At 34.3% G+C, this 134,057-nt stretch overlaps 7 protein-coding genes, 2 long non-coding RNA genes and 2 pseudogenes across 13 annotated transcripts; 8 read left to right on the top strand and 3 right to left on the bottom strand.

Annotated features, from left to right (window-relative positions):
• Positions 1–7,133: 7,133 nt before the first annotated feature.
• LOC115977370 lies at positions 7,134–9,038 on the top strand. Its single transcript, XR_004088538.1, has 3 exons — positions 7,134–7,172; positions 7,979–8,041; positions 8,959–9,038. It is a non-coding gene; the product is annotated as an uncharacterized LOC115977370 (long non-coding RNA).
• A 9,883-nt stretch (positions 9,039–18,921) lies between these two features.
• LOC115977367 (glutamate receptor 2.8-like) lies at positions 18,922–29,782 on the top strand. Of its 3 annotated transcripts, none has more exons than XM_031099193.1 (6): positions 18,922–19,485; positions 21,385–21,635; positions 25,742–27,054; positions 27,383–27,695; positions 28,148–28,557; positions 29,093–29,782. In XM_031099193.1, exons 1-6 carry the CDS (start codon positions 19,457–19,459, stop codon positions 29,618–29,620), a joined length of 2,844 nt encoding a protein of 947 aa, XP_030955053.1. In that variant the 5' UTR covers positions 18,922–19,456; the 3' UTR covers positions 29,621–29,782. The 3 variants fall into 3 exon arrangements, with proteins under 3 accessions (XP_030955053.1, XP_030955052.1, XP_030955051.1); XM_031099191.1 differs by lacking the exon at positions 18,922–19,485 and adding an exon at positions 19,647–19,736 and having other exon boundaries at positions 20,729–21,635; XM_031099192.1 differs by lacking the exon at positions 21,385–21,635 and having other exon boundaries at positions 18,922–19,736.
• A 2,327-nt stretch (positions 29,783–32,109) lies between these two features.
• Positions 32,110–43,067, top strand: LOC115973953 (glutamate receptor 2.5-like). The gene is made up of 7 exons (XM_031094195.1): positions 32,110–32,470; positions 37,536–38,851; positions 39,406–39,718; positions 40,178–40,587; positions 40,725–41,255; positions 42,200–42,394; positions 43,041–43,067. Exons 1-7 carry the CDS (start codon positions 32,194–32,196, stop codon positions 43,065–43,067), a joined length of 3,069 nt encoding a protein of 1,022 aa, XP_030950055.1. The 5' UTR covers positions 32,110–32,193.
• A 1,579-nt stretch (positions 43,068–44,646) lies between these two features.
• LOC115973952 lies at positions 44,647–50,992 on the top strand (annotated as a pseudogene).
• A 2,435-nt stretch (positions 50,993–53,427) lies between these two features.
• Positions 53,428–72,595, top strand: LOC115973951 (annotated as a pseudogene).
• LOC115977365 lies at positions 55,243–57,008 on the bottom strand. 2 transcript variants are annotated; one of them, XM_031099190.1, is made up of 4 exons: positions 56,047–57,008; positions 55,897–55,928; positions 55,574–55,685; positions 55,245–55,353 (listed from the first exon to the last, which is right to left on the bottom strand). In XM_031099190.1, the coding sequence occupies exon 1, from the start codon at positions 56,900–56,902 to the stop codon at positions 56,420–56,422; it is 483 nt and encodes a 160-aa protein (XP_030955050.1). In that variant the 5' UTR covers positions 56,903–57,008; the 3' UTR covers positions 55,245–55,353; positions 55,574–55,685; positions 55,897–55,928; positions 56,047–56,419. The 2 variants fall into 2 exon arrangements, with proteins under 2 accessions (XP_030955049.1, XP_030955050.1); XM_031099189.1 differs by having other exon boundaries at positions 55,243–55,353; positions 55,897–57,008.
• Positions 72,596–73,798: 1,203 nt separating the features above from the next.
• LOC115977366 lies at positions 73,799–75,307 on the bottom strand. Its single transcript, XR_004088537.1, has 3 exons — positions 75,163–75,307; positions 74,739–74,839; positions 73,799–74,257 (listed from the first exon to the last, which is right to left on the bottom strand). It is a non-coding gene; the product is annotated as an uncharacterized LOC115977366 (long non-coding RNA).
• A 2,269-nt stretch (positions 75,308–77,576) lies between these two features.
• On the top strand, positions 77,577–84,434 carry LOC115973950 (glutamate receptor 2.8-like). Its single transcript, XM_031094194.1, has 5 exons — positions 77,577–77,694; positions 80,479–81,794; positions 82,363–82,675; positions 83,134–83,543; positions 83,682–84,434. The coding sequence occupies exons 1-5, from the start codon at positions 77,577–77,579 to the stop codon at positions 84,231–84,233; spliced, it is 2,709 nt and encodes a 902-aa protein (XP_030950054.1). The 3' UTR covers positions 84,234–84,434.
• Positions 84,435–85,429: 995 nt separating this feature from the next.
• LOC115977362 (conserved oligomeric Golgi complex subunit 3-like) lies at positions 85,430–105,674 on the bottom strand. 2 transcript variants are annotated; one of them, XM_031099186.1, is made up of 24 exons: positions 105,488–105,674; positions 105,163–105,372; positions 105,012–105,056; positions 104,244–104,318; positions 104,025–104,120; positions 99,442–99,519; positions 98,358–98,443; positions 98,151–98,217; positions 97,938–98,000; positions 97,715–97,816; positions 97,415–97,519; positions 96,804–96,896; positions 95,959–96,047; positions 94,934–95,153; positions 94,033–94,119; positions 93,330–93,446; positions 93,194–93,226; positions 92,843–92,929; positions 92,659–92,721; positions 90,825–90,941; positions 90,130–90,222; positions 86,798–86,923; positions 86,370–86,470; positions 85,430–85,888 (listed from the first exon to the last, which is right to left on the bottom strand). In XM_031099186.1, exons 1-24 carry the CDS (start codon positions 105,581–105,583, stop codon positions 85,756–85,758), a joined length of 2,382 nt encoding a protein of 793 aa, XP_030955046.1. In that variant the 5' UTR covers positions 105,584–105,674; the 3' UTR covers positions 85,430–85,755. The 2 variants fall into 2 exon arrangements, with proteins under 2 accessions (XP_030955046.1, XP_030955047.1); XM_031099187.1 differs by lacking the exons at positions 85,430–85,888; positions 86,370–86,470; positions 86,798–86,923; positions 90,130–90,222 and adding an exon at positions 90,286–90,501 and having other exon boundaries at positions 105,488–105,666.
• On the top strand, positions 101,897–103,511 carry LOC115977364. Its single transcript, XM_031099188.1, has 3 exons — positions 101,897–102,663; positions 102,812–102,930; positions 103,039–103,511. Exons 1-3 carry the CDS (start codon positions 101,919–101,921, stop codon positions 103,486–103,488), a joined length of 1,314 nt encoding a protein of 437 aa, XP_030955048.1. The 5' UTR covers positions 101,897–101,918; the 3' UTR covers positions 103,489–103,511.
• Positions 105,675–115,077: 9,403 nt separating the features above from the next.
• Positions 115,078–124,910, top strand: LOC115960938 (glutamate receptor 2.8-like). The gene is made up of 5 exons (XM_031079980.1): positions 115,078–115,333; positions 121,323–122,632; positions 122,883–123,199; positions 123,306–123,738; positions 124,262–124,910. Exons 1-5 carry the CDS (start codon positions 115,078–115,080, stop codon positions 124,763–124,765), a joined length of 2,820 nt encoding a protein of 939 aa, XP_030935840.1. The 3' UTR covers positions 124,766–124,910.
• The last annotated feature ends 9,147 nt before the right edge of the window (positions 124,911–134,057 follow it).

Below are 134,057 nucleotides of genomic sequence, written 5' to 3'. Positions count from 1 at the left end.
ATGTTTGGGACCTATTAATGTTAATTGTGCTGAAACCATTTTCTAAAAAATGACCTCTGCTCACTATTTTATCAATATCTCTCAGAATATTTTGAATCTGTAAATGAGATTAATTTTCCCAGAAACTAGACATCCGGGGCTTCAATTTGAGCATAAGAATAAGACAATTTCGATCAGAATTGAGTCAAATATGATTTTTCGAAGTTGTCACTACAGGCTGTTATAGCAGTTATGGGAAAACCGAACTTTGCTTGCTCCTCACTCTCATCAATTTTCACATTTAGGGTCCGTTTGGATACAGCTGAAAACTGAAAACTGAAAACTGAAAAACACTGTAGCAAAATAATTTTTAAATGTGTGAATAGTATCGTGGGTCCCATTTTTAATGAAAAAGTTGTTAAAAAGTGAAATTTGTGGGTCCGTGAACAGTACACAAGACCCACATGTGGCTGAAAATCAGTTGAAAAGTCAAGCTTTTCGGCTAAAGAAAAAAAAAAAAAAAAAAAAAAAGGAATGCAGAAACGCAAACGCGTCTGGGAAGCGCAAAACGCGCTTCCCAAACGCACTCTTAATGCACCAAATTTCTCCAAAGGTTAAAATGAAGTCTAGGTTTATGATTCTTTGTCAATCCTCATTAAATGGTATTCCATTCATATTTCCTTCACTACTACTATATAAACCCCTTCTCTCCTTCATTTCAAAACACAAAACCCCCCTCTCTTCTCTTTTCTTGAGTTCTAGTGAAGTTGAGTAGTTTTATCATATCTTGATCTTCCTGAGACTCAAGGTATTGAATAAGACTCACTCTCCCTCTCCTAACTCTTCTTTTCCTCCACCCTTAGGATCTCCATCAAGAGTCTCCTCCTCCACCATATGAATCGTGCATGAAGGTATAATCATTTTCCCTAATTGGTTTTTTATGTTGTCATAATGAGAATTTAGGATCAAAGTATGATAGTAATTATTTTAATTCTCTTGAATATATTTGAATGTTCTTAAATGTTCTTATGTGTTTTTTACATGTTCTTGGTTGTTCATCGCATGTTCATGCATAAACACTAGTTTTGATCCTAAATCCACATAAAAAAACATGAAAAAGATGTTTGTTTAATAATTATTTCAAATCCTTGAATATAGGTTATCACCATCCACACACATTCACTAGAATTTATTTTTCAATCCAAATACAATGCTTAATAAATTGAATTAGGATTTATCACATGCACACACATTAAATTCAATATGTAAATTGATTGACATATTGGATGATATGATATGAATGTTGGCCACCATAGTCTAGAAGACTGGTTTCACTGGGCAAGATGGGTACCTAACACCTTCCCACCTTGTAACATAGCCTCCGAGCTTAGATCAAGGGTTAGTAGATCAAATGCTTATCCATGTAATTTTCAATTTTTAGATTGTAACTAGGAAACAAAGCCATGTACTTTATCTTAGATTGTATCTAGGACCAAAGCCATTTAATTTTCCTATGATCAATGTAAATTCAATTACAAATTAATAAAATGAGGAATTTTTCAATTTTGGTTTTCTTATTTATTCCAATAATTAAATAAGTGACGACTCCATTGTAAAACCCGTAATCTAAAGGGGAAAATATAACTAGTCGAACCTCCATTTTGAGAGGCCATAACACAACTTCACCTATTCACGTGAGTTTGGCCCAACACATCCTATAAAACGGGCCAGGGCGCGGTCTTTTACAGGGACGAGGCTTTTTATTTTCCCCTAAAGTTTGAACTTTCATTTGTAAGCTCATGTAACATCATTCCTACGAATGCAAAGCTGTTCTAGTGGGAAATACTGGCAAATGCGATCTGTCCTTGCTGCTACATTGAGAGTGCTGGAAGTGTACGTATTCCCCTGGCGAAGGACCTTCCTTCAGTATGATTTTTCCCAGTTTGGAAATTTTTTAAGGTCAGATTTTTCTCAAATATTTTTTTTGTTTAGGGTTAGGATTCTAAATTTAAGCTTTGTAAGGTTGAATTTATTCAACCATCTAATTGGCTTTATTCCGTGCCAAATTTGCTTGTAATTCAGTATTTAGTAACCCTGTATTTAGGTGGGTTTGATGTAAGGGTAGTGAGTGAGATAGAGTGAAGATTGCTCAAGAGTGTGCAAGAAAATAGAGACTCGCGGATGGGACTCGCGGGTGACTCGCGGCTGCAAGCCGCTAGACGCAGCACACGTGCCAAGCATGCTGGAAGATGAATAGTCATGCTAGCTGGAGCACTACAGGACAAAACAGGACAACTGGCCATACGGTTATCTCGCGACTGGATCTCGCGACTTGGTCAAGCCGCGAGCCACCCCTGTTTTGTAAAATCAGACGTTTCACATTCCTCTCTCACTCCAGTATAAATACCCCTTTTACCCACGATTGAAAGAGAGCTTCCAGAGAGAATTTTGAGAGAGAAACCCTAAAGAAAAACAAGATTGATTCACCCACAATCTATACCTTAGAGTCTCTTCAAATTCCTCAACTCTCTTCCTCTCCATTGTCAAATCCTTGAAAGGCATTATACCAAACCTGGTTCTCACCATCATCATCACTGTGAGACAGTTGTTTGGATTTCTGGGAAGCAGTTAGGAAGGAACCAATCTTCATTGGTTGATGCTATGGTCTAGTAGCGGAATCCGAGAAGCTAGAAAAGAAAAAGGTTCGGCGCAACCTCGTTGGAGCAAGAAGCTTGGAGGGCTTAGGTGCACTGGGTAGATTAGGCTTGGAGGGTCTATTGCTGTCCTTGTATCCCAACTGTATTTTCTAGTGGATTGCTTACCGCTTGGAGGGCGGCGGAGAGGTTTTACGCCAAGGGCTTCGGTTTCCTCTTCGATAACACATCGCGTGTTGTCTTTGTGTTTGCATCTTCCTTCCTCTCTATCTTTGCCTTTTCATTTATCTGCTGTGGATTTTAATTTGTTATGGCTTAGATAGTATTTAATCAATTTCATATTATAGCATATGTTAAGTTTCCGCACACTAGTTGTTTGACATATTGCTTGAATTGATTAAGTTGTATTTTGGGGGTCTAAACGTTCAAAGGTGTTTTGTACACGTTTTTGAACTTTCAAGCTTGCTACCAGAGCTTTACAGTTGATTCTGTTAGGGACATATTTGATGTAATTGGCTAATTTTTTGACAAAACGCACTTTACTTGTAATTGGGTAGATCTATAATGGGTTTAGTACTTCAAGAAACAAATGTTCAAATTTAGTATTGAAGCCATGCAAATCTGACTAAGAAACAAGTGAAGAATGTGTTACTCATTAAAGCTCGACAAAAGCTCGACATAAACTGTATCTATCGAGAATTATGAAATCAGAAATTCCAGATCTGATTACACGCATATCCTTGAATATTTGTGTAGGGTTTCTTTTGTCACAACCTTAAACATATATAAGGATTATTTTAAGGGCCATCACATGTGATGCAAGGTTATTGTAATTGTTGTTACATGCATTGTTTGACCAGAGACAAAAATTGTCTTAGTTCATCATATTCTCTGTAGAAGCTACTGCGTCTTTATGCCAAGAGTTTTGTGATCAAGGAGCTTCCTAATCTTCATTATTGATGAATTGAAGAACTTTGTAGCCAACATCTTTCTCAAGTTAGTGTGTTAGTCACGTACTGGGATCCGTGCATCATTGGTTAGTCACGTACTGAGATTTGTGCATTGAATGGAAAGATTGCCGCTACAATACAAATCCAATTGAGTATTAGAGTAAGGGTTCAACTGTAGGTTGGTATTAAGTACTGTGATTCTTTTTACTTGTAACCGCTTGTTTTTTATAATAGTGGATTCTCAAAAGTAGTGACTTAAATTCACCCGGTGGGGTTTTGCCTTGGTGGTTTTTCCCATTCGTAAACAAATTACCTGTGTCAAATTTAATTTCCATTACATTTAGTTATTTGGTAATTTGTTTGTGCTACCACACTATTGCCTGTTAAATTGTCTTAATTAATTCACTTGGTTAATTAATTAATTAATTTGCCTAAGGGGTCAATACATTTTTGGCCTATCAGATTCTTTTTCTGTTTCTCAAGATACAATGCGGATGGTCAAACTGTGAACTATGCCACTTTGCCTTAAAACCAATTAGTGATAAAAGAAACACACTCAAATCTTTTATAGTATTCAACATTGCACCCCATGGACCTGATTCTAAAACAGTCGCAGAGAATTGAATTGTGATCCCCCAACAAGGATGGAGGTATGCCCTCCCTCAATTACTAGTCTTGTGATTAGAGATGTAAATACTTTTCAAAGAATAAGATGATCCGAACTACCTTCTCATCCAAAAAAAAAACGAAGACTAATGATAATACTAATTAAATGGATGCAAGGGCTGTTGAGGCATTGACAATTTCAGATTGAAGATTGGAATTTGACAGTTATTAAAATTCTTGTGGGAGGACCAACTGTACTTATTTGACTCGTGTGTGATGTGTCCCTCTGGCAATAGTGATCTGAGGCAACCAAAATGTCAAATGCCAGCTGCCTAAAACTAAACAGCTAACCTGTAGTCCCTCTAGCTAACAATTTGCAAATGGCAAAGCAGAAGCGCCTCTTCTCTAAATTCCTATCCTTTCTCTTGCTCAGCCTCAGCCTCTGGGGTCATGAGCCATTGATGGCAAAGGAGGTGATTCCAATAAGTGTAGTTCTTGATTTGCAGTCCCAAGTGGGAAGAATTGGAGAGAGGTACATGACCATGGCTCTCTCTGACTTTTATGCAGTGAATGATAACTATCGCACAAGACTTGCTTTCTTCACAAAGGATTCTAGGGATGATATCATTGCTGCTGCGTCTGCAGGTACGTTAAAACTTTGTTTCGGACAAACATGACAATGATTCATCCAAAATGCAAGGAGAAGTGTTACATTATATAGTATACCAGGATAGTGTGGCCTACAAGGCCAAAGTGTAACATATTAATAACATTCTTAATATTAGGATCTTGTCAAGGGAAATAAGTGATCAACAAAGCACATTCAAACGCACTTCCAATATTTAGGGGAATTTTGTTTCTCTACATACTAACAAACTTCTGAATGTGCAGTCTGGTTCAGTTTAAGTTGAAAATTAATATGAGCTTTTTGATTTTGCACCTTCACCATTTTACAAACAATTCCTGACATATTGTAAAGTATCAGTTTTGTAGCAGTGATAAGCTTCATGACCTCTCCATGGATAGAGAGACTGTTGATCATATTCAAACATGGTGGTGCACAACATATATAGTTCCAACATGTTATAATAAAGTTTATTATCATGGTTTTGTTAGTTGTTTTTGTTGTCATTGTTATTGAATATTGCCAGTAAATTTCCATTTTTGTAAGTCATTCATTGTTGAAATGAAATCCAGCATCAGATTTAATGAAGAATGAAGAAGTGCAGGCCATTATAGGACCTCAAAATAGGGATGGCAAAATGAACCCGACCCGCGGGTACCCAGCCCGATCCGACCCTAATGGGTCGGGTTTTACCTGACCCGTTTAACATTAAGGTTGGGTCTGGGTTTTCATTAAAAAACCCGAAGCGGTTTTGGGTCGGGTCCGGGTATTAGGCATACCCGGCCCGAACCCGACCCATATATATAATATTAAAAAATAAAAAATAAAAAATAAAACCCTAACAATAAATGCTCACTTTTCCCCTAAATCCCTCAGACCCATTCTCTCACCCTCTCATTCTCTCCCAAGCCGTCTCCCATTCTCTCCCTCACCCTCACTCTCACTCTCACTCTCACTCTCACTTGAGCAAGACCGCTGGCCCCATTGCTTCGCCTCCCATGCTCTCATCGCCGGCGCTGCTTCTCACTTTGCCAGTGTCGCTGCTCCTTACATACCTCACCTCGTCGGTGCCGCTCCATTCTCCACCTCGCTGGTCTTTCCTCCCTGCCTCCTTCACCTTGCCACAGCCTGCAGACACCGCTGCTCCTCCCTCACCTCGCTAGGCCCTCCTCCACCTCACAAGGCCATAACTCTCTCATCTCTCTCACCTCGTGAACTCAAGCTTTTGTTCTTTTTGTTCTTTTAGTGAAAATCGTTCTTTTTGTTCGAAGAATCAAATTTGTAATTTCTATTTTTAGTGCTATTTTGGTTGAATAGATCGGCTTGTTTGATTTGATTTTGTGGGGTCTTATTGTTTAGACCTAGGGTTTGTATGTTAATTCTTGTTTTCGCTTTTGATGTGGGAAAATATTGTAATGAAAAAAAAAAAAAAGGGTTTCCGATTTGTTGGTTGCTGAGAACATCAATATTAGGCAAACATTTTTTTTTTAATTGGGCCACAAAATGGGCCCTGAAGTACCACGGCCCAACGGGGCCCGTGGAGCCCATAGGGCCCGACGAGGGCGGGTCTGGGTCTCGGAAAAAAATCCGTTTAGTAAATGTGCCGGGTTCGGGCCGTGGGTCTTGGCCCGCGGGTCAGGTCCGGGTATGGAAAAACCCGGTCTGAACCTGACCTGTTGTCATTCCTACCTCAAAAGTCAGCACAAGCAAGGTTTTTTTTTTATTGGGCCACAAAATGGGCCCTGAAGTACCATGGCCCAATGGGGCCCATGGAGCCCATGGGGCCCGACAGGGGCGGGTCCGGGTCTCGGAAAAAAATTCGTTTAGTAAATGGGCCGGGTTCGGGCCGTGGGTCTTGGCCCGCGGGTCGGGTCCGGGTATGGAAAAACCCGGCCCGAACCTGACCCGTTGCTATTCCTACCTCAAAAGTCAACACAAGCAAGGTTTGTGATAGAACTTGGCCGCAAAGCTCAAGTTCCAATCATTTCCTTTTCAGCAACAAGCCCCTCTCTTTCTCCATCCCAAAACCCATTTTTCATACGTACAACCCAAGATGACTCTACACAGGTTAAAGCCATAGCAGACATTGTTAAGGCCTTTGGTTGGCGGGAGATTGTCCTTATTTATGAAGACACTGTGTAATACCCGGAAAAAATAAAAAAAAAAGGTGAGGTTATTTAAGTAAATTTGTTTATGGGGTCAAATTTAGAATTAATATTTCTAAGGAGTTTCTAGAAAATAAGGTTGAAACCCTAGCTATATATATAAGCTTATTATGTCAACGTATATGAAGAGATGTTTTGAGAGAGGAGACTACCGAAATTACTCTAGAAGAGAAGGTTTGACTACACAATTGAGGTAAGAGCTTAAATTTTTTTTATGTGGGTATTTTGGCTAATAGTGAGACTTAATAAAAAAAAAAAATCCAATGAAATATGATGATGTAAACAAAGAAGGAATTAGATCTATTTTTTTTCCCTGCCGGTGTTGCGTTAAACGTAAGTGCTACATAGGTTTACCGAATTGAGTTTTGGTGAATAGCAAAAAGTTATGGTGTAGGCCGGTAGTCTGATAATTACGAAGGTAAAATATATGTGTCAAATAGTATTTTTCTGTAAAAGCATGTCAGGAGCTTGATTCTGGTTTGATATAGTGTTTTTCTTAGTTTTGTCCTCATGCCAAAAGAGAACTATGGTCGGCGGCACTGGCAGGAAAGAAAATAATATACATTTATATATGTATATATGATAAATGGAATTACCACCTTGAGAAAGCAACGCCAGCTCCTTTTCTGTATTGTTATTATTATTATTATTATTATAATTGTTTATTTGGTTGGTTGAGGCGTAAAAGAGAAATCAGTGGGTCTAACATAAGTGATTATATATATATATATATATATATCAACTCCCGAATATAATAATGGGTGATGTACTTTTGGCCCTTTATGCCTGTAGGTATGGTGTAACTATAGACTTGATTCCTAGGACCTATTAGTGGCAGAAATAAAGAGAGCAAAAATATTGTAAATTACGTGGGATTTTGGTGTGAGTGGATAATAGGCAATTATTGATTATTTTGAATAGTCTCTCTTCTGGGGGATACTGTTATAAGTTTTCTTGAATAATTTGATTATTGAGTATAGTGTTTGCAAATTATTCTAGGTGATATCTAAAGATTTTAGAGGAATTGTTAAAGAAAAGTTTCTTTTGGAATAGCTTTTGGAGGTAAGTAACTTTATCCTAATTGGTTTTATTTTGCGTAATTCTAACTACTGAAAATTGTTTATAGTTGTTATAATTTTATTTTCATTGTATTATTGATTTCAAGTAAAGAATTATCACAAATATATCTGACTACTGAATATATGATGTATTTTATTTAATTGTTTTTTTGCTATATTGATTTTAAGTAAAGAACATAGAAATATCACAAATATATTTGAATATTGAATATATGATTATATATACGTATTTGAACAAGATATATTTTTGTTAGAAACTATGATTTGATATATATGATTATGGACAATCTGACTATGAATTGATTCTGATACCCAAACTAATGGGGGTTATTCATTGGTATTCTGATACCCAGCCAATGGGGGTTATTCATTGGTATTCTGATACCCAAACCAATGGGGGTTATTCATTGGTACTTTGATACCCAGCCAATGGGGGTTATTCATTGGTACTCTAATGCCCAGTCACGGGGATATAGCGTGACCATAGTCATAAGATTGTTAAGAATATGAATTACGTTTGAATATTTGAACTATTTTGAATCCTTAAAACTACATATGCGATTTTGGAAATGTTTGAGTATTTAACTATTTTGAGTCACTTAAATTGCTTATGTATTTTTTGGAACCTATTGTAAGTTATAGCTTTTGATCCATGGAAAACTAACTCTCTTCTAAACCATCTATGATATAGTTGTAAGATTAAAGTATGTGATTTATGTGTGACTTATTATTTTGAGACTACGAAACTTCTTCAGCATTTTGAAAACACATAGAATATTATAACTTTGAAAACACATATTACATCTTATACTTTACAGATCTATTGCTTCGTAGAACTTATTAGAATTTTGGTTACTTATTGAGTTGTCAACTCACCCCCCTTTTCCCCTCCAATTTCAGATTGTGAAGAATAGCAAGTTTTGGGAGTTTTGATGTTGTGTTGTGAGCAGGAAAAGAAGCTTAGTGATTTTGGGATTGGATGGTCTTCTAATTGTTTTATATTTATTGGCCAATTGGCATTATGTACATGAGGTTTGGATTTTGTTCCTATTAAATTATTGGAGATCTATTTTATAAAGAAATTGTTGAGGTATTTTGGATTTATTTTATTTAATTTTTAGGATAAATTTTAGTTGCTAAGAAGGCCTTGCACACTTGTAGGGTGCTTACTTTATAAGCGTACGGCAGTTGTCACGTGCCTATCTTTATACTTGTGTTCGGGGCGTGACAATTTTAATGGTATCAGAGCTTAGGTTATGATCTTGTAAACTTTATGCTAGGTTTTGATTTAGAATGAAATTTGCGCCCTAGGCATTACAATTCTAGTTATTGTATATGAAGGTTATTAGGTCATAGATAGTGTTCTTTTGATGACTTGATGAGAAGAGTAAGTGAGGTTCCATAATGTGATGATTTGTTAGGTCGTATTTGAGGGATTTGATATTTATGTCCATGTGGTTATGCATACGTGACTTATAAACACAAAGGGAGGATTTTAATTGATATACTTCTATGATCTTATACGAGGTATTAAGTGGGTGTATTTTATTCTTGAAAATTTTGTAATTGATCAGATTGGTTATTAAAACTTTTTCTTCTTATTAAAAGGAAAAGAGAGTGAGAAAAGAACAAGCAAAGGAAATCTTCCTACTGTTTTGTGACTGATCTTTTGAGAATTCATTTGATAGTTTTGCCTAATGTATTCGACCTACCTATGGTTAGTTGATCTGTAAGAGATTCTCATAGGTTTAATTGTTGAATGATAGTTTACTATATGCCCTATTCAGAATTTGGAGTGCTTTTAGGGAATTGGAAATTTTAGAACTTTATTTAGGGGTTAAGGTTTGATGTTAGAGCTATGATTCCTTGATTTTAGTTTATATGGAGTAAGGAAATTAACAAAAAGTTTGTAGTGTGAAGGAAAATCAATTTGTGGTTATTGTAGTTCACATTATATTATATGTTATTATAAATTTTGAGGGTGTTTAGAGAATTCAATAATATATGGGTGACTTCTTTGGATTCTAAAGTTAAGGACCAACTTTTTGGGATCATTGTTCTTGTTAGGGTTGACCTACATGGATTACCATAACCCAATTTATGTGTGAGGTCGTCCCTAAATGTTTTTGAGACAAGTTTTGTTACTTAGAAGTTTGAGGTCCGCAATTTCTTTTCTGTGGACTTGGAGGATTGTTTAATATCCTGGGGAAATAAGTTTTGATGCTAGAAATGTAATTCTTTGAACTTAACTAATAAGAGTTAATGGATTGGCCCAATAGAAAATGAAGTGGATAGAACACAAGTGTGTGGTAGTATTGAATTGGACTAGTGAACCATATTTTTGTTTGGATATTGAAGGAGTTGGGATGGCAAGAGAGTTTATTTTGAAAGACTATTACAATTTGAACTATAGTCATTTGTTGTACCTTTTGTTTTATATTGGCAGATGGTTAGTGATTATAAATTGCAGTGTACTCTTAAGTTTTAGACTGCTGGGACTATTATTTACAAGCTAAAAAAAGAAAAAAAAGAGGGTTAAGATACTTCATGGACTATTATTCCCTTCTAGCTGATGTATACATAGAGATTTGTTTTCATAATAGGCCATGTAATTATAAGGAACCCAGCTCTTCAATGAGTTCCAGCCCAGGTATCATTTGGAGATCAAAGGTGAATAAATGTTGCTTATTTGAGAAGATAATTTATGGTTAAGATAGAGGTTCTATGAAAAACCTTATATCAATGCTCAATTGATTATTTATGGAGATTTTGGAATTTCTTTTTCTTACAAAACTTGAGGAAGAAAAGATATAGTGATACACGCATATGTTGTAAATTAGTTTTGAACTTAGGTACGATTGGAACCTTGGATGCACTACTTAATTTTGAGGTATAGAATTAAACGGATGATAACATTCAATGGTCTATGGTGAATCTCAAAATTGTGGATTTCCCTTGTTGTAATTTTTGGAGACAACTTAGGCCTTTGAATTTTGTTGAAATTAATAATTGATGGAAAATCAGTTATTGGGGTTAATCTAAACGAACGGGCCTTGAAACTTTTATTCACATTGAAAGGAACTTAGAGAGCTATTTAGACTAGAGATATGTATATCTTAAAAGAATCTTATAATTTTCGTAATATGGTTGTTCTTAAACTATGGGTAATTGAGTAAGAGATTTTATAGTGGTATTGTATTATGCAGTGGAAACATCATGGCATCACTTGCTTTGGAAATTTTTTTTATCTTACAAATCTTGGGAAGGAAAAGTCTACTCATATGTTGTGAAATAGTTTTGAACTACGGTGATGGGTGATAAATTTGTATAGATCGATACAATTGTGGCTTTAGAGTAGCGCAGTGGAAGCATGATAATTCGTTCAGCTTGTGCTGAATTCAGAGGACTGAATTCTTATAAGTGGGGGAGATTGTAATACTCGGAAAAAAGAAAAAAGAAAGTGAGGTTATTTAAGTAAATTTGTTTATGGGGTCAAATTTATAATTAATATTTCTAAGGGGTTTCTAGAAAATAAGGTTGAAACCCTAGCTATATATATAAGCTTATTATGTCAACGTATATGAAGAGATGTTTTGAGAGAGGAGACTACCGAAATTATTCTAGAAGAGAAGGTTTGACTGCACAATTGAGGTAAGAGCTTAAGTATTTTTTTATGTGGGTATTTTGGCTAATAGTGAGACTTAATAAATAAATAAAATCCAATGAAATATGATGATGTAAACAAAGAAGGAATTAGATCTATATTTTTTCCCTGCCGGTGTTGCGTTAAACGTAAGTGCTACATAGGTTTACCGAATTGAGTTTTGGTGAATAGCAAAAAGTTATGGTGTAGGGCCTGTAGGCCAGTAGTCTGATAACTACGGAGGTAAAATATATGTGTCAAATAGTATTTTTCTGTAAAAGCATGTCAGGAGCTTGATTCTGGTTTGATATAGTGCTTTTCTTAGTTTTGTCCCCATGCCAAAAGAGAACTATGGTCGGCGGCACTGGCAGGAAAGAAAATAATATACATTTATATATGTATATATGATAAATGGAATTACCACCTTGAGAAAGCAACGCCAGCTCCTTTTCTGTATTGTTATTATTATTATTATAATTGTTTATTTGGTTGGTTGAGGCGTAAAAGGGAAATCAGTAGGTCTAACATAAGTGATTATATATATATATATATATATATATCAACTCCCGAATATAATAATGGGTGATGTACTTTTGGCCCTTTATGCCTGTAGGTATGGTGTAACTATAGACTTGATTCCTAGGACCTATTAGTGGCAGAAATAAAGAGAGCAAAAATATTGTAATTTACGTGGGATTTTGGTGTGAGTGGGTAATGGGCAATTATTGGTTATTTTGAATAGTCTCTCTTCTGGCAGATACTGTTATAAGTTTTCTTGAATAATTTGATTATTGAGTATAGTGTTTGAAAATTATTCTAGGTGATATCTAAAGATTTTAGAGGAATTGTTAAAGAAAAGTTTATTTTGGAATAGCTTTTGAAGGTAAGTAATTTTATCCTAATTGGTTTTATTTTGCGTAATTCTAACTACTGAAAATTGTTTATAGTTGTTATAATTTTATTTTCATTGTATTATTGATTTCAAGTAAAGAATTATCATAAATATATCTGACTACTGAATATATGATGTATTTTATTTAATTATTTTTGTGCTATATTAATTTTAAGTAAAGAATATAGAAATATCACAAATATATTTAAATATTGAATATATGATTATATATACGTATTTGAATAAGATATATTTTTGTTAGAAACTATGATTTGATATATATGATTATGGACAATCTGACTATGAATTGATTCTGATACCCAAACCAATGAGGGTTATTTATTGGTACTCTGATACCTGGTCAATGTGGGTTATTCATTGGTATTCTGATATCCAGCCAATGGGGGTTATTCATTGGTATTTTGATACCCAAACCAATGGGGGTTATTCATTGGTATTCTGATACCCAAACCAATGGGAGTTATTCATTGGTACTTTGATACCCAGCAAATGGGGGTTATTCATTGGTACTCTGATGCCCAGTCACGGGGATATAGCGTGACCATAGTCATAAGATTATTAAGAATATGAATTACGTTTGAATATTTGAACTATTTTGAATCCTTAAAACTACATATGTGATTTTGGAAATGTTTGAGTATTTAACTATTTTGAGTCACTTAAATTGCTTATGTAGTTTTTGGAACCTATTGTAAGTTATAGCTTTTGATCCGTGGAAAACTAACTCTCTTCTAAACCATCTATGATATAGTTGTAAGATTAAAGTATGTGATTTATGTGTGACTTATTATTTTGAGACTACGAAACTTCTTCAGCATTTTGAAAACACATAGAATATTATAACTTTGAAAACACATATTACATCTTATACTTTATAGATCTATTGCTTGGTAGAACTTATTAGGATTTTGGTTACTTATTGAGTTGTCAACTCACCCCCCTTTTCCCCTCCAATTTCAGATTGTGAAGAATAGCAAGTTTTGGGAGTTTTGATGTTGTGTTGTGAGCAGGAAAAGAAGATTAGTGATTTTGGGATTGGATGGTCTTCTAATTGTTTTATATTTATTGGTCAATTGGCATTATGTACATGAGGTTTGGATTTTGTTCCTATTAAATTATTGGAGATCTATTTTATAAAGAAATTGTTAAGGTATTTTGGATTTATTTGATTTAATTTTTAGGATAAATTTTAGTTGCTAAGAAGGTCTTGCACACTTGTAGGGTGCTTACTTTATAAGCGTGCGGCAGTTGTCACGTGCCTATCTTTATACTTGGGTTCGGGGCGTGACACACAGAGTATGGAAATGGTTTAATTCCATATTTAATGGACGCTTTACAAGAGATTGACACTCGGGTGCCTTATAGAAGTGCCATTCCTCCATCTTCTAGTAATACTGAAATCATTAAAGAGCTCAACAAGTTAAAGGAAAATTATACAAGAATATTCCTTGTGCACATGACTGTGCCACTTGGCTCAAACTTTTTGTACTTGCAAAGAATGCAGAAATGATGAGCGAAGGGTATGCATGGGTCCTCACAGCAGGGTTATCATCTTTGCTAGTTCCTATAAGCTCAAAGGTCATGGACTCAATGCAAGGTGTAGTAGGAATAAGGCCATACTTACCCCCATCTAAACGTCTTGAAGATTTCGAAAGAAAATGGAAGAGAAATTTAACCTCAATCAAAACAAAAACCAAGAGTACTACCTAGAAAGCACGGATGCGGCTCGGAGGGTGCCGCACCCGAGTCCGACGCGGTTGACCGCGCGTTGGTGCCGCGTCTGAGTTTTTTTTTTTTTTTTTTTTTTTTTTTTTTTTTTTTTTTTTTTTTTCAGATTCGCGCAGACGCGGCTCGATTCGCGCCGAATCGGCTTTGATTCGCGCCGAACCGGGCTGATTCGGCCAGAATCGGGCCATATCGGTCCGTATCGGCCGGCGACCGATACGGCCGAAACATGCCGGAAACGGCCGAAACAGGCCGACATCGACCGTGAAACTCGCCGGAGAAGCCGAAATTCTGACCTCAGATGTGTTTCTTGCCTTCTTCTTTCTTTGTTTTGTGAATCAAGTATATTAATGTGTTTTTTAAGAATATTTTAATAGTAAAAATATATAGAAAATATAAATAAAAATATTTTTAATAATTTTTTAATCGCCGAGTCCCGCCGCACCCGTACCCTACTTTTTCAAAAATTGCCGAGTCCCGCACCCGCACCCGAGTCTCGAAACGCACCCGTGCTTCATAGAGTACTACTAGCTTTAACCTATATGGATTATGGGCATATGATACAGTTTGGGCATTGGCTATGGCGGTGGAGAAGGCTGGCATAGTGCATTCTAGCTTCTTGAAGAAAAATGATAGTGACAGCAATGTTGATCTTGCAGCCTTAGGCGGTGACAGAAATGTTGATCTTGCAGCCTTAGGCATTTTTGAAATGGGTACAAGGCTTCACAATACAATTCTAACTACTAAATTTCAAGGCCTAAGTGGGAATTTTCATTTGGTTAAGGGACAGCTAGAGCCTCCAGCCTTTGAACTGTTCAATATAATAGGAAAAACTGAGATTATTATTGGATATTGGACTCGACAGAGAGGGTTTTCAAAAGATTTGAATGATAATGGTGAAGAGACATACTTTACTTCAAAGGAGAGACTTAAAACACTGATCTGGCCAGGATACACAACAGATCAGCCTACAAAGTTAAGGTTTGGGGTTCCAGTGAAAAAAAGTTTTGAAGAATTCTTGAAAGTAGAATGGGATTCTCCTATTGATAAGCCTATCATATCAGGGTTCTCTATTGATGTGTTCCATGCTGTACAACATGCATTACCCTTTCCCCTTCCTTGTGAATTTATACCCTACATGAATAAGTGCTAATTAACCAATCGGGCACAGGTCTAGCTTGCATCAACAAGGGGAAATTTGATTTTGAGACAAAGATGCAAATGATCAATGAAATGGCCACAAAATTCAGTGCGAATATTGAAATTTGAATGTCATTACCGAATTCCCGTGGGTCCAACTGCTCTTGTTGCATTCATGTCGTGTGTAATGTGTCCGACCATAGCTATTTGAGCCTCTTAATAAGGCAAACAAAATGAAGGCTAGCTGTGCCTGTAAATTTGGGCCACGCAAAGTAAGCCAGTCAACTGTCAGCTGCCCAAAATTTTCAACATGGGATCAGGGGCGTAATCAGGAATTTTTGCTTGGGGGGCCAAGGTAAAACTATCATTTTGATTTGCAATTCAACGAAAAACTCAAAGTATAGTATATATATAACACAAGATTATTGATAGAATTTTTTTGTCGGTGTAATTCTATAGCACTCAAATATCAAAATACTAACAAGTTAATCGACCAATTGAGCATCTTAAGTATTTTTTTATTGAGTTTCTCCTATTCTTTTGAAAAACCATAAGTCCATAACATTCATAGAAATCAAATATAAGTATACAACAAAACTGCAAAAGAAGAAGAAAAAGAAGAAGTTGGTATTTCTCAATATTTTCTTAGCTTTAAATAAGAAAACTCTTTGTTAAGGAAGAGGGAGAAACTAATGAAAATGTGATTATGTGAGAGCATCCCATGGAAGAGTTAATGAAGAGTGACTGAAGAGAGAGCACCAAGTGATGAGGAGAGTCTTTTTAGTGGTTTTTAAGTGGAAAGGGATATTGTAATAGTTTTGAGAAAGTGCAAAACTTAAGTACAATATCCTAAGTATAATACATTAGGTTCTTCAATTAAATTTAAGCATATGTTTAACGTGACCAATAACATACAAATAATGTTATTATTTTTAAGGACAATTAAATTCAATACATATGATTTTAATCAGGTAATCTGATGTACTACACCTCAGTTTTATCCCTTCACAAAAATTGAATAATTAAAAACTAAAAAAATATGGATGTGGCTATCATGCTTTAGAGAAGAATGGAAAAGACAAAAGGAGTTAATTTTTATGATTGCACAGTTGGGATTTGGAATGAGAAGAATTTTATGAGTGACGTGTTGGAGGGGGGGCCTATCTTTTAATCTTGTGGGGGCCAAGTCTTAACTCAAAATGATTTTAACCTAGTTTTACCTATAATTAGAGAGGTTTTAAAAATTTTTGGAGGGGCCATGGCCCCCCCCCCCAAATGCATAAGGTGGCTCCGCCCCTGCATGGGATGGAATGGAATTTTCTAAACTTAATTCAAACAATTCACAGTTAACGACTTAACGTGTAGACCAAATTTTCTAAACTTAATTCAAACACTCTGCAAAATGCTAACGTGTAGTCCCCTCTGCTTTTTCTAGTTAGCATTTGGCAAGGTTAGCTTGATCTCAGTTAAACATTGACAATGGCAAACCAGAAACACCTGTTCTCTTTCCTATCATTTCTCTCCCTCTCCCTCTGCCTCTGGGGTCAGATGACACGTAATTTGCCTAACCATAGCAACTAGAGGCAACCAAACTTTTGCCCTTCTCGGCCTTAGCTTGGATCCAGACTTGTTCTAATGGTGCCAAATGCCATCATCACAACAAGTCAAGCACATTTAACGCAATGGACCCAAGTTTTGGCCTTGTTTCTCAGATATTTACATATCTATTATTTTGCGTCTCTTTTTTCACGTAATCTTTCCTGAGTTAAAATGTCAACATTTTTAAAATATGAATATTCCTGCATCAATTACTGATATTTGTGTAAAATATTGCGTGTGAACAAATATTTTTCCATTAAGAAGGGCCACGTAAAGCAGTCTACGGTCAGCTCCCCCAAACTTCAACAGTCAGCCGAATTTTCAAACAAGTAACAGTCTGTCGGATGCGGGTCTAACTATTACAAAAACCGAAGTTTCGGTCCGAGTGACGATTTAAAAGTTTGAAAACCGTAGCAACCGACCCGACCGAAACTACTGCTGCATCTGCAAATTTAATTTCACTTTCACGTGGGTAGGTAAGTTTCTCCCTGTGTTTTGTCATATCAGTGGGCAGTAGCTATTCACCACAAATTAACTATAAAAAAAGTTTTGTTATGTCAGCAGCTATTCAATATCAATAGCTTTAAATTCTCAAAAAAAAGAAAAAAGAAAAAAAAGAAAGGTCAATAGCTTTTCACCACGAAATTAACTATAAAAAAATTGTTTGAATCAATGTTAGTAGGCAGTAGCTGTTCACGTCACTTTGTACTTGGAATCAATGTTAGGCAGTGGCTATTCACGTGAGCATTAATAGCTTTGTCCTATTGTAGTTGCCGGGCTTAATGCAATTAATAGCCAAATGAAAACTATAATATTAATGGCTACATATTCATGAGTCTTTTGGCTGAATATTGCTAAATTTGAAGTTAATTTGTGTTATAGGTACTGTTTCAACTTATTTAGGAATTTGAGGAAAGAGAGTGAATTTCGGCAATACCATTGCCGAAATTCAACAAAAGTAGGAGAGAGAAATTTTTGATTTTCGGCAACACCATCACCGAAATAGGAGGGAAAATTTTTTATTTTTTTTCCCTCCTATTTCGGCAATGCCATTGCCACATTTCACTTTTTTTTTTCTTTTTTTTCTTTTTTTTTTTAAGAAATGATATGTGCACACAATTTTTACAATATTTTTACAACATTTTTACAACAAATCACAAGTAATTAGTTATTATTAGTTAAAATTTGAATTTAACACTGAGATTACTTTTTTAATCCAACAAATATAACATGCCACTTAAAATTTGTTGTAAAAATATTGTAAAAATTGTGTGCACATATCATTTCTTAAATATATATAAAAAAAAAAAAAAAAATAAAAAAGTGAAATGTGGCAATGCATTGCCGAAATAGGAGGGAAAATTTTTCACTTTTTTTTTTTTTTTTTTTTTTTTTTTTTTTAAGAAATGATATGTGCACACAATTTTTACAATATTTTTACAACAAATTTTAAGTGGCAGGTTATATTTGTTGGATTAAAAAAATAATCTCAGTGTTAAATTCAAATTTTAACTAATAATAACTAATTACCTGTGATTTGTTGTAAAAATGTTGTAAAAATATTGTAAAAATTGTGTGCACATATCATTTCTTAAAAAAAAAAAAAAAAAAAAGTGAAATGTGGCAATGGCATTGCCGAAATAGGAGGGAAAAAAAATAAAAAATTTTCCCTCCTATTTCGGTGATGGTGTTGCCGAAAATCAAAAATTTCTCTCTCCTACTTTTGTTGAATTTCGGCAATACTCTCTTTCCTCAGATTCCTAAATAAGTTGAAACAGTACCTATAACACAAATTAACTTCAAATTTAGCAATATTCAGCCAAAAGACTCACATATTCATAGTACCAATCTCATAATTTCTCTTTAAAGTTCAAACCGTAGCTTGACTCTTCCCTACCATCCATGACCATTGCCGACGAGTTTCACTTCCTGTTTGCCGATGAGTTTCGCTTCCTGTTTGTTAACATGTGTTGGGTGTCCTCTCTCTCAAATATGATTTCAAAATCTCATTTTTCTTTTTATCTTCTCTCGTTTCTCTCCTTATCTCCGTTCCAAGCTCATAAATATTTGGTTTTTGCCATTTCAAACTTTTTCTTTGGTTGATTTTTCCCTCTATTTTTTTTCTTTTCCTTCAAACCGATCACCCGACGAATCCGACCCGCCAAACCGAAGAATCGAGACAAACGGTTTCATCCGACCATTCGGTCAACAACGGGTGAGAAATCTGTTCACCCGACCTAAGCGGGTCGAGTGATGGTTTGACCCCAAACCCGATCCGCCCGACCCGTGGACAGCCCTAGTCGACATTGACAATGGCAAATAAGAAGTGTAGAGTAGTCCCCTCTAGGCTCTAGCTACCAATTTGCAAAGGTTTGACAATGGCAAACCAGAAGCCCCTCCTCTCTAAATTCCTATCCTTTCTCTTGCTTAGCCTCAGCCTCAGCCTCAGCCTCTGGGGTCAGCCGCCTTTGGTGATGGCAAAGGAGGTCATACCAATAGGAGTTGTTCTTGATTTGAAGTCCCCAGTTGGAAGAGTGGCAGAGAGCTACATGTCCATGGCGCTCTCAGACTTCTATGCTGTGAATCATAACTATGGCACAAGACTGTCTCTTCTCACAAAGGATTCTGGGAATGATATCATTGCTGCAGCATCTGCAGGTACGTTGACCCAGCCCAAAACTTTTTATTTTTTATTCTTTATTTTATTTTTTCCCATACACGTTATTTTCTCAGCCATAAGTTTAACACTTTCTAGAATTATCTTGATTTTTTTTCCCACTTGATTTTCTCCTCCACACGTATCCTGACTCCTCCACTCCTCCCCTCGGGACGGAACTACCCTTGGATTCCCCCTTCCCCCCCTCTTTTTTTAAAATATTATTATATATATATATATATATGTGTATTAATTTGTTCAATTTTATTTTATAAAATTATATTTTATTTCTCTTTAGCAATATTATTGATTCTTTTACAAATAATGTTATACTTACAATTTTTTTTTAACATTTTTACAAATCTTTTTGGTAGTAAATTCTTGTTGGTTTGCATATGGACACACTACTCATATCAATTTTTTTTACTTACCAATAATCACTTATTACATAAATAATTTATAAAAAATTAATAATCACTTATTACATAAATAATTTATAAAAAACTAATAGCTCTTACATTTTTCTTATTTTAATGACCATAAAAAAATTTATAAATCTAATATCTAAAACAAAATATACAAGCCAAAAAAAAAAAAACTCAATAACAAAAATTACCGGTAAAACTAAAAATAAAATTAAGTTCAATTAACTAATTTTATCCAAGATAAAAAACTTCGCCTTTTAAAAAATTTTAAACAAAAATAATTTTGTTCTTATCTACAAAAGTAGCAGAATTAGAAGTTAAAATCACTCACACAACCAACATTAAAACCACAGTCCTAACTCAAAGTTCTGACTTTGTTCCTGCCTTCACTCCTACTCTTTTCTCCTCTTTGTCTTTCATCTTCATTTTTGTTATCTTCTTTCTTTGTGCTTTCCCATTTGTTTCGTCTTTTCAACTTCTTCTCCTCTTTTTCTCTCTTTTGTCCCACTTGATTTTCTCTCTAATTTTCACTCTCTCTCATTTCCTAATCAACAACTCGTCTCCGCCAGTATCAGTGGGGTCTTACAAGCTCACTTGAAGTTGCTTTGTGAAGAAAATGTAGAAGAAAAATGTACTGGACAAAAATGCAGAAGAAAAATGTAACGGCAAGGTGAGTCCAGCAACACGACGATTTTCTAAAAATGGGTTGTATTTTGTGGTTAGGCAAAAGGGTAAATTTGGGTTTTTGAAAAAATTGTAAGGGTATTATAGGATATGGGAGAAAGTTTCTAATAGCATTCGCATTGCGTTTTCGTATTGGACCTCCGAGAGTCCAATGTGAAAACGTGGGTTTTCACGTGTTGGGCTGAAAATGTAGTGTGTACGTTCAGATATCGATTATATGGTGAAAATGTTTTTTTTTTTTTGGAAACATTATATGGTGGAAAATTAAATATTTATTGTTAAAATATGAATATTCCTGCATCAATTATGGGTAAAATATTGAGTGTGAACGAGCGCATGTGAATGAATATTTTTCCATTAAAAAGGGCCACGTAAAGCAGTCAACGGTCAGCTGCCACAAACTTCAAGTGTCAGCCGCCCCAAACTTCAAACAAGTGACAGTCGACATTGACAATGGCAAATAAGAAGTGTAGAGTAGTCCCCTCTAGCTACCAATTTGCAAAGGTTTGACAATGGCAAACCAGAAGCCCCTCCTCTCTAAATTCCTATCCTTTCTCTTGCTTAGCCTCAGCCTCAGCCTCAGCCTCTGGGGTCAGCCGCCTTTGGTGATGGCAAAGGAGGTCATACCAATAGGAGTTGTTCTTGATTTGAAGTCCCCAGTTGGAAGAGTGGCAGAGAGCTATATGTCCATGGCGCTCTCAGACTTCTATGCTGTGAATCATAACTATAGCACAAGACTGTCTCTCCTCATAAAGGATTCTGGCAATGATATCATTGCTGCAGCATCTGCAGGTACGTTTCTAAATGTTCTACGCATGTAACGAAGGACATGCTCACATGCTCAAGCTTGTTTTAGGTCTAAACAACTTAATTAAGACTTGTGTAAGGCTCCCACTAGAAGAGAAAAAGAGTACAAAAATTAAAATATTAGTTTTCCCCCCCAAAAAAAATAATAAAAAAGGACTGAATTATACTTTTGACCTTTAAAGGTGGTTGTTTTTATTTTGGTTCCTTAAGTTTGAGAATTCTTATTGTGGTCTACCATGTTTAATTATATTTTCAAAATGATCATTCATGTTAGAATTATGATTATATTCACTATTTTCCCTGATAGTTTGAATTTTTGGAACAATTGATAATTTATTATGGCGTTAAAATGAGTTTCTGAGTTCTATTATTGTCTTTACTCTCTAATTTTAAATGTAAAAAATCTCACGTTGCTGGACTACACTTATTAAGGGAGAGTTTGAGCTCACATGTGAGGGGAATGTGAGGGGAAGTGTGACAATTATTATCAAATTATCAAATTCATCTTTTCATGACCAGCTCTGTAACTTATCTGACCATTAAGTGTGTTTGGAATCCGGTGGTTTCTAATGGGGATGGATAGGAATTATAGGGGGATTTATGGAAATGGTAGAAAATTGACTTAATTAGAGGGAGTCACCCTCCATAGAGAGAGAGATGCACTAATACACTAAGAAGTTGGTTTATTCTTCAATTGATATCTAATGTTGGATTATAATAATGTATTTATTGGAAATTCACTCTAATGTCATTGGCCTACATAGCTCAAAATAATTTGCTAGTTAATTCAACATTTGCTCTATGAATAAAGCCATGTGTTAAATGAGATACATGTACTCAAATCCTAACTAACTCATCCTAATTTCAATCAACTAGCTAACTACCTAATTAAAGGGATTGCAACAATTATTTCATATTCCTAACAAAATCCCAATAAAACAATATAATTTCTTAATCAGATTAGTCATGGACATGGATGAAATAACCATTTAGAATGCGGAATCAAATTTGATAGGCCAAAATGAAAATAACCCCAAATTTTGAGATTAAAAGTATAATTATTTTTTAAAAAATGAAGAAGAAAAAAAAAATTAATAAGTTTTGCATAATATTTAGATGTTTAATATTAGGATCTTGTCAAGGGAAATATACTTTGCACTAGGAACTTTAGAATTGCTGCAGATCCTAGTCTTTATACTGTGCGTTTGACAAGCACCAAAAAATCACACTTCATTTTTCTATAGTATTTTTAGCAAATAAGCTACCAACAAAACACATTCAGGGATTCAGGGGAATTTTGCTCCTCTAGGTACTACTAACAAACTTCTAAACATGCAATCTGGTTCATTTTATGTTCAGAATTACCCCCAGCCTTTTGAATTTGCATCCTCACCTTTTTACAAACAATTCTTGGCATGTTGATGCTCCAACTTGTTAACATTGAAAAGATTGAATTTTGTACAATGGATTGTTTGTAAAACCGTACAAAGATTACCTCTATATAGGTGCATAGAAATCATGGTTTTAAAAACCAGTCCGGATTGATCGGTCTGACCGGTTCAATCGGGAACCGGTCATGAATCCAATCCGATTATAATAAACAACTGAAAAAGAGTTAAAAACTGGAAATACTCAAAAATCGGTTGGTTCAACTGAAAAACTGGAAACTGGTATGGTTGAACCGGTTTTGGAATGTTTGATGATAGATTAAAACAATGTCGTTTTGAACAACAGCAGCTACAACAAAAAGAGGAAAAAAAAAGAATATGAAATATAGGTAAAAAGAATTTAGAATCGTGATATGTGTTTTACAAAGAGAGTGTGATCTTCACTATTTCTTGAGGTGGATATCCTTTAGCTTCTTCAACTTCTTTAGCTCACTGATTTTTTATCTTGAGTTTTGCTGCAATGAAAGAGACTAAGGCTGTGTTTGGTTCGTGTAAAAGTATTTCCGGAAAATATTCTATTTTCTGGAAATGCTATTTTCCGAAAAGGAAAATGTTTTCATGTGTTTGGTTGCATTTAAAAAAATGTTTCGGAAAATATTTTCTGATGTTTGGTTGTGTTCTTGAAAATAGCATAGAAAACACATTTTCACATTTTCTCACATTTTCTTGGTTACCAAACGATTATATAATATCATTTATTCATCAAAACACAAACAAAACCCAGAAAAAAATCATCAAATCCGGACAAACGAAGGCGAGATCGCGATCGGCGCGATCGTGATCGGAGCGGTCGGCGCATCGCAATCGGCGGCTCGATCGCGATCGCGATCGACTCGTTCGCGTTCGCGCGATCTCTCCGATCGGCGCATTGCGATCGGCAGCGCGATGTGTCGATTGCGATAGCGCGAAGATCGAAGCGGAGATCGCGATCGGCGCTAGCGCTCCAACCGGTGATGTCGCGATCTCTCTCTCTCTCTCTCTTCTATTTTCTAAGGTCGGAAGTGCTTTGAAGTGAAAATAGAAACGGAAAATCATTTTTGTTGTTTTGGCTCTCAAATTCGGTCAACTGGAAATACTTTTCAGTTTGACCGAATTTGAAGTAACAACCAAACACCCCTATTTTCCGAAAAATCATTTCCGGAATCACTTTGAAGTCGATTCAAACGCAGCCTAAGGATCTGTTTGGATACAACTGAAAACTGAAAAATACTGTAACAAAATAATTTTTAAATGTGTGAATAGTATCGTAAGACCTATTTTTAATGAAAAAGTTGCTAAAAAGTGAAATTTGTGGATCCGTGAACAATGCACGATGTGCCCTGATTTGCTGAAAATGGTTGGACAAGTCAAACTTTTCAATTACTGTTTATATACGGTACATAAACAGTAGTCATAACAGTCCTAAAACGCGTGAAAAAAAAAAAAAAGAAAAAAGGAAAAAAAAAAAATGCAGACCCAAACGATTCAGCCGAAGCAGTTTTGGCTTTGGAGACTTCAGAGATTGGATCGGACTTAAAGAATAACAGAAGAAAATTGAAGTGGAAATTTGGAAATTAGTGGGGTTAGGCGAGGTGGGTGTGATATTTAATGGGGAGTGCATTTATTAATTAATACTTTTTTCTTTGTACTACCTAGACCTAGATACCCACGTTACTTTACAGCTTATACGGTGGGGCTATTTGCATGCTAATCCTAGAAAATCACAACACTGACACCGGATTTAAACCAAAAGGAGAAAAAAAAAAAAACAAACAGTGGTACTAAGGTGCGATTTGGATCCGGTTTCCTGCTGCGTTTCTAATTTTTTTTTTTTGCCTCAGCCGCACTCTTTGACCAAGTCAGCAGTGGGCAGTATATTTGTGCACTGTTTATGGGTCTCATAAATTACACTTTTCAGCCATTTTTTCATTAAAAATAGGTCCTATAACATTATTCATACATTTAAAATTTATTTTGCTACAGTATTTTCAGTTTTCAGTTTCAACAAAATAAGTTCTATCCAAACAGACCTAATTATATAAGTATCATATATATAAACATAATAATAAACCAACCTTACTACAACTTTGTTATTATCTATTGTTAATTTAATACTTTTTTTTATTAGAGTTGATTTGATATTTAATACATATAACTTCTTATATACTCTTATAAGTTGTAGATTAATTTTCTAAATACAGTACAAGAAAACCAAATTCATATATATATATATGTATTTTAAAACTAAATATTATTAGTCATAAATTTATTATTTTTATAATTGAAAAATTATAAAATAAATATGTGTGACGTCACCGGTCGGACCATCGGTTCAACCCCAATCGGATCAGAAAACCGATAATCAGTCTCTTTTTCGGTTCTTTAACCGTACTGGTTTTTAAAACCATGATAGAAATATAGAAGTACATCATTACAGTAGTATGAAGCTCCAAGTATAAACTACATAGATAGTATAATGGACTCTGGGATCTAATTGGGCTTATATTCTAACAAACATTATCCATCATCTTTTGAAAATCTTTCAAATAATTGTATGTTGTTGCTATAATTGTTTTTTTTTTTTTTTTTGTCCTCATTATTGAAAATTGCCAGTAAATTTTCCATTTTCTAAATCATTCATTTCATTGTTGAAATGTTATTCAGCATTGGATTTAATAAAGAATGAAGAAGTTCAGGCTATTATAGGACCTCAAAAGTCTGCACAAGCAAGGTTTGTGACAGAACTTAGCCGCATATCTCAGGTTCCCATAATGTCCTTTTCAGCCACAAGTCCCTCTCTTTCTCCATCCCAAAACCCATTTTTCATACGTACAACCCAAGATGACTCTGCACAGGTTAAAACCATAGCAGACATTGTTAAGGCCTTTGGTTGGCGGGAGATTGTCCCTATCTATGAAGACACAGAGTATGGGAATGGTTTAATTCCCTATTTAATGGATGCGTTACAAGAGATTGACACACGGGTACCATACAGAAGTGTCATTCCTCCATCTTCTAATAATACTGAAATCAGAGAAGAGCTTAACAAGTTAAAGGCAAATCATACAAGAATATTTCTCGTGCACATGACTGCTTCACTTGGCTCCAAGTTCTTTGTACAGGCAAAGAATGCAGAAATGATGAGCGAAGGGTATGCATGGATCCTCACAGCAGGGTTGTCATCTTTGCTTGATCCTATAAGCTCAAAGGTCATGGACTCAATGCAAGGTGTATTAGGAGTAAGGCCATACTTACCCCCATCTAAACATCTTAAAGATTTTGAAAGAAAATGGAAGAGAAATTTAACCTCAATCAAAACAAGGAGCAAGACTACTACTAGCTTAAACCTCTTTGGATTATGGGCATATGATACAGTTTGGGCATTGGCTATGGCAGTGGAAAAGGCTGGCATAGTGCATTCTAGCTTCTTGAAGCAAAATGCTAGCAGCAGTAATGTTGATCTTGCAGCCTTAGGCATTTTTGAAATGGGTACAAGGCTTCACAATACAATTCTAACAACTAAATTTCAAGGCCTAAGTGGGAATTTTCATTTGGTTAAGGGACAGCTAGAGCCTTCAGCCTTTGAACTGTTCAATATAATAGGAAAAACTGAGATTATTATTGGATATTGGACTCGACAGAGAGGGTTTTCAAAAGATTTGAATGATAATGGTGAAGAGGCATACTCAACTTCAAAGGAGAGACTTAAACCACTGATCTGGCCAGGATACACAACAGATCAGCCTACAAAGTTAAGGATTGGGGTTCCAGTGAGAAAAACTTTTCAAGAAATCTTGAAAGTAGAATGGGATTCTCCTACTGATAAGCCTATCATATCAGGGTTCTCTATTGATGTGTTCCTTGCTGTACAACGTGAATTACCCTTTCCCCTTCCTTACGAATTTATACCCTACATGAATAAAGATAAGCAGAGTAATGGGACATACGATGAACTTCTTTACCAAATTAAAACTCAGGTGGGTTTTTTTTTTTTTTTTTTAAATGATTTTCTTTTTGACTCTAGGTAAATAAAAGTCCTATGTTCTACCTTGAGTGTTCTACTTTATACTCCACCGACGGTAATATGTCATATGTATCTGATTTTTTTTCTATTTTAAATGTCAGTTACTTTATAAAGAAAACAAAATGACATGTTCTAGATTTTGATTGATGGAGTATAATGTAAAACCCTCAAAATAAGACATAAAATTTTTATTCACTTTAGATGGTGTGTGTTAGTTACTTCATTGAACTTTTTTCAAAGTCCATCAATCAGTAACTCTCTCTCTCTCTCTCTCAATGCAGAAGTACGACGCAGTTGTTGGAGACATAACAATCCTAGCTAGTCGTGCCTTGTATGTTGATTTCACTTTGCCATATACAGAAGCAGGAGTGTCAATGGTAGTTCTAGTGAAAGATGATGAAAGCAAGAACTTGTGGATCTTCTTAAAGCCACTAAGCTTGAATTTATGGTTAACAACTGGTGCAACATTCATTTTTACAGGTTTTGTAGTATGGGTTCTTGAACATCGTGTAAACACGGAGTTTAGAGGCCCTCCAAAGCAACAACTTGGCTTGATTTTCTGGTTCTCCTTCTCAACACTTGCCTTTGCTCATAGTAAGTTTTCTTCAACCCTATAGAAAGAATTTAGGGAAAAGTATATAAAATCCTCCATGTGGCTTCTTAGCAAAACAGGAAAGCCCTAAAATTTCGAATGTAATTCTTAACCCCACATGTTCATATTTAGAAATGCATTTTCACATAAAATAATACTAAATGATGGTTTTGAGTTACACTCAAAAACCTCATGAGGTTTTTATGGTACACTCAAAAACTTCAAGGGGATTAAGTGTTACACAATTAACAATTTACACATAAATAATACCACATAGGCTTAAGTGTTACACTCATGACCTAAAGGGCTTTCTGTGTTTGACGAGAAAACCATGATAAATTTTGTGCACTTTTTTTCCAAGACTTTATTCTTTCCCTTTGTAGTTAGTTTCAATTCAAAACATAGATATTCATTATGCATTTGTATATTAATAATAATTTAATGGTGCCTACAGGGGAGAAAGTCGTAAATAATTGGTCAAGATTTGTGCTAATCATATGGATTTTCTTGGTACTCATCCTAACTCAAAGTTATACTGCAAGCTTAACCTCAATGTTGACAGTACAGAGATTGCAGCCTACATTTGTGGATGTTAAAGAGATTAAAAAGAATGGTTATTTTGTTGGATATCCAAAGAATTCCTTTCTTAAAGGGATTCTAATAAAACAATTAGGTTTCCATGAGTCCAAGTTGAAGCCATATGAAACCCATGAGGAGTACCACGAAGCACTGTCAAATGGAACCCACTATGGTGGTGTTGCAGCTATTTTTGATGAAATTCCCTATTTGAAGTTGTTCCTTGCAAAGTATTGCTCTAAGTATACCATGGTTGGACCCATCTACAAAACTGATGGATTTGGCTTTGTGAGTCTCTCTCCACTCCTCCACACCCCCTCTTTAGTACCCTTCTAAGTCTTAAAATTTGGGGTTGTTTTATTTTGATTTCATTGTCAAAATGTTTTTTTCTATTTTTAAAATAGTGACTAACATTGCCCCTACTAACAAAACAATGTTGGTTCCTTTGGTTTTTCTTTCTTAATGGCCAAATTAGTTAGAAACATGAATTGAATGATCATTTTGAAAATTGAATCAAATTTGGAGGACCAAAATGAAAATTCTCAAAATTAAAACAATCCAAAAGGACCAAAACTTTTTAGAACAAAACTATAATTTAATCAAAAGAAAACCCACGAGTTTTCCTTTTATTTTAAGAATGCAATAACACCAACTACTTCTTCAGTAATCCCCTTTATTATTTATTCCTGGTCATTCTCTTCATGCTTCATAACTAATTCTTATATTTAATAAATATGTAATTCATATAGTAATTCTTATGAAATTGACTATTCTATTCATTTTTATTTACAAAATGCTATATTTTTTAAAAATGTTTCTTCAGGCCTTTCGACAACGATCTCCTTTAGTCCCTTACATTTCGAAGGCAATTTTTAATGTCACTCAAGATAAAGATAAAATTGAAGCTATTGAGAAGAAGTACTTTTCAAGTCAAACTGCTTGTGAAGGTCAGAGCACCACAATCTCTTCATATAGTCAAAGTCTTGGCGTGGATAGCTTTGGGGGCCTTTTCCTCATCACAGGAATCACTTCTATAGTTTCACTCTTGATTAATGTGTTTAACTTCATTTACTCACACTGGCCAGTTTCAAATGACAACAATAGTACTGGCAACTCCTTTTGGTCCAAAATAGTTGAAATGGCAAAACATTTTGACCAAAAAGATCTCTCACACGACTTCAAAAGAGAAGAATCAAGGTTTCATGCCGTAGTCAATCCTAACGTTTTGGACCCTTCGCCTAGACCTAGTATTGATGAGATGCAGAGCCACTCAAGGAATTCCATTGAAGGAACAGATGGTGTGGTTATACACGATGACAACAGAAGTCTTTCTTCAAGCTCAAAGGCATGAAGATGCATCTATGCAGGATGTACACAATTCATCATAGACATGGTTTTCTACCCTAATATTTAAGATAATCTCATTCCCCTAAGTTTGTTTAATCATTTATCACCTGAAAATAGAAGTTTATTCTTATCACTCATGATTGCATTGAATGGTTATTTTTCTCTACAGGAAGTGACTGCATTCTTTTTTCACTAGGTGACTATCATTGATTACATAATGATAGGTAAATTACATATTTCCCTATATAATTTAGGGTGGTTCAAAATTAAACTGTAAATATTAAAAAAAAAACAATGAACTTCCTAAATTGTTTTAATTTACACCCTTAATGAGTTACTATTAACTAAAAGTAACATAAATTTATAAAGTTGTTTCTCTATAAAAATAAATTATATAATTTTTGGACTAAAATCAATCTAAACACAAATTTCTTCCATGTAAAATTATAAGACCGGCACACTATATGCAAATTTTAAAACTATATCAGAATGTCATTTAGTTACTGACTTATTGTTATCAAAATATTCACAATAAAATTAATTTATCATGAACTCTAGTCTAAATCATATCATATAAATATTAAAAAAAAAACTGTTTTTGGTTGTACTAAGTGGACACCCCCACCATTTTTATGGATAATGCTGAAGCAATTGCATGAGCGTGATTTGTACTCGTGCATGTGTACAGGGATACATACTAGTATATTATAAAAGTTGAATCTTCAAATCGGTGGATGCATGCAATGATAACACGCGTTCATTCTCAAAACATACTACAATGATACATGGCAAAAAGATGAAAGAAGCACACAATAATAATAATCAATTTTTTTTCCTTTGTGAAAAAAGTACTATTATTATTATTATTATAATAATAATTATTATTATTCAATCTAATTTTTCATTAATCTCAAGATGGCAACACATTGGTTTTTGGGTTGTGTATATGGGTCATGGGTCACAAAAATTGGGTTGATTTTGGGTGTTAATTGGGATGATTTGTGGGTCCTTTTGGTGGTGTTTGGTTTGATTTTGGCTTGTGGCCACGACGGCGGTGGTTAAGTTGTGGACACGATGGTGATTAGGATGTTATTTTTTTGTTGGGTTAATTTTAGTTTGGGGTTTGCAGTGGTGGTGGGTGGGTGAGTTTTAGTTTATGTGGTGGTTGGTGGGTGGGTTGGTTTCAGTTTATAGTGGTGGATGGGGGTAGGTTTCGATTTGTGGTGGTGGTGGCTAGTGGGTGTGTATATGTTTGATGAGAGAGAGAGAGTGTGTGTGTGTGTTTGACTGTGATATGAAAAATAAGAGTTGAGATATTAAGTTATAAAATAGTAAGTTAAAATAAATAAAGTAACTTTTTTAGGTGCTAAAATTTACTAAATATTTTAGGACGACCAATATGAATGCTTTAAGTTGAAGAACAAGAAGAATGAGATTTTAAGATAGAAGTGAGGGTAATTTAAATTAGGTTAGAGTAGAATTTCTATTTTGTATATAAAAAATATATAAAATAAAAAAAAAATTAAAAAAGAAGATAAAAGTGAGGGTAATTTAGGGAGACTATGTAAATTCAAAAAAGGAATATTTAAAGAGATCTCATTTCCTTACTTTCTTCCATAATTGCGGCTCTTGTATTTTGGTATTGCGACTCTCTGGTCTCAAATGTAGAACATGCTTATTTCCTCCATATTAGAGCATTCATGTCAGCTCGAGCAAAAATTCATGTTTATTTTAGTATAAGAAATTACTTTTTCTAGTTTACATAATTTTCAAAATACTCTACATTAGATTATTATTTTACGCTATTTTTCATTAAAGTATTTTTTTAATTTTTAAAATGGTTTATCTTTCTTTACACACAACAACCATATTTACCATTTTATTTCATCTTCGAGGTATGTAAAAAAAGAATAAATAACTAAATACAAAATGAATAGTGTTATGATTATTGTAGCAAAATTGTAAATTTATACAATTATATACACTGAGTGATGCGGGTCGTTTTTAGGCAAAACTATGTAAATTTTAGACCTTTTTCTATTACAAATGAATTGATGTGAATGCACTTAGCCAACATGACTTTTGGTCGAATAAGTTAAGTGCTAATTAACCAAGCGGGCATAGGTCTAGCTTGCATCGGCAAGGGGAAATTTGATTTTGAGACAAAGATACAAATGATCAATGAAATGGCCACAAAATTCAGTGCGAATATTGAAATTGGAAAGTCATCACCAAATTCCCGTGTGTCCAACTGCTCTTGTTGCATTCATGGCATTCATGGCGTGTGTAATGTGTCCGACCATAGCTATTTGAGCCTTTTAATAAGGCAAACAAAATGAAGGCTAGCTGTGCCTGTAAATTTGGGCCACGCAAAGTAAGCCAGTCAACCGTCAGCTGCCCAAAGTTTTCAACATGGGATGGAATGAAATGGAATTTTCTAAACTCAATTCAAACAATTAAAAGTTAACGACTTAACGTGTAGACCCCTTTACTTTGCAAAATACTAACGTGTAGTACCCTCTGCTTTCTCTAGTTAGCATTTGGCAAGGTTAGCTTGATCTCAGTTAAACATTGACAATGGCAAACCAGAAGCACCTGTTCTCTTTCCTATCATTTCTCTTACTCACCCTCTCTCTCTCCCTCTGCCTCTGGGGTCATGAGCCTTTAGTGTTGGCAAAGGAGGTCATACCAGTAGGCGTGGTTCTTGATTTGAAGTCCCTCGTGGGAAGGGTGGCAGAGAGCTACATGTCCATGGCTCGCTCTGACTTTTATGCAGTGAATCATAACTATCGCACCAGACTCACTCTCTTCGCAAAGGATTCTGGGGATGATGTCATTACTGCAGCGTCTACAGGTACCTTATGAAATGCCACTGGAGATGTGTTTTTGTTTAAAATAAAAATTTCTTGACGACACAATATATATAATTCAAGTTGTTTTAGGGACACAAACTATTTCACAGTTTCTTTGTCACAACTTTAATTTGGCAAACTGTAAATAGTTGTCTATCACTTATATATGGACTCATCATTTTTTCTCTACCACTCACACTATTACATTATAGTTGTGGCAAGAAGTTGTGATCGAATTAATTTGTGGTACTAAATTTTTTCTATATAATTCATCCAAAGAGTCAGGAAAGTTTTACATTACATGGCATATTAGGATAGTGTGGCCTCCAAGGCTGAAACTGTTGCATGGTAATAACATTTCTTTTTCTTTTTCTTTTTCTTTTTTCTTGAATGAAAGATATAGCATGGTAATAACATTTCTAATGTTAGTATCTTGTCAAGAGAAACATAATTTTTCTATTAAAGCCAGCTCTATGCATTTTGAGGTTCAATAATGCAACAATGAACTTTTTTTATATATTTAAATATTAAAAAAAATATATATATATATATATATATTTTACTTAAAATATATGTTTCTTGTGTCTTACTCTTGTTTTTCTAGATACAAAATTGCTAATTAAATTTTTGTATTCAAGTTTATCTAAAGAACCTTTGGAAGACCTGATTTTATATATATATTTTTTACATATATATCCAAGATATATTTTCAAGTAGGCATTTATATACTTAGATCTACATCACATAATATTATACTATATCAAACTATTGATTCAAAATCATATATTGTACATTCTCAAAATCATTATTACATAATATAATATGTCATATATGAGTAATTAAAAAAATTGATGAAGAAAAAAAAAAAAAATCTCATATGTGATTAAAGTAATAATAATACAAAAAAAAAAGAGTTTTTAGAAATATATATATATATATATATGTGTGGGGGCCAGTCAATCAACAGGCCCATTAAGGTCAGGATCGTTGGGCCTGTGGCCCATCCGAGGATGCATATCCGTTCGAGGAGGCCAAGTCAGGTCATAAGGGTAATTACCGAGGGGGGGTGGTAGTCAATATCACGAAAGTAGAGTTCTGTATTCGTCCGAGGACGCCATACTCCTCAGCAGTATGTGTCCGAGGACGAACAGGACGTGGTCTTGTTACAACCGGACCTCGGAATTATGTCATCATTGAAGATGGGATAACAGACCAAGGGTAAGCAAGAAAAGGCAAACAAATATCTATAACTACAGCTGCCTCCACATTAATTACCTCTCAACCAACTCTCTGGCCGCATTAATGTGGAGGTGATACCTGAACAGTAAGGAGGCAGCCTTACAGCTGCCCATAGGAAGTTCCAGGAGGTGCTAGATGGGACAAAAAGAAATCCCCCGAACCCAACCTACACGTGTATGGTGAGGATGGAACACAGAGGGAGGTATATAAACTGAAAGAAGAACATGCAAAAGGAGGATCGGAACATAAGAGAAAGAAAGAAGCATAGACTGAGCAAGAAGAACGTGAAAAGCAAAAGAACTGTATCGATTACCAGAAAAGAATCGATTGTTGTGCCAGCTCTGCCTTCAATATACGTGAGGGTGAATCTTTTCATTCCAGAAAAGTTAATCTAGCTCTTAATACCCACGCTCTACAAATTATATTGTTTGGGTTTATTTACGTGCGAACCCAGTATCATTTTGGGTCGTTACAAATCGAGTCCTTACAATATGTATATATATATATATATTTATATATACATAAAATGATTCATTTACATACTAGCTAAAATCACCATATCAGACTAAATTTAGTGGAAATAATTGTTACTATAGTGGAATGGATTAGCATGTGCTGAAATTTAAAACAAGATGAAATAGAGGGTAATTGGTACCATGCTTTTAAAAATTTAATTGGACAAGTCAAAGAACCAAAATAGGGAGTGGTTCTCGGTTCTCTAGTCTAATCAGAGTCAAATTGATGGTCAAACCGGTTATATCATAAATAATTAATTAATAATTTTAAAATTATAAAAATATACAATAATTTTATAACTAATAATATTTAGTTTTTTAAAAGATTATTGAAAAATAACTAATAATATTTAGATAAAAAAAATATATAACAAATGAATTAGCATAGAACAAGTTTATATTAATTTTATTTATATTTGTTCATTTAGTTTATATATTAATTATTATGTATATTTATTACTTATATAATATATGACTATTTAGTTAATATATAATTATTTAGATATTTATAATTATATACTGAGTGTGTGTATGTATGAGTATATATATATATATAGCCATCTATTAAATTTAGAGTAGTGCTATAGTTTACAGGTACTGCAAATTTATTATATTAGGCTAACAAACTAATGTGTAATTAATTATAAAGTGGCCATTCAAATAATAATTTTAAATCGATTGAAGCCTACCAATCACATTTATTCTCATATTAATTTTTTATCAGAGAATTGTCATATTAATTTGTAAACTTTATACATACAACTTGTAGTAACTATAACATTTTCCTTGAATTTATTATTATGTTTGTGGTTTTTATTTATGCCATCTGTAAAATTCGTGCTAAATATTTGTTGTGTGGAATGGCCAACAACTGGCAACTAGGAATCACTATACATTTTCCTAAAAAAAAAAAAAAAAAAAAAAAATGAATCACTATACATTAATAGAAAAATTCTACAACCAAAAGCAAAATGAAACGAGGAATATCCTCACCTAACCCATATGCCCCCCACTATTGTCTTTGATCGGCTACCAGCCTACCACCAACAGACCAACTTTTTTTTTTTTTTTTTTTTTTTTTTTTTTTTTTGCGATGAACTTATTATCTATACTTTATAGTACAAATAAATATGGTAAAATACTGAAATGGTGCTTGCTGCCTTGGGGATCATTTCTTCAATGATGAAGGTTGTAGGCCTAGATATCATTTCTTTAAGAAAAGAGGAACGTTTTATGTAAGGATTCTCTGTGACTGTTTGGATTTTGAGATTTCATTGTCATCAAATCTCTCTCTCTCTCTCATTGTTGTAGACTTATATTTTTTATTTATTTATTATTATTATTATTATTATTATTATTATTATTATTATTATTATTATTATTATCTGATCTTCCTCTGCTACAAGGAAGAATCAATGGGTTGTTCTTTGTCATTTCATCAACCTGAAGGAATATATGGCAGAAAATAACTTCCGAAGTGTGCAGTTCAGAGGTGAGGCAACTGAATTTTCCAAAAAACGACTATATTTGACAATAATCTGAACCATTCCATAACCAGTCGAATCAGCCTGATTTGCAGTTTCTCCGGTTGAACCACATATTTTCAGTTTTTTAGAATATGATACAGTTTTCGATTAAACTGGCCAATCCAATTCAGTTTTCAAAACCTTGATTGTACATGTTAACTAACTGGAATGGAAGATTTCGACCGTTTCGGGTGGAATGGAATGGAATTTATAGCTATTCATAACTATGGTGTAAAGTAATAGAAACTGATTTATATAATGTAGGGCTAATTACTATTTTGATCCCTAATACTGGGTCTGTGTCAAAATATGTCATATTAGTCGCTAATCTTTTGATAATGTGTCAAAATAGTCCCTCCCATTAAGTTATTGATGGAAAAAGCTTATTTGGCTAACGTTAATATTAAAATATTATTTTTTATGCCACATGAGATGCAACGAATCCTTCCAAAAAAAAAATTAATAAAAAAAACCCTAACTCTTTTAACTTTAAACAATACTAAAAAAATTAACGAAAATAAACCAACAAATCACATTAAAAACATGCATTCTACAGGGTGGGTTTGGGGGAAAGAGTGCCCTTATATATATGTTCTTTAACATTCAAACTCAGACTTATAAAATCTTTTGTTGTTGTATTATTGAATTTATATTTTTATGTTTAAGATTTCAATTGATGTATTGTTATGTTTGAATTATTTTTATTATTTTAAATACTTACATTATTGCATTGTTATGCTTCTAAAAGGTTTTGTAATGTTAGTATTTGATTTTATTTTTTTATGTCTAATGATTTTTAGTTTAATGAATAATATATTTTAAATCAAATTTTAATAAATTATAAAACAAAAAAAATAGAGTGGGATGGGGCAAGGTAGGCACACACAGATGCTTGCTAGGATTGGACCAAAAAAAAACTTATCCAAAGTGACAACCAAGGGTGGGGAATAGAAAACTCATCCCATAACCACCTCGTTGCCATTCATAGTGGGGATTATATGTTCTACACTCTAAATCTCCCACCTAAAGAAAAAGAAGAGGCAAGACTTAGAGCACATCCCACGAGCCAAAAAAAAAAAAATTCATTTTCCTTTTCTACTCCTCAAGCCAGATAGAGTTCTTTCTTTCCTTCTTTCTTTCTTTCTTTCTTTCTTTTCTTTTTTTTTGGGGGGTGGGATGCTAATATTTGGGGCTTAAGTAATACTCCTACAGTCAAAGAAACAATCCTACTGTTTACAATTTGTGAGCCTACTTCCATTTGGGAGTCTTAGATGGTACAATCGACCCCACTAAAGCATGTAAAAAGAAAAAGGACTAATGTCCACTCTTAGTGTTCTACTTTATTTTTCACTAATCATAACCTACCACACAATTTATTTTCCCTTATAAAATGACCAAATTTTAAATGGAAAAAAAAAAAAAAATCAAACATTTGGTTTATTTACAGTTAATGAAGCATGAAGCGGAATACTCACATGCAGAGTGGGATACAGGATTTTTATTCAACTTATTACTAGGAACTTTTGAATTGCTGCATATCTCAAGTTTAATTTAAAGGATGCCCATGGGGAATTGTGCTCCATGTCTTAACTCTTAATATACAAACTTCTCATCATGTAGTCTGATACAATTGAAGTTCAGAATTTATCAACATTTTGATTTTGCACCTTCACCTTTTTACAGACATATGTTGGCATATCGTAAAGTATCAATTTTTGTTATTAAACATTGCAAAGTAAATTTTCCACTTTCTAAGTCATTCATTTCACTGTTAAAATGATATCCAGCATTGGATTTAATGAAGAATAAAGAAGTGCAGGCCATTATAGGACCTCAAAGCTCCGCACAAGCTAGGTTTGTGATAGAACTTGGCCGCAAAGCTCAGGTTCCCATCATTTCCTTCTCAGCCACAAGTCCCTCTCTTTCTCCATCCCAAAACCCGTTTTTCATACGTACAACACATGATGACTCCGCACAAGTTAAAGCCATAGTAGACATTGTTAAGGCCTTTGGTTGGTGGGAAATTGTCCTCATTTATGAAGACACAGATTATGGCAATGGCATAATTCCATATATGTTGGATGCTTTACAAGAGATTGACACTCGGGTTTCTTACAGAAGTGAAATTCATCCATCTTCTAATAATACTGAAATCAGTGAAGAGCTTAACAAGTTAAAGGCAAATCAAACAAGAATATTCCTTGTTCACATGACAGCTTCACTTGGCTCCAAACTCTTCGCACTTGCAAACAATGCAGGGATGATGAGTGAAGGGTATGCATGGATCCTCACAGAAGGGCTATCAACATTGCTAGATCCTATGAGCTCAAAGGTCATGGACTCAATGCAAGGTGTATTGGGAATCAGGCCATACTTACCCCCATCTAAACAAATTGAAGATTTTGAAAGGAAATGGAAGAGAAATTTAACCTCAATTAGAACAAAGAGCAAAAGTATTACTAGCTTAAACTTTTTTGGATTATGGGCATACGATACAACCTGGGCATTGGCTATGGCAGTAGAAAAGGCTAGCATGGTGCATTCTACCTTCTTGAAGCAAAATACTAGCAACAATAATGTTGATCTTGCACCTTTAGGCATTTTTGAAATGGGTACAAGGCTTCGCGATACAATTCTAAGTACTACATTTGAAGGCCTAAGCGGGAATTTTCATTTGGTTAAGGGGCAGTTAGAGCCTTCAACCTTTGAACTATTCAATGTGATAGGAAAAACTGAGAGGATTATCGGATATTGGACCCGACAAAGAGGATTTTCAAAAGATTTGAACGGCACTAGTGAAAGGGCATACTCAACATCAAAGGACAAACTTAAACAACCTATCTGGCCAGGAGACACAACAGAGCAGCCGCCAAAGTTAAGGATTGGGGTTCCAGTGACATCTGGTTTTAAGGAATTCGTAAATGTGGAATGGCATTCTCCTACCGATGATAAGCCAAGCATATCGGGGTTCTCCATTGATGTGTTCCATGCTGTACAAGAAGCATTACCTTTTCCCCTCCCTCATGAATTTTTTCCCTACATGAATAAGGATAGGCAAATTAATGGGACATACGATAAACTTCTTTATCAAATTACAAACCAGGTGAGTTTTTTTCTCCAAAAGTTTTTCTTCTTGCAGATGCCTCTAGGTGAATAAAATCCTTTTATGGGAAAATGTTAAGTTATAAACTTTTTTACAAATTACTGATGTGGTAAGTGGTTATTGATAAGTAAAAAAATTAAGTGATGGGCCCATATGAGAACCACTAAAAATTTGCCACCCTAACAATTTATAAAAATATTGTAAAAAATTTTATGATTGTAGTATTACTCACTCTTTATTCCACTTTAAGGATTTGATTTTATACTCCATCAATTGCAATATATCATCTAAATATATTTGATTTCTTTTTTTTTTTTTAATTTTACAACACGTCATACTGCTGATTTTTTTTTTTTTTAATTTTTAATTTTGGTTACTTTATAAGAAAAAAGGAAAAGGGGGAAACATGTGCTAGGCTTGTGATTGGTGAAGCAAAACGTAGAATAGTCAAAGTAGGACATAAGAATTTTATTCACTTTAGGTGGGTGTCAATTAGTTACCTCATTTAACGTTTCTTAAAGTCCATCAATTCATAATTCTCTCTCTAAATGCAGGTTTACGATGCGGTTGTTGGAGACACAACAATTGTTGCTAATCGCTCCTTATATGTTGATTTCACTTTGCCTTATACAGAATCAGGCATGTCGATGGTGGTTTTGGTGAAAGATGATAAGAGCAAAAACTTGTGGATTTTCTTAAAGCCGTTAAGCATTAATCTATGGTTAACAACTGGTGCAGCATTCATCTTTACAGGTTTGGTAATATGGGTTCTTGAACACCGTGTAAACACTGAGTTTAGAGGTCCTCCAAATCAACAACTTGGCTTGATTTTTTGGTTCTCCTTCTCAACAGTTGCCTTCGCTCACAGTAAATTTTCTTCAACCCTCTACAAGATATTAGGAAGAAGTATATAAAACCCCGTTGTGATATCTTTGCAAAGCATAAAAACCTCCGGAAATTTGTAATGTTACACTTAACCCAACATGGTATTATTTTGTGTGTAAACCATTAAACATCCATGAAACTAAATAGTGAGTTACTCATGTGATGATATGTGTCCAAATTTAGGGATTCATTTTCACATAAAGCATTACCAAAGTGGGGTTTTGATATTAGCCAATTAATGGTTTACACACAAAGCAATATTAACAAGGATTAAGTGTCATACTCAAAACCTCAAGGGGATTTTTATTTACATAGAAATCACATACGGTTTTGTGTATTTTTTCCAAAAATTCTATTCTTTCCTTTTGTGGTTTGTTTGAATTCAAAACATGGATATTCATTATGCATGTTAATATTAAAAATAATTTATGCTACTTGTAGGGGAGAAAGTGGTAAACAATTGGTCAAGATTTGTGCTAATCATATGGATTTTTGTTGTACTCATCCTGACTCAAAGTTATACGGCAAGCCTAACCTCAATATTAATAGTACAGAGATTGCAGCCTGCATTTGTTGACGTAAAAGAGATTAAAAATAATGGTTATTTTGTTGGATATCAAAATCATTCCTTTGTTGAGGGGCTTCTAATTAAACAATTAGATTTCCACGAATCCCAGTTGAAGCCATATTCGTCCCCCGAGGAGTATCATGAAGCATTGTCAAAAGGAACCCACAATGGTGGGGTTGCAGCTATTTTTGATGAAATCCCCTATATCAAGATCTTCCTTGCAAAGTATTGTTCCAGGTATACTATGGTTGGACCCACCTACAAAACTGACGGATTTGGCTTTGTGAGTCTCTCTCTCTCTCTCTCCAAAAAAAAAAAAAAAAACAAACAAACAAACCACCTCGAATTATTCTTTTAATTTTAAGAATGCCATAGCATTATTTTAAAAGAATGCTATAATTTTGTAACATGTTTCTTCAGGCCTTCCGACAAGGATCCCCTTTAGTCCCTCACATTTCGAGGGCAATCTTGAATGTCACTCAAGATACAGATAAAATTGGAGCTATTGAGTGGAAGTACTTTGGAAGTCAAACTACTTGTGAAGATCAAAGCGCCACAATCTCTTCACATGGTCCTAGTCTTGGGGTGGACAACTTCAGGGGCCTTTTCCTCATCGCAGGAATCGCTTCCGTGGTCTCACTCTTGGTTTATGTTTTTAACTTCTTTTACTCACATTGGTCTACCTTGAGCAACAACAATCCTGCCAACTCTTGTTGGTCCAAATTGGTTGAAATGGCAAAACATTTTGACAAGAAAGATCCACAAACATTTCAGAGAGAAGAATCAAGGGTACATGTAGCAAGTCCCAGCGTTTTTGAACCTTCTCCTAGTATTGATGATATGCAAATCCACTCAAGGAATTCAGTTGAAGGAACATTGGATGTGGTTATACACGATGACAACGGAAGTCTCTCTTCAAGTTCAAGGCATGGTGATGCATCTATGCCGGATGTACCCAATTCATCATAGACATGGTTTGTTTAAGATGATCTCATTCCCATAAGTTTGTTTATTACCCAAAAATAGAAGTTTAGTCTTATCAGTCATGATTGCATCGAATGGTTATTTTTCTCAATAGGAAGCTATTTCTCTCTATAGGAAGTGACTACATTCTTCTTTCACAAGTGATTGTCATTTATTAAAAATTAGTGAAATTACATAATTCCCTATATAATTTAGGGTGGTTCAAAACTAATCTGTAAATATTAAAAAGTTTTATTAAAACTATGAACTTCCTAAATTTTTTTAATTTACACCCTCAAAAGTAACATAAATTTATATAAGTTGTTTCTCTCTAAAAAATAATAATTATATAAGTTTTGGACTAAAATCAATCTAAACACAAATTTCTTCCATGTAAAATTATAAGACCTTTAGCACACTATATGCGAATTTTGAAACTATATCAAATCCTATTAAAAAAAAAACTGTATCAGAAAGTCATTTAGTTATTGACTTATTGTTAACAAAATAATCACAATAAAATTAATATTATATATGAACTCTAGTCTAAATCATATAATATAATATAATATACAACAAAAAAATGTTTTACATGATGTGGTTGTACTAAGTGGACATACACTTTTTTTTTTTAATGGATAGTGCTAAAACAACTACAACTTTTACATAAAACCTCCAAACTGACGTAACTATGAATACAATTACTGGGCCTTAAAATACCTAATAAATAAATGTTTGAATTATTTTTGTGATTGATAAAACATAATTTTATAAACTCTATATAATAGAATTTCTAGTATTCCTAACATCACCCTTGTTCTAATTACTGATTAGAAAGTGAACTGCTTATCCTATAAAGCTGATTGATGTGTGTGCACACTTTGGTTGGATATCAAAAGGGTTCATTCGTTAAGGGGCTTCTAATGAAATAGTTAGATTTTGATGAGTCCAAGTTGAAGCCATATGAGACACCTGAGGAGTATCATGAAGCACTGTCAAAAGGAATCCTCAATGGTGGAGTTGCAGCTGTTTTTGGTGAAATCCCTTATATCAAGCTCTTCCTTACAAAGTATTGCTCTAGGTATACTGTGGTTGGACTGACCTACAAAACTGATGGATTGGCCTTTGTGAGTCTCTTTCTCCTTCCCAAAAAAACCCCTTAATTTCAAGAATGGCATAAGACCAACAAGAATCAAGCCAAGCTTAAGCGCATTTATGGGCTTGGTAATAAGCATGATATAGGCTTGACAAATAAACTCATTACTAAGCCTTCAGTTAATTGAGAGTTAATAAATGAGTTGAGACCACTTGTCTATTGTAGTTTTCTATTCATTAACTAAATAATAAGGGGTCTAGCTCGCTTCGGCTGAGACGAAATTTGTTTTTATTTCCTCCCTGCTCTGCTCCCTGTTGCAAGTTGGTGTTCCTTGAAATGCTTCATATATATGGTGAAATCTAATAGGGGACAAAGCTTTTTATTTTCCCCCAAAGTTTGAACTTTCATTTGTAAGCTCATGTAACATCATCCCCACAAATGCAATGCTGTTCCAGTGGGAAATATTGGCAAAATGCGAGCTGTCCTTGCTGCTACATTGAGAGTGCTGGAAGTGTACGTATTCCCCTGGTGGAGGACCTTCCTTCAGTATGATTTTTCCCAGTTTGGAAATTTGTTGAGGTCAGATTTTTCTCAAACATTTCTTTTTCGGGGGCTAGGATTCTAAACTTAAGCTTTTTGCCAGAGCTTTAGCAGTTGATTCTTTTTCTATTTCTCAGGATATAGTGCGGATGGTCAGACTGTGAACTGTGCCACTTTTCCTTAAAACCTGAAAGTTCAAAAACGTGTATAAACACCCTTGAACGTTTAGACCCCCAATATACAAATTACCAAAACAAGCTTTATATCAAACAATTAATGTGCGGAACATGAACAAAAGCTTAATACAGAATTGGTAAACAATCTAAGCCAATTAAAAACACATTCACAGCAGAAAATAAAAGGCAAAGATAAAGGGAAGAGAGATGCAAACACAAGGACAACACACGATGTGTTATCGAAGAGGAAACCGAAACTCTCGGCGTAAAACCTCTCCGCCGCCCTCCAAGCGGTAAACAATCCACTAGAAAATACAGTTGGGATACATGGACAGCAATAGACCCTCCAAGCCTAATCTACCCAGTGCACCTAAGCCCTCCAAGCTTCTTGCTCCAATGAGGTTGCGCCGAACCTTTTTCTTTTCTAGCTTACCGGATTCCGCTACTAGACTGTAGCATCCGCCATCCTTGGCATCTTCCAATACTTCCAAAAACTCCAAAAACACTCAACACTCTAAATTGGTGTGGGTAGTGTTTGGATAGAAATCTCCTCTCAATAGGTATGACAATGAGAGAGGGAATGAGAAGAGACTACAAAGGTTTCTCTGTAAGAATGAGTAGCTCTTTCTAATTGGGTGTTTTGAAGAAACCTCTCTTAGGGTTTTTCTTTCTGAATAGCCATCCATATCTTGTGGGAATGAGGGGTATTTATACTGGTGTGAGAATGGAATACGAAGAGTCAGTTTTTCCAAAAACAGGGCTGGCTGGCGACTTGACCTCGCGACTTGACTGAGTCGCGAGTTCAAGTCGCGAGCTAACTTAATGGCCAGTCTGGATTTTTGTCGTGTAGTGCTCCAGGTGGCGTGACTGTTCAGCTCCCCTGCATGCTCTGCACGTGAGCAACTTTTGGCGGCTTGCAAGCCGCGAGCCACCCGCGAGTCCTAGCCGCGAGTCTCTGCTTCACTGCACTGTCTTGAGCATTTCTTCACACTCTCTCACACACTACCCTTACATGATTCCCACCTAAATACAAGGTTTCTAAGTGCTATATTACAAGCAAATTTGTCATGGAATAAAGCCAACACATGGTTGATTAAATTCAACCTTACAAAACCAATTAGTGATAAAGGAGACACACTCAAATATTTTATAGTAATCAACATTGCACCCCGCAGACCTGATTTTAAAACAGTCACAAATAGTTTAATTGTGATCCCCCAACAAGGTTGGAGCTTTGCCCACCCTCAATTACTAGTCTTGTGAATAGAGATGTAAATACTTTTCAATGAATAAGATGATCTGAACAATCTTCTCATCCAAAAAAATACAAAGACTAATAATATACTAATTAAATGGATGCAAGGGCTGTTGAGGCATTGACAATTTCAGATTGAAGATTGGAATTTGACAGTTATTAAAATTCTTGTGGGAGGACCAACTGTACTTATTTGACTCGTGTGTGATGTGTCCCTCTGGCAATAGTGATCTGAGGCAACCCAAATGTCAAATGTCAGCTGCCTAAAACTAAACAGCTAACGTGTAGTCCCCTCTAGCTAACAATTTGCAAATGGCAAAGCAGAAGCGCCTCCTCTCTAAATTCCTATCCTTTCTCTTGCTCAGCCTCAGCCTCTGGGGTCATGAGCCATTGATGGCAAAGGAGGTGATTCCAATAGGCGTAGTTCTTGATTTGAAGTCCCAAGTGGGAAGAATAGGAGAGAGGTACATGTCCATGGCTCTCTCCGACTTTTATGCAGTGAATGATAACTATCGCACAAGACTCGCTTTCTTCACAAAGGATTCTGGGGATGATATCATTGCTGCTGCGTCTGCAGGTACGTTAAAACTTGGTTTTGGAATAACATGATGATGATTCATCCAAAATGCGAGGAGAAGTGCTACATTATATAGTATACTAGGATAGTGTGGCCTACAAGGCCAAAGTGTAACATATTAATAACATTTTTAATATTAGGATCTTGTCAATGGAAATAAGTGATCAGCAAAGCACATTCAAACGCACTTCCAATATTTAGGGGAATTTTGTTTCTCTACATACTAACAAACTTCTGAATGTGCAGTCTGGTTCAGTTTAAGTTGAAAATTAATATGAGCTTTTTGATTTTGCACCTTCACCATTTTACAAACAATTCCTGACATATTGAAAAGTATCAGTTTTGTAGCAGTGATAAGCTTCATGGATGGAGGGACTGTTGATCATATTCAAACATGGTGGTGCACAACATATATGGTTCCAACAAGTTATAATAAAGTTTATTATCATGGTTTTGTTAATTGTTTTTGTTGTCATTGTTATTGAATATTGCCAGTAAATTTCCATTTTCTAAGTCATTCACTGTTGAAATGAAATCCAGCATTAGATTTAATGAAGAATGAAGAAGTGCAGGCCATTATAGGACCTCAAAAGTCAGCACAAGCAAGGTTTGTGATAGAACTTGGCCGCAAAGCTCAGGTTCCCATCATTTCCTTTTCAGCAACAAGCCCCTCACTTTCTCCATCCCAGAACCCATTTTTCATACGTACAACCCAAGATGACTCTGCACAGGTTAAAGCCATAGCAGACATTGTTAAGACCTTTGGTTGGCGGGAGATTGTCCTTATTTATGAAGACACAGAGTATGGAAATGGTTTAATTCCCTATTTAATGGACCCTTTACAAGAGATTGACACTCGGGTGCCTTATAGAAGTGTCATTCCTCCATCTTCTAATAATACTGAAATCATTAAAGAGCTCAACAAGTTAAAGGAAAATTATACAAGAATATTCCTTGTGCACGACTGTTTCACTTGGCTCAAAACTTTTTTGTACTTGCAAAGAATGCAGAAATGATGAGCGAAGGGTATGCATGGATCCTCACAGCAGGGTTATCATCTTTGCTAGTTCCTATAAGCTCAAAGGTCATGGACTCAATGCAAGGTGTAGTAGGAATAAGGCCATATACTTACCCCCATCTAAACGTCTTGAAGATTTCGAAAGAAAATGGAAGAGAAATTTAACCTCAATCAAAACAAAAACCAAGAGTACTACTAGCTTTAACCTATTTGGATTATGCGCATATGATACAGTTTGGGCATTGGCTATGGCGGTGGAGAAGGCTGGCATAGTTCATTCTAGCTTCTTGAAGAAAAATGATAGTGACAGTAATGTTGATCTTGCAGCCTTAGGCATTTTTGAAATGGGTACAAGGCTTCACAATACAATTGTAACTGCTAAATTTCAAGGCCTAAGTGGGAATTTTCATTTGGTTAAGGGACAGCTAGAGCCTCCAGCCTTTGAACTGTTCAATATAATAGGAAAAACTGAGATTATTATTGGATATTGGACTCGGCAGAGAGGGTTTTCAAAAGATTTGAATGATAATGGTGAAGAGGCAAACTCAACTTCAAAGGAGAGACTTAAACCACTGATCTGGCCAGGATACACAACAGATCAGCCTACAAAGTTAAGGATTGGGGTTCCAGTGAAAAAAAGTTTTGAAGAATTCTTGAAAGTAGAATGGGATTCTCCTAATGATAAGCCTATCATATCAGGGTTCTCTATTGATGTGTTCCTTGCTGTACAACATGCATTACCCTTTCCCCTTCCTCATGAATTTATACCCTACATGAATAAAGATAAGCAGAGTAATGGGACATACGATGAACTTCTTTACCAAATTAAAATTCAGGTGGGTTTTTTTTTTTATTTTTTTTTATTTTTTATGATTTTCTTTTTGACTCTAGGTAAATAAAAATCCTATGTTCTACCTTGAGTGTTCTACTTCATACTCCACCAACGGTAATATGTCATATGTATCTAATTTTTTTTCTATTTTAAATGACAGTTACTTTATAAAGAAAACAAAATGACATGTTCTAGATTTTGATTGATGGAGTATAATGTAAAACCCTCAAAATAAGACATAAAATTTTTATTCACTTTAGATGGTGTTAGTTAGTTACTTCATTGAACTTTTTTCAAAGTCCATCAATCCGTAATTATCTCTCTCTCTTTCTCTCTCAATGTAGAAGTACGACACAGTTAATGGAGACATAACAATCCTAGCTAATCGCTCCTTGTATGTTGATTTCACTTTGCCATATACAGAATCAGGATTGTCAATGGTAGTTTTGGTGAAAGATGATGAAAGCAAAAACTTGTGGATTTTCTTAAAGCCACTGAGCTTGAATTTGTGGTTAACAACTGGTGCAGCATTCATTTTTACAGGTTTTGTAGTATGGGTTCTTGAACATCGTGTAAACACTGAGTTTAGAGGCCCTCCAAAGCAACAACTTGGCTTGATTTTCTGATTCTCCTTCTCAACACTTGCCTTTGCTCATAGTAAGTTTTCTTCAACCCTATAGAGAGAACTTAGGGAAAAGTATATAAAATCCTTCATTTGGCTTCTTCGCAAAACAGGAAAGCCCCTAAAATTTCAAATGTAATTCTTAGCCCCACATGTCCATATTTAGAAATGCATTTCACATAAAATAATACTAAATGATGGTTTTGAGTTACACTAAAAAACCTCATGAGGTTTTTATGGTACACTCAAAAAGTTCAAGGGGATTAAGAGTTACACAATTAACAATTTACACATCTATATATTACTAAAAGCTGAAGCGTAGCGTTTAATACTGCTGCTTTTACATTGTGCCACATCAGCTGCTACGTCATTCTTTTTTTTCTTTTCTTTTTTAAATTATAATTTGTCCTACAATTTTAAAATGGTTTTTACAATTTTTAGCTCTATAAATACAGCTCACTACTTATTTATTTACTTCCACTATCACTCTATAATAAATCCAGCCCATTACTTAGTTATTTACCTCCATTATCACCCTATAATAAATCTGTATAATTAATCCAACCCACCTCTTATTTGTTTAGTTCTACTATCAAGCCCAACTCAAAACCTTTTCAGTTCCGTTTTAGGATTTTGTGTGAGCCTTTTCAGCTTAAAGGAAAAATATATATATATATATATATATATTTCCAATTTTCTTATAATTGTTTTTAACATTTATTTTTTTAATATTTTCACTTCTCCAACCTTTCTCTCTCCCTTACCTTTTCATCTCCCCACTACCCTCTACATTAATATCATTCTTCCTCTTTCCCTTCATCTTCCTTTATTTTTGTCTCTTCTTATTCACACCCTCTTACTATAAATTTGTCACTATCTCTTCTATTCTATGCATAATTTTCCCTCACAAAAAAAAAAAAAAGGTTCCCTCTCTCTCTCTCTCTCTCTCTCTCTCTCTAAATTTTTTGGTGGATTTTTTTATTTTTCTTGCATCTCTACTTTAGGTTTATAATTTTTTATATTATTTAAAACTCTATTTTGGGTTAAAGCAATTTTGTTTTGTTTTTTAAATTGTGATTTAGTTTTGTTTTTTAAATTGTTGTTGTTGTTGTTTTTTTTTTTTTTTTTTTTTTTTTTGTTTTTTTTGTTTTTTTTTCTCTCTTTGATTGTTAAATGTTATCCTATTACGTTCTAAAGAATTAAATATAGCATATAAAAATATAATATTATTCTATTACATAGCATGATTTGGATAATTTGGTATTTATTCTGTTATAGTGTTCAATTTAGATGTTAAACTATGAGATTTTACTAATTTTTGTTTATTTTCTAATCCTTTGTGGTGGACAAAATACTCTTAATAGTTGTATTAGAAGTACTCTATAATGCCATTTATTTAAAGAAAGGTAAAGGTTAGCTAAACGAAAATAATCGGATAGGTGACAAATTTTAACTTTTGCAATTTTATTATTATTATTATTATTTTATAACAATGCATGTATAGAAATTTAATTCTTAGATTTTGCTAATAATTGTTTATTTGATAATATGTTTTGGGCGGCCAAAATTATAATTTCTACAAAGAAAGTAACCTTAACAGATTAACAAAAAAAAAAAATTATCCTAATATTGGTTCAATTAATCATTTTTAAGTTTTATTAATTTTTTTTAGTTTACATTTATTAATTTTCTTTTTAGTTTACATTTTTTTGGTGTTTTGGATTGTTCCTATATTACATTTATGATTGTTCCTGTAATAAATAAAAATATAACTACGAAATACATTACTCATTATTAGATTAGTTTAAATTGTAATTTTTTTTAATAAAATTACCATAAAAATAATTATCACGCGCAATGCGCGGGTTCGCAGCTAGTATAAATAATACCACATAGGCTTAAGTGTTACACTCATGACCTAAAGGGCTTTCTGTGTTTGACAAGAAAACCATGATAAATTTTGTGCATTTTTTTCCAAGATTTTATTCTCCCTTTGTAGTTAGTTTCAATTCAAAACATAGATATTCATTATGCATGTGTATATTAATAATAATTTAATGGTGCCTATAGGGGAGAAAGTCGTAAATAATTGGTCAAGATTTGTGCTAATCATATGGATTTTCGTGGTACTCATCCTGACTCAAAGTTATACCACAAGCTTAACCTCAATGTTGACAGTACAGAGATTGCAGCCTACATTTGCTGATGTTAAAGAGATTAAAAAGAATGGTTATTTTGTTGGATATCAAAAGAATTCCTTTGTTAAAGGGATTCTAATAAAACAATTAGGTTTCCATGAGTCCAAGTTGAAGCCATTTGAAACCCATGAGGAGTACCACGAAGCACTGTCAAATGGAACCCACTATGGTGGGGTTGCAGTTATTTTTGATGAAATTCCCTATTTGACGTTGTTCCTTGCAAAGTATTGCTCTAAGTATACCATGGTTGGACCCATCTACAAAACTGATGGACTTGGCTTTGTGAGTCTCTCTCCACTCCTTCCCCACCCCCACCCCCCCCCCCCAAAAAAAAGGGCTAAAGTACCCTTCTAAGTCTTAAAATTTGGGATGGTTTTATTTTGATTTCATTGTCAAAATGTTTTTTATTTTGTTTTTAAAATAGTGACCAACATTGCCCTTGCTAACAAAACAATGTTGGTTCCTTTGGTTTTTCTTTCTTAATGGCCAAATTAGTCACAAACATGAATTGAATGATCATTTTGAAAATTGAATCAAATTTGGTGGACCAAAATGAAAATTCTCAAAATTAAAACAATCCAAAAGGACCAACACTTTTCAGATCAAAACTGTAATTTAATCTAAAGAAAACCCACCTGAGTTTCTTTTTATTTTAAGAATGCAATAACACCAACTACTTCTTCAATAATGCCCTTTATTATTTATTCTTCGTCATTCTCATCATGCTTCATAACTAATTCTTATGTTTAATAAATATGTAATTCATATAGTAATTCATATGAAATCGACTATTCTATTTATTTTTATTTACAAAATGCTATATTTTTTTTAAATGTTTCTTCAGGCCTTCCGACAACAATCTCCTTTAGTCCCTTACATTTCAAAGGCAATTTTTAATGTCACTCAAGATAAAGATAAAATTGAAGCTATTGAGAAGAAGTACTTTTCAAGTCAAATTGCCTGTGAAGGTCAAAGCACCATAATCTCTTCATATAGTCATAGTCTTGGCAAGGACAGCTTCAGGGGCCTCTTCCTCATCACAAAAATCACTTCTATGGTTTCACTCTTGGTTTTTGTGTTTAACTTCATTTACTCACACTGGCTAGTTTCAAATGACAACTATAGTACTAGCAACTCCTTTTGGTCCAAAATAGTTGAAATGGCAAAACATTTTGACCAAAAAGATCTCTCTTCACATGACTTCAAAAGAGAAGAATCAAGGGTGCATGCTGTAGTCAATCCAAACGTTTTTGACCCTTCACCTAGACCTAGTATTGATGAGATGCAAAGCCACTCAAGGAATTCCATTGAAGGAATAGATGGTGTGGTTATACACAATGACAACAAAAGTCTTTCTTCAAGCTCAAGGCATGAAGATGCATTTATGCTGGATGTACACAATTCATCATAGACATGGTTTTTTACCCTAATATTTAAGATAATCTCATTCCCCTAAGTTTGTTTAATCATTTATTACCCGAAAATAGAAGTTTATTCTTATCACTCATGATTGCATCGAATGGTTATTTCTCTCTTTAGGAAGTGACTGGATTCTTCTTTCACCAGGTGACTATCATTTATTACAAAATGATATGTAAATTACATAATTCCCTATATAATTTAGGGTGGTTCAAAATTAAACTGTAAAAAAAAAAATTAAAAAAAAAAAAACCAATGAACTTCCTAAATTGTTTTAATTTACACCTTCAATGAGTTACTATTAACTAAAAGTAACATAAATTTATATAAGTTGTTTCTCTATTAAAAAAAAAAATTATATAATTTTTGGACTAAAATCAATCTAAACACAAATTTCTTCCATGTAAAATTATAAGACCATTGGCACACTATATGCAAATTTTAAAACTATATCAGAATGTCATTTAGTTATTGACTTATTTTTATCAAAATATTCACAATAAAATTAATATTTCATGAACTCTAGTCTAAATCATATCATATAAATATAAAATAAATAAAAAAGTTTTACATGATGTGGTTGTACTAAGTGGACACCTCCTCCTTTTTTATGGATAATGCTAAAGCAACTGCATGAATGTGATTTGTACTCGTGCATGTGCACGGGGATACATACTAGTATCTTGTAAAAGTTGGATCTTCAAATCGGTGGATGCATGCAACAATAACACGTGTTCATTCTCAAACATACTACAATGACACATGGAAAAATGAAGAAGGAAGCACACAATAATAATGATCAATTTTTTTTCCTTTGTGAAAAAAGTACTATTATTATTCAATCTAATTTTTCATTAATCTCAAGATGGCAACGCATTGGTTTCTAGGTTGTGTATATGGGTCATGGGTCACAAAAATTAGGTTGGTTTTGGGTGTTAATTGGGATGATTTGTGGGTCCTTTTGGTGGTGTTTGGTTTGATTTTTGCTTGTGGCCACGACGATGGTGGTTAAGTTGTGGTCATTGTTGTGATGATTAACGATGTTATTTTTTTGTTGGGTTAATTTTAGGCTGGGGTTTGTAGTGGTGGTGGGTGGGTGAGTTTTAGTTTGTGTGGTGGTTGGTGGGTGGGTGGGTTTCAATTTACAGTGGTGGATAGGGGTGGGTTTTGATTTGTGATGGTGGTGGCTAGTGGGTGTGTATCTATTTGATGAGAGAGAGAGAGAGAGAGAGAGAGAGAGAGAGAGAGGGAGAATTAATAGTGTTTAACTGTGATATGAAAAATAAGAGTTGAGATATTGGGTAAGTTATAAAATAGTGAATTAAAATAGATAAAGTAACTTTTTTAGGTGCTAAAAGTTACTAAATATTTTAGGACAACCAATGTGAATGCTTTAAGTTGAAGAACAAGAAGAATGAGATTTTAAGATAGAATTGAGGGTAATTTAGATTAGGCTAGAGTAGAATTTCTATCTTATAAAAAAAAAAAAAATCCTGCATTTTGGTATTGCGACTCCCTGGTCTCAAATGTACAACACGCTTATTTCCTCCATATTAGAGCATTCATGTCAGATCGAGCGGAAATTCATTTCTATTTTAGCATAAGAAATTACTTTTTCTAGTTTACATACTTAATTTTCAAAATATTCTATATTAGATTATTATTTTACTCTATTTTTCATTAAAATATTAATTTTTTTGATTTTTTAAATTGTTTATCTTTTTTTACGCACAACAACCACATCTATCATTTTATTTCAACCTCGAGAGACGTTAAGAAAGAATAAATAACTAAATACAAAATGAATAGTATCACGATTATTGTATCCAACTTGTAAATTTACATAATTATATACATGGAATAATACGAGTCGTTTTTAGGCAAAACTATATATGTAAATTCTAGACCTTTTTCTATTACAAATAGATTGATGTGAATGCACTTAGCGAATTTATTAACTTGCCAGGCGTACAAATCACGTTCTCACAGTGCCAACATGACTTTTGGTCGAATAAGTAAAGTGCTAATTAACCAAGCGGGCACAGGTCTAGCTTGCATCAGCAAGGGGAAATTTGATTTTGAGACAAAGATACAAATGATCAATGAAATGGCCACAAGATTCAGTGCGAATATTGAAATTGGAAAGTCATTACCAAATTCCCGTGGGTCCAACTGCTCTTGTAGCCTTCATGTCGTGTGTAAGGTGTCCGACCATAGCTATCTGAGCCACTTAATAAGGCAAACAATTCAACATTGAATGGAATTTTCTAAACTTAATTCAAACAATTCACAGTTAACGTCTTAACGTGTAGACCAAATTTTTCTAAACTTAATTCAAACACATTGCAAAATGCTAACGTGTGGTCCCCACTGCTTTTTCTAGTTATCATTTGGCAAGGTTAGCTTGATCTCAGTTGAGCATTGACAATGGCAAACCAGAAGCACCTGTTCTCTTTCCTATCATTTCTCTTACTCACCCTCTCCCTCTCCCTCTGCCTCTGGGGTCATGAGCCTTTAGTGTTGGCAAAGGAGGTCATACCAGTAGGCGTGGTTCTTGATTTGAAGTCCCCCGTGGGAAGGGTGGCAGAGAGCTACATGTCCATGGCTCGCTCTGACTTTTATGCTGTGAATCATAACTGTCGCACTAGACTCACTCTCTTCGCAAAGGATTCTGGAGATGATGTCATTACTGCAGCGTCTACAGGTACCTTATGAAATGCCACCGGAGATGTGTTTTTGTTTAAAAATAATAATAACTAGTCGATAACCCGTGCTATGCACGGGAAAGTTGTTGATAATAACATGTCAATCAATTGACACAACTTCCCTAACATTAAAAAAAAAAAAAAAAAAACCAATATTAAGGTATAAATTATATACCAAAGTAATAAAATCTATCACATACAATGAGATATCGTGGTAACCAAATACTTGAGATCATAATTTAGAAAATATATAACTTGTATAAGTACACTCCAATACAATTAATTACAGATAAATTAAATTCCAAACAACACCAGCACTTAGGATATCAGCACAAAACAGCAAATTGTACAAAGCAAATATTCAATATATGGTGTATCATTAACAATAGTAATAAGAATCAAACACAGCTTACCTTGATTAGATCAACAATAGAGCATCACATTTCTTACCTATGTTCCTCCTTACGACTCTCCATGTATTATGGCTTCTAGAACTCATAAGAAATTTCATCAAACACCATGTGTACATGTAAAAGAAACAACACTTAATGAAAGTGAACATTACTAAAAATGTCCATACTCGATTTTAAAATAGTAGCATAATAGTCATAAATCAATCCAAAACTATAAATCAATCCAAGTACAAAGAACTTGGCCATTTCATTGTACTTGGATTCCAAGGCCAAGTTACAACCCACAGCTTGGTATTTGTTAATTAAGGGCAGGTAAAGAGGAGTATTATCCTCCTTATTTTTCTCCCTCAATGGTCCAGTAGAGTGATCTTGCAGCTGCTGGTAAGTCCATATGACCAAAAGTTTCACTATATGCAGATGGCCAGCATTTACTGCTTCATGAAGAGGAAGGTTGCCGCTGGAGTTCTTTTCTGTGACAAATTTTTGGCACAGTTGGATCCTGAGGATTGCTTGTACAAACTCTTCATCGTCTGAGCTTGCAGCAGCAAGATGAAGGATTGTATTCAATTCAGGGGTTTTGTCATAGAGAGGAGAAAGTTCCATATCATGCCTTCTTTTTTGGATTAAATCAATGTCCCTATCTGTTATAGCCTTGTACAAATCAGGATCCATGCTTGTTGCTATCATCAAAGTTCTGCCAGCTTTGTCTTTTGACTTGCTGAGAAATCCATCTCTCTCCACCTTAACTGTGCCTGAGTTCCCACAAATTCTCTGCATCTTAGAATTAGTAAATGCTGTATCCATCTGTGCTTGAATAACTCTGCCTAAGATCCTGGGAGCTCTCTGCATCGCAGCATTAATATATCCTGCTGTTGCAAGAGCGGTCCGCAGTGCCTGCAATACTGTAATCAAGAGATGTTACCATTAATTTACAAAATAAGATAACCTAATCACGAAGTTTGCCCAGTATATGTATTGAGGCACAGTGAAAATGAAAAATTCACCATCAGTGGCAGTGTGAAAAGTTTATTGCCTGTCAATTAGAGAATTGTCATGGGGGAGGATAATGTTGCTTTTTTGGAGCAAAGCAATATTCTCACCTTTTTCATGCTCGCACAAGCTGGAGCTACTCACACCATTTTCAGCTATCATTGAAGGGCTGTCATCAACTTTGACTGGCTTGTGGATACCTCGATTTCTCTGCAACGTGTAGCTGCTCACACTGTGTTCTTGAGCTATGTCCAATACACGATTAATGTTTGGAGCCGTACATAATAAAGGAAAGGTAAATACTTGACTGTCCATAGAAAAATGCAAGAAAAAAGAAAAATGCAAGCACCCGCAACAAAGTGAAATAAAATAGAATACCATAGAAAAATCTTAGTAGAAATAACATAAAGTAATTCACAATTGGCAAATCAACAAAGCAAATTAACAAAGGTATCTAAAAGGAACCTTCACAATTGATTGTGCTTCCATTGTTTTTTTCCTCCACACCCAAACAGATGCTCAATTTGGTTAAGTTTGTCTGATCGTGAAAATACTTAGGAAGCTTTATATCAATCAGCTACGAAATCAGAGAAAGAAATCAATTTAAAAAATAATAATAATAATTTAACAAATCCTTAGGTGTAAATTAATTGAAATCAACAATAATCAAACTGAAAGCAATTCAAACATTAACGAATTAGTAAAAATAAATAAAAGTTAAAACGTTTCACAGATATCTGATGCGATTCGTACTAACGGATTTAATCATAAAAAGAGAAAAGAATTACCTCCTTTGGAAGAGTCGGCAGTTTTAATCAAACTGAAAAGCAATTCAAACATTAACGAATTAGTAAAAATAAATAAAAGTTAAAACGTTTCACAGATATCTAATGCGATTTGTGCTAACGGATTTAATTGTAAAGAGAGAAAAGAATTACCTTCTTTGGAAGAGTCGGCAGTTTGGGCTAATACCTTAGAGGGAATTAATCTGGAAAAGAACATATTCGATACAAACAAACGCCTAGTAAACTAAAATTAAAACAAAATCAAAAAAGACAGCAACTATTTTATTTTGCTCGTGCTATACAGAATATTCAGGAATAATCGAGATACATAGAGCACAATTCGATTCAATCAATTTTTATATTTTAAATCAATAATTACTAATTAAGAATTATCACTCAGAGATGTTAATTCAATACTAATCATAACGCACAACACATACTTTAGTCTCGAATTTCTCTGATCAATTCAAAACCCTAATTAAGAGCGAATTGAATTGGGATTTGAATTCATACCTCACTCGCTCACTCACAAAGAGGAGTGTTTACCTTCGCAATCGGGGCTCTCGTCGAAGTTCTTGGAGGGGTACTTGGCGCTGACCATGCCGACCTCGAACACCAAGTCTTTGCCGGTGGATCGGATCCCGGTGATGGACCACCACCTGAACAACGCACGGACCTGAATCCCGTCGAGCTCAGCGATCTTACCCGAAACGATCTTTCCCCTGACTGTCCTGGAATAGGTGGCGAGGTAGTTGTCCGGCGGGAGAGTGATCTTGTAGTCGCCGCCGAGCTCGACGGAGAAGTTGCCGGAGGTCTTGTTTATGGAGTAGCCATGGACTGAGGAGGGTAAGAGTCCGACTGGGAAGCCATAGTTGGTGAGCTCAGTGTGGGCCGCGGATAGGGATTGGGTCGGTTTCGGGTTCGGGTCGGAGATTTGGGCAGAGATGGGTATGAGGAGGATGAGAAGAGCGAGGGTGGTGGAGAAGAAGAAGAGGGATTTTGGGGTCATGGTGTTGAGTTTTGAGTTTGACTGACTGATGAGAAGAAGAACGCGGTGTTGTGTTTGCGTGTGGGGGAACAGCAAAGCGTGGTCTGGGTTTTGGAGGAAGGAGAAGGTAGAGCGTGTTAAAGGCTTAGGGTTCCTCTGATTTTGTGTTTAAGTATTTTTTTGGGTTTTAGAAAAGTTTTTTATTTTTTGGTTTATGATTTTTTTTTTAAATGATGTGCTGACGTGGAAAATTGTGGGAGCTTCAAAAGCTTCGGTTTTATATATATATATAGATAATAATTTCTTGACGACACAATATATAATTCAAGTTGTTTTTAGGAAAGCAAACTATTTCACAGTTTCTTTATCACAACTCTAACTTGGCAAACTGCAAAAAAATATTTATTGACAACACAATATATAATTCAAGTTGTTTTAGGAAAGCAAACTATTTCACAGTGTCTATAGGCTACCGCTTTGTTTGTTTCAACAATGATTTTTTTTTTTTAAAATGAGTCATTTTTCAAGAAACATTTTCTATAAAACTATCTCATTTTTCAATATTTGATAACAATTTTAAATGAGTTGAAAAATAACCTCCTAACTTCTCTTATTTAGCTTGCTGTGAGATAGAGTTGTTTTCCGAAAAAATTTAATGGAAAACGATTTTTGAAAATAAGCTATACTTTTTACGTTGACCAAAGATAATTTTCCTTTGACTCATAGATGGTCTCACTATTTTTTCTCTACCACTCACATTACCATGTTACATTTGTGGCCAGAAGTTGTGGTACTAAATTTTTTTTATATAATTCATCCCAAAAGTTAGGAAAGTTTTACATTACTAGGATAGTGTGGCCTTCAAGGCTGAAACTGTTGCCTGGTAATAACATTTCTTTTTCTTTTTCTTTTCCTTTTTCTTTTTTTTTTGAATGGAAGATATAGCATGGTAATAACATTTCTAATGTTAGTATCTTGTCAAGAGAAACGTAATCTCTTCTATTAAAGCCAGCTCTATGCATTTTGAGGTTCAATAATGCAACAATGAACTTTTTTATATATTTAAATATTAAAATAATTTTTTTACTTAAAATCTATGCTTCTTCTATTTTACTCTTGTTTTTCTAGATGTAAAATTGCTAATTAAATTTTTGTATTCAAGTTTATCTAAAAAACCTTTGGAAGACTCGATTTTATATATATTTTTACATATATATATACATCCAAGATGTATATTTTCAAGTAGGCATTTATATACCTAGATTTGCATCACATAATATTATACTATATTGAACCATTGATTCAAAATCATATAATGGACATTCTTAAAATCATTATTACACAATATAATATGTCATATATGAGTAATTAAAAAATTGATGAAGAAAAAAAACTTCTCATATGTGAGTAAAGTAATAATAATACAAAAAAAAAAAAAGTTTTTAGGAAAAAAAAAATAATAATAATTCATTTACATACTAGCTAAAATCACCATATCAAAAGAAATTTAGTGAAATAACTGTTATTGGTGGAATGGATTAGCATGTGCTAGAATTTAAAATGAGATGAAATAGAGGGTCATTTGTACCATGCTTTTAAAAATTTAATTGGACAGGTCAAAGAACCAAAATAGGGAGTGGCTCTTTTTTTTTTTGAGAAACCAGACTTCAAGTCTGGGACTTTATTGAAGAAACAAAGACAAGAGCTTAATGAACATCAAAGTCGACTAAAGTAGCAATGTCCAAAGGCAAAGCATCCGGCCAAACATGAGAGCCTACAATGGATGCAGCCTTCTTCGCAAGAGCATCCGCCACTAAGTTACCAGAGCGGTTGACATGATTAAACTGAATTGAGGAAAATTTAGGCAGCAAGCACAGAACATCATCCACAGTATTACCAAAGGAGGACAGTAAAGAACGTCCCTGGGTGATCGCAGCAATGATTATGACCGAATCACCTTCAATTATCACTTGTTGAAGCTCACGTTCAGCAGCGAATTGGACTGCTCTAAGACATGCCAGAGCCTCCATATCAGCTACAGATGAAGCTAACGCAGTGTGCGTTGACATAGCACCACGGGAGACGCCACGCCAGTCACGTACAATAACACCAAGTCCAGCCAAGTTCGAGTGATTAAATATGGCAGCATCAAAGTTTACTTTCACAAAGCCCTGTTCTGGAGGGCGCCATTGGTGCTGAGCAGAAGGTCGAAGGCGGGGAGTCTCTGATATTTGACTAGCCATGAAGTCCTGCAGCAGAGCACCTGCAACGGTACTGATATTTGAGAGGGGCTGAGCTGGACGACCAAAATGGAGAGCATTCCGTCTATTCCATAAGCACCATGTCATAGTTGCAAACATCTCCGTTCTCAGCTCATCGCGCACCTGCAAAAATTTGTTAATTAAATCACAAAAATTCAGGGGAGGGGGAGTTATCATGGTCTGGAACCATTGGAAGGGCTGCCAAACAGGGGCAATGTGGCAGCAAAAGCAAAGAGCATGAAGAGAGTCTTTCGTAGCATCCTTGCACAAATCACAGAGGTCCGAATCTATAATATGCCTTCGCTTCAGATTGCTCTTGGTCGGCAAAGCATTATTACAAACTCGCCAAATAAAATGTTTAATCTTATTGGGAATTTGCAACTTCCAAATCCCTTTCCAGAAACTTCGCTGATAATCTTGATTGGAAGAGCTGGCACGGTCCGTTGAGGATGGGGCAGCCAACAACTTGTAAGCACTGCTAGTGCTGAACTCCCCAGATGGAGTACAAGACCAAGAGACACGGTCAGAAGGCTTCCTGTGGCTAAGTGGAATGCCCAGAACTAACGAAGCTTCATGGGGCAAGAACAATCGGTTTACCTCCTTAGATTTCCACATACTCAAATCTGGATTGATGAGAGAGCTAACCCTCGCTTCTGCCATGACAGGAGGGAGGGGGGAGAGAATAAATCTACTAGGTTTCACCGGCAACCACTTATCTTCTTTGATCCGGACAAACTGGCCATCCCCAATACGCCAAACCATACCCTTTCTAATGACATCCCTAGCACTAAGGATGCTTTTCCATGCGTAGGAGCCGGAGTTGGATTCCTTGGCATCAAGAATAGAGCAATTAGGAAAAAATCGAGCCTTAAAAACTCTGAAGCAAAGGGACTCCGGATTTTGCATCATTCGCCAGACTTGTTTAGCAAGGAGGGCTTCATTAAACTTCTCAATTTCTTTGAAGCCCATACCGCCAACTTCTTTAGCTTCACATAACCTCTCCCAGCTAACCCAGTGTACCTTCTTTGCGGCATCATTGTAGCCCCACCAAAATTTCCGAATGAGGATTTCTAACTCTTTAATCAAACACTTAGGGAGCTTGAAACAACTCATTGTGTAAGTAGGAATGGCTTGAATGACAGCTTTAATGAGGACTTCCCTTCCAGCTATAGATAGTAACTTTTCCTTCCACCCTTGAATTTTCTTCCACACCCTCTCCTTAAGGTAAATAAAACTCCTTTTTTTTTTTCGCCCCACTAATGCAGGCAACCCCAAATATTTTTCATATTGTCTAATTGCCGGAACTCCCAAGAGTTGTTGGATACGAGATTGGGTTTGATGATGGGTATTAGAACTGAAGAAAATGTTAGTCTTATCTCTATTGATTTTTTGACCCGTTCCCCTCTCATAAGTAGACAGAATATCCAGGACTCTCTGACATTCGGCCTCAGTAGCACGGCAAAAGAGGACACTATCATCTGCAAAAAATAAGTGAGAGACCCGAGGACCATATCTACTAATAGCCACTCCCTTAATACTTCCTTCGGCCTCAGCTTTTTGCAATAAACCTTGTAACCCCATGGCACACAAGAGAAACAAATACGGTGATAAAGGATCACCTTGGCGAAGACCCCTCGAAGGCTTGATGCTACCAACCGGTTGCCCATTAAGCAAAATAGAGTACGACACAGACTTCAGGCAAGACAAAATAATTCTTCTCATCCTCTCTTCAAGCCCCAAATATTGCATAATAGCCTCCAAGAATCCCCACTCCACTCGGTCATAAGCTTTACTCATATCCAGCTTAAGAGCCATGACTCTTGGTTCTCTAGTTTGATTGGAGTCAAACTGATGGTCAAACCCGTTATATCATAATAATTAATTAATAATTTTAAAATTTTAAAAATATACAATAATTTTATAACTAATAATATTTAGTTTTTTTAAAAGATTATTGAAAAATAACTAATAATATTTAGATAAAAAAGATATAACAGATGATTTAGCATAGAACAAGTTTATATTAATTTTATTTATATTTTTTCATTTAGTTTATATATTAATTATTTAGTATGTATATCTATTACTTATATAATATATGACTACTTAGTTAATATATAATTATTTAGATATTTATAATTATATACTGAGTGTGTGTATGTATGAGTATATATACATAGCCATCTATTAAATTTAGAGTAGTGCTATAGTTTACAGGTACTACAAATTTATTATATTGGGCTTACAAACTAATGTGTAACCAATTATAAAGAAGTCATTCAAATAATAATTTTAAATCGATTGAAGTCTACCAATCATATTTATTCTCATATTAATTTTTTTATTTTTTAGAATTGTCACATTAATTTGTAAACTTTATACAGTACAACTTGGAGTAACTATAACATTTTCCTTGAATTTATTCTCATGTTTGTGGTTTTTATTTATGCCATCTGTAAAATTTATCCTAAATTTTTGTTGTGTAGAATGGCCAACAACTGGCAACTAGGAATCGCTATACATTTTCCTCAAAAAAGAAAAAAAAAAGAAAAAAAAAGGAATAACTATACATTAATAGAAAAATTCTATAACCAAAAGCAAAATAAACGAGGAATATCTTCACCTAACCAATATGCCCCCACTTCTTTCTTTCCCTTTAACACTATTGTCTTTGATTGGCTACCCCCAACAGACCAAATTTATATCTATACTTTATAGTACAAATAAATATGGTAAAATACTGAAATGGTGCTTGCTGCCTTGGGGTTCATTTCTTCAATGATGAAGGTTGTAGATCTCATTTCTTTAAGAAAAGAGGAACGTTTTATGTAAGGATTCTCTGTGAGGGTTTGGATTTTGAGATTTCATTGTCATCAAATCTCTTTCTCTCATTGTTGTGGACTTATATGGTGTTTTTTTTTTTTTTTTTAATTTTATTCATATTTGATCTTCCTCTGCTACAAGGAGGAATCAATGGGTTGTTCTTTGTTATTTCATCAACCCGAAGGAAATATGATAGAAAATAACTTCTGTAGTGTGCAATTTAGAGGTGAGGCGACTGAATTTTCCAAAAACCGACTGTATTTGACAATAGTCTGAACCATCCCATAACCGGTCAAACCAGCCCGATTAGTAGTTTTTCTGGTTGAACCACATGTTTTCAGTATTTTAAAATATGATACAATTTTTTATTAAACTGGCTGGTCCAGTTTAGTTTTCAAAACCTTGATTGGTACCTGTTAACTAACTGGAATGGAAGATTCTGACCGTTTCGGGTGGAACGAAATGAAATTTATAACTATTCATAACTATGATGTAAAGTAATAGAAACTGATTTATAAAATGTAGGGTCAATTACTATTTTGATCCCTAATACTTGCTCCATGTGTCAAAATATGTCATATTAGTCGCTAATCTGTTGATAATGTGTCAAAATAGTCCCTCTCATTAAGTGATTGATGGAAAAAGCTAATTTGACTAATGTTAATATTAAAATATTATTTTTTATGCCACATGAGATGCAACGTATCCTTCAAAAAAATAATTAATAAAAAAATCCTAACTCTTTTAGCTTAAAACAATACCAAAAAAAAATTAAAAATAAAAAAAAATAACAAAAATAAACCAACAAATCACATTAAAAACGTGCATTCTACAGGGTGGGTTCGGGGTAAAGAGTGCCCTTATATATATATATATATATATATATATATATATATGTTCTTTAACATTCAAACTTAGACTTATAAAATCTTTTGTTGTTGTATTATTGAATTTATATTATTATGTTTAAGATTTCAATTGTTGTATTGTTATTGTGGGGCCCGAAATATCTGAGGTCCCAGCCTACTTGGTGTTAAGGGCCCAAAGCCCAGTCCGATAAGCCCTGCTGCTGAGAACGCTCAATGAAAGCTCCTTGAAGGCCCAAGGATGTGGCCGAGGACGACCTTACGTCCAACATCTCATAAAAACGCCTGAAGAAAAAGACAAATTCAGTACAAGAGCAGTACAAGGGAGAAAGCTGCCAACACCATAATGCGGAGCCCAGCGCCTGACAAGCCCATACTCATACCATGCTATCCAGCTTTTCCCAACCACTCTGACGTATAGATTGATAAGACGAGTAACTACCCCAAACAAGGAAAAACGGACACGTAGGTGAAGAACGGGAAGGAAATACTAGTATAAAAGGGAAAGAGAGCTGAGACAAGAGGGGGGGGGGAAACCCTACAAAAAAAAAGGGAGAAAGAGTATAATGCTCCTCGGACTAAATCCGAGGAACTAAACCCTTCAAGTTATATCGATGTAAAGCCTGGCTATTCCGGCCAAACCCACTTTTGTATGAGTTCCCATACAATTAGGACCAGACCGCTGCCCGGCGACTAAGGGCTAGCCTTTCAAACCCATTCTCTACAAATCATACTGTTCGGGCCATTTACATATGAGCCCAACGTCATCTTTGGGTCGTTAAAAATCGTGTCCCTACAATTGGCGCCGTCTGTGGGAAAGGCTTGCGCGTTGGCTCAGGTGGTGGTGGGGTTGAGCCTTTGTAAAGCAAAGATCTGTGAGAGTTCCTTCATTTCCAGCGGCGTGTTGTTGTTGTTCCAACATAAGTTTCCACTAGGAGCTATGCCTGACAGTGCTAAGGGCACGAACAATTCTAGGGGCTTCCAACATCAAGCTAACCCCTTCCCACCTTGGTCAAGGGGCTAATCTTTGGAAAATAAATCAATAAAGAAAAACTACAAGTTTTGGACAGAACCAAGGCCTTGTATGGTCCTCGGACTCAAGCCTCTGGGGAAACCAACTACTTAGAAGAAAAACTACAAGTTTTGGACAGAACCAAGGCCTTGTATGGTCCTCGGACTCAAGCCTCTGGGGAAACCAACTACTTAGAAGAAAAACTACAAGTTTTGGACAGAACCAAGGCCTTGTATGATCCTCGGACTCAAGCCTTTGGGGAAACCAACTACTTAAAAGAAAAAGTACAAGTTTTGGACAGAACCAAGGCCTTGCATGGTCCTCGGACTCAAGCCTATGGGGAAACCAACTATTTAAAAGAAAAAGTACAAGTTTTGGACAGAACCAAGGCCTTGCATGGTCCTCGGACTCAAGCCTATGGGGAAACCAACTACTTAAAAGAAAAGGTACAAGTTTTGGACAGAACCAAGGCCTTGCATGGTCCTCGGACTCAAGCCTATGGGGAAACCAACTACTTAAAAGAAAAAGTACAAGTTTTGGACAGAACCAAGGCCTTGCATGGTCCTCGGACTCAAGCCTATGGGGAAACCAACTACTTAAAAGAAAAAGTACAAGTTTTGGACAGAACCAAGGCCTTGCATGGTCCTCGGACTCAAGCCTATGGGGAAACCAACTACTTAAAAGAAAAAGTACAAGTTTTGGACAGAACCAAGGCCTTGTATGGTCCTCGGACTCAAGCCTCTGGGGAAACCAACTACTTAGAAGAAAGACTACAAGTTTTGGACAGAACCAAGGCCTTGTATGGTCTTCGGACTCAAGCCTCTGGGGAAACCAACTACTTAGAAGAAAGACTACAAGTTTTGGACAGAACCAATGCCTTGTATGGTCCTCGGACTCAAGCCTCTGGGGAAACCAACTACTTAGAAGAAAAACTACAAGTTTTGGACAGAACCAAGGCCTTGCATGGTCCTCGGACTTAAGCCTATGGGGAAACCAACTACTTAAAAGAAAAAGTACAAGTTTTGGACAGAACCAAGACCTTGCATGGTCCTCGGACTCAAGCCTATGGGGAAACCAACTACTTAAAAGAAAAAGTACAAGTTTTGGACAGAACCAAGGCCTTGCATGGTCCTCGGACTCAAGCCTATGGGGAAACCAACTACTTAAAAGAAAAAGTACAAGTTTTGGACAGAACCAAGGCCTTGCATGGTCCTCGGACTCAAGCCTATGGGGAAACCAACTACTTAGAAGAAAGACTACAAGTTTTGGACAGAACCAAGGCCTTGTATGGTCCTCGGACTCAAGCCTCTGGGGAAACCAACTACTTAGAAGAAAGACTACAAGTTTTGGACAGAACCAAGGCCTTGTATGGTCCTCGGACTCAAGCCTCTGGGGAAACCAACTACTTAGAAGAAAAATTACAAGTTTTGGACAGAACTAAGGCCTTGCATGGTCCTCGGACTCAAGCCTATGGGGAAACCAACTACTTAAAAGAACAAGTACAAGTTTTGGACAGAACCAAGGCCTTGCATGGTCCTCGGACTCAAGCCTATGGGGAAACCAACTACTTAAAAGAAAAAGTACAAGTTTTGGACAGAACCAAGGCCTTGCATGGTCCTCGGACTCAAGCCTATGGGGAAACCAACTACTTAAAAGAAAGAAACCGACTACCTAGAAGAGACAATACGGGGTTTGGACGCAACCTGAACGTTACATGGCCCTTAGAATCTACCCTAGAGGAGAGTTCCCCATTGATAGTTGGGTTAATCCCTAAACTGCATGGATTCCCCAGTCTATCCTCGGATCCTCAATACCAAGGGGATCGATGCAATATAGGGCAATATGTTGCCAAAAACACAGTCGAAGTCCCTCACTGCTCGGCTACCCTCTTGGATGAATTATTTAGAATTTATCGTTCTCGGACGGTCGCCTTACATGCATTACGAAGCGCTCAGCCGTTATCTCGGTTAGTTTCAGGAGTCTAATCTATTGAGAATTACCATTATTATACTTGATAATGTCAGTAAGTTCAAACTGGAGGGAATTTGTTTCAAGGTTTTTTCCTGCTCTAAGCATCATTAAAGGAAAATGCCTATTTAATATTCATGCACAAAGTAGTTTTTGCAGAAAAGAAAAGTATTTGAGAGTAAGCAAATTCATTTCTTATTAAGACAAAGGAACAATACAGTGTACAATGAAAGAGCTTAAATAAGCTCATACTGAAACTAACTACACTAGCGAAAAGAAAAGATACAAGGGGATGAAGGAAAAGCCGAAGAAGAGATGCAAAGAAGAGACGTGCTGCTGCTCCAAAATTTCGTCGAAGGAAGCCATTCCTCAATACTTTTACATGCCTCTAACTCAGGCAGCAAAAGAGCCCAACTTGGGGCTTGCACCGTTGAAGAAAAGGTGCAGAGAGCCCAACTCCATGCTAGCGCCGCTGAAGAAAAGGTGCAGGGAACCCAACTTGCGGCCAGCACAGTTGAAGAAAAGATGCCGGGAGCCGGAAGTTGATGAGCCTCCACGTAATCATGCCTGCGATAAAGCAGACAGCGCTGATGGCGGAAAACCTTACTCCTGACGCACCAAGGATTTGGTGCGACCAGTACCTGCTTCGGATTTTGACTGAAAGAGGGAGAAATACCATTTCCCCCTTATCAAGGCGGAAGATTATCTTGAACCTGTGCCTACCCTGCCCAGACCACATCACCTTAAGTCTTGGAAGGGTCCGGTGCCTCTGTGGCGGGTGTAGCTCCTTCACCCACATCCGAGCCTCAAACATATTGCACTAAGGGTGGATAGTACCGGATGTAGAGATTGTGATTATGGAAGAAGGATTATGATTTTAAAGAGAGCATAGGGGTTTATATGCACAAGGAGTAATCCCTTACCCTATTTATATAGGGAGCAGACCAGTGGCATTCAATCCGCGCAAGTTTCCAATAAGTGCTACAGACAAGATAGTCTTGACACAATTTCCGACGCCATCTGCAACCACGAGGTTTGAATAATCTCGTGAAGGAAGCACATTAATGGCGGGCCTTGAACACTGAAACGTCAAGGATGCCGCCTGAGAAAATCTAGAGAGATGTCTCACGCCTTGGCGCGCTCCCCAGGCCAGTACAGCAACCTCGATATCAATGAAATGCGGAGCTGGGCAAGTCATGGTTTGGGCCTGACGTTACCAAAACCCTCCTCCCTAACAATAAAGTCGGGTAGCAGGATTTTGAGGGGCTATTGTGGGGCCCGAAATCTGAGGTCCCAGCCCACTTGGTGTTAAGGGCCCAAAGCCCAGTCCGATAAGCCCTGCTGCTGAGGACGCTCAATGAAAGCTCCTTGAAGGCCCAAGGATGTGGCCGAGGACGACCTCACGTCCAACATCTCATAAAAACGCCTGAAGAAAAGGACAAATTCAGTACAAGAGCAGTACAAGGGAGAAAGCTGCCAACACCATAATGCGGAGCCTAGCGCCTGACAAGCCCATACTCATACCATGCTATCCAGCTTTTCCCAACCACTCTGACGTATAGATTGATAAGACGAGTAACTACCCCAAACAAGGAAAAACGGACACGTAGGTGAAGAACGGGAAGGAAATACTAGTATAAAAGGGAAAGAGAGCTGAGACAAGAGGGGGGGGGGGAAACCCTACAAAAAAAAGGGAGAAAGAGTATAATGCTCCTCGGACTAAATCCGAGGAACCAAACCCTTCAAGTTATATCGATGTAAAGCCTGGCTATTCCGGCCAAACCCACTTTTGTATGAGTTCCCATACAATCAGGACCAGACCGCTGCCCAACGACTAAGGGCTAGCCTTTCAAACCCATTCTCTACAAATCATATTGTTCGGGTCCTTTACATACGAGCCCAACGTCATCTTTGGGTCGTTAAAAATCGTGTCCCTACAGTTATGTTTGAATTATTTTTATTATTTTAAATACCTGCATTATTGCATTGTTATGCTTCTAAAAGGTTTTGTAATGTTAGAATTTGATTTTCTTTTTTATGCGTAATGATTTTTAGTTTAATGAATAATATATTTTAAATCAAATTTTAATAAATTATAAAACAAAAAAATAGAGTGGGATGGGGCAAGGTAGGTTCACACAGATGCTTGCTAGGATTGGATCAAAAAAAAAAAAAAAAAAAACTTCCCCAAAGTGACAATCAAGGGTGGGGAATAGAAAACTCATCCCATACCCACCCCATTGCCATTCATAGTGGGGATTATATGTTCTACACTCTAAATCTCCTTACTAAAGAAAAAGAAGGGGCAAGACTTAGAGCACATCCCGCGAGCCAAAAAAAAATTCATTTTCCTTTTCTACTCCTTAAGTCAGATAAGAGTTTGGGGGGGGGGGGGGGTGTTGTGGTTGTGGTTTGGATGCTTATAGTTGGGGCTTAAGTAATACTCGTACAGTTAAAGAAACAAACCTTACAATTTGTGAGCCTTCTTCCATTTGGGAGTCTTAGATGGTACAATCGGCCCCACTAAAGCATGTAAAAAAAAAAAAAAAAACTAATGTCCACTTTTAGTGTTTTACTTTATTTTTCACCAATCATAACCTACCACACAATTTATTTTCCCTTATAAAATGACCAAATTTTAAATGGAAATTTTTTTTTTACAAACATTTGGTTTATTTACAGTTAATGAAGCATGAAGCGGAATACTCACATGCAGAGTGGGATACAGGATTTTTATTCAACTTATTACTAGGAACTTTTGAATTGCTGCATATCTCAAGTTTAATTTAAAGGATGCCCATGGGGAATTGTGCTCCATGTCTTAACTCTTAATATACAAACTTCTCATCATGTAGTCTGATACAATTGAAGTTCAGAATTTATCAACATTTTGATTTTGCACCTTCACCTTTTTACAGACATATGTTGGCATATCCTAAAGTATCAATTTTTGTTATTAAACATTGCAAAGTAAATTTTCCACTTTCTAAGTCATTCATTTCACTGTTAAAATGATATCCAGCATTGGATTTAATGAAGAATAAAGAAGTGCAGGCCATTATAGGACCTCAAAGCTCCGCACAAGCTAGGTTTGTGATAGAACTTGGCCGCAAAGCTCAGGTTCCCATCATTTCCTTCTCAGCCACAAGTCCCTCTCTTTCTCCATCCCAAAACCCGTTTTTCATACGTACAACACATGATGACTCCGCACAAGTTAAAGCCATAGTAGACATTGTTAAGGCCTTTGGTTGGTGGGAAATTGTCCTCATTTATGAAGACACAGATTATGGCAATGGCATAATTCCATATATGTTGGATGCTTTACAAGAGATTGACACTCGGGTTTCTTACAGAAGTGAAATTCATCCATCTTCTAATAATACTGAAATCAGTGAAGAGCTTAACAAGTTAAAGGCAAATCATACAAGAATATTCCTTGTTCACATGACAGCTTCACTTGGCTCCAAACTCTTTGCACTTGCAAAGAATGCAGGAATGATGAGTGAAGGGTATGCATGGATCCTCACAGAAGGGCTATCATCATTGCTAGATCCTATGAGCTCAAAGGTCTTGGACTCAATGCAAGGTGTATTGGGAATCAGGCCATACTTACCCCCATCTAAACAACTTGAAGATTTTGAAAGGAAATGGAAGAGAAATTTAACCTCAATTAGAACAAAGAGCAAAAGTAATACTAGCTTAAACTTTTTTGGATTATGGGCATACGATACAATCTGGGCATTGGCTATGGCAGTAGAAAAGGCTAGCATGGTGCATTCTACCTTCTTGAAGCAAAATACTAGCAACAATAATGTTGATCTTGCAGCTTTAGGCATTTTTGAAATGGGTACAAGGCTTCGCGATACAATTCTAAGTACTAAATTTCAAGGCCTAAGCGGGAATTTTCATTTGGTTAAGGGGCAGTTGGAGCCTTCAGCCTTTGAACTATTCAATGTAATAGGAAGAACCGAGAGGATTATTGGATATTGGACGGGAAACAGAGGATTTTCACTAGATTTGAATGACACTAGAGAAGAGGCATACTCAATTTCAAAGGACAAACTTAAACAACCGATTTGGCCAGGATACACAACAGACCAACCAACAAAGTTAAGGATTGGGGTTCCTATAAGAAATGGTTTTGAAGAATTCCTGAAGGTGGAATGGCATTCTTCTACTGATGATAAGCCTAGCATATCAAGGTTCGTCATTGATGTGTTCCATGCTGTACAAGAAGCATTACCTTTTCCCCTTCCTCATGAATTTATTCCCTACATGAATAAGGATAGGCAAATTAATGGGACATACGATAAACTTCTTTATCAAATTAAAAACCAGGTGAGTTTTTTTCTCCCAAGGTTTTTCTTCTTGCAGATGCCTCTAGGTGAATAAAAACCTTTATGAGAAAATGTTAAGAGTTACAAACTTTTTAACAATTTTTTTTTTTTTTTTTTACAAATTACTGATGTGGTGTGTGGTTATTGGTAAGTAAAAAAATTATGTAAATGGTGAACCCATATGAGAACAACTAAAAATTTGCCACTCTTTAACAGTTTGTAAAAATGTTGTAAAAAATTTTATGATTGTAGTATTACTCATCCTTTATTCCACTTTGAGGATTTGATTTTATACTCCACCAATTGCAATATATCATCTAAATATATTTGATTTTATTTTTATTTTTAATTTTACAACATGTCATATTGCTGATTTTTTTCTATTTTAAAATTTTGGTTACTTTATAAGAAAAAAGGAAAGGCGATAACATTTGCTAGGCTTGTGATTGGTGAAGTATAATGTAGAATAGTCAAAGTAGGACATAAGAATTTTATTCACTTTAGGTGGATGTCAATTAGTTACCTCATTTAACGTTTCTCAAAAGTCCATAAATTCATAATTCTCTCTCTAAATGCAGGTTTACGACGCGGTTGTTGGAGACACAACAATTGTTGCTAATCGCTCCTTGTATGTTGATTTCACTTTGCCTTATACTGAATCAGGCGTGTCGATGGTGGTTTTGGTGAAAGACGATAAGAACAAAAACTTGTGGATTTTCTTAAAGCCGTTAAGCATTAATCTATGGTTAACAACTGGTGCAACATTCATCTTTACAGGTCTGGTAATATGGGTTCAGGGTTCTTGAACACCGTGTAAACACTGAGTTTAGAGGTCCTCCAAATCAACAACTTGGCTTGATTTTTTGGTTCTCCTTCTCAACAGTTGCCTTCGCTCACAGTAAATTTTCTTCAATCCTCTACAAGATAATAGGAAGAAGTATATAAAACCCCGTTGTGATATCTTTGCAAAGCATAAAAACTTCCAAAAATTTATAATGTTACACTTAACCCTACCTGGTATTATTTTGTGTGTAAACCATTAAACACCCATGAAACTTAATAGTGAGTTGCTCATGTGATGACATGTGTCCAAATTTAGGGATTCATTTTCACATAAAGCATCACCAAAGTGGGGTTTCGATATTAGCCAATTAATGGTTTACACACAAAGCAATATTAACGAGGATTAAGTGTTATACTCAAAACCTCACGAGAATTTTTGTTTACATATAAATCACATACGGTTTTGTGTATTTTTTTCCAAAAAATTTATTCTCTCTTTTTGTGGTTTGTTTGAATTCAAAACATGGATATTCACTATGCATGTTAATATTAAAAATAATTTATGCTACTTGTAGGGGAGAAAGTGGTAAACAATTGGTCAAGATTTGTGCTAATCATATGGATTTTTGTTGTACTCATCCTAACTCAAAGTTATACAGCAAGCCTAACCTCAATATTAACAGTACAGAGATTGCAGCCTACATTTGTTGACATAAAAGAGATTAAAAATAATGGTTATTTTGTTGGATATCAAAATCATTCCTTTGTTGAGGGGCTTCTGATTAAACAATTAGATTTCCACGAATCCCAGTTGAAGCCATATTCGACCTCTGAGGAGTATCATGAAGCATTGTCAAAAGGAACCCACAATGGTGGGGTTGCAGCTATTTTTGATGAAATCCCCTATATCAAGATCTTCCTTGCAAAGTATTGTTCTAGGTATACTATGGTTGGACCCACCTACAAAACTGATGGATTTGGCTTTGTAAGTCTCTCTCTCTCTCTCTCTCTCTCTCTCTCTCCAAAAACAAAACAACAAACTACCCCGAATTATTCTTTTAATTTTAAGAATGCAATAAAGAATGCTATAATTTTGTAACATGTTTCTTCAGGCCTTCCAACAAGGATCCCCTTTAGTCCCTCACATTTCGAGGGCAATCTTGAATGTCACTCAAGATACAAATAAAATTGGAGCTATTGAGCAGAAGTACTTTGGAAGTCAAACTACTTGTGAAGATCAAAGCGCCACAATCTCTTCACATGGTCCTAGTCTTGGTGTGGATAACTTCAGGGGCCTCTTCCTCATTGCAGGAATCGCTTCCGTGGTCTCACTCTTGGTTTATGTTGTTAACTTCTTTTACTCACATTGGTCTACCTTGAGCAACAACAATCCCGCCAACTCCTGTTGGTCCAAATTGGTTGAAATGGCAAAACATTTTGACAAGAAAGATCCACAAACATTTCAGAGTGAAGAATCAAGGGTACATGTTGTAGCAAGTCCCAACGTTTTTGAACCTTCTCCTAGTATTGATGATATTCAAATCCACTCAAGGAATTCAATTGAAGGAACATATGATGTGGTTATACACCATGACAACGTAAGTCTCTCTTCAAGTTCAAGGCATGGTGATGCATCTATGCCGGATGTACCCAATTCATCATAGACATGGTTTTCTACCCTAATGTTTAAGATGCTCTCATTCCCATAAGTTTGTTTATTACCCAAAAATAGAATTTTAGTCTTATAAGTCATGATTGCATCGAATGGCTATTTCTCTCAATAGGAAGCTATTTCTCTCTATAGGAAGTGACTACATTCTTCTTTCACAAGTGACCGTCATTTATTAAAAACTAAGGAAATTACATAATTCCCTATATAATTTAGGGTGGTTCAAAACTAATCTGTAAATATTAAAAAGTTTTTTTTTTTGGTAAACATAAATATTAAAAAGTTTTATTAAAACTATGAACCTCCTAAATTGTTTTAATTTACACCCTCAAAAGTAACATAAATTTATATAAGTTGTTTCTCTCTAAAAAAAATAATTATATAAGTTTTGGACTAAAATCAATCTAAACACAAATTTCTTCCATGTAAAATTATAGGCCTTTAGCACACTATATGCAAATTTTAAAACTATATTAGATCCTATTAAAAAAAAATAAAAAACTATATCAGAAAATCATTTAGTTATTGGCTTATTGTTAACAAAAATATTCCCAATAAAATTAATATTATATATGAACTCTAGTCTAAATCAAATGATATAATATAATATACAACAAAAATATGTTTTACATGATGTGGTTGTACTAAGTGGACATACACTTTTTTTTCTTTGTTCTTTTTTTTCTTTTCTTTTAAGGATAGTGCTAAAGCAACTGCAACTTTTATATAAAACCTCAAAATTGATGTAACAATGAATACAATTACTGGGCCTTAAAATACCTAATAAATGAATATTTGAATTGTTTTTGTGATTGATAAAACATAAATTTATAAACCCTATATAATAAAATTTCTAGTATTCCTAACATCATTCTTGTTCTAATTACTAATTAGAAATTGAACTGCTTATCCTATGGAGCTTATTGATGTGTGTGCACAAGACGACGTAATCCTATGCCTGTTTAAAAGAAGATTCCTTTTTTTTTTTTTCCCTTTTTCTACAAAATTTATTGCGGTTCCGATGACGGTCAAATCTTATCATAATGAGATCTTTATATACGGTGACGAGTTGTTCTATTCTAGTTGTCAGGCAAAATATATTAGCTGACCCTTCTGCACACTTCAGTTGTCAAATTCAGATGTAAGAAGTTATTATACCGTCAAATTGCATACGTTTAATGTTATGTACACAAACTCGAAGCAACAAAATTAATCAAGCATCATCTCCTTATTGACAAAATCATCATTCAAGCATTATCAAAAGCAACATGAATATATGAAAGAATAACTAATGAAGATTTTAAACATAGAATCTCCAACCCCCAACCAAAATATATAAATTGATATGGATTCTATAAAATAAAGCTACACCTCCTGATACATCTATATTTCATAATTCACTACAAATCGACCAGAAACCTCAAGAAACTATAGTGGCAGACCTAAAACTGCTCTTTAGGGTAAAGCTCACCTTATTGATGGAAAGAGTTGGCATTAACTAGCTCAATGGACTTCACGAACACCTTACAGGAGATTATCAAGTTATGCTTGCAGATCCCGCATGGACACTATATTGATGATGCTTTGAATTTCTTCAGGGGAGTATTCTGCTTTTAACAGGGATTGTACTTGTACATGGGCTTCCACAATGTTTGTCCTGCATTACCCAAAAACAAAAAGAAAAAGCCAAAAAAAGGATAATTAAGAGTGCACTAGACTAGAATAAATTATTTGGTTGAATTATCAGCAATAAGGGTGAAGAGCATAAGTAACAACTACCAGGCTCAGAGACATTAGTTCGGATGATCCTAATTATTCCATGGATTAATACGTAGTTAAAAAAAGCCACTTATGTTGCGTATTTTACTAGGCCAGTATGTACTAAAAGAATGAAATTGCAAAGACTAGAATTCTAATCATTTGAGAATACTTAAGAGACTCCTAAACCAGGTAGGCTTCAAACAGAAAGACTTCTGTAATTTTTTCCTGAATGCATGAAACTTGAAACAATGATTTTTGCCAATGAACTCAACATTAGCTTCAAAAAAATCAGCTAAAATAAGACCAAAATTGAACCAGGTTAACCATTCACATTAAAACATGAACATTAAAATTGCAAATTCTGCACCATAACTTACTTTATTGGTTTGAAAAGAATTGTTCGGGTTGATGGATTCTGCAGATAAAGCTTCATCTTTTCTATTACTGTTGGTAACTCTTGCTGAATAGCAGCACTCACCTGTTCCAGAAATACAAACTCAATACATGTGAGCCTTAAAAATTTAAACATAAACAATGAAAATTTGTATACCAAATAATATGATCCTCAAAATTAACATGTTAAATCAATCATTTAATACAAGATCTATCACTTGCATCAGTACATGGTTGAAAAGCGTTTTTTTGTTGGCAGGTTGAAAAGAATTGATCATTTATCATCTTGCGATGGTTTCCCGTTTAAAAACCAAAAATGAGGAATATTTTAAGGTTCCTCATATATGTAATTTCTTCAGACCACTTCTAATCAAGCTGTCATAAATCAAAGTAAGGTACATGACATACCTTCTGAACAATTTCTGCCACTTTATCAGGACTAGCAAAAGCTTGATCCTTAAGTGGTTTGGCCAAAACGGACTCTTGCTTTTGATTCTGACTGCCTGAGGATAGAGAAAATTTCACAGCTGTCACCTACAAAAACAAATTGGAAACTATTTAGACTAAAAAGACAAATAATTGCCTCTGAACAAAACTCCATGAAAACTGAAATTTGATATATAAATACAAGAAAATTTAAATGAGAGAAATCAGATACCAAAATTAATGCAGATCAAAACCAAAACAGATGCAACAACAAAATTGAACAAAGAAACAAAAATAACCTAGGACTCAGAACCAAGCTAGATAAAAATAAAAAAACCTAGGAATCAACACCTAGGGTTGGCTAGATTCAGCACTAAGACAATAGAAAAAGTTCCAACTGAATTTCTATTCATCATAAACTTGTCTCCATAGGAATAAAATAGCATGCTTATATAGACTACTAGGACTAAACCAAAATTTTAATTGACTTAAGAAATCCCAATTAGTGAATCACAAGAATATCCTTGACTTTAGGAAATTAAATAAATTACTAACAACTTAGTTAACTAATAAGAACTCAAATTTTGGGCAAAGAATAATTATAAGACCTCAAATAAAATCCAATTGACTTCTAAATTAAATAGAATTTTCTTTGTGCCTTTGCATCATAAGAATTTAGGCATGTGACGCTTGCACCAACTCTTGAATCACCTTTGGCAACACCAAGAATAAAGAAGGCTTGTGTTCAACCATATCATTAAATTTATTTAAAATAATAATATCAGTGTTGCAGATGTGACAGCCTTATCTCAATCATCAGAGAGATTTAAATCAAACTTTTCCACGCCATCAAGCTTTTTCACTTCATGCACCATAGAGGGATGATCAGTAGTAGATGCATCAAACTCACTTTTCAGAACAATGTGTACCCACCAATTTGTTGCTCTCTAGTTTAACTCTCTCCTCATCAAGAAATGAGAAATTTCTAGTGGTAAGTAACATTTCTGACTCTTCTAGAGGCTGAATTAAGTTTACTACAAATGGTTCAAATATTTCAACTTGTTTAGGCTCTACGGTATTTTCTTTTTTGTCGCATGAACATTGAGACAAAATTTGTTGGTACTTGTTCTTCGCTTTCAACACTAGGTTCCAGCGGTACTTGATGTTTCCTCATCACCACGGTTTCAATACCAGCATTGTCATTGAACGAAGTTTTAAGTTCATTGCTACCTATATCATCCTTGACGCCTCCAATGACTCAAGTCCATTATTAATTATCTCGAACCTTTCAAAGAAGAAGGTTCTATAAAAAAGAAAAAGTCTTGAAAGGCTTTTGCAAGATTTGCTAAGGTTTGTTCCATGGCAAGCTTTGCTAGAGTGGCTTAGGATTAGGTATTGCATGAACACTCATATTGTTTTCTATAAATTGTGTTACTGACTGTTTGCTCCCTTGCCCCGACTATTTCTTTGATCTAAAAAACCATCTGATGTGATTGGAGTAGATATTTCTTTCAATTGAATTAAAATAGATATTTTTCCTTTCATCCCAATCAGTTATGGCAAGCTTGTAAAATCTAAGATGAAGATTCTCAATATCGCTCCAGTAATCCGTAGCTCTACAAATGAGTTTCATCTTGGCAAACCTTACTTTCTTATCATCTGAAAAACCTACTTGTTTAGATAACTGGTCCATGTCATGTAACCAATTGTTCAAAATCCATGAGTCTTGACAACCATAATAAAGTAGGTGCCTCTAATATTTTCATGGTTCAATGGAAGAAAGTTTCAACAAATAATTGTAACAAGAACTTGTGCATGCTGACTTCGTCTGTTGACGACCTTGCTCTGTTCTGGGCACGCAGCATCTCTATGGAGCTTTAAAATTTTGTGGACATATAGTTGATTTGGAACTAATGAAATAAACTATTCTTCAACATGTGGGCTGATGGACTTACCATGGCTAATACTATGTCACAAGCCTAGATTTATGGGCTTAATACTGTCCCAAACAAGACCCATAGACTAAAAAACCAACGACTAGCTTCCAAAACATGATGAAAATGGCATCACTTGTCAACTTGTAAATAACTAAATACAAAATGGATAGTGTCATTATTATTGTATTTAACTTGTAAATTTATACAATTATATACATGAAGTGATACGAGTCATTTTTAAGCAAAACTATGTAAATTCTAGACCTTTTTCTATTACAAACGGATTGATGTGAATGCATTTAGCGAATTTATTAACTTGCCAGGCGTACAAATCACGTTCTCACAGTGCCAACATGACTTTTGGTCGAATAAGTAAAGTGCTAATTAACCAAGCGGGCACAGGTCTAGCTTGCATCAGCAAGGGGAAATTTGATTTTGAGACAAAGATACAAATGATCAATGAAATGGCCACAAGATTCAGTGCGAATACTGAAATTGGAAAGTCATAACTGTCGCACTAGACTCACTCTCTTCGCAAAGGATTCTGGGGATGATGTCATTACTGCAGCGTCTACAGGTACCTTATGAAATGCCACCGGAAATGTGTTTTTGTTTTAAAAAAATAATAATAATAAGTTCTTGATGACACAATATATAATTCAAGTTGTTTTAGGAAAGCAAACTATTTCACAGTTTCTTTATCACAACTCTAACTTAGCAACCTGCAAAAAAAATTTCTTGACAACACTATATATAATTCAATTTGTTTTAGGAAAGCAAACTATTTCACACTGTCTACAGGCTACCGCTTTGTTTGTTTCAACAATGATGTTTTTTATAAAATGAGTCATTTTTCAAGAAGCATTTTCTATAAAACTATCTCATTTTTCAATGTTTGGTAACAACTTTAAATGAGTTGAAAAATAATCTCTTAACTTCTCTTATTTAACTTGCTGTGAGATAGAGTTGTTTTCCGAAAAAATTTAATGGAAAACAATCTTTGAAAATAAGCTATACTTTTTACATTGACCAAAGATAATTTTCCTTTGACTCATCTTTTTTTATGCTACCAAATACTAGAAAACAAGGAAAACTATCTTTACACAAAATAAAGATAGTTTATCACTTATATATGGACTCACTATTTTTTCTCTACCACTCACATTACCACATTACATTTGTGGCAAGAAGTTGTGGAATAATTTGGGGTACTAAATTTTTTCTATATAATTCATCCCAAAAGTCAGGAAAGTTTTACATTACTAGGATAGTGTGGCCTTCAAGGCTGAAACTGTTGCCTGGTAATAACATTTCTTTTTCTCTTTCTTTTTCTTTTTTTTTCTTTTTGAATGGAAGATATAGCATGGTAATAACATTTCTAATGTTAGTATCTTGTCAAGAGAAAAGTAATCTTTTCTATTCAGTGACGACTTCAGGAATTTTGTCCAGGGTATTCCTGGACAAACTAGAACAGTAACCTATCATATTTCACTTTGAACAAATTTCGGGTCATTTCGGTCTATTTAGGGTGTTTCAGGACATTTCGGTAAATACCGGCTGAAATTCAAGATTTGGCCGGCATGAAGTTTGTGCTTAAAAAAAAAAACCTCTTCTTAAAACCAAAACAAATTTGCATTCTTTACACCAAAAAACCTCAAAAGGAAAAAAAAATGAAAAGAAATGAAATGAACAAAGGTACTTGTGCAATAAACTATAAGTCCATTTGAAATATTAATAAAATTATAAATTATAGTTGTTTAGTTGTTTTATTAATTTGTTTGTCTTTTATAATGTATTATTTAATTAAATTATTAATTATTGGTGTTTAGTTGCTTCATTAATTTTTTTTAATATCTCACCCCACATCACAAGGCCCCATGGCCCCATCTACCCCCCACTCAACAGACAAGATTCACACAAGAGTAGCCAATTAGATAAATTCACAAATCACAAAACACTAAAAGGCAAACTCACCAACACCACCAACACAGTTTCACACGGATAAAGTCAAAAAAGAAAAAAAGAAAAAAAAAAGGGGACAAATAAATTGAATAATTATTAAGACTTAAAGACTAAAGAGAGAGAATAAGACTTAAAGACTAAAGACTAAAAGACTTGAGCTCTCTCTCAGATCACAGTGGCACAGTCCACTCCACAGCAAAACCCAAAGATTAAGAGAGAAAGGAGAGAGAAGTAAAGTGTAAAATACCTTGAGGGAGGCCTAAGGGGCGGCGCCGCAAGCCACGGCAGCACGTCGAGGCATCGGAGGCGATGAAGGATTCGAGGCCAAGCGTTGGCGTCGCAAGCTTTGATCCAATCGAACCAATCTCCGATCTCTGATACCCGATCCAAGCTCAATTTCTCGAGTTTCGGGTGGAGGCGCCATCGCCGCATCGTGCCTATGTGCTTGATGATGAGGTTTCAGGCAGTCCAGGCGGAGGCATAAGGCATTGTTGAGGTTTTTTTTCTTTAGGTGGTTTCTGATTTTAGGTTAGGTAAGTTTCTGATTTTAGGTTTTTGATTTTAATCGGCGGACGCGTATTCGGATTGGGTTTTGGTTCGTTGGCTTTTTTTTGGAATACATTTGGGTTGGGCCTGTTGGGTATTTAGTTAATAATGTATTTTGATTTAAAAATATGGTTGGGGTTGGTTTTGTTTAGGATTGATGTTGGGCTTTTTTGTTTTTTGGGCTTGCTCTGTAACCATTTTTTTTTTTTTTTTTTTTTCAGATTCTCTGTTGGGGGGGTGGGTTGTTGGATGCTTAGAGTTGGGGCTTAAGTAATACTCCTACAGTTAAAGAAACAATCCTTACAATTTGTGAGCCTTCTTCCATTTGGGAGTCTTAGATAGTACAATCGGCCCCACTAAAGCATGTAAAAAAAAAAAAAAAAAACTAATGTCCACTCTTAGTGTTCTACTTTATTTTTCACTAGTCATAACCTACCACACAATTTATTTTCCCTTATAAAATGACCAAATTTTAAATGGAATTTTTTTTTTTTCAAACATTTGGTTGATTTACAGTTAATGAAGCATGAAGCGGAATACTCATGCAGAGTGGGATACAGATTTTTATTCAACTTATTACTAGGAACTTTTGAATTGCTGCATATCTCAAGTTTAATTTAAAGGATGCCCATGGGGAATTGTGCTCCATGTCTTAACTCTTAATATACAAACTTCTCATCATGTAGTCTGATACAATTGAAGTTCAGAATTTATCAACATTTTGATTTTGCACCTTCACCTTTTTACAGACATATGTTGGCATATCGTAAAGTATCAATTTTTGTTATTAAACATTGCAAAGTAAATTTTCCACTTTCTAAGTCATTCATTTCACTGTTAAAATGATATCCAGCATTGGATTTAATGAAGAATAAAGAAGTGCAGGCCATTATAGGACCTCAAAGCTCCGCACAAGCTAGGTTTGTGATAGAACTTGGCCGCAAAGCTCAGGTTCCCATCATTTCCTTCTCAGCCACAAGTCCCTCTCTTTCTCCATCCCAAAACCCGTTTTTCATACGTACAACACATGATGACTCCGCACAAGTTAAAGCCATAGTAGACATTGTTAAGGCCTTTGGTTGGTGGGAAATTGTCCTCATTTATGAAGACACAGATTATGGCAATGGCATAATTCCATATATGTTGGATGCTTTACAAGAGATTGACACTCGGGTTTCTTACAGAAGTGAAATTCATCCATCTTCTAATAATACTGAAATCAGTGAAGAGCTTAACAAGTTAAAGGCAAATCATACAAGAATATTCCTTGTTCACATGACAGCTTCACTTGGCTCCAAACTCTTTGCACTTGCAAAGAATGCAGGAATGATGAGTGAAGGGTATGCATGGATCCTCACAGAAGGGCTATCATCATTGCTAGATCCTATGAGCTCAAAGGTCATGGACTCGATGCAAGGTGTATTGGGAATCAGGCCATACTTACCCCCATCTAAACAACTTGAAGATTTTGAAAGGAAATGGAAGAGAAATTTAACCTCAATTAGAACAAAGAGCAAAAGTAATACTAGCTTAAACTTTTTTGGATTATGGGCATGCGATACAATCTGGGCATTGGCTATGGCAGTAGAAAAGGCTAGCATGGTGCATTCTACCTTCTTGAAGCAAAATACTAGCAACAATAATGTTGATCTTGCAGCTTTAGGCATTTTTGAAATGGGTACAAGGCTTCGCGATACAATTCTAAGTACTAAATTTCAAGGCCTAAGCGGGAATTTTCATTTGGTTAAGGGGCAGTTGGAGCCTTCAGCCTTTGAACTATTCAATGTAATAGGAAGAACCGAGAGGATTATTGGATATTGGACGGGAAACAGAGGATTTTCACTAGATTTGAATGACACTAGAGAAGAGGCATACTCAACTTCAAAGGACAAACTTAAACAACCGATTTGGCCAGGATACACAACAGACCAACCAACAAAGTTAAGGATTGGGGTTCCTATAAGAAATGGTTTTGAAGAATTCCTGAAGGTGGAATGGCATTCTTCTACTGATGATAAGCCTAGCATATCAGGGTTCGTCATTGATGTGTTCCATGCTGTACAAGAAGCATTACCTTTTCCCCTTCCTCATGAATTTATTCCCTACATGAATAAGGATCGGCAAATTAATGGGACATACGATAAACTTCTTTATCAAATTAAAAACCAGGTGAGTTTTTTTCTCCCAAGGTTTTTCTTCTTGCAGATGCCTCTAGGTGAATAAATTCCTTTATGGGAAAATGTTAGAGTTACAAACTTTTTTACAATTTTTTTTTTTTACAAATTACTGATATGGTGAGTGGTTATTGGTAAGTAAAAAAATTATGTAAGTGGTGGACCCATATGAGAACAACTAAAAATTTGCCACCCTAACAGTTTGTAAAAATGTTGTAAAAAAGTTTATGATTATAGTATTACTCATCCTTTATTCCACTTTGAGGATTTGATTTTATACTCCACCAATTGCAATATATCATCTAAATATATTTGATTTTATTTTTATTTTTAATTTTACAACATGTCATATTGCTTATTTTTTTTCTATTTTAAATTTTGGCTACTTTATAAGAAAAAAGGAAAGGGGGAAACATGTGCTAGGCTTGTGATTGGTGAAGTATAATGTAGAATAGTCAAAGTAGGACATAAGAATTTTATTCACTTTAGGTGGGTGTCAATTAGTTACCTCATTTAACGTTTCTCAAAAGTCCATAAATTCATAATTCTCTCTCTAAATGCAGGTTTACGACGCGGTTGTTGGAGACACAACAATTGTTGCTAATCGCTCCTTGTATGTTGATTTCACTTTGCCTTATACAGAATCAGGCGTGTCAATGGTGGTTTTGGTGAAAGACGATAAAAGCAAAAACTTGTGGATTTTCTTAAAGCCGTTAAGCATTAATCTATGGTTAACAACTGGTGCAGCATTCATCTTTACAGGTTTGGTAATATGGGTTCTTGAACACCGTGTAAACACTGAGTTTAGAGGTCCTCCAAATCAACAACTTGGCTTGATTTTTTGGTTCTCCTTCTCAACAGTTGCCTTCGCTCACAGTAAATTTTCTTCAACCCTCTACAAGATATTAGGAAGAAGTATATAAAACCCCGTTGTGATATCTTTGCAAAGCATAAAAACTTCTAAAAATTTGTAATGTTACACTTAACCCTACCTGGTATTATTTTGTGTAAACCATTAAACACCCATGAAACTTAATAGTGAGTTGCTCATGTGATGACATGTGTCCAAATTTAGGGATTCATTTTCACATAAAGCATTACCAAAGTGGGGTTTCGATATTAGCCAATTAATGGTTTACACACAAAGCAATATTAATGAGGATTAAGTGTTATACTCAAAACCTCACGGGAATTTTTGTTTACATAGAAATCACATACGGTTTTGTGTATTTTTTTCCAAAAATTTTATTCTTGCTTTTTGTGGTTTGTTTGAATTCAAAACATGGATATTTATTATGCATGTTAATATTAAAAATAATTTATGCTACTTGTAGGGGAGAAAGTGGTAAACAATTGGTCAAGATTTGTGCTAATCATATGGATTTTTGTTGTACTCATCCTGACTCAAAGTTATACGGCAAGCCTAATCTCAATATTAACAGTACAGAGATTGCAGCCTACATTTGTTGACATAAAAGAGATTAAAAATAATGGTTATTTTGTTGGATATCAAAATCATTCTTTTGTCGAGGGGCTTCTGATTAAACAATTAGATTTCCACGAATCCCAGTTGAAGTCATATTCGACCTCTGAGGAATATCATGAAGCATTGTCAAAAGGAACCCACAATGGTGGGGTTGCAGCTATTTTTGATGAAATCCCCTATATCAAGATCTTCCTTGCAAAGTATTGTTCTAGGTATATTATGGTTGGACCCACCTACAAAACTGATGGATTTGGCTTTGTGAGTCTCTCTCTCTCTCTCTCCAAAAACAAAACAAACAAACTACCTCGAATTATTCTTTTAATTTTAAGAATGCAATAAAGAATGCCATATAATTACTTTAAAAGAATGCTATAATTTTCTAACATGTTTCTTCAGGCCTTCCGACAAGGATCCCCTTTAGTCCCTCACATTTCAAGGGCAATCTTGAATGTCACTCAAGATACAGATAAAATTGGAGCTATTGAGCGGAAGTACTTTGGAAGTCAAACTACTTGTGAAGATCAAAGCGCCACAATCTCTTCACATGGTCCGAGCCTTGGTGTGGACAACTTTAGGGGCCTCTTCCTCATCGCAGGAATCGCTTCCGTGGTCTCACTCTTGGTTTATGTTTTTAACTTCTTTTACTCACATTGGTCTACCTTGAGCAACAACAATCCCGCCAACTCCTGTTGGTCCAAATTGGTTGAAATGGCAAAACATTTTGACAAGAAAGATCTACAAACATTTCAGAGAGAAGAATCAAGGGTACATGTTGTAGCAAGTCCCAACGTTTTTGAACCTTCTCCTAGTATTGATGATATGCAAATCCACTCAAGGAATTCAATTGAAGGAACATATGATGTGGTTATACACCATGACAACGTAAGTCTCTCTTCAAGTTCAAGGCATGGAGATGCATCTATGCCGTATGTACCCAATTCAACATAGACATGGTTTTCTACCCTAATGTTTAAGATGATCTCATTCCCATAAGTTTGTTTATTACCCAAAAATAGAAGTTTAGTCTTATAAGTCATGATTGCATCGAATGGCTATTTCTCTCAATAGGAAGCTATTTCTCTCTATAGGAAGTGACTACATTCTTCTTTCACAAGTGACTGTCATTTATTAAAAACTAAGGAAATTACGTAATTCCCTATATAATTTAGGGTGGTTCAAAACTAATCTGTAAATATTAAAAAGTTTTATTAAAACTATGAACTTCCTAAATTGTTTTAATTTACACCCTCAAAAGTAACATAAATTTATATAAGTTGTTTCTCTCTAAAAAAAAATAATTATATAAGTTTTGGACTAAAACCAATCTAAACACAAATTTCTTCCATGTAAAATTATAAGACCTTTAGCACACTATAAGCAAATTTTAAAACCATATCAGATCCTATTAAAAAAATAAAATAAAGAACTATATCAGAAAATGATTTAGTTATTGGCTTATTGTTAACAAAAATATTCACAATAAAATTAATATTATATATGAACTCTAGTCTAAATCAAATGATATAATATAATATACAACAAAAATATGTTTTACATGATGTGGTTGTACACTTGTACTAAGTGGACACACTTTTTTTTCTTTCTCTTTTCTTTTTTTAAGGATAGTGCCAAAGCAACTGCAACTTTTATATAAAACCTCAAAATTGATGTAACAATGAATACAATTACTGGGCCTTAAAATACCTAATAAATGAATGTTTGAATTGTTTTTGTGATTGGTAAAACATAAATTTATAAACTCTATATAATAAAATTTCTAGCATTCCTAACATCATTCTTGTTCTAATTACTAATTAGAAATTGAACTGCTTATCCTATAGAGCTTATTGATGTGTGTGCACAAGCTGATTGGTAGAATGGCTCCAAGACGACGTAATCCTATGCCTGTTTAAAAGAAGATTCCTTTTTTTTTCCCCCTTTTTCTACAAAATTTTATTGTGGTTCCGAAGACAGTCAAATCTTATCATAATGAGATCTTTATATACGGTGACGAGTTGTTCTATTCTAGTTGTCAGGCAAAATATATTAGCTGACCCTTCTGCACACTTCAGTTGTCAAATTCAGATGTAAAAAGTTATTATACCGTCAAATTGCATACGTTTAATGTTATGTACACAAACTCGAAGCAACAAAATTAATCAAGCATCATCTCCTTATTGACAAAATCATCATTCAAGCATTATCAAAAGCAACATGAATATATGAAAGAATAACTAATGAAGATTTTAAACATAGAATCTCCAACCCCCAACCAAAATATATAAATTGATATGGATTCTATAAAATAAAGCTACACCTCCTGATACATCTATATTTCATAATTCACTATAAATCGACCAGAAACCTCAAGAAACTATAGTGGCAGACCTAAAACTGCTCTTTAGGGTAAAGCTCACCTTATTGATGGAAAGAGTTGGCATTAACTAGTTCAATGGACTTCACGAACACCTTACAGGAGATTATCAAGTTGTGCTTGCAGATCCTGCATGGACACCATATTGATGATGCTTTGAATTTCTTCCGGGGAGTATTCTGCTTTTAACAGGGATTGTACTTGTACATGGGCTTCCACAATGTTTGTCCTGCATTACCCAAAAACAAAAAGAAAAAGCCAAAAAAAGGATAATTAAGAGTGCACTAGACCAGAATAAATTATTTGGTTGAATTATCAGCAATAAGGGTGAAGAGTATAAGTAACAACTACCAGGCTCAGAGACATTAGTTCGGATGATCCTAATTATTCCATGGATTAATACGTAGTTAAAAAAAGCCACTTATGTTGCGTATTTTACTAGGCCAGTATGTACTAAAAGAATGAAATTGCAAAGACTAGAATTCTAATCATTTGAGAATACTTAAGAGACTCCTAAACCAGGTAGGCTTCAAACAGAAAGACTTCTGTAATTTTTTCCTGAATGCATGAAACTTGAAACAACAATTTTTGCCAATGAACTCAACATTAGCTTCAAAAAAATCAGCTAAAATAAGACCAAAATTGAACCAGGTTAACCATTCACATTAAAACATGAACATTAAAATTGCAAATTCTGCACCATAACTTACTTTATTGGTTTGAAAAGAATTGTTCGGGTTGATGGATTCTGCAGATAAAGCTTCATCTTTTCTATTACTGTTGGTAACTCTTGCTGAATAGCAGCACTCACCTGTTCCAGAAATACAAACTCAATACATGTGAGCCTTAAAAATTTAAACGTAAACAATGAAAATTTGTATACCAAATAATATGATCCTCAAAATTAACATGTTAAATCAATCATTTAATACAAGATCTATCACTTGCATCAGTACATGGTTGAAAAGCGTTTTTTTGTTGGCAGGTTGAAAAGAATTGATCATTTATCATCTTGCGATGGTTTCCCGTTTAAACACCAAAAATGAGGAATATTTTAAGGAAGGTTCCTCATATATGTAATTTCTTCAGACCACTTCTAATCAAGCTGTCATAAATCAAAGTAAGGTACATGACATACCTTCTGAACAATTTCTGCCACTTTATCAGGACTAGCAAAAGCTTGATCCTTAAGTGGTTTGGCCAAAACGGACTCTTGCTTTTGATTCTGACTGCCTGAGGATAGAGAAAATTTCACAGCTGTCACCTACAAAAACAAATTGGAAACTATTTAGACTAAAAAGACAAATAATTGCCTCTGAACGAAACTCCATGAAAACTGAAATTTGATATATAAATACAAGAAAATTTAAATGAGAGAAATCAGATACCAAAATTAATGCAGATCAAAACCAAAACAGATGCAACAACAAAATTGAACAAAGAAACAAAAATAACCTAGGACGTGGAACCAAGCTAGATAAAAATAAAAAATAAAAAAACCTAGGAATCAACACCTAGGGTTGGCTAGATTCAGCACTAAGACAATAGAAAAAGTTCCAACTGAAATTCTATTCATCATAAACTTGTCTCCATAGGAATACAATAGCATGCTTATATAGACTACTAGGACTAAACCAAAATTTTAATTGACTTAAGAAATCCCAATTAGTGAATCACAAGAATATCCTTGGCTTTAGGAAATTAAATAAATTACTAACAACTTAGTTAACTAATAAGAACTCAAATTTTGGGCAAAAAATAATAGTAAGACCTCAAATAAAATCCAATTGACTTCTAAATTAAATAGAATTTTCTTTGTGCCTTTGCATCATAAGAATTTAGGCATGTGACGCTTGCACCAACTCTTGAATCACCTTTGGCAACACCAAGAATAAAGAAGGCTTGTGTTCTACCATATCATTAAATTTATTTAAAATAATAAAATCAGTGTTGCAGATGTAACAGCCTTACCCCAATCCTCAGAGAGATTTAAATCAAACTTTTCCACGCCATCAAGCTTTTTCACTTCATGCACCATAGAGGGATGATCAGTAGTAGATGAATCAAACTCACTTTTCACAACAATGTGTACCCACCAATTTGTTGCTCTCTAGTTTAACTCTCTCCTCATCAAGAAATGAGAAATTTCTAGTGGTAAGTAACATTTCTGACTCTTCTAGAGGCTGAATTAAGTTTACTACAAATGGTTCAAATATTTCAACTTGTTTAGGCTCTACGGTATTTTCTTTTTTGTCGCATGAACATTGAGACAAAATTTTTTGGTACTTGTTCTTCGCTTTCAACACTAGGTTCCAGTGGTACTTGATGTTTCCTCATCACCACGGTTTCAATACCAGCATTGTCATTGAACGAAGTTTTAAGTTCATTGCTACCTATATCATCCTTGACGCCTCCAATGACCCAAGTCCATTATTAATTATCTCGAACCTTTCAAAGAAGAAGGTTCTATAAAAAAGAAAAAGTCTTGAAAGGCTTTTGCAAGATTTGCTAAGGTTTGTTCCATGGCAAGCTTTGCTAGAGTGGCTTAGGATTAGGTATTGCATGAACACTCATATTGTTTTCTATAAATTGTGTTACTGACTGTTTGCTCCCTTGCCCCAACTATTTCTTTGATCTAAAAAACCATCTGATGTGATTGGAGTAGATATTTCTTTCAATTGAATTAAAATAGATATTTTTCCTTTCATCCCAATCAGTTACGGCACGCTTGTAAAATCTAAGATGAAGATTCTCAATATCACTCCAGTAATCCATAGCTCTAAAAATGAGTTTCATCTTGGCCAACCTTACTTTCTTATCATCTGAAAAACCTACTTGTTTAGATAATTGGTCCATGTCATATAACCAATTGTTCAAAATCTATGAGTCTTGACAACCATAATAAAGTCGGTGCCTCTAATATTATCATGGTTCAATAGAAGAAAGTTTCAACAAATAATTGTAACAAGAACTTGTGCATGCTGACTTCATCTGTTGATGACCTTGCTCTGTTCTGGGCACGCAGCATCTTTAAGGAGCTTTAAAATTTTGTGGACTTATAGTTGATTTGGAACTAATGAAATAAACTAGTCTTCAACATGTGGGCTGATGGGCTTACCATGGCTAATACTTATGTCATGAGCCTAGATGTATGGGCTTAATACTGTCCCAAACAAGGTCCAGAGACTAAAAAACCAACGACTAGCTTCCAAAACATGATGAAAATGGCATCACTTGTCAATTTGAAGAGATGGTCAAGATAGTGATTAGGAGCAATCTGACGACATTTGTGGATGTCCTTGCGACAGATCTTGACCAAGAAACAGTCGAACTGCTCAGTTTTGTTGGCGATTGGAATGGGCACACCTTGATTTTGGCAATGACAAATCAAGAGTTGTTGGTCAATTGGTTATCAATGACAACACTTGGTCAAGGATGTCATCTCCTTGTTTGACACCAGCCTTGATGAAGCTCTTAGATTGCGATTTCAATTGATTGAGGTTCATGCATCTAATGGGCGGAATCATGGTTGTACATTGTGGTCAACTTGGTGGCAGCTGGAATTATGTCAGTGTTTCGGATTCAATAAATTGGTTTTCTTTTTTCTTATTTTATTTTTTGGTAGCTAGTGGTTGCCAGGTTAGGTGGGTTTTGGTTTTTCAGGTTTGACTGTGATGCAGTTGGAGTTGGAATTGATTACTATAGAGGGTGGTAATTTGTGGTGGTTTTGTTTGAAAATTGAGCCAGAGCATTTGTTCTGATAACAAAACTGATTTAGAACAAGAAGCAAATGCTGATAGAAAAACTGATTAAGAACAAGAAGCTCTGATACCTAAATTAACGAAGAACAAAACCAAAATGGATGCAACAACGAAATTGAAGAACAGAAAAATAAAAATAACTAAGGAATCAACACCTAAGGTTGCTTGGAGTTAGCAGCAAACCATTAAAAAAAGTTGGAAAAGTTCCAACTGAAATTTTATTCATCATAAATTTGTGTCCATATGAGTACAATAGCATGCTTATATAGACTATCTGGACTAAAGCCTAATTCTATTTTTTGGAAATCTCAATTATTGAATTACAAAAATACCCTTGAATCCAGGAAATTTAAATGTAATACTAATAACCTAATTAAAAAATAAGGCTTAAAATCAAATCAAATTGACCAATAAAAATACAATGACTTCTAAAATTAAATCAAGCTAAATTAAAATAGAATTTACTCTGCTTCTTGCATCACATTAAGATACAAGATTCAAGAGAAGCAAGGTGCTCTGTTCTCCAAGATTGTACAAATTTTTTTTCACATGAGATGAACCTTCTCCTATCTCACTTGTAACTTTGATTTGTTAACTTCCTTCATAATTAGATCCAGGGTCTGGTCTCTCAATTTGCTAAGTGGCTACATTTTCTTCATTATATTCTTTATTAAGTCTAACATCATAATTAATGAGGCAAAAGACAAACCTTGGTAACAAACGAAAGCATAGGATCCACAACTAGCTTAGTGACTGACATAATAAACTCCTCACAGGTGGCTTTTAGGCTTTTTTCAAGCTCCTGCAAGTGAATGAATGCTACCACATATTACAGCGTTATTCAAAGTAAGGGTAATAGAAATACACAGAAAAAGTTCCGAAAAATATCATAGTATCAACAGAACTTGAAAAGAATGGTCAACCAACTACCAAAAGTGAAGTTATTCTCCAAAAACATTAGTTGGAGCATCAGAGATCATAATTGGGAGAAGGAATGAAGCAATAAACTTGGCCTATGTAAAATTAAAATTTGGGTTCATTGATATTTTCATAAGTGACTTGGTGATTGCACAGTCAATATCTGCAGCAAATAAGAAATAGTCACCAATAAATACAAGAGCTTTCAGTAACTAAAGCTTTTGTAGAAAGCACAAGCAGTATCACCATCAAATTTCTAATAGCATATTAAAAGCTAAAAGGCATGGCAAAATATATCAATAAAATTTTTTTATACAACTTAATTTCCAGAATGACATCACTAGAACATGAGTTATATATGACCTCACTATTAAGTGCACTTATTCATTTATTAGTTTAATATTTAAATCACCTTTTCCTCAGCTAAACATCTATTCTCTGGACTGAGCTCATTTAAAGATTGTGTTGTAGGGAAAAGTCACAAACCTTCTTGGCATCTATTTGACTTTCCAAAACTCTAGGAGATAAGGTCCTTGCCAATGAAGTTGATCTTGACCAGTCAAATAGCGAGGCTTGACCTCTAAGAATACGTCTTAAATGCTCCTGGCAGTGGAATTAAAGCAAAAAAAAGAATTACATTAAAGTGGAAGATAACAGAGATTTTCTAATTACAAAAAACATGCTCAAATAATAAACCTAAACGGTGTAAGAAATATTAGCAGAACTCTAAAATTAATATATATATATTATATATATATATATTAATGCACACATTTCAGAAAATAATCCTACAATGCTTTGAGTGATGATGGGGGAAGCATGGACACAGCAAAATTGCTAACATACTGGTGTCGGACACAACACGTATCCGACATGGACACAACCGTGTCAAGTATGCACTCAAGAAGAAAAAAAATCTTCTTTTTTTTTTAATTCAGTTATTTTATTTTGATGTTGAATGTTGTTTATTTGAACTCTTTTTATGGGAGTCTAGTTTATTTGAACTCTTTTGTTCGTACTTTAAACAATATTTTATTGTTTTTAAATTGATTTTAGATATATTTCCAAACATTTCATTGTTGCTAGTTGTTACATACTTTTTAAATCCAAAATAAACATAAATGATTTCAAATATAAAATATATATACCTAAAAATAAAAATTAATTAATTAATTGTCATATTCTCGACGTATTGTATCCTAGTTTTTCAAGAAATGCCGTGTCACTGTACTACGTATCATGTCATACTACATATTGTATCTGCATCGGTGCTACATAGGTGATAATCATTTAACAGTTTCTATTTTTTTTCTGATGATGCAGGTAAACTACTTGTAAATCATACTTCTAGTAATGAAAAAGTTTATTTCTACATAGTGTAATAATCCAGTGTCACGTTCTAAATTTTCTGGTAATAAACCACAATCCAACCCATTTGCTGGCAAAAACATCCAATTGAAGACTGAAGAACAAACTATACAGCCAACAACTCAACCATCATTTTCATTTTTAATCCATAAAAATTTATTTGAAAACCATCAGAATAGAATGAAGCACCGCACTACAGCCCCTGAGTTAAGTTTGAAATACTATAAACTTGTAGAAAATAAACAAAACAAAGTCCACACCAGATTTAAATTTCAGCTCCTATAGAACCAAAAGCCTTGAATTTAATCTACCCCAACAAATAACTCTAATACATACAATGGACAAGAATCAAAGATCTAAAAGTTAAGTTATAATCTAGGAAGCACGGACATGGACATGGACATGGGTAGGGGAACGACAAGACAATTTTTGAAAAATTAGGACATGAAACGGTGGGGATACGCATATTAATTAGTTATTAAATATTTTTATTTTTATTTTTAAATATTGTTAAGCATTTTTTTTTTCCATATAATATTAAACATATATCAATTTAAGAGTAATAACGGATAATAAAGTGAATTCATGACTAATAAATTATGCTTAGAAATTAGAATACAAACCAAGAATAAGATCCAAAAGAGTAAATAAAAGAACTAAATAAGTGTTCAGGATTAAAACTAAAAATAAATAAAAGATTAGTGTCCCAGCCGTGTCCCACAATTTTATTTTTTTAAAGGACACAGTTGGGACACAAGTATAGAAGTGTCTCAGGTATGACACTCCAAATGAAGTGTACCTACTTTCCTAAGATATAATGCACAAAGCATTTATTTATTCAAAAATGAAAAATGGAAAAACAGGAAAAAGAAAAAACCATACACAGCTAGAGAAGTGCTAGAACATGTGATTTATATGCAGAAACGAGAGCTTTAGCCTCAGATATACTTACCAGCAAATGTGAGAAATCAAGTTCCTTGTGAGTAACTGAGAATTCAATATCAAAAGGTGCAATCTGGAAGACCAGAATTTATTAGTAAACAACAACATGATTAGTTATGGCCAGCAAAATTTATTAGTAATCACTTCAATAATAGAATAACCACCAGGAAAAATAGAGAGAGAGGAGAGATCACCTGCTCCCTTAAAATAAGGAGATGTTTTATGAGGAAGAGCTGCCCGTCCATTGGTGATGATCTCTTCACAATGAGTTTGCTTGCTTTCTGTAACAGAACACCAATTTTTTTATAAAAAAAAGGCATAGCACACTGCTACACATAAAATATGGTTGTTTGTTGACATGCTTATATAGGAATCATAAAAAGCAGTTCAACATATGGAGGCCATAATCAAATCCCCTCTTCTCTGTAGAAACAACCAAATTTTCCACTGATATCATAAGATTGTATGTAACATAGTACTAATGCACAATGACTTCTCAGTGTTGCATTCCACTGTATAGAGTGTTCTTTCTCTAGCATACTTACTTGGATAGACATGGAGCAAACTTCTACTGCTTCCTGATAAAGGTATCAAACAACCCAATTTTCAACAAAATAATCATGAAAGCCAATTTAAAAGATGAGAAGTATAGAAAAATTGATAATCCAAAAATTTAAATACCTGCGCCAAACCAGTGAAAACTGCTTGTTCTAAGCAACGATACAACTTTGAAAGACATGATAGGGTTTTCTCCAGCGGTGGATACCATGTTTTGAATACATCTGGGTTTTCCTCAGCCTACAATTTGATAAACAAGCAGGTGTATATACGTACGAACATTATTCAAGATAAATTTAAACTTTATATCAGGGAGTCAAAAAGTGAATAAATGGTACATGCTATCAACCACCACAAGAGTAGAAGTAATACATGGTTCCCCTCAGACAACAACAACAAAAGAGCCTTAGTCCAAACTTTTTGGGGTCAGCTACAAATCCTTGACAGATTAGTTAGGATCAGCCACATGTATTATTTTCCTCCATTCTATTCTATCTGAAGTCATACTCTCTATTACTTCCCTAATTGACACATCTCTTTTATTACTTCCCTAATTGACATCTTTCCACTTAGACCACCACAAAAAAGAGAGAAGATGCAACTACTGTAACAACTATGTGTCTAATACTCCTACAAGTTGGACAATTTAACATAACTATAGTTATCTCATAGTGTAATATGCAGGACAGCAGAATATGCATGAACACATCCTTATGAAGCAACTTAATTATTAGACACAAATTTTATTTAAGCTCTAAAATATATATATATATATATATATATATATATATGAATAAAAAAAAAGAGGCAGGGTATGGCACATTACAGAAATAGTTTCTGAGTTATTCTCCATAGATTGTTCCAGCTTTGCAGGGTAATCCAAGTCTTCATCAGAAGGCAAATAATTCGCTATCTACATAAGAAGCAGGCATAAAATTCCAAACAAAATCAATCTACTTGAACAAAATAGTAGCTTCCCTAGAAAATTAAGAAATAGCAAAGAGAGGAAAAGAAATCTATGAAATTGATCTTAGTATAGTTATCTCAAAGAAAGGCTGTTAAATGTGAAGGTTCTTTCTGCAATTGGAAGTCAAGTCACAAACATCAAGTGACACAGAAGCAGGCAACTCCAGAAGGGTTATACTGGTATTCCAATCCTTCCACAAGTACATTTACTGTTCCCCAAGCATATAATTCCTCAAATTTATTTTTACATAGTTGCATAGCATTCAGATGCTACTTGTAATAAATCACTCAATCCAGAGTAAGTAATTTCTCAGGAAAGAAAAGAAAACAGAGGAAAGTCTATTTTCCTAAAATATATCCAAAAGATCAACAGTGATCAATTAATCATATTAATCACTGTGTAAATGATCATATAGGAAAGAATCCAAATTTCCTAATCCATTTATATGCCCGCCATCACTGAAAATCTTCAACACCTCAAAAATGGCATCGAAGGTTCTTGGTAATCTCATTAAAAAAGCAATACCCAATGCACAAAACTCCCACTTTTGTAGGGCCCGACTAACAAGTGACATTTAATGTAGAACATCATTAAAAAAGAGAATCAATTCTGTCTTTGCTAACAAGTGAAAATTTTTTGTGTTTAGAAATCAGGTGAACAAGCTTTCAAAGCCCAGTCAACAATGTATATCTTATAAAAAACTTTGCAAATACATAGATTAAAGAATCAATAGGAACAACTTTTCAAGAATAAAGATTACCTCATCACGAATATGTGTTCGTGCACGAAAAGTCAACCTCTCATGAACATCAGCTAGAATTCTTTGTAATGTAGGACGTAGCCCAGCTAATGATTCACCCCGTCTATTTACCTGTTCTCCCAAGACTTCAACTTTGAGGATATCAACAAGTTCACACAGAAAATCAATATTTGTTTCATGAATAAGTTTTGGCCGTAGTGTATCATACAAATATGTAGACCTGCAGGATAAGTTATTGTTGTCATAAGAAATAGATATAAAATAATGATGAGTAAACAAACCAAACCTTCAATAATTTCAACATCAAAAAAGGAGCTCACAGAAATGATTAACAGAAACTCTAAGGGAAAAACAAAGAGATATCTTATGTGCCAAACAACTTTCAAAACCTTATCTACCCTAAGACCTCAATTTCTATGGGGAAAATATTAGAAAGAAAGAACTTACAAATAAAAAGAAGTGATCACCTTGAACATGAAAAGACAACTCAAATTCCAAAATTAACAACTTGTTAGATGATTTCCCTTAAACACATCTAAGCAAGTTTCTTTGGCCAAAGGGGTGGGGGAAGAGGGAGGGGGGGGGGGGGGGGGGGGCAGGGGAATCATTTTCCTAGTTTCCATGAAAACCCAAATTAAAAATATCTAAGATACTTGATGGAATCTCCCTTGTGATGTACTGAACTCCAAGGGCTGAAAATTTTACCGATTAAAATAAACTACATTAAATTATACAAACATTTAGAGTGAATACATCTTTCAATAGTGGTTTCTGTCATATCAGAGTTTTTCCATCTTCGACATAAGAAAGGTTAAGGAAATTTTTATGTTTATGTGGAACTGCGGGAAACAACTATCCATCATTGCAAAACAATTTAGCATAGGTAAAAACACTAAACGTAAGCCACTACATGTTAACCTCAAAATAATTAATAAGAAAACGATAGGAAAGTAAAAGAAAATAGAAAAATAAAAAGTAGAAGAAGAAGTAAGAAAGAAAAATGACTCTACAAGCTGAAAACTCACAATGGATCTATCAATGGAGCCAAACTTGAGACATCCTCCGAAGAAGATGGGAAAAAATGATCAAAGAGTTGGTGCTCAAGCTGACAGACCTGCAATTTTATATCAGTATCAATCAAACTGTCACCAGGAAAAAAAAAAAAAAAAAAAGGATCTGCCAGAACATTTATAATGATTGAACTCAAACAGAAAATATCCAATTGTAGCACAGAGCTCCAAACTAATTGTTTCTCAATAAAAAACTTGCTGCACACCCTTTGATGGAAGCTCACATGTTAGGAATTCTAGTGAGAAAACATGAGGATATGAGATTCATCCAACCTAATTGAACGTAGTACCTCTTGCCACTATATAATTATGCATGAATCTGAGTTTCGACTCTTTCTAGATACATACATACATACAAGAATGTCATATGAAAACCGTCATTCAATATAGCATGGCCCAAAGTCACCAGAACCATATACCGCTTAGGTTTAGCATTACTGGAGTTCACTAAAGAAGCATTGAATAACAATATAATGGGAATATCAAATTCATCACTAAAAATCCAGTCGTGGAAGAATCTTTCTAAGGATTCACCCATCTAAAATATGCAAAGGCTTCCAACTAATATTTAAATACAACCACTTCACCTAAAGGCCTGATAGAAACCAGGAAAATGAATACTATTGGCCATAAAACAACATCTGAAAATGCAATTCTTCATATTTGCTTTAATTAACAAGGACGCACAGGACAGACAACAACCCCCATTTCTTTTATTGGTAAGTTACACATGCATCCAGTGGATTTTGAACCCCACAACCTCCCCTCTATTTTCACCAGTTTATCAAAATCAAGCCTACCTGCATTAGATACGCACATCCAGATCTAGTTAGTGATGGCAAGGACTCTTTCTTTGCAAATTCAGATATCCGTTGATGCACTATGCCTCTTACCTGGATCGCATAAGAGAAATGAAACATATGATTTAAACCAATTGACCAACTAAAACAAATGACTGGAAGAAACCAAGAAATAACCCATCACGTGCGAAATTATAGAACCCCCTTTAAAATCAAACAATTCAAATTAGAAAATAATTACATTTTAAATCCTAAAGTTTAGAAGGTGTAACAGATTAAGCCCTACGATTGCAGAAGTAACAAATTAAACTACAAGGTTTTAAATAGTAACAAAGTAAATCCTATAATTTCATAAGTAACAAATAAAACCTAAACGGTTCTCTAGTGCACAAATCAAAGATTTAAGTGGAACAACTTGTGTTTGGGGTTTAAAATAGGTTGAGGGTTTAATATGTTACTTTTAAAACTATAGGTTTTAAATTTATATTTTTTCAGTGTTTAATTTATTATTTTTGAAACTGCACGGTTTAACTTGTTGCACCCTAAATTATAGGGTTTAAAATGTAGCTTTTCCTAAAATCTATTTTCAAAACAATTAATCATCAACTCACCAAGGAAAGACGCTGTTCACAATATAATTTGTGGCATTCTGCAAGAAGTTGAACATATTCTTTCCTTGATGATCTGCTTTCAATTTCCTCCAGCACTGGCTTAAGCTGCAAAATATAACCATCTTTAGTTGCCTCTACACAAGAAAAAATAAATTTACAGCACACTTCCCATTCTCACGTCAGAGAGATCCAAATAAGAGTTTTAAAGGATTTATATATTTTTTTATGCCCTGACTCTAGTCACTGCCATAGTGGTAATCATATAACATCTTTATTTTAAACCAAACACAAAATGGCTACCTCGTTCGCTGCTGCTTTGAAACGAACATGTATAACAGATGCCTCTACACCTTCAGAAACAGCTGCTTTGCTGTTCCCACTAGATCGGATTGCTGCCTGGACCTGACAGAACGAACAAGTACATCACTGAGGTCTGAGCCCTCTGCTGTCTACCCATGTGCCTATCTATCTACATATGCGTGTGTGCGTGTGACAACTATTCAAATGAATACGCTCAATTCACCTGAGAAGAAGCACTTTTGAGCACAGAAAGTACATGAGAACGGATCATGCCCAGAGCTCGCGACTGTCAACAAGTAGATTTCTAGATTATTTCAAGTCAAAACTCAAAACAAAATATACTCGCAGAAGCTAACTCAATAGTAGAGGATAAAATTACTAATTTTCACCCAGTCATTCACCGAATGAAAGGTTAACATCAGAGTCACTTGTGTACCTGAAGCTGTCGGAACTTGAGCAAGTAAACACTAGATTCTGCATACTGCGGATTGCTTTCAACATACCTAAGATTCAATTATGATAAGTTCTCACTTCATTACAACTTACAAATGCTAATAGCCAACAAACTTTCATGGATTTAACTGAGTAATCCCAGATGCACAGAATTATAAGAAATCACCGACTTGAGAAATTATCCACTTACGAAATGCAATCGTCAAGCCGTTTGAGCAGCGGGAGAAAATTCTCATTTCCAACACTCATATTTGGAGAATAAAAATTGGAAGCAATCTGCACATAGTTGTAAAATTAAATTAGCCATTACTTGCAGAACATTATTCCAATCTTGTTTGGAGACAACTCAAGGGTCCAACAGAAACAGAAGCGCTTTGCATTTAAAATTGCAGAATTTGGATAAGCTAGAGTGCTTTTGTAAGGAGTTTAACAAACAAGAATGATCTTATGAGTAGAAATTTACTTTTCTAGTTTCTACTTTTTTTTTTTTTTTTTTTGGATAGGTAAGAAGTATTATTTAAAAAGGAACACTTTATGCACCAAAAAAATAAATAAATAAATAAACAAAGCAGACAAAAGACACAAAAGAAGCATAAAATAATGATCAATTTTATTAAAATAATGTTCCATCATTTTCCATTACTTCAGAAATATTCTCAATTGTTGGACCTGTTCAATATTATCTTAAATGATCAATTTTACAGTAACACCAACACAAAGTCACAATGAAATCTGCAACCCAGTCACTCAAACAGCATCGTGAATGTTATAAACAGTTCCTCATGTGGGAAAAAACTTGAAAAATAAATAGTAACTTCTAAAGTTCATGTCTTATGCAATTGATCTTGGATCACAAAACGTGAAAATAAAATAAAAAATGAGGTGCATACTATATACAACTAGGCTATGGTTGAAAAAGTTAGGGCAAACAAATAGACATATGCGCAGAATCTAATTTTTAAAGTAAGTGAGTGTTTGGATAGAATTATGTTGCGTCTGCGTTTGCGTTTTGCTTTTTTTTTTTCTTTTTTTTCACACGTTTCCAGCTTTTAGAGACAAAATTTACTGTTTACACACTGTAGCAGCACTGTTCACGCAATATTCATGGGACCCACAGCCACTTTATTCAGAAAAAATATTAAAAATGGATCCTACGGTACTATTCACATATTTAAAAATTATTTTGCTACAATGTTTTCAGTTTCAGCAAAAATAAATTATATCCAAACAGACCCTAAACTGAAACTCTTGGTAAGATAGCATTCAAACCTTACATTCTCCAATTCATCAAAGTAGTTGAGCTTACTACGAAGTGCATCAGCAAACTCAATCAGCCTTTGCTTCTCTACCACCTGAAATGAGAACAGCAGAGTGAGAGGAAAAATCAACAACATTACTACCTTAGGTAGTTTGTGAGACATGGTCATCAATTTCAAAACAAGAATTACCATAACACCAACATAAGACAATAGAGCTATGCCACATATATAAGGTAAGACCTAAAACAACTTGCTCATGCTATATTGTTGAAGCTCCAACGAAAAAACCATAAATGAATTTCCTTTGCACCTAATGACTCTAAGAACAAGCCAAATATCTACAAATAACCCTGATGCCCACTCTCCTTCACAGTGTTGTTAAAAGCGCGCTTAAAGCGCGCTTAAGCGCAAAGCGCAAAGCGCAAAGCGCAGAGCCCTTAGGGCTTTTTTCCTCTAAAGCGAAGCTCCCTCTCAAAAGCGCGCTTTAAGCGTTTTTTTGAGCTTTTTTATTAAGCGTTTTTTGAGCTTTTCGTATATTTTTTTTAAAAAAGTCCTGATTTGATTCTTAGCCATTAGATCTAAATATTTTTTATATAAGCCATTGATCTAATATATAAAAACTAATAGTATGGTGTGCTACCATACACCTAAGCCTATCTCTTCAGATATTTTTTAACTTTTAACCACAACCAATCAAAGTCTCAAACACACAAACAAACACATCAGATTCAGACACTCCCAACCCCACGCTCAAACAAACACAAACAAACAAATCAGACACTCCCAACCCCACTGCCAACCCCACTGCTCCCTCCCAATCACAGTGCTCTCTCGGTATCAAGCTCAAAGATTCAAAGGTACGTCTCTCTCTCTCTCTTTTATATTCTTCCTTTTTAAACCTTTCTTTTTTTTTACTCTTTTTGAAACCCAGACCTCAATCTTCTTCTCTTCCTCTTTCTCTCTTTTTTTTTCCCCTCATTCTGAAACCCACTACACAGTCACAACTCCTCTTTCTTCTTTTGTTTTTTTTTTTCTTTTCTTAAACCTGTTCCATTCTCTCTGTGTCCTCATTTTGAAACCCACGACCCAGTCACACAGCTTCTCTGTTTCTTCTTTTTTTTTCCTTAAACTTGTTCCATTTTTTTCCCTCATTAATGAAACCCGAAGCTCCTCTCTTTCTTAGTTGGGTCATTCATGAAAAAAAAAATGTATGAATGTATGAAATTATTTATATGTTAATTGTTTGGTAACTTACTTTAATATATGTCAACATAGCACTTAGACTCATATTGAATTTTTCTTAAATTTATTAAGTGATTAAATTATTAACTAATGTTAGTAATTAGTTATAGGGCATTAATGCATTATGGCTACTGGAGATTCAAATTCAAGAAAAGATATTGCATGGAAGTATGCGTATCTAGCTAATCAAAACAATAAAAATGATTTAACTTGCAATTTCTGTGGGAAAGTTGCAAAAGGAGGGGCTTATAGACTTAAGCAACACTTGGTTGGAGGTTATAGAGCTATTGTTGGCTGTCAAAAGTGCCCTGAACATGTGAAGGAAGAAGTTAATCAATATATGCTGAGAAAAAAAACAGAAAAAGAGCAAGTAAATTTGATGGCTGAATTTGATGATATGGCTTTTGATGAAGAGGAGGATGAGGTTGCTGAAATTGATGCTCGTGGAAAACGAGTGCAAAATGTAGGTGGCAGTGGCACTAGTAAAAAGAAGCCAAGGCATGTAGGTCCTATGGATGCATTTGTCTCTCCTAAATCAGCACAAATGGGAAAGAGTGGAAAGGGGGTCCAAACAACAATTAATGATGCTTACAAGAAAGAGTTAAGAGAAAAGGCTTGTGTTGATATAGCAAGGTGGATGTATGAAGCAGCAATTCCATTCAATGCTGTTAATTATGATAGTTTCAATGCTGCAATTCAATCCATTGGACGATATGGAATTGGTATGAAGCCCCCAAGTTACCATGAAGTGAGAGTTCCTTTATTGAAAAAGGAAGTGGTCCACACCAATGATATAATGAAGAGCCATAAAGAAGAATGGGCAAGAACTGGATGTTCTATTATGTCTGATGGATGGAAAGATAAAAGTCATAGATCTTTGATAAATTTTTTGGTAAATTGCTCTAAGGGAAGCATGTTTATCGAGTCTATTGATGCGTCTTCATATATGAAGACCGGAGAAAGGATGTTTCAACTACTTGATAACATGGTGGAGAAAATTGGAGAAGACAAAGTTATACAAGTTATAACTGATAATGACTCAAGTTATGTGATGGCAGGTAAGAAGTTATATATAGAACTATATATCTTAATCTCATGAAATTAGAAAATAGTATTCATATTTTATTTTTATTTTTTTCTTAATTGTTACTAATTGTCATACTTATATTTTTACATTATTAGGACGATTATTGGAGGCAAAAAGACCTCATTTGTATTGGACCCCATGTGCTGCCCATTGTTTGGATTTGATGTTGGAAGACATTGCAAAGCTTCCTACAATCATGAGAACAATAAAAAGGGCAATTGAGCTTACTGGGTATATATATAATCGTACTGGTCTCATAAACATGATGAGACAGTTTACAGGGCAAAGGAACTTGCTTAGGCCCGCTAAAACTCGATTTGCTACATCCTTTCTCACATTATCAAGTATACATAAACAAAAGGAAAGCTTGAGAAAGATGTTTACTTCAAAGGATTGGACCCGTAGTAAGTGGGCAAAGGAGCTAACGGGAAAAAGGGTGGCTCAAACAATTCTAATGGCTACATTTTGGAACACTGTGGTCTATAGCCTTAAAGTGTCAGGTCCTATTGTTCGTGTGCTTCGATTGGTTGATGGAGAGAAAAGGCCTGCCATGGGATACATTTATGAGGCTATGGATCGAGCTAAAGAAGCAATTGAAAAATCTTTTAATGGAAGGGAAGAAAGATACAAAGAAATCTTTGAAATAATAGATCGAAGGTGGGATTGTCAACTTCACCGGCCTTTGCATGCGGCTGGCTATTTCTTGAATCCAGAATTTTTTTATGATAATCGCTCTGAAATTGAGCGAGATGAAGAGGTGATGGCTGGCCTATACAAATGCATACAAAGGTTGGTTCCAAACATTAATCAACAAGATAAGATTCTTGAAGAGTTGACATCATATAAGAGAGAAGAGGGTCTCTTTGGGTTGGAAATGGCTAAGAGGCAAAGAAAGAAAAAGGCACCAGGTATTTGCTTTGTTAGCTTTTGCCTTTTGTTAGTTGTTACTTATTAGTTTGCCCATTTTATTAAATGTAAAAATTATTTAGTTCTTATAAAGTTTGAGTTAAGGGTTAAGACTTAAGAGTTAAGACCATTTTTTATTTTCCTTAACAGCTGATTGGTGGTCTGCTTATGGAGCTTCAACTCCAAGTTTACAGCAATTTGCTGTAAAAGTTCTTATCCTAACTTGTAGTTCATCAGGGTGCGAGCGGAATTGGAGTATGTTTGAACATGTGAGTGAGTAAAAAGTTAGGGACTTAATTGTGAAATTTATTTCATGATTTAATTATCATGATATCATCATCTATGCATATTAATATATGGCTATATGGATTGTGTAGGTGCATAGCAAGAAAAGAAATAGGTTAGCACAATCCCGGATGAATGATTTGGTATATATCAAGTACAATAGAGCCTTGAAGCGAAGATATAATTTGCGTGACACAATTGATCCAATCTCCTTGAAAGATGTAGATGATAGCAATGAGTGGTTGATTGGAAGAGTAGAAGAGGATGAAGTAGAAGAATTTGCTGAAGATGATCTTGTGTTTAATGATGATATTTTGACATGGGGCAATGTTGCTAGAGCTTCTGGAGTTGAAGAAGAAAGATTCAACTTCAGATCAAGAATGGGAACATTAGGACAAGCTACAGGTTCAAGTTCTAGTTCACATCATGCTCCTCATGATGGAGATGAAGAGGATGAGGAAAATGATGAGGGCTACAAATCTTGTGATGAAAATGATGATGGTCCCTTGCTTGATGAGGATGATGATGATTATGTAGATTAGGATTTCATTGCATATTTGCATTGATTTTGTTAGGCAAAAATATTTTGTTAGGCAAAGATAACATTACTTAACATTCTAGTACTTTTTAGCCTTTGCCTTTTTGGTTCTATACTTCTATTTTGATTCAACCATGTTTTGTAATTATGACCATCAAATATCATGGTTACATATATTTTGTAAAGCACAATAGAATTATGTAAATGTCATATAAATTATATAAAATGTTTTATTGTAATTTATATGATTAATTGATCACTTGATTGTTGTATTGATCATTAATAATTTTTTTTAATTTATTAAATTTTTTTTTAAATGTGCGCTTCACATCGATCAGGCGTGCGCTTGCGCTTTGCGCTTTGCGCCTAGGCTCCAGGAGGCCTTTGCGCTTAAGTGCGCTCAGCGCTTTTAACAACGCTGCTCCTTCAAGTCAAAATGAAGCCACATTTTAAGTTTTCAGGACTTCGATATGCCAAATATTGTGGAGTCTAGGCAAGTAAAACATCACAAGGAAGATCGGAAAGCAAGAAAAAACACACCAGCCGGTCACACGCATCATGAAGAGTTTTAGTCTTTGTAGCAACTGCCTGATGCTGCAGCTGTAGTTCATTAAAATAGTCCAGGGTGTCATCCACCTGCACATAAAAATAGTTCGGACGTCTTAAAAATCCAAATAGTACACCACCATATAAGTCATAGTAAAGGTACTGTGACAGAATCAATCCTCAACGGAATATATTTAACATGATCAAACATACCTGACGAAGTATACCGTCACAGGTCTGTATGCGCTCTGTTAACGTGCTCACATAGTGTTGATATTTCTCCTCTGTCTAAGGAAACAGAAGAATGAGGTGCCAATTAGCATTTATTGATAAATTCCCAATTGTTCCACAATCTTAAACTATTAAAAAATGATAAATTTTCCAAGTTCCTTGTAGCTCAATGGCATTGCACCTTGGTTCAATCCCCCCTTCCCCCTTGTTTTAACTATCAAACTATCAACAAAAATAAGGGTAAATTTAATCATTTAACAATATTAAATAACACTCCACCTCACGAGTGGGCTCAAACAAGTTGGAGTGGAGACATCGTTAGAACCCAAAACGATCTAATCATAAATTATCCATTGTCCAGAAACAAAAAAATAATAATTTATTAGGAATGGATGAATATAATAATTCAACATTAATTCTAACAATTCAAGTATACCATGTAACAAAAAATATGTTACAATGAGAAATCACTATTGAATTATGAAAAAAATATGCCAAGAGCCTTGTGGCTCAGTGGCATTGATTGTAGGTTGAATCCCCCATGTCCCCATTATTGTAACCATTGAATTATCAACAAAAAAAAAAAAAAAAAAAAGGATAAATTTCAATCATTTAACCAAAATAACAACACTCAGCCTCAAGACAATGTTCGAACTTAGGACAAACTTAGAAAGATTTGCTCTGCTACAGTGATAAAATTACAAATTTAGTCTTTAACAATTCAAACATACATCACTAACAAGCACTAACCTCTGATTTCATGGCGGATTCAAGATCTGTAAACCACTTGTAAAACTGCAACAGAAAATGAATTCAGGAAAATGAAGAAAATCAAAATAAAAAAATAAAAAACTTATAATAGCAAAAAAGGATTTTTTTTTTTTTTTTCCTTTCATTCAACCTGGTTTGTATTGAGCAAGAGTGGTAGAGTGGTAGAAGAACCACAATCTTGGAAAGAGTTGCTGTTATCATTAGCCGAAGCGGAAGCCGCAACCGCGGAGACGGCGTTATCCTGGTGGTCTTGAGATAGATTGGGCGGAAAAGGCCGCTCGGCGAACACATGAGATAGCGCTGCGATCGCCGCTTGTTGCTGCTCCGTTAGAACGGTACTCTGAAGTACCAACCACCATTAGATCCAATTAGATTATAGCAAAAACAAGAAGAATTCAGATTTCGAAAACACTTGTTAGTGTTGTAGATCAAGAACACAGGAAAAAAAGGAGTACCTGATCCCAAGCTTGGGCGAAATGGTAGCTTTTGGAAGCCGCTTCCGATTTAGGCAACGAAGCCGTGGGAGCGCTTGGTTTCGTCGTGCTTGCCATTGCAATTCACAACTTCACAACTTCACAATCCTGACATTTTTCAAATCTGGACAGGTTTCTCTCTCTCTCTCTATCTCACTCGGTAGAGCGGTTTTGGTTTTGGGCTTTCTATATATATCGTTTTCCCTTACGAGGCCAGAGCCCAGCCCAATAACAATTTGAAATGGGCCTCTCGTGGCCTTTTTGTTTAGATCCATTTTTTATGCTTCTATTGCACTGAAACTGAAAGCACCTGACTACCAATTTTCCAATTAAGACTTCCTCGAGCTTATTGCAAACTGAACTCATGTACTATCAATTTTATATGGTATTATTACTGAGGTTTAGGGTTTTGTTCAAACTGACTTTCTCAATCTCAATTTTTTTTAACTATAATTAACAGAAAATTTTCATAGCATGTGCGTGTGTTATTTTTATAGTAAAATGGTCACGTGCACGTCATGTGACCATATATATATATATATATATATGTGTGTGTGTGTGTGTGTGTGTGTGTGTTAATGGTCAAAACTTGGAGAAAATCAAATTAGAATTTAAATTAAATTTCAATTGGAGTCCAATTTTGCGTCACGTGTCTATCTAATTTTTTTAATTTTTGTGGCAAGTGAACTATTAAGTACAAAAACTGAAGAATCTAAATTCAATTAAATTCTAAATTATATATATAAAATAAGAAACCATTAATATTTTAAAAATCTATGATTTAAAAAATGTGTAAGCTAATACTATGTATAATTTCAAATTCTTCTAAAAAAAAGTATAATTTGAAATGTATAATTATGATTTTTTTTAATTATACCTATGCATATGCACAGAGTTACACATTAGTTTTATCTATAATTAACGAAATTGAGAAGGGGAGTCAATTTTGATAATTCTTAAAGAACAAAATTTGAATACAAACTTAGTTGTAGTCAAAGGCTACAACTTACACTAAAAAAATTAACATGGTTATATATTTTTAAAATATAACTGTTGAATTACATGTTCTTAACACACATGTCAAATTTCATGTCAATTGAATGTAATTTAGCATTCAATCTATAAACTTATTTTTTATGCATAATTTTAAACTACAAAAAAACTATAAATTTAAACATTTGATTGATAGCATAATTATTTATTTTTTATCTTCTGAAAATTTTGCAAGCATGGAAGTTATAAAAAAAAATGTATAATTCAATAATAGATTTGTCAAAATTATATCTATTAAAAATATATTAAGTAAAGTTGTAGTCTTAGGCTATAACAAAGTTTGTTGCCAAACTTTGTCAATTCTTAAACCTCGATGGTCAATGATACAAAATCGATAGCGTAGAGGTACTGGTTAAAAATGGCCCAAGACCCCTCAATTCTTAAACCTCAATGGTCAATGATACAAAATCAATTGCGTAGAGGTACTGGTTAAAAATGGCCCAATCCCTAGGGGGTCTTTTGCATTTTGGCCATTTTCTTGTACAACCAGATATTGGAAAACTCAATAAACATTTTCAAAAAAGAAAAAAATCAAAAAGTGTTTTAGTCTATATCATAATTATTTATTTTATAATAAGAGTGATAGATAAATATCAATCCTATTATAGAGAGTCGCTTCGAACATGATTTTCTAAATAAACATTATTTTTGGTGAACAGGCACTTGAGAATTAATTGTCAGTGATAGTCCTTAATGAAAGTAGTATAAAACTATAAATAGGAAACCAATGTTAATTTGAAGGGGCCCCTACTCCTTTAACATTTAAAAAAGAAGCCTGTGTTCCATGGGTTTGCAAAGGTGTAGGCTATAGACTAAAAGAATTCCTTCATAAATCACTATTTTACAATGGGTTTTTCCCTATAGATTTAGGGCCGTAAATAAATCAAGTCGTTCATAAACAGTTTGGACTTAGCTCGATAAAAAACTCATTTATGTTTGTTTATTTATAAACAAGTCAAGCTTAAGGTTTAGTTTTAGGCTTGTTTAATAAACAAGTCAAGCCCAAGTAAAAAATATTGTTCATAAACAAGCTTGTGAACACCAAGACTCGATAAGAAAGTAACAAAACAAATTGAGCCTAGACTTATTTATGAATTTGATAATAAAATTGATATGAGTTTGACAAGTAAACTCATATCTTTCTAAAACTTTAATTAATTATAAGTTGAGACCACTCATCCAAACCAAATAGATTAGATAATAAACTTAATATAGGCTTGATAATATACTTATGTTGGATCTCAAGCTCAAACGCATGATATTGAGCTTGAGTTTGGGTCTGATATTGAGCTTGAGCTTGGCTTGACTAATGAATCAAGCCAAGCTCAGTCAAATTCAAGTTTTTATATTTTATAACAAGCTCAAACTTGAACATTATTTGTAGGCTTGTATCAAGCTCAAGATAAGGTTGAACATTCTATTTTTGCTGTTGAGCCGAGCTTAAATATTCACTACTCGACAAAGCTTGGTTTGTTTACCACCTTAATAATAATAGATTACTTAAACAGCAATGGCATGAAGTATGATAATTTCTTCCGTTGTCTTAAAATTTCATATATACATTGTTATGACCCAAATATATATATATATATATATATATGTTGGGTGCCGACACCTACATAACGCCCAACCCACTCTTTTGCTTAGCTCATTAAATGAGCTTGTTGGGCAAGTGCTCAGCAAAGTGAAATGGGTTTGTTAAAGTAGCTTGACTGAAAGAAAAGAATTGGGTTCATCTTTTTCTCTATAATTATGTATAAAAGTCCAGCAACATTTATAAAGGGATGTACAAAAGTCAAGCCAAATAAATGAAGATGTGATGTTAAACTTGTGAGACACGTTGAAGGAAGAAAAGAAGAAAAGGACGAAGAAATATAAAGTAAGGCCATTTGGCCATTTGGAGAAGGGTGAAGAGTGAAGTCCCAGGGAAAGTGAGGATTAAGTGCAGTCTTGAAGAATTGCGTGAGTAAGAGAAAAATAGAGAGTAAGAGAAAATGGTGAGAGATACACAGTGAGGAAGAGAGTAGTGAGTAATTAAAAAAAAAAGTTTTTTTTTACTCAAGTTGTATCTCTAAATGTTGTAATCTCAATTTAATATAGTGAAATTATTCAGAGTTTGTACCGTGGTTTTTCCCTTAAAGGAGAAAAGGTTTCTACGTAAATCTTTATGTTTTTATGTGGTTATACTTCTACTGTGCTTGCTAAAATTTATTCACAGTTATATAGAATTTTTCCCAATAAAAAAAAAAAAATAATATATATATATATATATATATATATATTAGAGCATAATGTATTATAGAAGATTTATTTTTCACTCATTTTGTAAAGAGGATGTTAAGAGATATTGCAAACGGAAAGGAGTGAGACTTATGGAAATCACATTTCAGTCATTTCCTATTGATGAAATAATCAGGCACTCTCCCTTAAATAATGAAAAATCAGGCACTAATTTCCAGAAGCTTATTAAAAAAGAGTCTCAGGATTTTCTTGATTCCTAACCAACATCTATGTTTTGTGATGTCTTTATCTTATCTGTTTGAATAGAAGTGAGTGTATCAACTTTAATGGATGATATCCATTTGAGATGTGAGGTGCTTCGAACCATAGAATAACACTTGAAACGAGTCCATACCGCATACTCCATATTGCCCGAAACAAGTGAACTAATTTCAACATATGCAGGTTTTGTGATGTGGATCACTTTCTTGTTATCCTTGCCAATGTGTTTGATATTCAAAAGGTAATCTCTTTTCCTTGGTTTATTGGGATTCATTGATGTCAAAGTTCCATAAACAATCATCCTATTAGCTATTTATGTTCTCTATATTCCACTACATAAGTGCATCCAATTTTTAATGTATTTCAGTTACAATGGTTCGTGATCTCTTCATCTTTTCTCCACAGCTAGTCCGGTCAAACATTTTCAAATTCTTGAAAGCGAAGGATTAGTGCACAAACACGTGCGCTTGATCCTCCACTTACAATTCCATTAATTTGGTTGACCGGTTGACAATAACAATAACGTTTCACCAAACAATTTTGAAAGGTTAAGAGCCTTATAATTTAGTGATATTGTTTGATTTTTTTAGTTCATGATCTCTTCATCTTTTCTCCACAGCTAGTCCGGTCAAACATTTTCAAATTCTTGAAAGCGAAGGATTAGTGCACAAACACGTGCGCTTGATCCTCCACTTACAATTCCATTAATTAGGTTGACCGGTTGACAATAATGTTTCACCAAACAATTTTGAAAGGTTAAGAGACTTATAATTTAGTGATATTGTTTGATTTTTTTTTTTTTATAATAAGGCTCTGTTTAGATATCGCTTATTGCTGAAAATTGAAAATACTTTAGTAAAATAATTTTTAAATGTTGAATAGTACTGTAGGACCCAGGGGGTCCAAATGAGCCCCTTGGCCTGGCCCAAAAAAAAATAATATATAAAATTTTTATTTTTTTATTATTATTATTATTTGTTTTGATCTTTAAAATAAAATTTTGAACACCCTAACCCTAAATTTTGTTTAAACCCAATTAAAATAAACTTAAAATATGATCATCTTAATGTTATTTTTACAAAATTTTCACAATATTTTTACAATAAAGGTTAAATGACAAGTTGTAATTAGCTTTTTATTTAAACTCATAAGTGGCATCACTTTTTTACATACCTTTAACAACTTGCCACCTAGATTAATTTTATTGTGTAAATGGTGTGTCAGTAGCACTACTCATAAAATTGCTCATTTGTTAAAAAATAAATAAATAAACCTTCTCTCTGGATTTTGGCTTACTTTACCGTTGATGGTAGAATGAAACGGTTTTTTCCTGCATTTTTCTTCTTCATCAACAAAAAATAACACTGCTTGTACAACCAACTGACTGTATTTACATCTATGATTCTTTTCTCATTCTCACTTCTATGTTTTCTTTCTGTCTAATCAAGTAATTTGATAAGTGTTCTACAGTTTTTTGAGTCTAAAAAATCTTAGTATTTGCTCCAATTCCAAGAGAATGACCATGTGTGTGGTTAATCTTATATAAGTTACTATTTTTTTTCCTTAGTATCGTGTTTACTCCCAGACCTACTCTTAGGTGTGTTACTATTCTTCTTTATCATATATTTTTATTTAATTGATATTACATATGATTATAATAAATTATTATTAATTTGACAAATATTATGATTAATTATTTATTTTTATTTATTTATGCATTCAATTGTTGTTTTCTTACCGATCTTTAAACTATTAATAATTTTTTAAGATTATTGTACAGCATAGTTGTATTGTATACTATTTAAAATACTATGTTAGATTATTATATGTAATATGATAATTGTATATACAAAAAAATAAAATAAAATAATCATTTTATTTTTTTACTCCCCACAACAAAATCCTAGCTCAAGACACTATTAACCCACCTAGAAAAAAATCCTGAAGCCGCCACTGTAAGAAAGAAAGGAAGAAATCTGACTTCCATTTGGAATATAATGATATTATATACTATTTGTTCTAATATATAGTTCTACTACTATGGCAAATGGCAACGTAATATCAGTAATGTACGTGGATTCTAGTTAATTTAACTAGTAAAGTCTTTAATAGTTAAATAAGAGATCTGAGATTTAATCCTGATAAAGAACTATCATCATGGATAGATGTTATAGGTTGAAACTCTCTCAAAACAAAAAATCAATAATATACATGAATATATGTTATTGAATGCTTAAATATTTGGGCTAACTAATAATTTATTAAGATATTCTAAATAAATCCATGTGAAATGATAGAAATAACAAATAAGTCAAAAAGAATTGGAAAGTGAAGCAATGGGAGGTAGTTTTTAAGTCATTAGTGGACTAGCTGGGGTCATAACTCATAAAGTGAAAGGAATTTTATATGTTTACATTATACCACTAAAATGTTGGTTGGCTCGTAAAAAAACAATGTTGCTTGACTTTTGGTAAGGACTTGGACCAACATACCTCACAATATGGGTTTAAGTTTCCCTACTAGCCGCGTATTGCGGTCCAAGTAGAGAATATTGTGGTCAAGAGGCAGGAAAACCACACTATCAAATACAATATGTAAAAGAATAATTTCCCAAAGCGGAAGGACAATATAACTTAATTGAAGAGAGAGAGAGAAAAAAAAAAAAAAAAAAAAAGAATGAATGCCAACATGGCGTTAAAATAATGAATAAGTCTTGTGACACAACAAATGCTACAATTCACCCATGTAGCGAATTGTGATTGGTGGATGGATGGGAGTGGATCCATGTGGGGATACCCCTCTACTAACCACAACTCATCAGATGGACGAATTGTGACATTTGTTGTGCCACTTTATGTGGTACAAGAATTATTCTAAAATAATAATGCTTACATTTCTATCTTGAGGCTGGTCATTATTGCAAGAAAGAATGGTCAGCTTATTTTAGTAATTAACGGCTTCTTTTTTTATTTTTTTTCCTGTCCCCTTCCCCTGATTCGTTAGAAAGGAATAGTTGACAAGATTATTCAAGCATCTCACTTAGCAAGACTATTCTTATTGGTCTATATAAATGTTAACGTTATCACAAGAAGTTATATCAACAATTATAAAACATATTATGTCCTTATAATATTATTTATTTATTTATTGATATTGTGTCTTTATATTTCTCTTATAATTAAACAAGTTTAGTGATACAACAGAATTTTGCTATGACAAAATGGTGTGGTCAGGAAAGAATTATTTCCACAAATGTTGATGACACATACTTAGACCGTCAAAGTTCATAAAAGCGTGTACTATAATCCACTCAGGTAAAAGGGTTACAATATTGCCGAAAGATAAGCTATGAGATGAATTTAGATAGTGATGACAAACACGCTTGTCCCACCTGATTTGTCTGTCTCATTTTGTACAGAGTATTCACATTAGGTGTGCTAAAATAGCATAAATTCTCAAATTTGTCTAATAAACTCTAAAATACACCCACATTAGTTTTTTGTATTCAATATGCAAAAAAAAAAAAAAAAAAAATTGTTAGTCTCTTTTAAAATTTAGAAGACACTATAACTTATGCAAATGATTTTTTATTTTATTTTTGTCTCTTTTTGTTGGTTTTTGTGCAAATGATTTGAGGAAATAATAATAATAAAAAAAAATATTTCAATAAAATAAGATAATATAGAATAGATAATCAAATATGAGTGCTTTAAAAAGTGGTTAGGTTAAATAGGAAATTTAGGTTCTTGTTATATAATAGAGAGAAAATTTTAAATAAACTGATGTGAATTATGTTTATAGATTTTTTCTACCATTACAGGAGACATTGTATTCGTCATCATAACCTTGTCTTATTTCGTCATGTTCTGAGTATCTTGTTATTCGCCACCACCCATTGCATTTTTCTCGTGTTCATATCTCACTGTGTTGAGACCAACTTATTAAATATGACAATATCTCAACCCAATCTTGCCCCAACTTGCCCTGTCTTGTCTTTTTGGTTGTTTTCCTACCCGACACTGTTATCATCTTTAGACTTGGAGCACTTAGAGCATCTCCAACAGGACTGGCCATCTCCAAATTTTGGAGAGAAAAGCCACTGTTCACACTAAAAATGAAGTCCAACAGCCTCTCCATCTCTAAATTTTTTTTTAGATTTGCTACAGTAGCTCTCCAGGCCTGGCGAGTACTATAGCAATCACTGTAGCTTTCGCAAAGATTATTTCTCATTAAAATAATACCGGATGAATTAAAAAAATAATTTTTTCTCTTTCCTCCCTTTATCTCTCTCCTCACGGCTACAAACACAACGGCTACAAACCCATCCATCTTTCTCTTAAACATCTCTAAACTCAAGCATAATCAAAATACAAACTCAAAAACATAATCTTAAAATTAATCAAACCATAACAATAAAAGCAAAATCCAATTCTTAAAATAAAGTTGAATCAGAACAAGCAAATATGAAAAAAAAAAAAAAAGAACAAGCCGATCTGACCCAGCATGGTGGTGGGGAGGAGGACAAGCGGCGGACGTGGTAGTGCTGCATGGTGAACGTCGATCTCCACCGGCGGTGGGGCGGCGGACAATCTGACCCAGTCTTTCTCCCCTCTCTCTCTCTCTCTCTCTTTCTCTGATGTGAAGCAAATGTGAGGTTGTTGGAATGTTCTTGAGGTGAAAAATAAAATAAAAGAAGATGGGCTGAACACTTGTGTGGAGGAGAAAAACAAGAAAAAGAAAAGAAATAGAGAGCTTCTTGAATGTTGTAGAGTAGACGAAGAGAAGAAAAGAAAAGAAAAAAAAAAAAAGTGAAGAGAACACCAGTGGAGTAGACGAAGAGAAGAAAAGAAAAAAGGTAAAGTGAAGGAGCTCAGAGGAAGTGCCAGAGTTTTAGCAAAAAAAAAAAAAAAAGAGGAAGTGCCAGAGAACAAAAGAAAAAAGAAAAGTGAAGATAGAGATAAGGGAAAGGTGTGGAGGAGAAAAAAAGAGGAAAAAAGAAAAGAAAAGAAACATGTGGAGGAAAAAATGAGATAAAGGAAAAATAAAAAATCTTAATTGAAAAATACTATCACAATATTTTTATAATTTTTTTTAATAAATTTTAAGTAATAGATTTTTATTAGTTAATATTGGTGAGTAAAAAAATAATTTTAGTGATGGGTTCAAATTAAAACTAGTAATAACTTTCCACATAAATTTTGTTATGAACGTATTGCGTAAAATGTTGTGAACATAGCAATTCTTATTGAAAAATATAGTTGTTAAAAAAAGAATAAATGATGATTAAAAAAAGAATAAACAATAAATGATGAAATAATATTTAAATGAAATAGAGAATAGGATAGAGAATTTGTTGGAAAGTGTATTTGAAAAAGTGGGTAGCTAAAAGCTAAATGTCACTGTTCATTCTCCAAACAGGCAAAAATTAGGCAAAAATTTGGAGAGACTGTTGAAGATGCTCTTATATTCTTAGTTAAAATGTAAAATATAGTGAAGTGATGTCTCATCCCAGTCAGATGTAAAGTCTTAAATAAATAAAAATATATAATATATATATTTTTAAATTCTAGAATTCATTAAAAAATTAAAAATATATATTAACTTTATTAAATTTCATTTTACACATGTCTATAAAATTTGACAATTTTTTTTTTATGTAAAAATATTTTCAGATCCTAACAATTCCAAAAGTTAAATAAAAATATTTATTTAAAAAAAAAAAGAAAAAAGTAACTATTGAGTCTACAAATAGGGATGAGCCAAAACATGATCCCATACATGCTTTCTTCAACCCTTTCATTCTTTTTCTACTTGACTTGTCCCACTTCTTCTACCAGTTATATTTACTACTCTTGAACTTTGATAACTCATCATCTCTCACTCAAGCTATTACAACAAACAATTCCACACACATTTACCAATTCTATTACCCAAAACCTACATTTGGCAAAGTAATCTAATTGCTACTTAGGTCTAAGTCATTACTGCATGGCCCATTAAGCCAATTAAGAATGACAATGGCAAACCTGAATCACCTTTTACCTTTCATCCTCTTTCTCTTGCTCAGCCTCTTGGGTAAACAGTCAATGGCAGATGATGTAGTAGCACGAGTGGGTATTGTTCTTGATTTGAACTCCACAAAGGGAGAAATGGCAAAGAGCTATATATTGATGGCGGTCTCTGATTTCTACGCTGTGAATTCCAATTATCGAACTAGACTCAGTCTATTTATCAGGGATTCTAAGGGTGATGTTATTGGTGCTGCATGTGCAGGTAATTAACACTGTCACTCACATCATTTTATTTTTATTTTTTGGTACGTAGAAGTAATAAAACTGGTATATCTTTTCTGTCAGAAAAGGCATGGAAACCACACATGCATACATGCACAAATGGGAGAATATCTTCTTTTTTTCTTTTTTTTTTTTGCCCCCTAATATGGGATATCACACATATTAAATTATGGTCCATCATAAAAGCTTTATATTTTGAATCCTCCCACTTGCAATAATTCATTTTGCATATAAGGTGGGTCTCAAATGTTGCTCTTGACATTGCTGGATCAAGTATTCAATTTATTAATTAATCTCTGTTGAGAGGTTTGAGAGAACATCCAAAGTCATCTCCTAGTTTCAGAAATAATACACCACTTCCTGAATTTTTTTTTCTTCTAAATTCATATAAGTCATGCATACATCATTGATCATTAACATGTCTTTATCTACATGAACAGAATATTTTGATTTTTCAAAATATATTTCTATAAACTAGCCAAATGAGTGAATAAATTAAGTAGTCCCTATTCAAATAAAATTATTTGTTGTGGAAAATTGACCCTAGCTCTCAAGGGATAGAGTGCTAATTTTTGAAACTAGAAGGGCTAAGTCTGAGATAATTCCTTGATAGCTTGTTTGGATGGGAGGAGTAGAGGAGAGTAGAGTAGAGGGATGAAGAGTAAATTAAATTACCTTGTTTCATTGTTTTTTAAGGGAGGAGGGGGAGGAATTTGGAAGAGTTATAACTACTTTTAACTCCTCATTTCTAATTCCCCCAAATTGGAGAGATTTGGAAGGAGAGTAGAGTATAGAAATACTTGATTACCAAATGAATTACCAAATTTACCCTTACCATATTAACAAAATTACAAACTATGAAATGTCTAATTATTCCCCTCTCTCTTACTTAATTTTAAAAACATCAAAATAAGGTGGAGGATAACCATTCCTCTCTACTCTCCTCCCCTCTGCCCCTTTCTACTCTCCTCTCCCTCCAAACTTCCAAACATAGCATAAAACTATATAATAATACATAAACCAAAAGATAATTAAGTCTGTTGAGGCAATTTCTTTCTTTTTCCAAAAAAAAAATAAAAATAAAAATAAACAAACAAAAATTCCAAAAGTAATTTTGAGTTCACCTTCACTATTCCTATTTGCTACCCTAGCTTCCCTTTTAAAACAAGCTGCTTTATCAAGTAGTTTTAATATAGGACAAAACTTAAGTACAGTACTTTATGTGCTGTTCCTTAAGTTCTCATCTTAAAATTCAACCATGTGACTATTTAACTAAAAAATACACTTCTTTCTCATGAAAAAAAATCCACATGACAGAATTTTAAAATGGGAACTTAAGGAATAACATTTAAGTACTGTACATATAATACATAAATTTAAGTTTTTTTTTTTTTTTTGGTAGGACATAAATTTAAGCTTTGTTATGGATCATTTGCCCCACTATTTAGCTTACTTGTGAGTTGTGACTAGGTCCGGCAAAAATTATTAACAATCTGTCCAGCCTTGACTAATGACTAGTGGTTTAGTAAAAAGAGGATTCACATATATAACTAATGATTGGGCAAAATTGTTTATGTACATGGTGAGTGAAAGGGAGAGAGAGAGATCAAATTTCATTATCAACAACTGGATCGGAGCATAGATAGAAATTAAATTATCCTTTTTTAATTTGTTTTAATCAATATACAATAAGAGAAGCACCTCAGAGCTAAGAGCATTAGAATCCAGATCTTCAAAAGATTTTTTTTTTTTAATCCAAACTGAAGAGCACTTTATTCACAAATCACCAAAAAAGAAAACTGTTGTGGAAAATCATGTACAATTTTCTGGGGCTTAAAACGTTTATGAAGATCATAACTGTGTTTTCCAGGTCAACTGAAAATATGTATTATCTTTCCTATCAAGATTTTACAACACTAGTAAGTACAAAAAACATTATCTGAAAAATATTTTACAACAAAATAACAGTGGCTTTTACTTTAAATTTGGCTAAAGTTTGTAAAGTTGGATGTGAATGCTCTACTTATGCTTGCTTGGCCTTCGGCCAGATCTTTGGAGTACTTAAAAACCTCAATCCATAAATTTAACTGTTGGAACATGTCTTAATTTCTTTTTTTTTTCTTTTTTTTTTTTCATGTGGAAGCTAGGAAAGTATATATTCCAATTTGAAATTTCTTGGCCAGATAAGAAAAATATTCCTTGTCAACCAATGAATATATATTGAGATATTATATATATAGAGGCAAATGTTGCAAAATGTTTGACAACTTTGACTTCACCAAGAAGTGGGAGAAAGGAGAAGACTTTTAAGAGAATACGGAGTATGCTTTCTTAAAAAAAAAAAAAAAAAAAAAAAAAAGAGGTTGGTAGTTCTTTTGAAATTAACGGAGAGATATGCATTGTGTTTTAAGAGGTTGTCTATTGGTTAAGTGAGAGAGCATCAATAGGTTTATTGGGATTTTGAAATTGTGATCATGTAATTTATGAACGTCTATTTTTTGAGTTGATGTTGAGAGTTTGTTTTAGGTGTAATCAAATTTAGTAAAGTTTGTATATGCAAAAGTGAGAGGTTGAGTTTCTTTGTTTTTTGTGAGGTTTGGTTGAGCGTATATAAGTTTTATTCATCTATATATAATATATCTATATATTACTAAAAGTTGAAGCGTAGCGTTTAATACTGTTACTCTCACGTTGCACCACATCAGTTGCCACGTCATTTTTAAAAAAATATAATTTGTCCTACAATTTTAAAATGGTTTTTACAATTTTCAGCCCTATAAATGTAGCCCACTACTTATTTATTTACTTCCACTATCACCCTATAATAAATCCAGCCAACTACTTATTTATTTACTTCCACTATCATCCTATAATAAATTTGTATAATTAATCTAGCTCACCTCTTATTTATTTAGTTCCACTATCAAGCCCAACCCAAAACTTTTTCAGTCTAGTTTTAAGGTTTTGTGTGAGCCTTTTTAGCTTAAAGGAAAAAAAAAAAAAAAAAATCCTACAGCTTGAAAGGCTTCAATGTTTTGTTTTTTATTTTATTTTTTTCAATTTTCTTATAATTGTTTTTAATATTTACACTTCTCCAACCTTTCTCTCTCCCTTACTATTTCATATCTCCACTACTTCTTCAATCTTTCTCCCTCCCTTACCTTTGCATCTCCCCACTACCCTCTACATTAATATCATTCCTCCTCTTTCCCTTCATCTTCCTTTATTTTTATATCTTCTTATTCACACCCTCTTACTATAAATTTATCACTATCTCTTTTATTCTATGCATAGTTTTCCCTCAAAAAAAAAAAAAAAAAAGGTTCCCTCTCTCTCTCTCTCTCTCTAAATTTTTTGGTGGATTTTTTTATTTTTCTTGCATCTCTACTTTAGGTTGATAATTTTTTATATTCTTTAAAACTCTATTTTGGGTTAATGCGATTTAGATTTGTTTTTTAAATTGTGATTTAGTTTTGTTTTTTAAATTGTTGTTGTTGTTTTTTTTGTTTTTTTATTCTCTTTGATTGTTAAATGTTATCCTATTGCATTCTAAAGAATTAAATATAGCATATAAAAATATAAAATTATTCTATTACATAGCATGATTTGGATAATTTGGTATTTATTTTGTTATATAGCATAATTTTTTATAGTGCTCAATTTAGATGTTAAATTATGAGACTTTACTAATTTTTGTTTATTTTCTAATCCTTTGTGGTGGACAAAGTACTCTTAATAGTTGTATTAGAAGTACTCTATAATTTCATTTATTTAAAGAAAAGTAAATGTTAGCCAAATGAAAATAATCGAATAGGTGATAAATTTTAACTTTTGCAATTTTATTTTTATTATTATTATTATTTTATAACAATGCATGTATAGAAATTTAATTATTAGATTTTGCTAATAATTGTTTATTTGATAATATGTTTTGGGCGGATGAAATTATAATTTCTACAAAGAAAATAACCTTAATAGATTATCAAAAACAAAATTTTATCCTAATATTGGTTCAATTAATCATCGTTAAATTTTTTTTTTTTTTAGTTTACATTTTTTTGGTGTTTTGGATTGTTCCTATATTATACTTATGATTGTTCTTATAATAAATAAAAATATAATTACGAAATACATTACTCATTATTAGATTAGTTTAAATTGTAAAAAAAAAATTTAATAAAACCACCATAAAAATAATTATCACCCGCAACGCGCGGGTTCGTAACTAGTTAATATCTAAAAGTTGAAACCTAATATTTATTATTGCTGTGCTCTTATTGAGACACATTAGCGTAGCATTTTAGTCCATTCAGTCCTATTCGGTCCACTATGGTCCATTTGTTCAATTTTGGTTCAATTTGGTCCATTTACGTTGGATTCGGTCTACTTTGGTCTATTCGTTCCATTTTGGTCCTTTTTTGTCTATTTGATCCATTTCAGCCCACTTCGGTTCATTCAGTCCACTTCTATAATGCATTGTGTGGAAAGGTTTATGTAAAAAGAAGATTTGTTTGATAGACAATTATGTCACATTCTCAGTGCAATGTTGGAAGATTTTTTATTTGATCCATTCGATCAACTTCAATTTATTCAGTCTACTTCAGTGATGCATTGTGAGGAGAAGTTTGTGTAGAAAGAGGAGCTACTTCATTAACAATTATGTCACATTCTCAATGTAATGTTGATAGATTCTTGATAAAATTAAAATTTTCTTATGATTTTAAATTATTGTACTTTTTTCAAATCAAATGATGGATTTACTATATCAACTTTCTCTTTAGGCCATTCAAGATGTATAAATAGAGAATGAACTATTTGTAAGGAGTATCATAAACAAATTACAACCAGATATATTATTTATAAAATATCTCACCATATATAATAATTGAATGTAAAATGCATTATGTTTCTTTTAGGAAAAAAAACTTTCAAATAACAAATATAAATAACTTAATTTAGAAAATCTAATATATTGTATCAACTATATTTTGTTAGAAAGTAATCAAATTATTTTTAAAAAGGATTGGGACTAACAATTATAAGTCTCATCTACTATTTTCATTATTCACTTAACAAAAAAAAATCAAATCGTCAAATTTTGGTATTCGACTAGTATCACTAATAATAGATTTTGATTGGCGTCGCTCATAAATCATATTGGCCAAATCATGTTAAATATTGTTGTGTATATTAACAATATATTTCTTCTTTATGTGAATGGACCTTCACAAAGTCTTAAATTTTAACAGTAAGACATCTCAAAATATGCTTCTACATGGGCAAACATATCTTTATATAGAAAAATAATTCAACCACTAGTTTAATTACTAGTTTAATTATATTGCAGAATCGCATATCTTCCTCTCTATTTACAAGCCTTTAGGCATTCCATTCCTCCAATGATCTTTCTTGTTGTTTGTTTATTTGGATACATATAATACCTGACAATGTTATTTCCATAAGCGTTGTGCAAATTCTCTCGTACATGGCTATGCTAAGGAGGGACAATACAAAACCAACAATGGGCCACCCAACAGTACTAATTTGTAAACACAAGTTTATCTTAATTTACGCTGAGAATGTGTCATAATTGTTTGCATCTCATTGTTTATATATTATTGATTCTTCAAATTCCACATTTTGGAATTTTTCTTGCATTTCTAAGAAAAAACTAAATTGGTAAGTGTGTCAAGTAGTTTCACACAAGTATACAATTAAACAAATGTCTAGTTCAGCAGGGTTCTCTTCATTTCACTTGAAATAGATAAAGTATATTTCATGGTTAAAATTTCATTTCATAGATTTGAAAGTGTATAGACTAGAAAGTACAACGTCATTTAAAACTTTTTATAACTTGACACTGATATACCTTTAGATTTGTAATATTTAATTTAAAAAATAAAGTAAGTCCATTTCAAAGAAAATATCCACTGGACTTGGATTTGCTGACTCATTCGTCTGAAATGCAGCTCTAGATTTGATGAAGAACGAAAATGTGCATGCCATCATCGGACCTCAAAGGTCAACACAAGCTAAGTTTGTCGCAAAACTTGGTGAAAAGGCTCATGTTCCTATACTTTCTTTCTTAGCCACAAGTCCCTTTCTTTCGCTAAACCATAACCCATTTTTCATCCAGACAACCCAAGATGATTCAGCTCAAGTGAAAGCCTTAGCCACCTTAATTCAAGCTTATGGTTGGCGAGAAGTCATTACTATCAATGAAGACACAGATTATGGCAATGACTTAATTCTATGTTTGATAGATGCTTTCCAAGAGGTTGATGTCCGATTGCCATACAGAAGTGTCATTTCTCCATCTCTAAAAGATAGTGATATTTTAGAGGAGCTTAACAAATTAAAGGCAATGCAAACAAGAATATTCCTTGTACACATGGGTGCTTCTCTTGCCTCAAAGTTTTTTGTACTTGTAAAGAATTCCGGAATGATGAGTGAAGGGTTTGCATGGATAATGACACAAGGGCTATCAAGTTCGTTAGATATTGTTGACTCAAAGGTCTTGGATTCAATGCAAGGTGTTTTAGGAGTTAGGCCTTATACACAAATTTCGAAAGGTCTAGAAGATTTTGAAAGAAGATGGAAAACAAATCTCACCTCAGGAAAAACAAACTATAAGACTTTTGGGTTAAACCTCTTTGGATTACAAGCATATGATTCAATTTGGGCATTAGCTATGGCAGTGGAGAAGGCCAATATAGAGAATTCTAGCTTTTTAAAGCAAAATGCTAGTGAAAGTAAAGTAGACCTTGCTACCATAGGAGTTTCTGAAATTGGTCTAAGGCTTCTCAACACAATTGCAAGCACTAGATTTCAAGGCCTAAGTGGGAACTTTTATTTGGTTAAGGGACAGTTGAAAGCTTCAACCTTCGAAATCTTCAATGTGATAGGACAAACCAAGAGGATTATTGGGTATTGGAACACCAAGAAAGGACTTTCAAAAGAAGTAGATGACATTTGCACTATAGCATACTCAATATCAAAGGACAATCTTAAGCAACCAGTCTGGCCTGGAGACACAACAAACCAACCAAAAAAGTTAAGGATTGGGGTTCCTGCAAGAGATGGCTTTAATGAGTTTATAAAGGTTGAATGGTGTCCTCGTACCAATAAACCAAATATATCCGGGTTTTCAATTGATGTGTTCCTTGCTGTGTTGGATATGTTACCCTTCCCCCTTCCACATGAATTTGTGCCCTATGTGACTAAAAATGGACAGAGTGCAGGAACTTATGATGAACTTCTTTACCAAATCAAACTTAAGGTAAATTTTTAGTTTACAATACTTGGTTATTATATGAACATGACACAATTTTTTTCACAACTGTTGAGGTAGTAATTTGTGATTGCTATACAATAAAAGTAATTTTAATGATGATTCTATACGAAAGTGATGTTGCATTAATTACAATCTATCATCTCAACAAGTTGTTAAATTTATTGCATTTGCCACATTGTCGATCATATGTAACTTTGTAATATGATATTCCTCACATCTTTCTCTCAAAATGCAGAAGCTTGATGCTGTGGTTGGAGACACAACAATTGTGGCTAATCGCTCCTTATATGTTGATTTTACATTACCTTACTCTGAATCAGGTGTGTCAATGGTGGTTTTGATGAAAGATAATGAAAAGAAAAACATATGGATTTTTTTAAAGCCGCTAAGCTGGGAACTTTGGTTAGCAATCGGTGCAGCCTCCATTTTTACAGGTTTGGTAACATGGGTTCTTGAACACCATGTAAATACTAAGTTTAGAGGCCCCCCTGATCAACAGATTGGCAAGATTTTCTTGTTCTCCTTTGCAACGCTCACCTCTACCTATAGTAAATTCTCTTTACCCCTACAAATGAAATTTTATTTCATTTCTTTTTTTCCTAGGCACTTCCTTTATATTTAAGGAAACAATTCAAACATGTGTAACACTTTGTACATGCTCAAATATTGATGATGTTTTAGGGGAGAAGGTAGTCAACAATTTGTCAAGATTTGTGTTGATAATATGGGCCTTCATGGTACTTATCCTAACACAAAGTTACACTGCAAGCTTAGCTTCAATGTTGACGGTACAACAATTGAAACCTGAATTTGTTGATGTAAAAGAGATCAAAAGGAATGGTTACTTTGTAGGATATCATAATGATTCCTTCGTTAGAGAGCTTCTCATAAAACAGTTCAATATCGATGAGTCCAAGTTGAAGCCTTATAGAACCCCTGAGGAGTATGGTGAAGCTCTGTCTAATGGAACTCATAATGGTGGTGTAGCTGCTATTTTTGATGAGATCCCTTACATTAAGCTTTTCCTCTCAAAGTATGGCTCTAGGTATGCAATGGTTGGACCAATCTACAAAACTGATGGATTTGGCTTTGTGAGTATCTATCTCTCAACCTATCCTATCAACATAATATGGGAAAAAAGAATGCAGATATATTTTTGTTTAGATATTTCTTATACATATGTTGCATTCACTTTGTAGAACATTCTATTGATCCAGATACTTTTATGGTCAATGTTTCTGTAGGTCATAAGTGAGCAGGGTAAATGCAACAATTTTATGGTATCCATGTCTTAGACTAGTCATCCATGTCTTACACACACACACACACCACTCACAATGATAGAGTAATTGGAGAGGGAAGAGGAACAGAAGCACTTTTTTTCCCTTTTTGTTATCTCTCTTCTGCCAAGTTTGGTTACAAATGAATTCATACATGGCTTTATATGGTCATCAAGCACACTATCCTAGTCTTGTTCATTTTACATTCCATGACTTCAGTTAAGTATGCTTTTCTTAGTTAATAAAAAACAAGTTTCTCCATTAAAAAAAATCATATTTATATTTTAATATAGATTTATCAATATAATTAAAAAAATTTGCTTTCTTCCTTCAGGCCTTCCCACGTGGATCCCCTCTAGTCTCTTACATTTCAAGAGCAGTCTTGAATGTCACTGAAGATACAGATAAGATGACAGGAATTATGAGGAAATATTTTGAAACTCAAACTACATGTGTAGATGGAAGTGCTGAAATCTCTACAGATTCTCCTAGTCTTGGTGTGTATAGCTTTGGAGGCCTTTTCATCATAGCTGGAGTGGCTTCCATGTTTTCCCTATTGATATATGTGGTGAAGTTCCTTCACTTTCATTGGCCAACCTCAAACATTGTCCCTCCCAAAGGATCCTTTTGGTTGAAACTCATTGAGTTGGTAAAGCATTTCGACCAAAAAGATCTATGTTCATATCCTTTTAGGAAAAATGAATCTCCACTATGTCCTAAAATAAGTCCTGATGGCTTTGGAGCTTCACCTATCATAGATGATAAGCAAAAACATTCAAGGACAAGCAGTGAAGGAGCAGACAATGTTGCTAAAGATGATGATGACGAAATTTTGTGATGCATCTGTGGATGTGGCTAGCTTATTACAGATTTATCTTTTCCTTTTTCTTGCTAATTAGAGAGAGAAGTAGATGAAGGTTTTATAAGGGTGAATCCAAGTACTCTAAAAATATTCCAATTCCTAAGGTTGCCTGGGCACGTGATCCAACTCACCCCATTTAACAATGTTTATCATAGACATAAAATCACTGTTATGTTTAACTAGTTTAAATAGACCATGGCTTCATCATTACATTGACAATGTAGTGCTATTTCATTTTCAATAATTTCCTATTAGCATTAAAATACTACTTAGTCTGAAAAGATTGTGGGAAACATTATTATGACTTCTCCTTCTTATAAATTATTAGTTTAGTGGACTTCTAGCAAGTCATTGATCCAACGAACCACTCACATTGCAGTGATCCAAACACTTAACCAAACTATTCAATCGATAAGAGCGATGGGCGGTGTCTACAAAGGGCATGGACGTAGTCAAGTGCGAGCTAATGACTCGTGTAGTGTGCTTAATTAGAATTCCTCATTAATTGACCATAAACAATATTGAAACTTTACCCTGTGGAAGTAAAGCATAAAATATGTTCAGCAATTGCAACCCCCAGTTTAAGAAAATTCATAACTTAGAATCCCAAGTAACTTCATGTGGAAGCCATTGACGAGTGCTAAAAAGCTTGCTCGGATACCATGAAAGAGTTTCTAACAATCGGGAGAAAAACTGTTATATTTCATCAAGATATAATTGCATTATGACTCTGATGCTTTATATATAGCAGAGCAGAGCACGAAGAGGAAGAGAAATATTAGGCGGGAAAACAGAAAATCAGTTACAACAAACTTCCCAAACTAAACTCTACCTATAAACAGTTGACACGTGACACGTGGAATTCCACTAACATAAGCTCACTTAAACACTTAGGACACTATATTGTCGTTTAGTAAAAGTATATAAGCTACAGTCGTATAGCAGTTTAAGCTACAGTCGTATGCTTTCATTGAGCAGGTTTTGTGATATGGATCACTTTCTTGTTATCCTTGCCAATGTGTTTGATATTCAAAAAGGTAATCTAAAGTTTCGTAAACAATCATCCTATTAGGCATTAGCGATGTACTCTATATTCAACTACATAACATGAGTGCATCCAATTTTTAATGTATTTTGGTTATAATGGTGATCTCTTCATCTTTTCAACACAGCTAGTCCGGTCAAACATTTCCATTCCATATTCTTGAAAGCGAAGGATCAGTGCGCAACATATGCGCTTGTGTCTTCTGTTTCGTTCTTGGTCAAGCCACTAGCAATTCCATTAATTAGCTAGACCAATTGACAATAACACCTCACCAAACACATTTGAAAAGGTTAAGAGCTGGCTAACAAAGAGAAAAGAAAGTTTAAGAGCCTATATTTTACACGTTTATTTCAAAGTGAAATATTTACATATAAAACATTTATTTTTAGGTGTTTTGTTAGATGCGTAAAAATTTTGTAGTACAAATTATTTCGGCTGCTAGACTGCTGACTCCAGCGACAGAGACCTAACCACTGAAGTGAAGTGGTGGCTCCATTGACTGAATTGCCGGCACTAGTTGCCCAGACTACCGAATCGGTGACTTAGCTGCCAAATAGTGGATGAAAGGACTACTATTTGTTTTTGTAAAATGTTTTACCAAATTTTTAAAAGTAGAACATTTTACAACTTTTTACAAAAGATTTAACGGTCAAAAGAAAATATTTTACAAGTTTGACCATATTTTATATACAAACAAGTACTTGAAAATGAAAAAATATTGTACAGAAAATAGTTTACTTCAAAACAAGAGGAGTGTTTTAGAGGTATTATTTGGTTTCTTTTACAATTAGAATTAAGGTTTAAATTTTTTATTTTTTATTTTTTATTTTTTTTAACAATCAAACTATATTTAAAAAACATAAGTTTGAACGGAGAAAGAAAAACCTAAGAAATAAATAAATAAATCTAACTTCCATTTGGAATATAATAATGTAGCGATACTACTGTGGCAATGTTGTTGGGTTATAGATTGACCCTGGTTAATTAATCCAATTACCCAAGTTGATTAATTAAGTTAAATTATATGCAAATCATGGAGGCACACACAAATCACCAAATAAACTAAAGTGATGCGAAAATTAAATTGACATGGTGATTCATTGACTAATGGGGAAAACTTTTCATAGGGCAAAAACCTCCACTAGGTGATTTTCAGGTCACCACTCTCAAGAATCCACTAATCAATAATCAATCGGTTACAAGTATAAGAAATCTTACTACTATCCTGGAATATTCCAAAATACTAACCTACAATTGAACCTTCACTCCAATACCCCATTGGACTTAATCTTGTAGAGACTTCTTCCTATATACATAGATCCTAGTTAGTATCTGACTTCCTAACAACTGATATTTATTGTTGAATGCAAAGTTTTTCACTTCAAAGCACGCTAAAGATCTAGAAACACTTGATTACAAAACCCTAAGGTGTAAGCTTCTCTAAAAGAATATGAGTTCTCTAATTTGAGTCTCTGTATCTTTGATGACTTTAAAATAAAGCTTTTACACCCTCTAGGAGTTTAGTGAACGAAACCCTAGTAATCCAAGTCATCATAGGCTGAAAATCTGATCTGAGAATTCTGGATCTGCATAGCTCGATAGATCGAGAGGTGTTTTTTAAGCAATAATGTTTATTTTCCTTCTCTTATTTTAAGCAATAATGTTTATTTTGCCTCTCCTATTTTTTTCCATGATTAGTGAGAAAGGAGGTACTTGAGTGGACAATTTATCATAAAGTGAAAAATCTATCTTGAAAAACTATAAATAATCACTAAAAGAATGCTTTTGTTCCTATCTTAAAGCTGCTTTGTAGAAAAAGAATGGTCATTTGTCATCTTTTAGGAAAAAGGTTTTTTTCCCACCTTTTAAAAAAAAAAAAATTTAACATATTCGTAAGCATGGACGAGGGTTGTGGGTGGTGGGAGTTCATTAACATCTCTCTCTTATCATTTTAGACTCTCTCATTTTATTACTTTCATCTCAATTTTTTATCAGTTTCTTTTTTTCTATTTATCTTAGTTAGTAGAAGAAAATTGTAAGACTTCATGGCTTTTTTTTTTTTTTCCTTCTTCTGTGACATTGATATAATCAAGTTATCTCTTTATTAGATTTATATCAATTATGTTTTCTAATGACCATTTTAGAAAAAAATCCTAGAGCCCTCACCAATTCTTTGTCACTTTGTTTGTTTCGTTCTATTCTAGTGTGTGTGTATATATTATTTTTTAAAACATATTTTATTATCATTCTTTCAAAATACCATTATCCTTTTGTTTCTCTCATTATTCACTCCACCTATGACCTTTTTTCTCTCATGTTTTTTCTCACAATGTCCAAACCATCTCATTGGAAATGACAAAATGCTTCTACCCAGTCTTGTCTTGACTTATATGTCCTGCTCTTTGCAGGTTTTTCCTATTCTACCTCAATGTCATCCTAGATTTAGAGCAATTATTTTCTTGGATAAGATGTAAAGCATAGTGACTTTACGATCTCATCCTATTCAGATGTAATAAATCCTTAAATAAATAAAAATATAAAATTTATATTAAAAAAAGTTTTAGAATTCATTGAAAAATAAAATATTAATTAAATCAAATTATGTACCGTTATTTTCATTTTTCATACGCCTATTTATAAACTTTGACAATCTCTTTTCATGTAAAAATATTTTCAGATTCTAAAATTTCCGAAAGCTAATAAAAAATCAATCCTGTTGGTTTTTGTGGAACAGGAGAATGAGTCTATATATAGGGGATATCCAAAACAAGATCCCAGATATGCTTTCTCCAACCCTAAGCATAGCAATTTGAAAATTCAAATAGTGTGTGAAACACCCTTGAACATTTAGACCCCCAATAACAAAACAATCAATTCAAGCTTTATGACAAACAACAAGTGTGCGGAAAATGAACACAAGTTATAAACAGAATTGGTAAACAATCTAAGCCAATTAAAATCACATCCACAGCAGAAAATAAAAGGCAAAGATTAAGGGAAGAGAAATGCAAACACAAGGACAACACACAATGTGTTATCGAAGAGGAAACCGAAATCCTCGGCGTAAAACCTCTTCGCCGCCCTCCAAGCGGTCAATAATCCACTAGAAAATGTAGTTGGGATACATGAATAGCAATAGACCCTCCAAGCCTAATCTACCCGATGTACCTAAGCCCTCCAAGCTTCTTGCTCCAACGAGATTGCGCCGAATCTTTTTCTTTTCTAGCTTACTAGATTCCGCTATAATCCATAGCATCCGCCATCCTTGGCATCTTCCAATGCTTCCCAAAGTTCCAAAAACACTCAACACTCTAAATAGGTGTGGGTAGTGTTTGGATAGAAATCTCCTCTCAATAGGTATGACAATGAGAGAGGGTAGTGAAAACAAACCCTAAAAGCTTACAAAAGCAACATGGGTACAAAACACAAAATACTGAATATAAACTTAAACAATATAAACTAAAATTGCTTAAAGTTTCTCCGCTTCAAAGTGATGAGAAGCTGTGATGCACTTGGAACATATATACTTGTAACCTGAAACACTTGTACAAAATACATTAGACCCTCAAGGTAAAGCAAGTAATAAAAGGACAAGTATAATGTAACAAGTAAATTACGATCAAGTAAACATGATGTAAAACATGTGAGCAACTTGATCATACACCAAAACAGTCATATAGAAATGACTACAATGATCACATAGCAAAGCAAATGATCATCCGAACATGCATTCAATGGAGCACAATAGCATAGGGATATATGCATGTCCAAAACACAAACATGATGCAATACAAGAAAACAAACATAAAGAGAAACAAACAAAACTAAGTTTTCTTATTATCTCAATGTCTTCTCCCCCTTGGTATATGCATCTCCCCTATGGAATATCTCTCCCCCTACAAATGTGCATGAGAAATAGAATTTCTCCCCCTAAGGATGTGCACAAGAGTCATATAGAAATGACAAAACATTCTAGTATACTCTCCCCCTTTTTGTCAGGAATAAACAAAGGGTCAAGAAGAAACGAGGGCAAGAGACGAAGGTACGAACAATGCTAATGATTCATGAGGGTTGCGAGAAGAATGAGAAAATGAAGCTCAAACCTAAGACAATGTAAAATGCTACAGAGTATAAGGTAGACATGACATGCTAGGATGAAGAAGCAAGGTCAAGACCAATGCATGACAAGGGTAGCAAAGGTGTGTGCAAGAGGTGGCTAAGTGCAATGCATGACCAATGCATGAAAAATGCACATGTGGGGCAAGGTGTGTTAAATACACAACCAATGAATCAAACATGTTCCTAATGAGGAAACATGAGAAATCCCAATGTTTGGTACTCATCGGAGTCTAAACAAGCGAGAAAATGTCTAAGAGGCATTTTATCAAACACCTAGCATGCACACTATGAACAATAATGAGAAACAATGCATGAACATCATGAAATCCACCTTTAATACATGTTCTTTTTGCCACAAGGGGCCAACATCTAATGCACACCAACAAAAGAAACTAATCCCATGAAGAAATTTGACAAAAATTAAGTTTTCCCAACTCCTATGATAAAAATCTCAACCAAGAGCACAAAACTCTCCAAAACATAATCTAAGGATCAAAAACAATGAAAAGAGTTTATAATTACCTTAGAGATGTTAATGGAATAAAAAACCATTCAAATTGATTGGGTTTTGATGAAAAAATAGTGAAAGAGGGGTTTAAGAGAGGATGGGAGAGGTTTAAAACAGGTTTCCCACAAAAAACCCTTTAAAAAGCTATTTCTGGGCGTTTCGCAATTAGGTGAGTCGCGAGGTTCAGTCGTGAAAATTTTCGCGAGTCGCGAGTGAGTCGCGAGCAAGCCGCGAGTGAGTCGCCAAAAGCTTCTGCATGAACTCACAACTAGGGTTTCGTGACTGGCGAGTCGCCAGCTGAGCCGCGAAAAACTCTGACACCTGTTTTTCAATACAAAACATGTTTAAATAATGAAAAAACAAAGTAAACACTAAACATGAACACAAAGAGTAATAAAAATCACTTCTAAAAACATATAAAATGATCAAAAATCTTTTTGGATTGAACCATATATGATTGAGCATACACATATCACATTTAGACAAGTACAATCTAACAAATGAATAAGACATTCATTAAACATTACGCATGTGTGTTGTGTGTGTGTGTATCAAATGTGGAATAGTCCTTAGTCTAGAGTGAAACTTCAATGATCAATTTAATCAAGTCATACACAACTAGTACTAAGTCAAGTGGTCTATCTCAATTATAGAAATGAACATATATGACCTCCCATAAGAAAATGATTACATAAGATTGAAGCTTTTCATTTGGCTTCTTACAATTCATATCATTTGATTATTTTGAATCAATACAACTCATTTTGAGCAATACATCTCATTTTTGAGATTGATGCCTGAAATTTTTGATATTTCAATTTGATGAACAAGCTTTTGGTTTTTGGGCATCAAACATTTTCAATACAAGTCGCTTTCCCTTTTTCTTAGTCAAATACTAGCATATGCGACGGCTTTTGTAGCTCATTATCTCTTTTCATTTTGAGATTTACATTTATTGAGCTCTTTAAGCAATAAAAATAAAAGAGTGAGAAGAGATATAAGCACAAGTCTACACATGTATCAAAACCAACATAACTATTGACTAATCATTCATAACAAGCTTGAAGATCGATTTACAACAATCACACAAAGATGTCAAGATTTTTCCTACAAAAATATAAGTGCAAAACTAACAAGCTAAGCTCGTAAATGCACAAAGCCATTTATACAAAGGTACAAGGCTAATCTCACATGTGATATGTGCTCAAACATATACGATCAAACTTTTTAAAATTTTCACTTTTTATGTGGTTTTGGATTTTTTACTCACACAAAGCTGAAACATAAAAGTAAGATCAAAAACAAAATAATGCATACAAATAAATGCAAGATGCACAAAATGCATGAAGATATGACATTTAATGCATGAAGGGTCCTACAAAAATCGAAAGAATTAGATCAAAGACCAAAAGAGCAAAAGCTCAACCATAGGAACCCTTCCTCATCCAAACGGAATGATTGTTTGGAATGAGTGTCTCATGGAAAGTGAGACGAGGGTTGGAAGAATGAGAACCGAAGATGCACATAGACAAGGAGGTAAGAGCATTAACCATTTTCTTCAACAACTTACCATTTTCCATCCAATCCAGTTTAGCTTTCAAAGCACAACTTCCAAAAAGCTCAAGTTTCTCTTTTCTTTTGATTCTCTTAAAAGCTTGAAACTTAGAGCAATGAGGTCTTAGATGACCAAAGGCACCACAATGGTGACAAATAATGTGTTTAGGTCCACTAGGCCTTTTGGGAAGGGATCTAACAACAAAGGTTTGCTCTCTTTTTAACTTGGGGTATTGGGGTCTTATGTGACCAATCACATCACAATAGTGGCAAGTTGGAACAAACTTAGATCCATCCAAAGCCTTAGGTTGAGACCTAAACAAAGGCTTTGACTTAACAGTCTTTCTCTCCACCTTTTGATTTCTTTTATGTGGAGGAATGTACACCGATTTGTCCTTTAAGGTAGAATACACACTAGGCACAAAATCGGGTACCACAACATGATTGCAACAAATATTATCATCCTTTTTAGTAGTAGGTTCAGCAATCAAACACTTGGCATACATATTAAAAGATTCATTTTCACATTTTAACTCATCAACAAGTTTGTTAGACAAAATAAGTTTAGCATCCAAGTCCATATTTAAACATTCAAACTCTTTCAGCTTTTCAAGAGAAATTTCAGTAAGATTCTTATATTTCTCAACCAATTTGTTGGATTCATTGAGTTTTGCAATCAAATCATCCTTTTCACAAACTAACTTGCTCAAATTCTTTTGAAACTTCTTAGCTCCTTTCTTCAAGAGTTTGTCAACAACACCCATAGATTCAAGTAACATATCATCACAATTATGAGGATTAACACTCATAGAGGCATTTTCACAAATACATGGCATGTTACAATCAACAATATCCATAGAAGCATACAAAGCATTATCCATGGCAAAACACACAAGTGGTCAAGGATCACACTTAGGTAATAAAACCAAAACATGTGTACCCGCTTTGATACCAATTGAAAGTTCAAATAGTGTGTGAAACACCCTTGAATGTTTAGACCCCCAATAACAAAACAACCAATTCAAACTTTATGACAAACAACAAGTGTGCGGAAAATGAACACAAGCTATAAACAGAATTGGTAAACAATCTAAACCAATTAAAATCACATCTACAGTAGAAAATAAAAGGCAAAGATTAAGGGAAGAGAGATGCAAACACAAGGACAATACACGATGTGTTATCGAAGAGGAAACCGAAACCCTCGGCGTAAAACCTCTCTACTGCCCTCCAAGCGGCCAATAATTCACTAGAAAATGTAGTTGGGATACATGAACAGCAATAGACCCTCCAAGCCTAATCTACCCGATATACCTAAGCCCTCCAAACTTCTTGCTCCAACGAGGTTGCGCCGAACCTTTTTCTTTTCTAGCTTACTGAATTACGCTATAATCCATAGCATCCGCCATCCTTGGCATCCTCCAATACTTCCCAAAGCTCCAAAAACACTCAACACTCTAAATAGGTGTGGGTAGTGTTTGGATAGAAATCTCATCTCAATAGGTATGACAATGAGAGAGGGAATGAGAAGAGACTACAAAGATTTCTCTCTAAGAATGAGTAGCTCTCTCTAATTGGGTGGGTGTTTTGAAAAAACCTCTCTTAGGGTTTTTCTTTCTGAATAACCACACATATTTTGTGGGAATAGGGGATATTTATACTGGTGTGAGAATGGAATGCAAAGAGTCAATTTTTCCAAAACAGGGTTGGTTGGCAACTTGACCTCGCGACTTGACTAAGTTGCGAGTTCAAGCCGCGAGCTAACTGAGTGGCTAGTTTGGATTTTTGTCCTGTAGTACTCCAGCTGGCATGACTATTCAGCTCCCCTGCACGCTCTGCGCATGTGCAACTTTTGGCGGCTTGCAAGCCGCGAGCCTCCCGCGAGATCCAGCCGCGAGTCTCTGCTTTACTGCACAGTCTTGAGCATTTCTTCACACTCTCTCACACACTACCCTTACATGATTCCCACCTAAATATAGGGTTTCTAAGTGCTGTATTACAAACAAATTTGTCACGGAATAAAGCCAACACATGGTTGATTA

This window comes from Quercus lobata, chromosome 2 (assembly GCF_001633185.2).
Source record: "Quercus lobata isolate SW786 chromosome 2, ValleyOak3.0 Primary Assembly, whole genome shotgun sequence".
Lineage (NCBI taxonomy): Eukaryota > Viridiplantae > Streptophyta > Magnoliopsida > Fagales > Fagaceae > Quercus > Quercus lobata.
This window is presented reverse-complemented; position numbering and strand designations above follow the sequence as displayed.

What these genes read in the sequence shown, in the direction of transcription:
- LOC115977367 (XM_031099193.1), top strand. Translation starts at nt 19,457, where the DNA reads ATGGCAAACCAGAAGCCCCTCCTCTCTAA. An exon ending in CATTGCTGCAGCATCTGCAG is followed by an intron (nt 21,636 to 25,741) that starts GTACGTTTCTAA and finishes AATGTTATTCAG; the next exon opens with CATTGGATTTAATAAAGAAT. An exon ending in AACACTTGCCTTTGCTCATA is followed by an intron (nt 27,696 to 28,147) that starts GTAAGTTTTCTT and finishes TGGTGCCTACAG; the next exon opens with GGGAGAAAGTCGTAAATAAT.
- LOC115973953 (XM_031094195.1), top strand. Translation starts at nt 32,194, where the DNA reads ATGGCAAACCAGAAGCACCTGTTCTCTTTCCTATCATTTCTCTTACTC. An exon ending in TTTATCAAATTACAAACCAG is followed by an intron (nt 38,852 to 39,405) that starts GTGAGTTTTTTT and finishes CTCTAAATGCAG; the next exon opens with GTTTACGATGCGGTTGTTGG. An exon ending in AACAGTTGCCTTCGCTCACA is followed by an intron (nt 39,719 to 40,177) that starts GTAAATTTTCTT and finishes TGCTACTTGTAG; the next exon opens with GGGAGAAAGTGGTAAACAAT.
- LOC115977365 (XM_031099189.1), bottom strand. Translation starts at nt 56,902, where the DNA reads ATGACCCCAAAATCCCTCTTCTTCTTCTCCACCACCCTCGCTCTTCTC.
- LOC115973950 (XM_031094194.1), top strand. Translation starts at nt 77,577, where the DNA reads ATGAAATGGCCACAAGATTCAGTGCGAATACTGAAATTGGAAAGTCAT. An exon ending in CATTACTGCAGCGTCTACAG is followed by an intron (nt 77,695 to 80,478) that starts GTACCTTATGAA and finishes AATGATATCCAG; the next exon opens with CATTGGATTTAATGAAGAAT. An exon ending in TTTATCAAATTAAAAACCAG is followed by an intron (nt 81,795 to 82,362) that starts GTGAGTTTTTTT and finishes CTCTAAATGCAG; the next exon opens with GTTTACGACGCGGTTGTTGG.
- LOC115977364 (XM_031099188.1), top strand. Translation starts at nt 101,919, where the DNA reads ATGTTGGAAGACATTGCAAAGCTTCCTACAATCATGAGAACAATAAAA. An exon ending in AAGAAAGAAAAAGGCACCAG is followed by an intron (nt 102,664 to 102,811) that starts GTATTTGCTTTG and finishes TTTCCTTAACAG; the next exon opens with CTGATTGGTGGTCTGCTTAT. An exon ending in ATTGGAGTATGTTTGAACAT is followed by an intron (nt 102,931 to 103,038) that starts GTGAGTGAGTAA and finishes TGGATTGTGTAG; the next exon opens with GTGCATAGCAAGAAAAGAAA.
- LOC115977362 (XM_031099186.1), bottom strand. Translation starts at nt 105,583, where the DNA reads ATGGCAAGCACGACGAAACCAAGCGCTCCCACGGCTTCGTTGCCTAAA. An exon ending in TCAAGTTCCGACAGCTTCAG is followed by an intron (nt 98,001 to 98,150) that starts GTACACAAGTGA and finishes ACTTGTTGACAG; the next exon opens with TCGCGAGCTCTGGGCATGAT. An exon ending in TCAAAAGTGCTTCTTCTCAG is followed by an intron (nt 97,817 to 97,937) that starts GTGAATTGAGCG and finishes TCGTTCTGTCAG; the next exon opens with GTCCAGGCAGCAATCCGATC.
- LOC115960938 (XM_031079980.1), top strand. Translation starts at nt 115,078, where the DNA reads ATGGCAAACCTGAATCACCTTTTACCTTTCATCCTCTTTCTCTTGCTC. An exon ending in TATTGGTGCTGCATGTGCAG is followed by an intron (nt 115,334 to 121,322) that starts GTAATTAACACT and finishes TCTGAAATGCAG; the next exon opens with CTCTAGATTTGATGAAGAAC. An exon ending in CTCACCTCTACCTATAGTAA is followed by an intron (nt 123,200 to 123,305) that starts ATTCTCTTTACC and finishes ACTTTGTACATG; the next exon opens with CTCAAATATTGATGATGTTT.